Source organism: Canis lupus, chromosome 35, assembly GCF_011100685.1.
Source record: "Canis lupus familiaris isolate Mischka breed German Shepherd chromosome 35, alternate assembly UU_Cfam_GSD_1.0, whole genome shotgun sequence".
Lineage (NCBI taxonomy): Eukaryota > Metazoa > Chordata > Mammalia > Carnivora > Canidae > Canis > Canis lupus.
In genome coordinates this window covers 1924622-2037598 of record NC_049256.1, presented here as the reverse complement: position 1 = coordinate 2037598, position 112977 = coordinate 1924622, and the positions used below count along the sequence as shown (strand labels likewise).

Sequence of the window (112977 nt, the reverse complement as noted above, 5' to 3'; positions counted from 1 at the left end):
CAGACCTTTTTTCCCAAGTGAATCTTACTGTCCCGGGAAGGAGAGGGCCACACACCTGCGTGAACATTCTGGCTTCACGGGGAGCCACGTGCCGTTTATCACCCCAGTCCTACCCCAGGTCCTCCCCAGAGCCTGCCACAACCGTGACTCGGGCCCCTAATTCTTTTACCTATTTCGAGCCTTTCTATGTCCGTCTGTGAAGAACAGATAATATTTTTGCTTGTTTTTAAATATTATAGGTTTGTAACATGATCTTTAATGGAAAAAAGTAAATATGACAAAATATTAAATCACCAGTTTGTATAGTGGGAACCTGGCTATTTGCCATATTGTATTGTGTAGATTTTACATTTCTTTAAAAAAAAAAAAAAAAGAAAAGCCAGTAAAGCGTGGGGACCCCAAGTGGCTGATAGCACTGCTCCTCGGCTCCATCCCATTCAAGCTTCAGAATCCAGACTTTCTAATCAACTCCTCTGGGGCATTGACACAGGGGCTCACTTGCCAGGGTAGGGTGACTGCTGCCCACAGAACCCATGTCCCAGGGGCCGTGGGGACCCGTGCCCTCAGGACCTGTGCTCTCTGGGTTCCTGTTGACCTCTTGCCCGCTCCATGAACTCGTGCCTCGTACCCCATAGCACCGGGGCTCCTATGCCGCATGCTGCAGGGTCAGAAGACAAGCCTAAGGGGCAGACCACACTCAGTAGGAGTCTTGGCTGCACAACTTCTAATTCTGTGACCCTGATCCAATGTCCCAACAGACTGAGAATGGACATATCAGTACTGACATCACCCTGAGTGGCCGGAGGCTTATCAAATCCTTGGCAGGTTGGTGGGACTGTCTTCTTCTAGCGATCATCCTCTGGGATGGAGCAAAAATGAAACAGGCCTAGTTTCCCTTCAGGACCAAGGAAAGTACCTCTTTTTCCTAATGCTAGTGTTACGGGGCTTGAGAAAACTTTTGTCAGAATGTTGTGTGTTTTTTCAGTGGAGTAGATATTATATAAACACAAAAGAGCGTGTTCTCTCACTTTGAGGTGCAGGAAGCGAGTCTGCCAAGCATTGGATGACTCGACCATATTTCACCATCTAGAATTGACGTCACTTTTCCCTCCCGGTCACACTTTAGGTCATGGTATGGCTCCAAAGTTGGCAAAAACATTTCCTGAGGACCATTGAAAAAATGATAGTAATTGCAATCCTCTTGTTTAAAAAATAAAATGTTTCCAAAGAGGACCTAGGAATGGAAAGGAGATCACAGAAGGTGGGCTCGGAGGGGACGAGGTCCAGGGAGCAGGAAGCGCGGTCGCGACGGGGCCAAGCTTCATCCAGAGGGACGCCTTGGGAGCAAAGCTCTGGAAGTAACAGTTTCCAACTGAGAGTTTCTGGCTCCCAGAGACTTTTCAGTTTTCTGTTGGAGGCAAACATTTCCCAGGGGCACAGAGTAGCACCCTGATGGAAGAACAGGCACATTTTTAAGGGGAATAGTGGGAACAATAAACAACTGCTCTCCTCTGAGATTCTGAGAGCTTCATCCATTAGTCAGTTCTGGAGAGAGATGAACACAAATAATTCTCAGAACACTTCCCTTCTCTCATTACTGAAAATCAAAATACTTATCTCTGGAATAATTTTTTTTTAATTTTATCTATTTATTCATGAGAGACACAGAAAGAGGCAGAGACACAGGCTCCTCCCCTGCAGGGAGCCCGATGCAGGACTCGATCCCAGGACCCCGGGATCACAACCTGAACCAAAGGCAGACGCTCAACCACTGAGCCACCCAGGTGCCCCAGATTTTTTTTTAAAGGGAGTTTAGGGGAAGAGGCCTTCACTTCCATTTCTTTCTTGTAATTAAGTATCCTTGAGCTGGAGAAAGAGAGAGAGGAGATTAAGTGGAAAGCCACAATGCAGGGGTTCTGCGCTATTGTATGAGGTACAATTTGACCTGGTATTTCTCAAGAGTATTTGAATATAAAAAATTTTTTTTAATTAAAAAATTAAAAAATTAAAAAAAAGAGTATTTGAATATGTAGATCCATTGATCCCAGGTAGCATTTCTGGAAGATAATCTCAAGGAGAAAACCACTTAGACTTGTAAAACTATTGCACGAGGGGAGTTTCGTACATTCCAGCCCCCTGTAGTCTCTAACTTCCTTTTATGGAGATTGACGCTCTTTTTTTTTTTTTTAAGGTTTATTTTATTTATTTGAGAGATTGAGCGGAGGCGGGGGGAGCAGAGGGAGAGAAAGAATCTCAAGCAGACTCTGCACTCAGTGCAGAGTCACGAGGCTTGATTTCATGACCCTGAGATCAGACCTGAGCCCAAACCAAGAGCTGGACTCAATCTGCTGCACCGCCCAGGTGCCCTGGAAATTTCGTTCACCTCTCACTAGTAATCACGTTTGTCTTGTTTGCTGAGGTATCCCTGGATCTTGAAGACTGCGTGGTATACGGTAGGTGTTGTTGAGTGAACTGAGTAACTGAAAAAATTGGCTGCGATCTCAATGTCCAAAAAAGCACCAACCTCTTCCCACAATTTAGCACGGAGTAGGAACACATGGGCGTAAGCAGAGGGGTCACACGTAAGATCTTGGAATCCTTTTCAGAATGAAGGACAGCAGCTCAGAGGAGCGGCTGAGCGTCCAGAAGGCAAGAGGCTGTCTAAGCTCCTCCGTGGGACAGAAAGCATGGTCACGGGACAGCAGGGACTCCTAAGGTCATAGGTGTCCCCTGTACTAGTCTTGGTGTCAGTCTTTTGTATTAGCCCAAATCCAGTCTTTAGCGGGCTTAGTTGGGCTTAAAGAGTTGAGACTGAAGAAGGCCCTAGAATTTCAAGTACTAAGAAATCAAGAGGTCTTGACTTGCTAAAGGTTAGCTTCATACAGATGGCGTTGGCTTGATTCCTTCCTCAAAGGCATCATTTGCCCCATTGTCGGGCTGTGAGATCTACTTGTCTTGTTCTAACCTCACAATAGGGTTTTTAAAAAAATAAGCCGAATAGATGATCGTAATGAATCAGTGTGGTGTTTGTGATGATGATGCAGAACTAGACATGTTAACGAGAATTGTCAACCTGTACCGCCGGGTAATAAGGTCTGTGGAAGACAGTTTATATATGATATCATTTATCTAAGACTCTACCAACTGTTCATCTACCTGCGCATGTACATATGTGCATACCTGTCTGTCTACGTAGAGAAAGAACAAGAGAAATTCTTATCTCTAAGTGAAGAAATGGAGATAATTCTTACTTTTAAAATTTTTTCATGGGCATATATACTATTTCAGGAATTAGCATAGGTCATTTTTATCTTCAGAGAAAAACTCCAGTTTTATTTTCAGGAACATACACCCCTGTGCGCACACACAGCAACTAGGGTTTATCATATTCTTGGACCTCCAATTCGGGTGGGCCATCGGATCACCCAGTTGAATCATCTGTGAACGGTCTTGGAATGACTCCGCTTCCATGCGGAGTTATATATTTTTTTCTTTCACAGACGTTGTTTTAGGGCAATTTTAAATCCACAACAAAATTAAGAGGAAGGTGCAGACAGTTGCCATACGCCTCTGCTCTACTCACCAACACCCCCCGTCACAATGGTACGTACGTCATAGTTAGTTGACACGTGGCGGCCAAAGTCTGTGGCTCACAGCGGAGTTCACGCTTGGTGTCGCACATTCTATGCACTTGCACAAGTGTATAGTGACACATATCCCCCTTTATACTATCACAGAGTGTCCCACTGCCCTGCCCATTCATTTCTCCCCACCCCTGCAACCGCTGATCTTCTTATTGTTCGAGTTACCTCTCTTTAACCTCAAAATTTTCTTTTGTATTGTTTCTCTCTTTGGAATTTGAATTTAGAAAAAGCCTGGTTTCAAGCTGGGCTCTGCTCCCAGCTGCGCGGCTCTGAGCAAATGACTAAGCCTGTCAGAGCATAAGTGTCCTTTACTATAACGCAGACGCAGACATGTCCCTGGCGGTGAGGAATAAATGTGTCCCGAGGGCTGACAGTAGTGTATGTGAGTATGTGAGTCTGTGCACACACAGGTGAGTATGTAGCTGTATATGTGCATGTGTGTTTGCGTGTGTACGTGCACGTTGTGTGTGCAGCTGTGCGTGTGTACACCTGTGTGTGTTGTGTACACGTGTTGTGTGTGTGTACACATTTGTGTCTGCGTGGGTTTTGCCTTCGGTTTACTTCCGCCGTGTACTTCTGATGTGATTCAGCATTAGTGTGAGCCGGAGGTGCTCGTGGGACGCGGGTGTTGGGTGTGAGCCCGGGAGCCCCCACTCCGGCCCTCGCCCTGCAGCACGCCCACCGCAGCCCAGCCCGGCCTTCTCTGCCCCTCGCCGGGCAGGGCCGCACCGCCACCCGCTGGCGCAGGAGAGGGTCGAGTGGCCCCACCGGGGCAGCCCAGACGCCGCCGTTCCCTTGTCCAGTCCCCGAAGGTGCCCTCTGCTCAGTACGCTTACTGACTCGCAGCGCATCGGTCTCCTCCCGTGTCACTAGGCTCCGAACAGAGACTCTGCTTCCAATTCATCATCACACAAAACTCAAAAGGCCTCAGAAATAGAATTCCACCTCTTGGCATCTCAACTACCCCAGAGGGAAAAAATCAAGCCGCCAGTGAGTCCCTGGTTTCAGATAAAACAAAATATTTTAATTCGGGCTAATTTCTTCTTATTCCCAAGAGGGGTTTTATGCACCAAATGCTGGGTGATAAGAATCCTTTAGTTTTGTTTTTTTAGATCTGTTTTCTTTTGATCTCTGTCCCCATGAAAATTTTATGTACCAGTGTTAAATAATACAGTAGATTCAAAATTCTGGAGTCGAACTGGCAAAATATGAATACAGTGTGTGACATTGGAGGTCACGCCACAAAAGTGACGGTGCAATTTGTTAAGTAGGCGATGAACTTTATTAAATGCCTTTGTTATGAACCTTCCAACCGTTCCTGCAGCTTCCTGGGAACTTATGCCGTATAAGTCATCGCCATTTGCTTCTTTTCTGTTGCTAAATTTTTGCAACCAGATTGTATTGAGATCTCAACCAGGAAACAAGAATTGTGTACTCTTTTCTTGTCATTCAGTGCAACCTACTGAATAATATTTTAGGAGATTCTAAAGTTGGCCCAAATGGTAAAAAAAAAATCCGTTTCACAAGTGAGTCCATATATTAAACATACATAAAAATCAGATGAACAGAACCCCAATGCAGAGACACACCACACACATCAAAGGGAGGGTTTCCACTATGCAACATTTGGTTTTAACCATGTCCCCCGATGGTACGTGAAAATTCAGTGAACTTTAACTCCAGGATTCTCAGTTTTAGAGCCGGACATTGTGGTAATTCTGTGTCGTGGGGCTGCCCTGTGCACTGCAGGCTGTCCCGCAGCATCCTGACCTGTCTCTACCAGAGGCCATATCAGCTCCCGTTTCAGCCGTGACCATCAAAAATGCCTCCAGATATCCCCATCAGCCCTGTGTAGACCCTCTGGTCCCATCACCAGCAATCAGCCCATAACTCCAATAAAAAAAACAAACCAGGCTATTCAATAAAAAGGAAAGAGACACCATGACATGCTGTATATACCATGGAGGAATCTCAAAAACTGTAGGGGAGGTGAAGGAAGCCAGACAGAAAGGGCTACAGACTGTATGATCCCACTTACATGAAATACGCTGCAAAGAAAAATCTAAGGAATGAAGGTTAGTAGCTGTCAGCGTTGGGGTGAGAATGAGGTGACTGCACGGGGCCATGAGAGATCTTACTCGGATAATGAAAATGCTCCAAATCTGGATTATGCTGATGGCTGCACAACTTGGTAGGTGTACTAAAAATCATTGAATCGCATGCTTTAGATGGGTGAGTGTACATAACCTTGACCTCAATGAAGCCTGGGGGGGTTTTAAGCATGAAAAAAATAGAAGGATAAAATACATTGCAGAAGAAGAGAAAACATGAGGAAAACCCAACCCCATAGATTTCCTTTGACTATGGGAAGTAGTCTCCTAAAAACAGAGAGATCAGATTCCCCACATTCAATCAACCCAAATGACCGTTAGAGCAAGCCACAATATTTTCGCCGCCCAGACAGCTGCAACGTCTGTTAGCACCTGATGCAACTCAACAGGCTGTTTAATTAGTTCTGGTGTGTGTCTTTCTATGGAAAATAATGTGCACGCATGGTCACCCATGTTCAACATGGCAAGGAAGAGGACAGGGTGATTATTAGGGGTTTGTCTTATAAGACGTTCTATGTTTTCTGTGAGCATATAAAATAGTTCTCATTCATGATGAAACATGCCTCGTGAGACATGATATGTGAAGGGGAAAAAGGTCTGAAACCACCCAGAATCTCCCTGTTGCCCACTCAAACCTTTGCCACAGTGAAAAAAAAAAAAAACACACACACACACACACACAACAACAACAAAACCAAAAAGCAAAAACCACCTCTTCTTTGGTGGACATTAAATGACAGCTGCTGCTGTTATTCAAAGATATTCTGGGGACTCTCTTATTGTAAAAGGGACAGCACATATCTCCCTGGAGGATGCCCAGCAGGTGATTTAATTAAAGTATTTACTGTACAAAATATGCACTCTCTGCTCAGAGGCCTAGTCTTTTTCAGGGGGTTCATGATGTCTGGAGTGTTAGCAAAGGGGGCGGGGGAGATGTCCCTGGTCAAGTTCTAAATACTAACTGGGCCAAATATACAACCCGAAGTGAGGCAGCACTCGAAATTTCTAGAATCTTCAGCTCTGGTGGAGATAAGAAGAGAGAGAAGTGGGTTAGAAATGCGGCCTTTGAGGTAAGTTATCCCAGGAGTTCAATCCGGCAAGGTTTTGGATAAAGGAAGGTATTGACAGTAAATTCATTCTCTCCACCCACTCCCCCCCCATTCAGCTAGAAACTGTGGGAACATGAAAGGGAAGAGATGATTTCAGTAACTTTAATTTCCCCCAAAGGCCACACACACACACACAAAAGACACTTTCTTCTTTTAACAACTCGATATGTTACAGAACATTACAACTCTGAGAAATTCGGCCCCTGTTTTCAGGACTAGTAAACTGAGGCCCAGAGAAATCACACTCAGCTTGAGCAAGAAGGCAGCCAGGAAGGCAATACGCCCCATAATGATACCTGCCAACATTTCAAGAACAATATTTAAAACGATGCATAATTCTGATTAGGCCCAATTTGCAAACCGGAAGCTGAGAGCAGAAAGGATGCGGATCTACTCGATTAAATCCCACCAATTTCCTAGAAAATGTCATGTAGAACATTCTCTTTGATTTTTGCTGACAACAGGCACCAAAGGATCATCAAGACAACATGTTTGTCCCATGCACGGTCTGTGAAACGTACACACCACTTTGCTGAGCGGGATTCAGGCAACAAACACATTTTAAAAATAAGCACCTTAAAATATGGAAATAAGGAAAGGGTGACGTTGCTAAAGAAGGTCTAAAGGTTTTTTTCACCTTAAATGTTACACAACTTTTTTTTTTCCTTTGTCACTTAGTAAATACAAGCATCAGAAATAATTTTGAAAAGTTTTCTTTCCACGTATTGACAGTTGTCATGTTCCATGATCAGGTCAAAAAGCATATTGTTTGGACAAAATAAAATCCCGGTTACCTAAGTGGTGTAAGTTAGGCTATTTTCTGAAAATGTAAGTTGTCTTTAACTTCCAAAGACCATCATAGTATTCTGTTGTTTTAACCTTAGGGTCTTGAGCTTACAGAAACCCGAGCGTGGGTACTGCCTCACGACCTTGACGGTGTTTAAGAAAGTCGGAGACGCAGTCACCGTTATACTTAATCATGGTCTTTCCAAATATTTACTCGTCATCCCTCTAAAATGGCTGTCATAGGGCGGCCCCGGTGGCTTAGCGGCTTAGCGCCTGCCTTCAGCCCAGGGCGTGATCCTGGGGACCCGGGATCAAGTCCCACATCGGGCTCCCTGCATGGAGCCTGCTTCTCACTCTGCCTGTGTCTCTGCCTCTCTCTCTCATGAATAAATAAAATCTTTAAAAAATAATAATAAAATAAAATAAAATAAAATGGCTGTCATAACTCCTTTTCAGTTACCCCATTGCTTCTTTTCCTCACTCACTTTTCTTTGGAAGAAGTTGCTTCATTTCAACGGACCTCTGAGGCTTTTTTGGAAAAGTTTTAAGGCAAAACAATTCTCACCTCTGGGCGAGAGATGAACTCTATGGTTTTGTCTTGTTTTTAAGGTTTATTTACTTGAGAGAGAGAATGCACGAGAGGGGGCGGGTCAGAGGGAGAAGGTGAGAGTGTGACCCCCCCCCCCGAGTGTGGGTCCCAAAGTGGGGCTGGGTCCCAGGACCCAGAGATCATGACCTGAGCTGCACCCAAGAGTCGGATGCTTAACCCCCTGAGCTACCCAGCCGCCCGTCTCTGAGGTCTTGCAGGTGCAGGTGTATTGATTCATAGCTGATGATTTGGTGTTAGACCGAGCGGCTGTCACTGGTCCAGAACCTTCTTTCTTATGCAGCTACAATGTGACCTGTCCAACGGGAGGCGGCGAGCGTCTTTCACTCCCCCTCACCTACCCCCAGGAGCACACGGTACTCCCTCCATGCGAGCACCTGCTCCTGCACATGGACAAATTCCTCCCTCTCTGCAGGTCCTGGGCCACCCCTTCCCCCCGTACAACTCCCGCCTTGCCCTTGCTCTGTCCCACATTCTCGCCTCTCTGAGTTCCTGCAGCCGGGCCCCTCCTGGCTCTTCCAGCGGTGTTTCTCCCAGACCGACTCCAGGTCTGTCTGCTGCCCCGCCCCCCGCTCCAGTCTAGCGGCCGCCGCAGGTTTATCCAGAGTGGATCCCGCAAAACCAAATCAGATCCACAAGCCTCAAACACAAGATCAGACTAAAACGTCCTCAAGCAGAGGGATTTTCCTGCATAAACGTTTCCTGTGGTGACAACACTCCCTCATAGTCTAGTTAACTGTGGCCTCTTTTATGATTCATTCCTGCTTCATTATTCATAAATCAATCCATTGAGAACCAACTATGTCATATGATAAAGTTGCCTCAATCTCTGTTTCTAAATTATTTTGGCAGGTTATCTTTGTGTTTTGCTCACACGAAGAGCCTGTTGCCCGTTGGTTCCAACACGGTGTAGTGCAAAGAGCACCGGACTAAGAGTCAGAACTGAGTTCCTTCTAGACCTGGATCTGCGAGTCAGCCCATGGATGCCGGTAATCCCACAGGTTTGTTGGGGGGAAAAAAATGAATCAATATATGTGATGGAAAATATACAACCTTATAAAAATTGACCAAATCAATGTAGTTTTCAGGATTTTATTGCAGACTTCTTTTATTAGGGCGGGTGGGGGGGCAAATTTTCATGATCTCAGAAAGAAGCTGTTAGAAAAACTGGACAAAAAAACACACACACAAAAAAAAAAAAAAAAAAAGAAAGAAAGAAAACCTGGACAGTCTACACTTTTTGGCACGAAACCTGGAGAAAAGATGTAAATTAAAATAGATGTGCAAAAAAATAATAATAAATAAAAATAAATAAAATAAATGTGTGTATAAATCTATGTATATTATATCTAATTAAATATGTGTACAGTGTATGAAAAATCCACTTATCTCCAGATATACTGTGCGTACGGCCGTCTACCAAAGGCGCTTCGGGTCTGAATCACGAGTCTGGGTGGGGACCTGGGCCCTCCGGGTGTTGGCTCAGGGCCCTCGCTCACGTCCTTCAGTGTTAGCTCACGTCTTTTCTAGAGAGACGGGATTCCAGTAACAGACTCTAAAAGTTGCTTTAAGCAGCCGTTTCCACGGGTGCCGTGAACTTTGTTCAGAGCTGGTTTCACAGCAAACAATCAGCATCGAACTCTTCTGAGAAATGAGTGCAAATTGTGAGAAAGGCAGTGAATGAGGAAATCCAGGAAACAGAACAAGGCTATCAGATAGCAACTGCATGGATTTGAGTGAAAGGTGACAAGGTCAATGATGTTCTTAGAAATATATATAAAAAAAAAAAATCTAAAAATCAGAGCCACAGGAAGAAGCCAGACACGCGTGGATGGGCTCCGGCTGGGGCTGGGGCTGTGGATGCAACCAGGGAAGGAGACCCTGTGGCAGGCCTTTCCTTTGCCCCCAAGGCCAGCCTTCGGCCCTCTCGGGGGGACGCGTGGGTTCAGCCGGGCAGGAGTCTGGCCCGCGGCTGCGACACCAAAGCGCTAACTGGATGGAGCCAAGAGGGCCCGGGAACTTGCCGCACCTGGGCAGGCCAGCACGTGGAGCAGGCACGGCGGCGACGGGCAGGGGACAGGTGCAGGAACAGGGGCAGGGACAGAGGCCGGGAGGGCGGCCCTGGGCTGCAGGGCGTCCTGCATGGGATGCGGCCCTGCAAGCGCCGGGCTGCTGAGCTGCTGCCGGCCCCCGGGGAGGACGTGGCAGGTGCACCTGCCCCAGGCGCTGAGGCCCGCAGGCTGGGCATGTCCTTCCCCAGGAGACGGTGGGCACAGCCAGGATGCATTTGCAGACTGCGGGTCCTGCACCTCACAGATGCTTAGATTAGGTTCCACAGGCCCCATGCTTGTGGGGGGGCCCCGGGGGCTCGGTCGGCTGGGGGCTGCCTTCCCCTGGGGTCCCGATCCCGGGGCCCTGGGACGGAGCCCGTGCGGGCTGCTCTCCTCATTCCCCACGCTCCCGTCAGCTCGCGTGCACACTCCCTCGAATAAATAAATAAGATCTTTCTAAAGCGAGGTGCCCTATGATTTTTTGCAGCCGAAGAAGTAGCCTTAGTAAAGGGTACGTACACCTGGTTACTTCACACGTGACCCCGTGAAATAATAATATCAGGGGAGATGGTGATTGAAAGACACACTAATGACGAAGAAAAGGGACAAGCTCAGCGTCCACTGGTCTCTCGTGCAACAGAACTTCCTCCAATGAGCCTTAGTGGGAGCAGCAGGCAGCGTTCTCGTCCGGTCCCCAAACAACCCACGTGATCTTTAGTTATTTTTGAAGAAAGGACCAGAAAAAATAAAGGAGACGTGTGAAGGGACACCTGCTGGCTCCGCGGGTGAGCGTCTGCCTCTGGCCCAGGCTGTGACCTCCCAGAAAGCGCGTGACCGTGGCCGCTTCTTTAGCTTAGCCTCCGGAGGAGAGACGACCTCGAGCACACCCGAGTCGGGCTGCTTGCACCCAAGCCTCGCTCGGCCGCTTGCTGGCCCTGAGCCCGGGCAATGCCCAAGGTACCCAGAACTGGGCTCCTTCACCCGAAAAATGGTGGCAACGGTCAGATGCATCGTGCGGGGCTGCCGTCGGGAGTGATGTCGTGAAGAGGCCTCCAGGCTCGCGGCCCTTCCGACCTCACGATGCCCCTGCTCTCCAGGTGGAAGGTGTTCGGGACTCGAGAGGCCTTTCTAGACACAGAACGCCCCCCAGGAAGGCGGTGGGCCACTCTGGCCGCCTCGGGGCCACGACGCAAGGTGCCCTCCAGCACCGCCCGGCCCTTCTCGGGGGCCTCTTTCACTCCAGTGTCACAAGAAGTTCCTCACATGAGTGGGTTGCCTCCCCTGGGACTTCCCCAAGGTATTCTGGAGAACCGGGGCGACACCGGGCCGGTCAGGCCTGCCCAGCACGTGACCATGTTGGCCACCCAGTCACCAGTCCAGGACCTTGGCCTCTCATCTCCCCCAACCTGCTCCACCGGGCTGGGAAACGGGGCGGGGAGTCTCAAGGCGTGACCGTGGGGGGGACCGCGCCCACCTCCGGGATGCACCCGGGTTGGGCAGGGAGCTTCCTGAAGGCCCCGGCAAACAGCCGAGAAATGGGTCCCCTCTTCTCGCACCTTCTTGCCTTTCTCTCCGTCGCCGCATCAGCAAGACTCAGCATAAACCGAGGAGAATCCAAACATCTGACCCCTGGCACATGACCAGCCTCTCTAGGGACTCCCGTTCCGGAGAAGCTCGGTGCCACTTGCGTCTCTTGCCTTGAAGGGCACACCCTTTGCAAAGCAGAAGGTGACATTTCTCTAGTGCACCCGTGGAGGCCTTTTGATTTCTAGTTTCCAAAGCGGGTCCATACCAGTGCCTTTGGGGAAACCCATAGCCAGCCAACAAAAGGCAAACCTGCTCACCAGAAAGGATGGTTCCTGTTTGTGCTGGTTTGGCCACTTCTGGGGAAGGGCACCAGAGGCAGAGGGCGAAGCACCTGGCGACAGGGCGAGAGGGGCCAGGACCGTGTCGACGGCCACGTTCCACGCATGTAACCGCTCGCCACGCGTGTGCGTCCCGGGGGGACTGCATGGTTATGTGGAAAGGCCGCCCTGGCGTGGCCTACTTGGCTCAAGCTAGGCAGACGGGCAAGGGGTGCCATTAGCACCATTTCCAGCAACTGCATTATTCCTAGAGATTGTTAGCCGCCCCCCCCCCCCGTTGCGCCCCTAAATCACAATTTTCTTTTTCATCCCCCTGGATCCTTATCTTCTTTTTTTTAAATAAATTTATTTTTATTGGTGCTCAATTTGCCAACATATAGAACAACACCCAGTGCTTGTCCCATCCAGTGCCCCCCTCTGTGCCCGTCACCCAGGCACCCCCACCCCCCGTTTGCTTCGAGGTGACGTGGATGGAACTGGAGGGGATTATGCTGGCTCCTGACCTTCTTAAACAGCGTGTGCTCAGGCATGTTCCCATCCAAAACCGACCCCACCTCTAACTTGTCCGTCCGCACCACGCGCACAGTGTCGAATTGCCTAGTAATTTCAGTCACCTGCTAAAATAGCTCTTCGGACACCAGACTCTAATAACTGAACCAGAAACTCCAGGAAAATGAACTGCAAATTACTGGCTCCTCGTCGACAGTTTGCATACACATCCAGAGCCAAAGTAAACCTGAACTTGCAGATGTTCAGAGACGTACCGGCCATTCTCCCCCCACACCCACACCCCCCGCCACCCCCGATTGGAGAGAGACCCAGGCACAGCACTTGTGACCTTCAGTCAGATGCTTATTAGGTGGTTAAGCCTTTTGCTGCAAAATAGATGCTAATTTTGATTACTAATTTTAGGACCGGCTGCAACTAATTATGTCCTGTTGCTGCAGGGACAGGTCTCAGCATCTATATAGCAGGGGTAGGAGGACGAAAGCCACGTGCCAAGGCCTCCATGCATGATGAAATGTGGCCAGTGCGTTGCATGAATCCAAGCCCACGTCGGTGCCGACGAGCCCAAGGCCTAAGGAGACCCTATAAAATCCTAGGACGGGCACAACCGACACGCTCGAGGCTCCACTCCAGAGGCAGCTGCTGCTGCTGCTTCTTCTTCTTAGTTTCTCCCTTTCTCTGGGCAATAAAAAGGAAAGGGAAGAAGAACTTCCCTCTGAAGTGTTGGTGATTTCTTGCTAAGTGCGTATATAAATACAAGCATGTTGAAAGCACGTTCTTAATAAAATTATTAATAACTTAGGGTCAGGATGGGAGGAGTCACCCAGGGTGGCATCACAGGGTTTTGATTTTTCAGCGTGTTCCCTATTTTCGCCAGACGCTGGCACGCCGAGCAGCCGCAGCAGCTGGTTGTGCAACGTGGGCTCCGACGTCCCCCCGGGCGCCCCGAGGTGCCTGCCGTCGACGGTACGGAGCTCACCGTGCCCTTGGTGTCGCACACACGGCCCCGCTGAAAGCCAGCGGTTTCTCTAAAATAAAACCAAACAAGCGGTAAGGCACAGGTGTACATGCGCACACGCGTACACGACTCGCCGGAATTTATAAGTCGTCTCTACGCGTGGGTAACGTGAAGCAGCCCCGGAGGTTGGACGTGGGGTTCCCTGCTCAGACACAAAGTGGAAAGGATAAGCACCCAACAAATAAGGGGAAAAAACACAAGTGGGAACCCATCCTTGCAGAAAAACATGCTACTGAAGACACCTGAGGATGCCCAATGTTAATGAATGTGCCCTAAAAAAACGGGATTTAGGTGCAAGGTCCCCTTGGGGCAGAGAGAGTATATGATGAACAGGCTGGTCCATTGGACCCTGGAGAGGTGACTTCAGGGGGCAAAGCAGGTGCCCGGTTTGTACACGACGTAGGTGTGTTATGGGAACAGCCGCCTGACTATGGGGTGAGCCTGGTCGGGGTCACCCCGGCCCGGCCAAGGCTCTCAGTGCCACGTGCATGTCGCCGAGCAAGGCCCAACGAGGAACCTGGCTTCCCCCCCAAATCCTGACAAGGAGAGAGAGATGGCCTAGCCAATAAAATCAGTTCTCACGAAGCTACTTCACGTCTCACAATAAGTCACAAGGCTGGACGCCCGAATTTCCCATCATCTAGTCTGGCTCCTGGGCACCCGGGTGCACCTGAGGACGTGCTTTGCGAAGCTGGGATGATGGCCCTGGAAGAGCCCCCCCCGCGGCCCACGGGAAGGGAGGGCGCAGATGCGAAGAGGAAGCAGGACTCCGGAGCGGCGAGGCCTCGAGACCTACAGTCCCCCGCGTCCCGTGTAGTGTGAAGAGCGTTTGCTTGGCCCCCCGACTGCCTTCCAGCCCAAATATATTCGCCTCCTGGGCCGCTCTGGGTCTCCACCACCACGACCCTGTTCCGGCATCGTGGGCGGTCGCCTGAGCGCTCAGCTGCCCCCCAACCGGCCTCCAGTGCAGATCCTCCGTCCTCCGCGTACCCACCCACCAACCACGCATGGTACCCGCTTGCCCTGCGAGCTCGCCCGCCTCCGGCCCTACCCATTCCTCCGCATTATGGGACCCATGCTCCTTACGGGGCTCCCGGCCCAAGAATCAGCCCCGGGGGGAGACCGACGGAGGTGCTGGCTCCGCCGCCCCAGGCCTGGCTGCAGCTGCTGGGGCCCCCTCCTCAGAGCTGCACGAACCCCCAAGTGCAAAGCCCGGGGGCGGAGCGGCCCGTCCTATTGCTGCACCCCATGATTTGGAATCAGAAGATCCAAATTCGGGCAAAGCGGAGAGAACGTTTTCCATTTGGGTGCATTTCTTGGTGTCTCTGCGGGGTTACGCCCTCTGCCAGGCCCTCGTCACAGGACTGTCGCGGGTGCCGCACCTGCTCCTGCAGCAAGAGGACGAGGACGGGGCGGTGTCAGCTGAGAGGGCCGGCGACCTCGGGTGGCCCAGCGCCAGCACCCCTGCCGCCCCTTGCTGCTCCTCGTGTCTGCGGCATGGAGGGAGGCCGTCCCGGGGCGTCGTGCCCAGGCCTCACCACCGCTCCTGGGCTCTGCGTGCACCACGGCTCCGGCACGGCCCCACACGGAGTGGAGACACGCGGCCGCCGCGGGCCCGGCCCACCAAGGGGCAAGCTGGCTGGTGACGCGGTGGGGGGCGCCGACCTGTGCGGGGTCCAGCCCTTCCCGGAGCCCCGTCGGGGCCTCGAGGCGTCGGCAGGTCCCTCAGAGCCTGCGTGGAGCGGCTGCTGCGCCCACCCGCCCGGTCGAGCCCCGGCCACCTTGGGCTGCAAACCCAAACTGCCTTCCTCCTCCTCTGGACTTAGACACGGAAGCTTAGGGAACGGGCTGCAATCGGCCCTCGAGCCCGCCTGCATTTCTCCAAATTAAAAGCCGAAGCTGCCGACGAGGGCAGCAGGTGCCCACGGATGCCGTGCCGGTGCCCACCCGGGTGCAGGCACAGCGCAAGCCCCCCCTCCGGGTTCCCTCTGTTCATGCCGACGACCACGCTGTCCCCCTTGGTGACGCTGAGCCACTGTCCCTAGCGCCCCCGGCATGAAGGTGCAGCCCCTGTAGCCGCGGGCGGACACCGGGGCGGCCGGGGAGCCCGCAATTCCGGCAGTGGCTGCGCGGGAAGCATCACACTCCAGGCCCTTCGTGGACGTGTCCGAGCGCTCAGCCGATGGCCCAGGGACTCCTCCTGTAAACGTGTCCACATGTCTTTTTGGTTCAAGAAAATACTGTACTTTGCAGACCAGGTGTTCCGGCTGCGGGTACAGAGGGCCACGGCCGTGCCTCCTTTCCCGGCGTGCGTGGGGCCTGCGGGATGTGCAGGGACCCGCCTGCGGTGGACGCACGTCCCCACGAGCCCGGGAAGGCCACCCCTCCCAGGGGCTCCGCTGGGGCCGGGACCCTGAGGATCGGGCGCGAACTCGGCGACGCCGGGCCCTCGGCCTCTGCTTCGAAGGCATCAGGACGGGACACTTTCAGCGACGCGTGGATCACGGGAGTGAGACAGCTTTTCAGACATTTAATGAGGTAGCTGAGGTCAAACGCCCGGTCCACAGCGTACACAGAGGTGCTTACTAGATGCACAGGCATTTTAAAACGTGTTTCCAATGCAGACCTGACCCAGTGCCTAAGGAGTGCGCGTCCTCCCGCGCCCTGGGGTGCGTGCAAGTGCCGCCTGAGGCCCCCGGCGCCGCAAGGCCCGAGAGCGACCCCGGGTACAGGCCGGGCACTGGGGCACCCCGGGGGCCTGCTCGAGGCAGCGGAGCCCAGACACCCGCCCGCGGTTGGGGCGATGCTCGGAGCTCCGCGCCACATCGGGCACCCGGACCAGCTGCACCACCGACGCTCTGCGGCCTGTCCCCTCCCGGTCACAGGCTGCCCCGGCTGCACAGCCCTGGACTACGGGGTCCTGGCTGGTGGGAGAGGAGGGGAGCCCGAGCCCGGCAGCGCGGACGTGGTGACTGCTCCAGCAACGGGCACACTCGGGGCTCCCACGGGCACAGGTGCATGGGGAGTGCACGGGGGTGGGGCCCAGGCAGGGCAGGAGCAGGCTGGGGCCTGGGGGTGTGGGGCTGGGCTCTGGGTCATGGTCATGGGCTGCGTAGGCCTGGGGGTGTGGGGCTGGGCCCTGGGTGACAGTCGTGGGGCTGCCATGGGCCTGGGGGTGCAGGGCTAGGCTATGGGCATCGGTCGCAGGGCTGCCGTGGGCCTGAGGGTGCAGGGCTGGGCTCTGGGTGACGGTCGCGGGGCTGCCATGGGCCTGGGGGTGCAGGGCTGGGCTCTGGGTGACGGTCGCGGGGCTGCCATGGGCCTGGGGGTGCAGGGCTGGGCCCTAGGCATCGGTCGCGGGGCTGCCGTGGGCCTGGGGGCGCGGGCTCTGCAGGCCCCACCGCCGCGCGCCGGCCCGGGGCTCCAGCCGCCCCTGCTCCTTGTATTTCCGCAGAATGCTTCTGGCTTCCTCGACATCCCGCAAGGGGCTCTCTCCGTATTCTTCCTTCAGCCACTGCCGGAACTGGAGGAGTGGGAAGAAAACCGAACTGTCACACGCACGCGGACACACGCACCCGCACACCTGCACTTTGTAGATTTTTACTGGGTACTTAAGAGTCAGACTTTGCCACACGCATCAACAAAAATCTCGCCTGAGGACACGAGAGCAAGCCAGAGCCAGGAGTGGTGCCCGACCCAAAGGGACACGGTCAGAAGTGAACACGGGGCCCGAAGAAGGTCAAGTAACATCATGCAGCTGCAGCTGGCGCACAAGGGCCGCTGATGACCGCGATGACCGGTGATGACTTGATGCAAGTGGGGCAGGGGCCGCTGATGACTAACTGGGATGCAAGTGGGGCACCCTGGGAGCAGGTGTGCTCTGGGGACCTCTCCAACGCGGCCCCCACGACTCTGGGCGCGTACAGAAAGACTGAGGCACCTTCCCGGGAGCTGTCGCTCACACCACCAACGTCCCCTGAGCACGGTTACCTGGTGGACTTCATGCTTCTCAAATTCCTGGAGTTGTCTCTGGAAGCCCAGGTTGGGGTTGGCACAGGACCTGCCCGCACGCACGGTGTGCAGGGCGTCCTCCCAGCCAAGGTCGGTGACGGTCATGACGTACGCGATCACCAGGGTCACGCTCCTGGAGACGCCGGCCAGGCTGCAAGGGCCAAAAGAACCCACAGGGCAAAAGGGATTTCAGTCCACGGGTCTATCTCCCGACTCAGCGAGAGCGGGGCATTTTGTGACTCTCACTTTAGAAGGTCCTCCTGGCCTGGCTTCTGCGCGGCCAGCGAGCCAGGAGATCACTCAGACACGGGGGAGCCTCTCTCCGTTTTGTCACCCTAGAATCCCAGGCATGAGTGTCTGTGGCAGCCTCATCACTGACAGATTTCCTACTGCCCGCGGCTTTGCACACTTCAGTTCTAGGATCCTCTATGGGCCCCTCTTCTGATAGCCCCCATTGCCCTGGATAGAAAAAAATACCTAAAGCACCCCAAGGAATGTGAAGGGGCTGGGAACCCTGCAATGCATCTATTTATAACCTGCAGCACTTTAGAAGCCTCATGGTTTTGGTTGGGTTTTTTTTTGTTTTTTGTTTTTTGTTTTTCTGGGTTTCTTAGATAAAAGAAGACTAGATCTATAACTGAAAACCCACCCAATAGAGAAGCTCTTATGAAATAGTTTGTGTTCTTCTTGAAACAACTGAGCAGGGCACAAGAGAGGGCACATTCCACGTGCTCTGGGACGTGGGGTCCGTAACGGTTAATTATATCCCGCAGGCTGAGTAAGGGGCCAATTTTAAATGCATATGCAAATTAACGTGGTCACAGAAGGCTGTGCTGCGTCAGATTTAGAGTGTTCTAGCAACGGTTTAGGATGGGGAAGTTTAGCAGATTTCTCATTTTTAGAAAAGCCTATCTTCAGATTTATATAACCATATGAAATACAGATTCCTAGAATATCAGGGCTACACATCTTCAAACGATAATTTTAATAATAATAATAAAACAACCGCTCTCTGCATCAGGTCGTGGCTCTTCATTAGGCATTTATGTCAGAAATACTGAGGGAGTTTTAAAAAATACATCCTCTTTGACTGCAAACCTGAGGTTCTAATTCACCAGGAGCCACAGAAGCCCAGACACGGGATTCCAGAAATCCCCTTACATGGCTCCACCTGCACCCCCACAAAGTGCTTTAAAGCAAATGCTCATGAATATCATAAAATCCACAATTTGTTACGTTGTCCTACTCTTTTCAAAAGTAAATAACTAAAAAAAAAAAAAAAAAGAAATAACTAAATAAATCACACAATGTCAAGAACTGCGTGAAACTACCAAACACCATTTTTCTCTAAAGCAATCAAACTATCTATTGCCCCTGCTCTCCCTACAGGCCCTCGGAACAGTTTTCACGAGTGGCTCTTCTAGATATCATGCGCTGGATCACCTCTGTCGTGACAGGATCGTTACCAGCTTCAGCAGCAACTCAGCCCGGGAGATATCACTTTACATTTTCAAAGAGCTTTCCCTGAAATGGTATCTTCTTTGAGGAAATTCAAAAGATTAAGCTTTAAATATATGTATTTCACAACATAATATTGTCTTTAAAAAAATCTGATTATAGCTGACACATAATTTACATTAACTTCAGGTGTTCAACACCGTGGTTCCACAAGTTTTACATTACACCGTGCTCGCCCTCAGCGCAGCTGCCATCTGCCACCGTACAACGCTGTTACCGTACCACCGACTGTACTCCCTACGCGGACTTACTCATTCCATAACTGGAAGCCTACATCTCCCGCTACCCTACCCCCATTTTCCCCATCCTCTTATCCCCCCCAACCATATGGCGACCATCGGTTTGTTCTCTGCATGTACAGGTCTGGTTCTGCCTTTTGTTTTTATTGTTGTTGTTTTGCCTTTTGGTTTTTTGTTTGTTTATTCATGTGTTTTGTGTTTTAGATGTCATAGGTAAGTGAAATCAAATGGTATTTGCTTTCTGATGTATTTCACTTAGCAGAATACCTCTAGATCTATCCGTGTTGCTGTAAATGGCAAGATCTTTTTTTTTTTTTTTTTTGTAGCTGAGTAATATTCAAAATGGAGTTTTACTCCATACAGAGAGGGAACACGCTCGGCCTGCAGAGCTCTGGCTTCAGGATGTTGGCCGCTGCTTCCTTCGACATATTAGTTAAGTGATGAGCATGAGCACCAGTGGTAATGGGCATTTCTTAACGTATACAATTTGTCAAATCGCCATAAGATACACCTGAAACTAATGCCAACTGTATCTCACTTTAAAAAAGGAGAAAAAATAAGTGGGAAATATCAGAAAGGGTGACAGAACATAAAGACTCCTAACTCTGGGAAACGAACTAGGGGTGGTGGAAGGGGAGGTGGGCGGGGGTGGGGGTGACTGGGTGATGGGCACTGAGGGAGGCACTTGACGGGATGAGCACTGGGTGTTATTCTATATGTTGGCAAATTGAACACCAATAAAAAATAAATTTATTTAAAAAAATTTTTAAATGAAAAAAATAGAATATGAGTGCTAACGTTCAGTGAAAGCTTACCATGTGCCAAGGACAGTGCAAAGAACTGTATGTGCATTGCCCCTGGGTGAGGTGTGTAGGAAGAGCTGTCTCTGCACTGCGTATGTGCTCACATCCTCATGACGTATAGCTCAGTGCGGGTGGAGAGCTGCACGTAAACTCTTCGTTCTAAGAGTCTATTCAGATCTTTTCAAAGCAAAGTACTAAGCTAAACATACACAAAAGCCCCAATCTGTGAATGGAGAAGAAAGGGTCATTCAGGTGTTGTGCTGATGCCACCTAAACACCCATACAAGTGACCAAAACCCTCCGGGAAGAAACAGTGACTGAAAGGGCACTGACGTGGCAGGGATGAGCCCACAAAATCTGTGCCCTCCCCAGGAGGCTGCTCTGAGGACCTCAATCATAGACACGGGCTAGAAAAGAGGATCCTGTGATCCAGTAGCCTCGACAGTCCCCACAGAAAATCCTAAGTGAAAACGAAAAAAAAAAATCATAGTGTTCTCTTCCATCAAACAGGCAGGGGTGGGACGAGGGGCGCGCTCACGAGCCGAGGGCGCACGGGGCCGTTAGGAGGTGGCGTGAACAGTCCCGGCTCGGGGCCCGGGTGCGGGCCAGGCCGAGCGGAGCCCGGAGCCACGCGCAGGACACGCGTACGTACCAGTGTACGAGGCAGCCCTCGCCCCGGAGTCGGCACTCGTGAATGAACTTAATACTTTCTTTGAAATGTCTTGTCCTGTGGGAGGAGAAAAAAGAGAGAAGTGACCTCTCTCTACTTTACTCAACGTATGATGAAAAGAAAAATCCGCCTGAGGTTTCTTGAAAAGGTCTCCGAGTCCTGCGGCTTCCAACCCGTGGTCACGCTGCCCGAGGCTGGAGCTGCCTCAGCTTTAGAGTCTGTCACACGCTGCGCCGAGGCCTGGGCAGGGCTGCCCGCCTTCTGGAATTTTCTGAATTTCTCTGCGAGGAATCCCTAATCACAGAGTGGTCACTGACTGCTGGGCGGAGGGGGGGGATTCTGCGCAGCCCGGGGGCCGGCTGGGCCCGACGGCTCGGGTGCATCCCTGAGGCCCTGGGGTTTGCACGTCGGCCGAGCGGGGAGCAGCCACGGCCACGCCAGCAACGGAGGTGACCATGCCACATGGGCTCACCAGCGCTGGACGGGCAGGCTTCGGTGACCCGCAGGCCCCACGCACCTGCCAGCAGCCGCCCCGGAGCTGCCCCAGGGCCGCGAGCCAACAGGAAACACGCTTCAACCCTGCTCGGCCACCCGCGCGTGTGACCCGGGGCTGGGCGCCAGGCCGCTCGGACGCCGGGGATGCGCGGGCCCACTCCACGAGCAGCCCGGGGCGCACACTCACCTTCTGCTCCCGGAACCGACGAAGTGACCCCGGGCGCCGCGAGTCCCCCCACGGTGGTGACAGAGGAGCCCCAAGCACCGGTCCCGAACGGGAGCCCGGGTGGCCCGGGGAGCGGGGCCCGCGCGGCGGGAGGGACGGCTCGGCGGCCACAGCTTCCCAACCAGCAGACCGCGGTGCCCTCCTGCGACTCCGAGCCCTGAACCCGCGGCAGGTCGGAGGCAGCGGGGGCGTCAGGACGTCCGTCCCCCTCAGACTCTGGCCACGGGGGGCGGGGCGCTCGGGGAAAGGTTTCCCCTCCTGATAGAAAGAAAACTCTGTCTCGGCCTCAGGTTTCCTGCGAGGAACCTGGACGTAAGCGTCACGCCTGCGGCCGAATCAGTTGCCCGTGAGCCAGACACGACAGCCCCGAGGGCAGTAGGTGCAACGGGAGCCCCCAGTGTCCTGGCCCAGGCCCGAGGACCCTTGCCCACGACCGGGAACACCAGCAAGCAGGGCCCCGCTCCCCCCAGCCCGGTGCCGTCTGCGGGGTGACAGCAAACACCGGGACAGCCGGGGAAAATGGGCGAGTGGCGCCGAGGGCCACGCTCCATCTCAGCTCCGGTCCTCACGTCGAGCTGCGCCCCGGTGTGGAAGGACACACAGTGTGGGAGGACACGCACCGGGAAGGACAAACAACCTGCAGATGAACGACTCGGCAGGCCCAGGCGCCGGCGGCTCGGCAGGCTCTGGCAAGGCGACGGCAGACGAGGCCTGACCGAGCCCCGGGCGTGGGGACCACCTCCCCTCTCTGGCTTTTCCACCAAACCACACGCGCCGTGACACCTGCGCCCTAAGTGCCGTCGGGGCCCCTGGGGCCCACGTGCAGCGCTGTCCCCCGGGCCAGAGCGCATGGGCGCGGGGTCAGCAGGGCGGCCGTGGGCCTGCGGAGCCGGGGCTGTGGTGTGGAGGGCCCGGGAGCCCGGGAGGTGCTCCCCCCGCGGCCCCGCGGCCCGTCCCCTCCGTCAGGGCGGCAGCCGCATGGCCCGGGCTGGGCCGAGGGACGGTGGGGCCCCCACGGCCCCTGACTCCCAGACACAGGGCACGAGGCCGCAGCAGGCAGCCGAGCCTAGAGACGCCGCCTCCAGGTAGAGCCGTGTGCGGCAGGGCCGGGGCTGCTTCCAGGGAAGCCGATGACACAGGCCCGGTCCGGCTGCCTCCTCCTCGGCAGGAAATACCCGCGGGCCGCCCGGTTGCCCAACGCGGCGCAAGGCAGAAGCCACTCCCAGGCGCCAGCCCACCACAGCCTGTTTCAATGAGCGCAGGTTCCCCATTCCTGCTCCCGCTCTGCCCCTGCCCTTCCGCACGGAGGGCGAGCGGGGGGCTCTGGGGGCGACGCCCGCGGGGCTCCTCCGGCTGCACCTGTCCCGCCTCCCCGGCTGCGCGGGTGGGAAGAGGGGCCGCAGGGCACACCCGTCCCCGCCCGTCCCCGCCCGCCCCTCCTGCAGAGCCCCCGCCTCCCTGCACTCTAACCCGACGTCCCCGGCCGTCGGCGAGGGCACGGAAGGGATGCGGGTGGCATCTGGCAAAGGCCAGCCGCGGTGCCCACGGCCTGAGCTTGTTCCCAGACTGCAAATCTGGAGGCCGTGACCTGCCCTGTGGGACCAGGGGAGGCCCTGTGCGAGGAGGACTCCGCACGTCTGAGCAGGGACCCAGGGGCCCGGGGGCCTGGCCACCTGCCTTCGGGGTGGCCGCGCTTACCCCAAGGCCAGCACATCCCACCAGGCCGTGCTGACAGCGAGGGCCGGGAGACCCCGACACAGACGTGTGTGTACGCCTGTGTGCGTGTGCAGGCGCGCCCATGTGTTGCACACGAAGGCAAGGAAGGAAGGACAGGAAAGGCAAAGCACTCTTAGATTTTTAACTCCTGAGAAAGGAACGCTTAAAGGTTAAAAAAAAAACATCGGGTGGGATGTGACACCTGAGCCAGGGAGCCTGGGCTCTGGAAGGCGGGTTCGGATCACACCGCTGCCTCCCCTGGGCGGACTCGGCAGGCCCCAGGCCCCCCCAGCACCGGGAAGCCTCACCTCCCCCGGGAGGCAGGAGGGCCCACGCAGCACGAAGCGGGCGCCGGTGTACACGTCCACGTCAACGACTTCCCACCCTTTATATTTCCCACACTTGAACATTTTTCTTTTTTTAATCGGGGGAAATTAAAGCACACACGTGGTGTGTATTGTGCTTTCCACTTTGCCACATAGGGTCACTGTAGAAACAAACCCAACAAAACCTGCTTTCTCCTCCATTGTCACATCCTTTCACAAGGAACAGCTGAATGCTGGCAGAACAAGGAGGACACCGTGCAAGGCCAAAAAGTAGGTGAGCTCTGATGAGACACTCAGTGGACCTTTCCTGCCTATTTCTACGGGCTGCAAGGTCCTCGGGAGGCACGTGTGAGCGTGTGCACGTGTGTGTGTGTGCACATGCTCAAGTGAGGACCCATCTGTCTGGAAATAGGATCACAGCTGCAAGGGCCTCTACCTCCAAGGGTCTACCTCCAAGGGCCCACCTCCAAGTGTCTACCTCCAAGGGTCTACCTCCAAGGGCCCACCTCCAAGAGTCTACCTCCAAGGGTCTACCTCCAAGGGCCTACCTCCAAGGGTCTACCTCCAAGGGCCCACCTCCAAGGGTCTACCTCCAAGGGCCCACCTCCAAGAGTCTACCTCCAAGGGCCCACCTCCAAGGGTCTACCTCCAAGGGCCTACCTCCAAGGGTCTACCTCCAAGGGCCCACCTCCAAGGGTCTACCTCCAAGGGTCTACCTCCAAGGGCCCACCTCCAAGGGCCTACCTCCAAGGGTCTACCTCCAAGGGCCCACCTCCAAGGGCCCACCTCCAAGGGTCTACCTCCAAGGGCCTACCTCCAAGGGTCTACCTCCAAGGGTCTACCTCCAAGGGCCTACCTCCAAGGGTCTACCTCCAAGAGCCTACCTCCAAGGGTCTACCTCCAAGGGCCCACCTCCAAGAGTCTACCTCCAAGGGCCCACCTCCAAGGGTCTACCTCCAAGGGCCCACCTCCAAGGGTCTACCTCCAAGGGCCTACCTCCAAGGGTCTACTTCCAAGGGCCCACCTCCAAGGGTCTACCTCCAAGGGCCCACCTCCAAGGGTCTACCTCCAAGGGCCCACCTCCAAGGGTCTACCTCCAAGGGCCTACCTCCAAGGGTCTACCTCCAAGGGCCCACCTCCAAGGGTCTACCTCCAAGGATCTACCTCCAAGGGCCCACCTCCAAGGGCCTACCTCCAAGGGTCTACCTCCAAGGGCCCACCTCCAAGGGCCCACCTCCAAGGGTCTACCTCCAAGGGTCTACCTCCAAGGGCCCACCTCCAAGGGTCTACCTCCAAGGGCCCACCTCCAAGGGCTTACCTCCAAGGGTCTACCTCCAAGGGCCCACCTCCAAGGACCTACCTCCAAGGGTCTACCTCCAAGAGCCCACCTCCAAGGGTCTACCTCCAAGGGCCCACCTCCAAGGGTCTACCTCTAAGGGTCTACCTCCAAGGGCCCACCTCCAAGGGCCTACCTCCAAGGGCCTACCTCCAAGGGCCTACCTCCAAGGGTCTACCTCCAAGGGCCCACCTCCAAGGGCCCACCTCCAAGGGTCTACCTCCAAGAGTCTACCTCCAAGGGCCTACCTCCAAGGGTCTACCTCCAAGGGTTTACCTCCAAGGGCCTACCTCCAAGGGTCTACCTCATTTTGATCTTGCAAAATTGCTTTCTAATGATTAAAGCAAAGAAAATTGATCTTGCAAAATCGCTTTTTAATGATTAAAGCAAAGAAAACCGTAAATGAGAGAAAGAGCAAGCTGGATGTACAGAAGGCATCAGCTAAACGGAAGAAATCATGCCCAGAAAGACAGAGAGAGAGAGAATAAAACAAGGAGGTTTTACTGATACTTTAAATATAAGGTCACTGTATTGCTAATACCTCTTCTCCCCACAAAACCTCAAGAAATGTAGAGATCTGCTCGGCACTAAAACCACTGAACATTACAAAGGCTCGTTTCTACCCACTCCACAGCACAGATCAGCCTCTCCTGGACTCGACCGAAGAATATTTTTTTTTAAAAGCCCAGTTATTCCCTTAACAACGTCTAAAATACAAAATACCAATCTAATCAATATTAGAATAAGAATGAATACGTGAGCTACCGTACATCCGGTAATTCACCCTCAAAACACATCGATACTCCTTTCCTCGGACAGACAACAAATATAACCTTATTTTTGGAAATGCCGAGAGCTCATTAAAGGCACTTTCACTTATTGAAGCTAATACTACAACAATTGTATGTGGTACATATTTTACAGATGAGAAAAGTGAGGTTAACGTGACTTGTGCAAGAACGTAGAGAGAGAAAGCAAAAGCAAGTGTTTCTAAAAGCCTGACTTCACCGGCTCACCTCATATCAGCCAGAGAACACGTAGCGTGTGCACTTGATATAAACTCCAGGATGCCTCTAATTGTGACAAATCATGCAAAACACACCAGCCTGGGTCTGTGGTGTTCGTATGGCTCTGAGAACTTGAACTTTCACATTTCCTGACTTTGAAAGGCAAGGTGGTTGGGGGAAATGAGCTAAAATTTTCAGCGTGTTAATGTTATCTCAACGAGGTTTCTGCATTTTAAGTTCCTGGAAGATCAGAGGGGGAGTTTGTGAGGATTAAAGCCAAGACAGAAAAATTGACCTTTCTGGGCAGTTTACAGCCATTGAACACCAAGTGAAAGCAGTTGGTTTCAAAGATCACAAACCTCGTACTGAGCAGACTTGGCAAGAATTCCTGTTGGCGTAAGGATCAACGGGGAATGATTTGAGATATGAGCCCTTAAAATGTAAGCTGGAAATAACTAAAAATCTGTAAGTTTAAAAGAGTGACGCACGTTCTCTAGAATTTATTTTGTCATTAAATATAAGAATGCTCAGGCATCAGGAATTAAAAGTGGCTAAAGGACCACTGGTTCTACTAGTCCGAGTTACCCAGAGCATCGATTGCAAGTGACAGACGTGGTTTCTCTTGCTTTTGTCAGCCAGGGCATTAAGAGTATTTGTCTCTTAAAGGACAAAAAAAAAAAAAAAAAAAAAGAGTGTCTCTTGACCGTCTACACTGGTTGATGGTACAGAAAGTGGAGGTTCACGTCAGCCTATGTGTTCCTGATGTTTGGTGCATGCTATCACGCACAGGCTACCTGAAGTGCGATGGGTCATATAAACCGAGTCACGTATTAGCCACTTGCCAATGGCTGAGAATCTCCTTCTATCATGAAGGATGCTCACTGTTAAGAGGCATGTTATGCATGAGAGACCCCTAACTCTGGGAAACGAACTAGGGGTGATGGAAGGGGAGGAGGGCAGGGGTTGGGGGTGAATGGGTGACGGGCACTGAGGGGGGCACTTGACGGGATGAGCACTGGGTGTTATGCTATATGTTGGCAAATTGAACACCAATAAAAAATAAATTTATAAAAAAAAGATGCGCGTTATGTTTCCAATAAAACGTCTGCAGCAGGTAAAGAGAAACTCAAGCTACTTCGGGGTTTGATCCGTAATATACACAGTATACTCATATTCCAAACTCAATTCCACGATTTCCGTTTGCTTCAGTAGAGCAAGAAATATTTATGAAATCACGGACGTTCCTGCGCCCCAATCCTTATGTATGCATGAGATGTGCTTTACGAATGGATTCAGACTAAAACTTTCCTTAAAGGATCACGTGCGTGCCTACAAGCATAACTCCCCACAGGAGCCTGCCAGCGTTTCTGCCTTTCGATGGAGTTATGGTCTTGACTTTACTTTCTAAATGAATTTTTTTTAAGATTTTATTTACTTTTTTTAAATAAATTTATTTTTTTATTGGTGTTCAATTTGTCAACATAAAATAACACCCAGTGCTCATTCATTTGGGGAATATAAAAAAATAGTGAAAGGGAATAAAGGGGAAAGGAGAAAAAATAAGTGGGAAATATCAGAAAAGGAGACAGAACATGAGAGACTACTAACTCTGGGAAGCGAACTGGGGGTGGTGGAAGGGGAGGAGGGCGGGGGGGGGGTGGGGGCGACTGGGTGATTTTATTTATTTTAATCATAAGAGACGCACAGAGAGAGGCGGAGACAGAAGCAGGCTCCCTGAGGGGAGGCTGATGCAGGACTTGATCCCAGGACCCCAGGAGCCTTGACCTTATTTTCCAGCTGAAAGAGAGGTCGTGCTGCTGTGGGACTTCACTCAAAATAGCAGCAGTGGCTCATTCTCCTCAATTTCTTTCTGTCGTCAGCCTCACTATAACCACCTACTGGAATCCCCACACTACGCTTTCACCAAGATGTGAGGGAAGGCAAATCACACATCTTAACGAGGCCCCTGCACATATTTGGGTTGGGAGAAAACAAATTCAAATCTCATGGGCTAGTTGCCTGGACCCAAGGTGACCGTGTTTGGATTGCTTTTGCCAAAAGATCTGAACTGACCCATGAGACGCTGCAACTTGGGACAAACAGCTGCTACATCGCCTATCACTCTGGCCTTTCCATGTAAGCAAATATCCCAAATCTTCCACGGAAATGGGCCTCCTGAACACCCAAACTTATTATTTCAACTGTCTCCTGTCGTCACTCTCAACGCACATTAATGCACTTTGAAGAGAGTAAAAGTATACTCTTATTTTCTTTTTTTTTTTATACTCTTATTTTCAAAAGTGCTTCATGTTCATAGGGAACACTCTCCTATATGTGATCTGATCTCCAAAAGTCCTGAAGGCAGGCATTTTTTATTTTATTTATTTATTTATTTATTTATTTATTTATTTATTAATAATAAATTTATTTTTTATTGGTGCTCAATTTGCCAACATATAGCATAACACCCAGTGCTCATCCCGTCAAGTGCCCCCCTCAGTGCCCATCACCCATTCACCCCCACCCCCCACCCTCCTCCCCTTCCACCACCCCTAGTTCGTTTCCCAGAATTAGGACTCTTCATGTTCTGTCTCCCTTTCTGATATTTCCTACCCATTTTTTAATGAGGGAACCGAAGTTCAGGTGGGTTTAAATGACTTGCCGAAGGTAGATGCGGCAAGTTCCCAAGTTAAGGTATTTAACATCAAGGTCGACTGCTTCCTTGTTTATATAGCGCAGGACTGCTCAGCGCTCATTCTTCTTTTGCTAAGTCAGTCGTTGTACTGGACACCAAGCCTGGCACTTGGCTCTTGGCAAAGCTGAAAAAATCCCAGAGGCAATCAAGTCTGCGTGGCCACCTTCCCTGACAGCAAACGCCCAGAATGTGGTACGATCTGATTCCTCCAAAGAGGCATTGACAAGTTCAACAGTATCTTAGAATTTCAGTTTGAGATAAGAGCAAAGCAACCGTTCTAAAAATAGCCACCAAAACACGGGCAGAAGATTGCTGTGAAAGGCAGTGGCTCACTTCCTTCCGTATACACCATGCCCTTCCAACCACTTCTGTTTCTTGACACGACTAGTAACCAAGGAAGTCCTCTGGTGCTTCTTCTCCTCCTAGACCCAGGCTACTACTGTTTTCCTCGTAATCCTACTGAAATCTTTCCCCTACCATCCTCAATCTTACAGACTGATGACTTTTTCTGTGAAATATGGAGAGTCAACGTGAAAAACGGGCCTTGCATAGAACGTACCTGTCCTGCTTCCAACCTACCCCCACCCTTTCCTGGTCTAACCCTATACCACCTACCCCCTGTCCCCTACCACACCCCCCACATCCTTCCCCACTTCAATCCATCTGACTCTAGCCCCATTTTTTTTTTCCAAACAGGTTTTCTCACAAAATTGTTGCATAATCTGTGATTTCACTGCTCTCCAGCAATGGAAATTCAAAATTGCCTCATGTTCCAACAGTCGATAGTTTTCAGAGATGCTGGACAATGAGGAAACTAAACGTAAGATTCTGTGGCCTGTAATTCCCATAGGTAGGATTTGTGGGCAACCGAGGTTAAGAAGCGTGAAGGGTGAATCCTGACAAGTCTGCAGACTCCCAAATTCACAAACGCCACCATAGCTTAAAACTTCCCTGATGAGATGCAGTAACAGATCATTCTAGCAAGGTCGTTGTGTCTGACGTGCAATGGAAGCCCAAGGCCGGCCCGGAGCAGCAGCCGGCGTCCAGGGTATGCACCGAACGGCTCAGTACTTTATTCCTGCCCCAGCTTCTCAGCCTTGCAAGGCTCAAATCCACGCCTCAGTAAGACTTTACCCCATATCATGGTCTTTCTAGGTCACTTCTGGACCCAGAGTCCAGAGTGTTAAAGCTGTGACTGCCGTGGGTCTCCAAAGCCCAGTCCCGGTTCTGCTAAAGCCTGACCCCACGGGCCTCCGTACCATTGCTGTGTTCCGGAAAGGACGGCAGTTATGAATTTCTCTTTATAAGGATATCAGAGGTGCACTCAGCTGTGCGGAGACAGAGGACTGAAGCTTCCTAAGCCAGAGAGACCTATTCATTCAACTCAAACAGGTTTTAGAAGTATGCTTTCCCATTTCGTGGCCACTAGTCCCAGGCAGCTGCTGAGCACTTAAAAGGAAGCCGGTCCAAACTGAGACGTGCTCTAAGTATAAAAAAACAGATTTTGAAGACATGATATGAAAAAAAGGATGTAAAAAAAAAACCCTCAGTTTTGTTTTATATGGGGCACATGTTGAAATGACAGTATTTTGGATGCATTGGGTTAAATAAAACATATTACTAAAATTATCATCATCACCTCTACCTTTTTACTCTTTTTCAAGTTGGCTTCTACAACATTTAAAATTACTTGCATGGCTTATGTTGGTGGTTCATACTCTATTTCTACTGGACACTGCTGCCCTAGACAAAACCCATTCGCTTCTTTAAGGTTTTGCTTCTAGAGAGAGGATGAACATGCCAGAGGTTTGGCTTACATCATCCTTTTTATTTTTTTTTATTATTTATTTATTTATTTATTTATTTACTTATTTATTTATTTTTACTTACAAATTTATTTTTTATTGGTGTTCAATTTGCCAGCATATAGAATAACACCCAGTGCTTTTTAAAAATTAGGCTCATCCTGTACACATCCCCTCAGTCAGTGTTGTCTAGATGAAGGACGGGCAAACAAAAAGTGTGTCTCCAGCTGCAGTTCTGCCTAAGTTGGCAGCACAGACTCGCACATGGCATCAAGGGGCCCACTGGTTCTGATGACTCCATGGCCCTTTCCTTATTTGACCTTACTGTCCTTTATTCATTTTTAATATCTCCGAAAAATATAGGAAAAAAAAAAACAACTTACAGGTTCTGAGATGGTGAATCCGCTGCTGGAATGCACAGGTATTTAACTCCCTGTAGAATGATAAAATAATAAAATAAAATAAAATAAAATAAAATAAAATAAAATAATAAAATAAAAAATAAAAGATGATACTTAGTGGAGAAAACAATTTAAAGGAACTATTTACTCAGGTCAAAAAATAAAAAGTAAAAAGGAGAAGTTTTTCACTCATCCTTTGTTGCCAAGGAACCGGGAAAAAACTCTTTAATTAAGGTTCCTGGTTATTTTCCGTGACCACGCATACAGATATTCATGCTCTGGCTTGCAAACGGCTTGTAGGTTTAGATAGGGTTTATCAAAAAAGTTAAATAACTGAGTGCTTTCCAGTAAGTGCCAACAAGTTTCAAAACTATCCCCTCAGATGCTTGTTTACATATTCAACACTTTAAAAATCTATTTCACTTAAGATCCTGAGTGGCCAAAAAGGAAGCACTGTTAGTAAAAACCTTAACACGATGACTAAAAATTATCGTGTTATTAGAGTTTTCAATATCAAATTTAATAATTGGAGAGTTACAACTTCACTGATGCATTAATAGGAACTTTACACACTCAAAGTACTTTATTTTGCTTGCTCTTCAAAAGAGTAAAGGTCTGTGTACCGAACTAATACATTTTTTTAAAGGATGGCCTGATTTGAAAACAAAAATGAACTTTATATAGGGCTCCATAAAAATTTGTAAAAAAAAAAAAGTCTGTGTAAATGCATGCTACAAAAACCCATGATAAATTTAAGATTTTATTTATCGACAGAGAGAGAGAGAGCACAAGCAGGAGGAGCAGCGGAGGGGGAAGGGGAAGCAGCCCTCCCGCCCCCCCTCACCCAGCGGGGACCCCGGGATCACCACCCCAGCCCGAAGGCAGACGCTTAACCAGTGGAGCCACCCAGGTGCCCCTCTAGACACCTGGCTGTTGGGGGGCACCTGAATGGCTCAGTCAGTTAAGTGTCTGACATCTCCGGTTGTGACCTCAGGGTCCTGGGATGCAGCCCCGTGCTGGGCTCCCACTAACCAGGGACTCTACTTGTCCCTCTGTCCCTCCCCCCGCCCATGGCCTGTGCCCTCTCAGGTAAAGAAATAATTAAAAAAAAAAAAAAAAGCCTGGCTGTTTTTACTTCAGAGGGATTTAAACTGTAGTTCCAAAGGTCTTCGATGTCATATAAAATACAAAATCTAGAAATCTCTGCAACCTCTGTAAAAGAATGTGGTTCTGTGAGGACTCAGATGAACCATTTTTAAAGCCCCTCCTCCTTTGACAGCCTAAGCTCCTAGGGTCTTGCTGCCACGTCATGGATAATAAGTAGGAGAGGAAACACAAGAAACCCTGAAAAAATAACCAACCTAAGAGAGTAAATGACGGGGAAATATACAGACATATAGAAACTATCATGAGTCCCTCGGCAAATAAAGTCATAAAATAACTTTGCTAGAATTATTTGGGTTTTTGGCAGTTGATCATTAAAATTTTAAGGTCAATTCTTATCGTGATCATTAAAATTTAAAGGTTAATTCCTATCGTGAGGCATTTCTGTGTGGTATGTACTAATGTGGTCTTGTAAGGAACAGCTACACTTGTGGCTGCCCTGAACCCTTTGGACCTCCACATTTTGGTAATTCCTGACATTGTGAATCCTACTTTTCCAACACAGAATCCGTATAAACAACATTTCTCAACCTCCTTTGCTTTTAGGGTGTAGACTCGGGACCTAGTTTCATCACCTGACACGCCTCACTGGGGTGGATTTGGAAACAGGACATGGGAAGAGTCAGATGGGTAACGAGCACCTGCTTGGAGGCGCAGGTGGCAGCAGAGGCAGGTGGTTCTGGGGGCAGACGTGGCAGCGGCTCTCACCACTTGTGCGATGTGGTCTCAGTGCTGCTCTTTAACTTCAGCCGAAAGCCTGTTTCTCTAGCTCTTCTGGGAGACCTTGAGGTCTCAGCTATCTCTGAACAAACCCCTCCCTGCTTGAACTGGCGCAGAGTGCAATCGGCTGTCCGTAACTAAGAGTCCCCTCCCTGTCCCCCAGGATTATAAGAAGTCAGGAAAAAAAAAAAGACATTTTTCCTGCTTAATTCACATGCATGTATTTTTTCTCCAGCTTTGCGCCAATCATTACGTCTTCCAACAAAGGCTCTTGAGGAAGATGGGTTTCACCACTGCTTGTCCACGTGAGAATACTTCGCCTGAGCCAAACAGCCTCGCGCGTGCCCAGGGTAAAGTCCAGAGAGAAGCGTCCCTCATCCGGCCTTCACCTCGCCGTCCCTAACTGCCTCCTTCCGTCTCGGCCTTGAGCTGGGCTCGGGGCACTGTGCTCTGCTGGGACTATCGAGGAATATTGTCTGAGGTCCTAACGCGCCTCCAGGGAGGTATTAAGGCAGTGATTTAAAAGCAAAGGAAATGGAAAAGGAAACGATACTGTAAAAATAAGTAATTTCACTCCGTCCCTCCATCAAGGCCAAGCCAGCCTATCGGTCTAGATACACGAACTGATAATTTCATATATCAGTCGTTGGAATGACTCATTTACTTTTCTCGTTTACTCTCAAGTGAGAGTTGGCCATGGATCAGACCCAGAAGCTTATGAAATCCGTTCCTCCCACACACTTCCTCCAACCTCTTTTAGACCAGTACTTCCAGGAGGATGGGAAGGATTCTCAGATTTCCACCTTCCCTTCACCGTGCCCGTCAGCCTGAGCAGCCTCAATCAGTCAAGGATGCCGAGGTGGGTCTCCTCTCACAGGGGATAAAAACACCTGCCTGTCGTGCATGCTGACAGCCACTTAATTCTAACAGAATCTAAAATCAGCTGATCATATGATGGGAGGAAAGAGAAAAAAAACAAAAACAAAAACAAAGGAAAGGAAGACAATAGACAGAAAGGGAGGCTAAATAGCCCTAAGCTTATTAAAGGCATTGACCATAAATGTCAACAGCAGTGTGACTGGAAGGCACTTCACTTCCTTCAGGTGCTCCCTGAGTGGGAGTCACAGTCCCCTTTTTGGTGCCTTATGCAAAAAAAAAAAAAAAAAAAAAAAAAAGGGATGATGGCAGGAGCAAAATGCAAGAACATGGCAGAGGGTCTCTCCCTCCACGCCCGGAGATGGTGAGGAGGCAACTCTTGGCCATGCGGGGCCCCTCACCCTCACTAACTGGAATGGGCATGCGGCAGCTACAGCTTCCCATCTGTGAAGCTTCTAAGGAGGAACAAAGTAGCTCTCAGCCACAAGTTTGGGGATCCCCTACTGTTAAGGAAGGACAGAGAAAATATAAAACACAACATCATGTTCTCTCAAAAGTAGACCAGCAATAACAACAATAACCTGGGCACGTAGGAACACTAAATATCTGTTGAACAAGCTGAAAACCAGTGAACGTGAAGATCACACTATAGAACAAGCGCAGGGGCAGAAAAATACCATAAAGTGCCCATGCCTTAACCCGGGGACCGTTAACGACAAGGGGGCTGAGCTAACCACGCCGTAGGAGGGGCACACTGCATGCACATGCCCCACACATCGCTCTCCTGCCCGTCCACACCAAGGGGACGTGGGTAAGAATCAGCTCACCGTGATCTACAATAAGAAGGGAACAAACTATGCAAATACGGTAAAGAAAAGACTCAAAACTGCCCCAAAGTTTCAGCTGCTCGCCGCCCAAGAACGTCTATTTATCTTGGCTTAGTCATTAACAAAGCATGAAAAGTCTATCTCTTGGAGGCCACAGGCTGCAGAACACAGAGTACCTGAAAAAGTCTTGAGATGCCTGCACATGTGTACAATTCATGGCAGTTAATTACTAATTCAGAAAGCAACAAGAGTGCTGACAGCACTAGGGACCTCGGTGCTACAGGCTGGATAGACTTGAAAGTATCCTAGCATTAATGGATTTCCCCCCAAAAGACCATTCTCTAATGTTGAGCTTTGTAGAGACAGAGACACGGGGTAGGATGTGTTTAGCTAAATTACAGAAAGCATAGCAGATGAAGCAAAAAAAAAAAAAAAAAAAAAAAAAAGTAACATCTCATTCTAGAGCAAAATTCTAGAACGCTCTGAAAAATTCCCAAGTAATAATAATAACACAGAGGGCAGGTAGGTGCGGGAATGGGTGAAATAGGTGAAGGGGGTGAAAAAGAACAGTTGTCATGACGAGCACTGAGTAATGTATAGAGTTGTTGGATCACTATATTGTGCACCTGAAACTAATATAACACTGGGTGGTAACGATACTGGAATTAAAAAAAGAATAACAGCAATGTTTCTATTACTATAGCATTTGCTATGTGATATTTACTCCTACATATTACGTCTACAACTAAAAAAAAAAAACCCATAAAACTAAAACTATCTTCTTCTTTGAAATATAATTATTAAATACATAAAATTCAATGTTTTCCATGTTGTTTCAAAAAAATAAAAAATGATTGGTGAAAGGCCAATTAGCATTAAACTTCCACAGAGCTGGTAAGTGTCAAGTTGCACATTTTCAATTTAGGCGCCTGGCCCGAGAATATCAAACCCAGTTTAGTTAAGGGAAACGGGCTCAGCCTACGCTTTAAGATTGTCATGATTTCTAGGAGGGACAAAGCAAATGCAGTGATTTCCTTTGACTACGTGGCATTTTTGAACGGCCTAGGGCATCCCGAGAATGCTATTAATACTGATAAAATGAATTGAAAGTGGATAATGCTAGAAACCAAAATTATGAATATGGAAACTAAACTTCACTGAATTAAAAAAATGAAAATTAAAACACATTTTACCCATCATGTTAGCAAAGATGCAGATTGTTAAGGTATCCAAGGAAATAGCATTTTTTTTTTGCCTTGTAAATTACTATAACCTTTTTTAGAGTTTAAGTTAGCAATATCAATTAAAATTCACAATATTCTGGGTTTGGACCCAGAGCTTCCACTCCTAGAAATTAATCCTAAATAAAGAGATGGACCCAGGGCACCTGCGTGGCTCAGTGGTTGAACATCTGCCTTTGGCTCAAGGCGTGACCCTGGAGTCCTGGGATCGAGTCCCGCATCGGGCTCCCTGCATGGAGCCTGCTTCTCCCTCTGCCTGTGTCTCTGCCTCTCTCTGTGTCTCTCATGAATAAATAAATAAAATCTTTTTTAAAAATATAAAAAAATACTGATAAGACGTGGACCAGAGGGAAGAAAAGGGCAAAGAATTAAGAAAAAGCCTCATATTTACCCCGACTGCATATACACTCACTATTAATAATAACAAGCAACCCCTCCATCAGGACTACAGAGTGTGGAAAAAACATTAGGAAAATACAGGAAAGCGGTTAGACTTCAATGAAATCATCCAAAGAAAGCTTTCTGTGTGCAGTTTTGAAAGAAACAGCAGACATCAATTGACTGAGAAGAAAGTCTAGAAAGTATCTCAGAGATCCTTCTTGAACAAAGTTTAAAAGCTTTCTAAGTCCATATTCTCAAAAGTTCTAATATTTTTCTGTTTTCTGTTTCAACAAGCACAGTAACCACCAAAAGTAAGGTTTTTGCCTTTCTTTGGGGCTGAAACTAAAGATTACACTTAAAACGATACGTAGGCAAGTGCTTGAAAAGCAGGCCCAAGATTCTGATTTCGGGACTCATGAAGAGACCCAACTCTCGCTTGTTTCAAGTACAATTTCTAAAAATCACTGTTCTTTTCTTTCTGAAACGTGAGTGTGAGGCTTCTGAGAAACCTCGCTGACCTTCTACTTTCCTAAAGAAAAGAAAGATGAAGCCCTCCAGGGTCTGTCCTCTCTCTCAGGAAGGCCACCCGAGGTGGCTCTAGAACATAACCGTTTTCTGCAAGGACTCACCCACGACCTCCGAGGACACAGGAGGAGGAGACGGAGTTCGCGGGAGTCCAGAACCAGTGGATCCATGCGATGGAAAAGTTATTTTAGCGGCTAATAAAAATGACCGGATTAGAGACCTCGGAGACCAAGACCTCATCCTGTTCCGACCCAATACTAGCAGCAACATGGGGGCGCGAAGGAGGTGACATTTTTTTTGATTTTTGGATTTTTGATTTTCTTTGATTGTGGCATTTCTGAGGCATCAGGGGGCCAGGGGGCACGATGGCGTGGCCTCTGCAGGTCCTACCTGTGGAACTCTAACACTGATCATCTGATGCCCATGAATGAATCGGGCAAAGCCCGTTGGAGATCCCCTTAAGGCTTCATTCACCCAATCACAAAAAACAAAAACAAAAAACAAAACAAAACAAAAATCTGACTTCAAAAAAGAAACAAAATTTAAAAAGCCATTCGGTTCAGATCGGCCCACACCTGCTCGGAAGCGAGGCCACAGCTCACACCCGCTGCAGAAGGCCAAGGCTCTCCCACTTGAGACGGTCCCTCCGCTCTTTATTTTATCGTAGTCAAGTCTACATAAAATTTGCCATTTTTAAACCATTTTTTTAAGCATGCAGTTCAGTGGCGTCGTGTGTGTTCACATTCTAACCAGCACCACCCTCTCTAGAGCTTTTCCTGCTTCCCGACTGGTAACTCTGCACCCGGTAGACGCTGGGTCCCGTCAAGCCCGCCCGGGCCTTGGGACCCCCCGGGTCACTCTCTTTCCCACGAATCTGGCTACTTGTGAGCCTCCGTATGAACCTGAAGGCCACTGAACTGAAACAATTAGGGCGGCCACACTCCTGAAGGTCACAGCCCGGGACACGGAACCGCTGGCCTGGACTCGACCTCGGGTGCCCACGGCGGGTGTGACCACCTTGTTCCCCTTTATCAAGTCGCGTCTTCATGGGGTGTCTCAGTCCAGAGGGAGCACCCCAAGGTCCCCCGGCCTGTGCGCCCAGATGCCAAGCAGCCCCCGCGCTGCCTTGGGGTCACCCTTCTTCTCCGCTTGGGGATTCTCGCAGAGCCAATGACACTTTTTGTTCTTAGTTAGTTAGTGAGTTAGTTAGTTAGTTAGTTAGTTAGTTAGTTAGTTAGTTAGTATTCATGTGCTGCCAGTGACACTGCTTAAAGGGGAAAGTGTAGCCCAGGGGCATCGCGGCAGGAAGGTCACCTCGGGAAACGTCCGGCCTCGGGCCTGGAGGCCAGCAGGGCGCGGCAGCAGTGAGTACGGAGGCGCGGGCCTGGCCTCGGGTCGCCGGCATGGGGGGCACCTGCAGGGGACAGCGCGGGGTCCCCGGCCCCCCTCTTCCCGCACCCGCTAAATTTAGGAGCCACTGCGGCAAATCACGACTTGCAGGCACCCAGGTTGTCAGGGGGCGCGGAGGGCGGGGTCGGAGTGTGGAGACAAGATTGAGGCCTTGGCTTGATTTGTGGGGGCAAATGCAAATGAGCAGCCTCGGCCACCTGTCGGCTTCTTTCAGGTGACTCAAAAGACGACAGCCATCTGACTCGGCAGCTCAACACATGAGGCCCACAGGCTTATTTTTGCTGCGGCCCCTGCACTGCGTGGCTAACTGGACATGGTCAGCGCCCGGTGTCCCGGGCCAGCGTGGCCGCAGGGAAGGGACAGGCCAAGGGACAGGCTGGGGGACAGGTCAGGGGACAGGCCGGGGGACAGGCTGGAGGACAGGAGAGGGGACAGTCAAGGACAGGCCAGGGGACAGGCCAGGGGGACAGGCGAGGACAGGCCGGGGAACAGGCTGGGGCACAGGCCAGGGGGACAGGCGAGGACAGGCCAGGGGACAGGCCGGGGGACAGGCAAGGACAGGCCAGGGGACAGTTGAGGACAGGCTGAGGGACAGGCCAGGGCACAGCCAGGGGGACAGGCAAAGACAGGCTGGGGGATAAGTCAGGGGACAGGTAAGGGGACAGTCGAGGACAGGCTGGGGGACAGGTGAGGGGACAGGCCGGGGGACAGGTGAGGGGACAGGCCGGCCTCGCCAGCTCCCGGCCACCAGGCCCCCTGCGGTTTCCGTCTTGGCTCAGGCCCCGACCTCCTGGCCACGACCCAGGGAAACAGGGCCACTTGGAGCCACCGCTGCAGACCCAGTCGCTTGGCGATCAGGGTTACGGATGCCTCGGGTCACGACGGGAGGCCGAGCCCGGGCAGGAGGGACCCGCAGCGACAGCCTGTGCATGACGCCCGTGTGAAGACCCAGGGTCCCCGCCCTGGTGCTCGGCCCCGCGGCCACCCAGGCAACCTGGCGGGCCCTGGGGTGCTTAGGACTCCCCACCCAGGCTCCTAGGCCGCCCCCGTGTGTGTGTCAGTCCCTCCTCCAGCACACTGTCCCCTCCAGGGCCCCCTCCCTCCCCTCTAGGGCCCCCACACTCCAGGTCCCCCTCCCTCCCCTGCAGGGCCCCCACCCCACCCTCCAGGTCTCCTGCCCTCCAGGGCCCCCTCCCTCCCCTGCAGGGCCCCACCTCACCCTCCAGATCTCCCACCCTCCAGGGCCCCCCCTCCCTCCCCTCCAGGTCCCCCACCTTCCAGGGCCCCTTCCCCTCCAGGTCCCCACCCTCCCCTTCAGGGCCCCCCCTCCCCTCCAGGCCCCCCCAGGCCCCCTGACCAGCCCACCTGCTGCCACCCGCCGTCCGCAGATCAGGCCCCGCAAAGCCCGCGAGGTCGCAACCTGCCCCCTGACAGCACGAGCGAGCTGAGCCGGGTGTAGACGGGGATGCCTCACCAAGTTGCCACCGGCTTCAGGGTCAGGAGCCCGGCCAGGGCCTGGGGGGGTGGGATGCTGCCCGTCCTGGACCCTGACGGCGCCTGAACACCCCGGGCCCCAGCAGGGAGGCCGGGGCGCAGACAGTGGGGCACGAAGCTCCAATTCGGATTCGAGGGCTGCGTAGCCCCGCCTGGGGGCGTGGGGGGGCAGGTGCTTCCAGGGGGGGCCAGCATTCCACTACATTACCCCCGCACCACAGCCCCTTGTCTCCAGCCCCTTGGGCCCTGGGGAGCCCCCAAGGGGAGCCCCAAGGACTGTACCCATCAAGGGGTGAATAAAATGGAGACAAATCCACCCCACATGACCTGCGGGCCCAATGGGAGCCTATGCTCATGGGGGAGCATGTGCGAGGCCACATCACGGCCGATGCTTCCAGCTCCCAGGACGCTGCTCCTCCTCTAGCCTCCAACTTCAGCTGCAGACACCTTTTCTTGCAGGGTTTTTGTTCAACTGCAAAGACTTAGCCACAAGCATGCAGTGATGCTGCTGGAATCTGCACCTGTGGCCTGGCCCTCGCCCTGGAGCCCTGCACACATGCTCTGAAGGCCTGGGGACACCACATGGCAGCTCACCTGGACCTTGCCTGGCTGCCCTCAACTCCAGCTCAGTCTCCCCGAGTGTTCCCGTCCACCCATGGGTGCCACAGCTGCCCTTCCAGCCAGGCCGCGCTCTCAGGCATCCCCAACTTCTCCCCTGCTCCACTCCTCCCACCTGAATTCTGATTCATTCCACCTGAGAAACTACTTTCCATACTTCGGGGCTGTTCTATGGGACACCTACCAGTTCACGGCTACTGTGACTTCTCTACAGATTGTTCCTTTTTTTTTTTTTTTTTCATTTATTTAGTTCCTCCTTACTCTGGTTCCATTCTTTTGCTTTCAATTGTACTTTGTCTGATAAAAAATATTGCTATTCCGTCTTTCTTTTGGTTCATTTATACGGGAAAATCTTTCCCCATCCTTTGATTTTTAACCTCGCTGTGTCGCTCTATGGAAAGCACTCTTGTAGAAAAAAAAATCCCACTTTCAGTGTCCAGGCTCAAACCATCATCACTTCTGAAGGGGATTGTTATAAGAGCTTCCTAACCGGGTGCTTCATACCCATCACCCTCATTGGTCCTGTTCCCTGGTCAAAACCCTGGAAACACAATCCAAATCTGTCTCCCGACTTGGTCCATAAATCTTTTTTGAGTCCCTGCTTCACAGATAAAGCTGAGGCTCCTCAGCCCGACAAGGAAAAGCCTTCCAGCCTGCTCTGAACCTGCCCCCCCAGCCTGGCCACTGTCTCTGGTTGGACCTTCATGGGCCCCAGAACATGCCTTGCTTTTGCACACCTGATGCCTCTGCACGCCCGGAGCCCTTGCATGTGCCGCCTTCCTACCTGGAATCCCACTCCCCGCTCCAACTGGCTGTGCTCACCATCAGTCCCTGGCCAACCTGTCGCCCCTTTGAGACCACACTGGAGTGTCACCTCCTTGGCAAAGGAGGTCGGGTTGCCTGACCTGGTTGGGTTGGCCATTTTCTCCCGGTGCCCTAGAGACTCTCATCTCTGCTATCTCAAGCCGCGGCCTTGCCCTGTTGTAAGGATTTCTGTGCTTGTCTCTTCTGAACACTGAGCCCCATCTTGCTTCTCTTTGTATTTTATCCCCAATCCTTGCTACAAGGTAAGTAAACATCTGCTGAAGCTGAAGGAATAACTCCTAATTTAGCCAAAAGGAGAACTGAATACGGCCCCACCCTTACCCCACCATGCTGACCACCTTCTCCACTCTATAATCAGCCAACTCCACGCATCTTCTGGGCTCCAGGGCTTATTTCCCCCTTCCTGACCAGCCCGGAAGGGCTGCTCCGCGCTAAGGCATGCCTCCCCCTTGAACCAAACCATACTAGTCCTACAAGCTGCCTAAACACGCCTCTTTATAAAGTCTTCCCCAAATTCCCCAGTCCATGAGGCTGAAGATCTTGTATAGAAGGTCAGAGCTTCGACCCTATGCTCCAGCATTTACAAGCAATTTATGTGGTTGTATCAGTGCACACACTCCAGCGGAAGCACAGGGGGACACCAGGTGCTACGTGCTTTTCCTGAGATGTTGGTTTGGAGATGCTGGTGGATCTTGCCACTGGTGCATTTCCATTGAGGAAAAGGAGGGATGCAAATAAGGCAAGCCCACTTCAGAAACACAGCACTCGGCACACAACGTGCTCAGTACTTGATCGCACAGGGGAGTCAGGGCAAGATGGACGAGAGGCGGCACTCAGGAAATGCTAAAAAAAAAAAAAAAAAAAAAAAAGGAAAGGTAAAGAAAAGAAAGAAAAAGAGAAATTGGGACTTGACTTAGAGAAAAGTTTAGCAGGAATGTTTTGTAGAAGTGTTCAGTTCTGTGGAGATGCTGGTCCGTAAGCATGAGTGCTAAAGAGAAGGTCCGCGTGGGCCTGAGATGCAGGGTGCTCTAGAAGGCCAAGAGACAAGAAAGGTGAACACGAGTATCTTTTATTTAGAGACAAAAGAAGCACTGCTTCCTCTCTAGAATCAATGAAGTACTAGACTATTTCCAGTCCCTTTTGGTCCATTCATGCTGGAATTCTGGGTTTAGAACCCCATTTGCAAGTGAGCTTATCACAGAAGGGTCAGCAGCCAGACGGAGCTATATTATGCACTTGACTGCCCACACACGCAGACCTCAGATACAGCTTGATTCAAGAAAGAGCGATTACTAGACAGTTTTCGATACCTACCATGATCATTTCTATTTGAGTCATTTCTATTTAAGTCTGGGGTTGGCTTCAAACAAATTTACCTCAACATATGAAAGCTGCTGCAAGCCTTTGGTATGGGAGATACCACTGATACTCGGGTGGCATCAAAGAGACTTTCTTAGAGAGGTGAAAACAACTGGGGTTCACTGGAAAATATTGCCAATCTGAAAACCATGGTCAAACGATGATTGATTTTCAAAGGTCCCAGACTTCATTAGCAATAGGATAGTGTGATGCTTTTTGCGATGCCAATAAAACAACTAAGATCGTCCACGTTGGACACGGTGGCTAATCCGAGTAGGAAATCTTGCCCAGTGCCTCAGCTGCATCTCTAAGGAACCTGTGAATCTTAGGAAAGGAAATAAACTTATTTAACTGAAATAATCAAGTGGAAGATAACTGATGCTAAAAATAAAATCTAGACAATTGAAAGGTCCGTCTTGGGCTATCCTCTCCCTTTGGAGATTAAGATAACTCAAGTGAATGGTTTACAGCCCCTGATCGTGGACAACATAGATGTAGCACGTCTAACATCAAACACGTGTGTATGAATCCACAGGGAACACTGTTGGCACAGAACCCAGTGTGGCCAAACCTGAACGTCCAAATGCAATGTCCCCATCACTACTACAGACACCCCCCTCCCCCACCCCTGCTGGCCTGCCTTCCATACCTCTCTTCACTCAAAGAGAAATTATGAAAATACTCTATTGTGAAAAATAAATAAAAATAAAGATAAAAGTGAAACTCATCCTTCCTACCCTCTTTTCCCATCCTACTCCACTTTGCCATTGTGGGGAATCTCTATGGTCCCTCCAGCCCCTTCTCTGTGCATTTACATGTGTATGTATGTACCCACAGAAATATATAGAGATATTTAGTTTTACATAAATGGGGTCATATTGTGGATATTATTCTGCTACTTGCCTCTTTTGCTTAACAATTAACTTTTCCCTGTGCTTACATATAAACCTTCCTCTTATTTTTGAGTTGCTGCAGAGTATTTCTTAATATGGATGCATCATAATTGACCACTACCCTTCTGCTGAATGTGTGGGCTGGCTCCAATTTTTTTGCCGTTACACAGAGTTGCAGTGAACATTTTGCCTGTACCTCTGTGGGTATGAGATGAAACATGTGGTTTTCGTCAATTATGTATCTTCCTAGGAGGAGTATGCTGGGGGAGATGCAGCCTATAGCTCCTGTGACTTGAAGATCATGGGCAGGGTGGGCCCCTGGGTCTTGAGAGCTGAGGACCGACATGGGCACAGAGCTGGGGGTGACACTCTGCAAGTCTGCCTGCGTGGCTGCCAAAGGAGGATCCCGGGCAGTGAGGACCTGCCTCCTGAGTCAGAATACAAGCCCCATAACTTGAACGTTCTCTCAGCTTTTCATGACCTGGGTATAAGCTCCTTGAAACTTGATGGGATGAGCATTGGGTGTTATTCTATATGTTGGCAAATTGAACACCAATGAAAAATAAATTTATAAGAAAAAAAAAGAAATCTGAGACAACGCCTCAACGGCTCTGCCTGCACTTCAAGCACGTGGCAGATCTTTTAACTGATCATTCACTGTCTATGTCTTAGATGTACTTTCCTCCTTGTAGGACCAAGCTTCTAATGCAAACTAAAGGCAGCTGAAGGATCCTTAAGAGATCAGAAAGTCACAGGATAATGATTTAGCAAGAGGTAATTCCGAACTAGAGTCTCCGGGAGCTCCATAAACCAGTACATCTGCATTTGCTAACCCTTCTGACAAGTGAGGAACAGAACAAACAGCGTGTATAAGGGAGGCTGCATTACGGAACCAGATCTTCTGGCTTCACTTGTTACTCATGGCTAATAAATTATCCTTGGCACAGCTCTTCTTTACCACCCTTCAATGAGCCACAAATGACTAAAGATATGATTCCCACTTTGGAATGGAGCTGAAAATGCACGTGGCTCTCAGTTCGTCAGTAAGCACCTGCAGAGGGGCCCCTGGGTGCCAGACCCAGGTTGAGTGCTGGGGGACACCAAAGAAATCCCAAGGTGGCACCTGCCTGCGTGGGCCCGAGGTCAGCTGCGGAGCCTGGATCTGGCAGTCAAGAGCTAGATGTCACGATCAGTGAGTGGTTAAATAGCCACTCAATAGACTGTAGAAGCTGTCCGGATGCTTATAATTCACAACCCAGCTAAGAGTGCAAACTACACATATTATAGAGAAAAGGGAAGAAGCCCTGAGGTTGGAGGGCACTGGGAGTGTCTTTCTCAGAAGGAGAGCTAGGGCCGAGCAGTGAGGAAGGGTAGGGCTTGGGCAGGCCAGAGGGTGGAAGAAGCATAGTTTCTTAAATTTTAAATGCCATTTAACACCTTGGTTCTAGTTTGCTTCACACTTGGGAAACCAGCTGAACTTCTGAGGTAGTGACACGGAGCGGGTCGCCAGACAGACACCGAGCAGGTGACCAAGGCCCATCGAGGATCCCCTCAGCCTCCTAGCTCTGTGGTCCAAGCAGACCGAACACCTCACCCTGGGGAGAGTTTCCTCAAAAATAAGCAGGCAGGGCAGCCCGGGTGGCGAAGCAGTTTAGCGCCGCCTGCAGCCCAGGGCGTGACCCTGGGGTCCCGGGATCAAATCCTGTGTCGGGCTCCCTGCGTGGAGCCTGCTTCTCCCTCTGCCTGGGTCTCTGCCTCTCTCTCTCTCTCTCTCTCTCTCTCTCTCATAATAAATAAATAAATAAAATATAAAAAAAAGAAAATGGGTTAATCCAAATAACTTCTGGATTGGCTATATCTAAAAAAATAAAAAATAAGCGGACAATGAAGACAGCAGCACAGATAAGTAGATAACCATAAGTACCAGAAACAGAAGACGTGGCCGCCTCTACCTGAAACTAACAAAATTAACTTGTGAGCCTGGACACCTCAAAAAAAGTCTTTAGTGATAAAGGAAATATAAAACAGAACCACCAGGAATAAGTACCTTCTATGAAAACATCTTATTCTTTGGGAAAAAAAAAAAAACAACTTAAGTGGTTGAAAGTATAAAAGCCACAGCTTAAAATGGAAAGATTACATATCTAAGCTGAACTCAAGCTCGAAAAACCTATCTGGTATTCATACAATACCCTGGTTTGAATATCCGCATGTAAACTACTGCCTTTTTTTTTCTATTTAGTCCTAAAATACACATCATTTAAAAATTTAAATTATTTGGAGAATCAGTCCAGCGAAGGAATGAGAATACTTTTCGAAGCGTTTTTGTTGATCGCAAAAAAAAAAAAAAATAGTTTTGTTTCCTGCAGGTGCTCTAGTTAAAGACACAGAATGAAAAATGAAACAGACTCTGAAATTTTTACATTAGAAAGACAGAGTTCTGTTTCTTTTTTCAGGGGAAGAGAGAAATCTTTCATTGCTCAATATTACTTCCTCAGCACCTATAAACAATATGGGGTTCCTGATATGAAAAAGCACCGTCTTTGTGACAGGAGTTTTCACCACTCTACAAATCTGGAGCAATCAGGAGGCACTGGAGACTCGGCTCACAAATGAGGAAACACTGCAGCAAAAGCAAGCAACCCCCTCAACCGAGTCCTCAATATAGGAACAGACCACAGGGTTGTCCCCCCCCCCCCACCGCTTAAATATTTTAAAATATTTTAGTTATACAGGTCTGGTCTTAATTCCTATTTGAAACTAATAAATGTGCCAATCATTTTCCCCCTTGGCCCTGCCTCTTGCTAGCAGGTGATGTGAGCAGGTCCCCAGGTCTGACTATGTTATGAAGGACCCGGGACAACGCTTTCTGCCTTGCTGAGCTCTCGGCTTCTGGAGGCTCAAACGAGACGGGGTGACTGTCGTGGAGACCGGACTCTACCAGAAGGCGTGCCTTGGCACTACCAGCTTCTTCCCGGCCAGAATGCACCAGATTTTCCAAATTCCCAGTTATTTCCCAAAACCCAGGCAAATGCCTGGCCACTGCAAATGCCTCTAGATTCATATGACAGAGGAGGGACCTCGTTCTCTGAGATTCCTCGGCCTCCTAGTCTTGACTCCTAGTACTGAGGGCTTACCCTGAGTCCGAGCTCTTCTTTCGCTGGACTTAATTATTCGTAGTATTTATAAAATATCCACAATATCCATCTTGTCCATACTCTAAGGGCTTCATCAGGGCAAATAATCACTTCTGTTACCTCCAGCGTCTGTCCCAGGGCCTGGCATGTAGCAGGAGTTCAATCAGTCAACCCATCAATCACTCCCTGCCCTCAGAGGGAAGAACTATCTGGACGAGAAACTCAACAAAACGAGAGGGTGACATTCACAGCAAATAAAACGAAACGAAAATTTTGCTAATTAATGGCAATGAAGAATAAAAGTCTGCGCTGGTGACAGCGTAAAACAGGAACTTTCAGATGCTGCCAATAAGGGCACAGACGGCACAACCCTTTGCAAAGTTCACGCGGCAACATCTACAACAGTACCTGCAGACTCGGACACGTCAGTCACGCGAGGAGAGAACCGAGACCGTAAGGCCCTTTGGAGGAGCCTCTGGCCTGGGAAAGAAGATCCAGGCTCCTACCAAGCTACCCAGACCAACTGTGGAATCATGGGGGGGCCCCTTCCTGTCTCTGAAATTCAGCTTTTTGTCTACACAGTGATAGAATCAAGTGATCCCTGGGACTATGGTCAGATGGGATTTCTACATCAAACACAGAGCGGCCGGCATGGAAGGGAACTCAGAGCTCCTCCGAATCTTAGATGCTAGTTTAGGGCTGACCCAAGTGACTATAAAGGCCCCAAAGTTCCTATTGTTTCTAAGATCTTCATTCCGGAAGACCGACTCCTCCAGATACTCTTCTTGAGAAACAGGAATTAGGGCTTTGGGCCTCCTTCTCTTGGTTGACTACCTTGTCCTATGGTTCAAATGATAAACAAATCTTGTCTCATCCACCAAGGAAGGGCAAAGACCACCTGGCTTCACTAGATGACCAGTAGCGAGGTGAGGCCCCGCCACTCCTAAGGCCTCGGAACACCACCTTTTATTTCTTTCATTTTATTTCTCTCTATCGGGCTGCTCGAAAGGGTATAAAAACCCTGCCAGCAAACACTGTGCTGGGAAAACCTTCTAAAAACTACCCAAATAATAGAACATCAGAGCTAATCTAATTATAATCAACTAAGTCACAAGTTCCTTAAAAGTCCTTCCTAAAGGAAAATCAATGAGTTCATGATAACTAAAGACGTATTCAGGTGGTCATGAGGCATCTCACAGCAACTGTACCTTATGATACTGACCTTGCTCAGGTGTTACAACAGGTCACGAATCATCACAACCACAGAGGATGTAACAGGCATAAAAACTATGCAATCGGGGATCCCTGGGGGGCTCAGCAGTTTAGCACCTGCCTTAGGCCCAGGGCGTGATCCTGGAGACCCAGGATGGAGTAATGTCGGGCTCCCTGCATGGAGCCTGCTTCTCCCTCTGCCTGTGTCCCTGCCCTTCTCTCTCTCTCTGTGTCTCATGAATAATAAATAAATAAATCTTTAAAAAAAAAAAAAAAACTATGCAATCCCCGAGCTACCAAGGGTGGGTTCTCACAATAACCTATCCTAAGGTAGCCTCATCTGGTAAGAAGATCAGGTTTGGCACCCTTTCCTTGACCACCGCTTCCTTGGCTTTACGAGTTGCATAAGCATCCCTCTGACGGGGTGCTCACCCTGGAAGCTCATCCTGGACAGTAAGGGACAGCAGGCCCCCGTCCCGAGTCCTCCTTGCTCTGAGTGTCCATTACTGTATTCAGCAGAATACAGTCCCATGGGACGTTAATAGGTCCTGTGTTGCATCAGCAGGCACACACGTAAAGTGGTTCCCTATTTAGAAAGAGTCATAAATGTGTGTCTTCAATGCAGAACTTGGGAGCTTTTATTCTATCCATAAATCTGTGAATTTTCCAGAGGAGCCTATGATGTGCTAAATTCCCTAACTTATTTTTTTGCAAAGCATGACATCGCGGGCCTGCTGTTCAACAATCCATCCCTTGACCTAGGGCCTCTGCTCTGGGAACCATATGGTATAATATAATTGCCCTCTCCCATAGTCTCCATCACAATAAGAGCACACCTAATTATTATAAAAGCCTTTGATACTTGATGCTAAGCACCCAGGACTTTTAAACCCGGTCAGATATTTGCTGGAAATGAACCAAAGAAGTACATACAGTGCAGGACCCCGTGTACAGCTACAAGGCAGCGGGGCTTGGAGAAGTCTGCTTGGAATTAGCAGCACTGAAACCCTTCAGTTTTAGACAATCACAACCTCACCACTCGTGGCCTGATCCCAGACTAGTGCTGCCTGGAGTAGGTTAAGGACCTTTCCATAGATGCAATGAAACGCCGGGACACCTGCACCCCGATGTTTATAGCAGCAACGTCCACAATAGCCACACTGTGGAAGGAGCCTCGGTGTCCATCGAAAGATGATGGATAGAGAAGCTGTGGTCTATGTATACAATGGAATATTCCTCAGCCAATAGGAACGACAAATACCCACCATTTGCATTGACGTGGATGGAACTGGAGGGTATTATGCTGAGTGAAGTAAGTCAATCAGAGAAGGACAAACATTATATGGTTCTCAATCATTCAGGGAATATAAAAAATAATGAAAGGGAATAAAGGGGAAAGGAGAAAAAATGGGTGGGAAATATCAGAAAGGGAGACAGAACATGAGAGACTCCTAACTCTGGGAAACGAACTAGGGGTGGTGGAAGGGGAGGAGGGCGGGGGGATGGGGGTGACTGGGTGATGGGCACTGAGGGGGGCACTTGACGGGATGAGCACTGGGTGTTATGCTATATGTTGGCAAATTGAACACCAATAAAAAATAAATTTACATTAAAAAATCAACCTCTAAGGAAATAAAAAAAAAACAAAACAAAAAAAAGGACCATTCAATAAACAGCAAATCTTTGAAGATCTCAGAACACGAAGTAGGTCCCGGCATTCTCCTCTCCCATCCTTACCCTTCCACCGTTTATTAGGGCCTCTTCTCAGGTTGGGGTTCAGCTTGCCGCAGTGGCTTGGATCTGCACACAACCTTCCCTCTCACCCTCATCCCCGCTCCACTTCCCCCTGGTGATCAGGGCCAGCATCACGGGGGACTGCAGAAGAATAGAATCTATCCCTCAATTCCCTACCAACCCCAAATATTCTCCCGACTCATCTCAGGCTGAGTGAGACCATGACTTCTGGAACTGAATTTTAACCCGAAGACGGAAGAGGGCCTTTATGCACGGGGCCGAGGGCTAAACGCCCTTCCGGAGCCTCTGGGACCCCGGCAAACCTCCTCCATCCCAGTAACTTCATGTGAGTACATGAGATCGAATGATTTTTGGTGTCTGGGTTTTTCCCTCTTGTGCAATCGGAGAGCACTGTTTTACATTTGTTTTTTATGAATTGTTTGCAAATTTAAAAATGAATGAAATAAAAAGGGGCGACAATGACCTCTGTTATGCTATAAAATGATGGTCTGGCTCTTAAAGAGCATGAAATCACAGGAAAGCACTTATTTTCGAGCTGAGGTAATAGCAGCATCCAAAGACTACAACAGGATGTGGCCAAATGTCACCGAAGCGGTCTCTGATGAAGAGGCACAGAACGTCTCTCCTCTTTTCTTTCCAAGGCAGAGTTTGTCTTTGTAGATGGAGACATAAGGGACTAAGGAGGAAAAGTGAGGACGGAAATGCAGTTTCCCCACAGCCGTGAGGCTCTTACACAAACCTGTCCCTTTCTCCTGGGTTACGGTCCCCACTGTTTCCCTTTCTGTCCCTTTGATTTCCGAACGTGACCCGGACGAGGTTGGACCGTCGCAGACTAGGGCTCCTCTGGGTTCCTAACGGGTCAAGGTCCTGCATGGGGACAGCGGCTCCCTGCAAACGGGCTGGGGCGCTCCCGCCGCGACGTGTCCCATCACATGGAGCCTAAGTGGTGAGGCAGGCCCGGGGGGGGGGGGGGGGGGGGGGGGGGGGGGGTGGGCGGCTGTGCAATGTATTAAAATAAAGGAAACCTCAGGCCTCATCTTGTGATTTAAAGAGGAAGTCGGTCAGGACCGGCCTGCATTTGACTTCTAGCAGGGCCCGAGCCCGGCTGTGTTTTGGGTGCGAGCTGTCGCTGACGGGCCAGCCACAGGGTGGCCGTTTCCAAGGGACAGTGAACGGCCCTGAACACGCTGTGCTGCCACCCGGGGCCCGAGACCAGCATGCGGGCGCCGGGCACAGCACCTCCGCCCGCCAGGGCCGCAGCCACAGAGGGAGCTGTCCCTTGGACAGCCTCGCAGACCCGGAGACGCGACCCGGCCTTGCTCTCCGCCTGTGGCTCTCTGGTGCCGAGACATGCAGTGGGATCACTTATTATCCCGCGGCCTCATTTTTTTTTTTACACTAACCGAAATCCAGCGGCTCTAATGGCCAAGGAAATTGGATAAATTTAAAATAAAAATATATTACTTGTTCTTGCATAACATGAATTTCAGTGAAAATAGCTTGAACTAGGATTGTTTCCCCAGAATAAGTCCCCCCCAGCTCCGCCCCCTGAGCTGGAGGACTCATGTGCATCACAGCACACATGTACCATGGCCCGGTGAAGGCCTGGGGCTCTGCCGAGGCCAATGTCCCGGAGCAGAGATCGTCCCCAGCCAACCGCTCCGGCCGCATCGGCCCGAAACCGAAGAAGAAGCTGCCCTCGTGCCTGGCGCGGGGCGCACAGCCGGCCTGAGAGCCTAGGCCCCGACGGGCGCGCCCGCAGACAGGCTCCTCATCACAAGCCCCGGGAAGTCTCCAGGGACAACTTACCTTCCGTGGTCTTTTGTCTTTAAATGCAATTGGTAGATAATTGAGCTTAAATGGGGAAAAAAAAAAATCAGGGAGTGAGCCCCTCGGACTCTCCTGGATTCTGAAACCAGGGACAATACAGAAGGGGATGCGAATGAGCCTTAAAAATCCTTAAAATCTAGAAGTATATATATATTCCCCAAATGAATGAGACCATATAATGTTTGTCCTTCTCCGATTGACTTATAAAAAATTAGTGAGAGGGAATAAAGGGAAAGGAGAAAAAATGAGTGGGAAATATCAGAAAGGGAGACAGACCATGAGAGACCCCTAAATCTGGGAAACGAACTAGGGGTGGTGGAAGGGGAGGAGAGCGGGGGGTGGGGGTGACTGGGTGACAGGCACTGAGGGGGGCACTTGATGGGATGAGCACTGGGTGTTATGCTATATGTTGGCAAATTGAGCACCAATAAAAAATAAATTTATATTAAAAAAATTTTAGAAGTAAGCGCAGCGTCAGCTTATTCGCTGGCTTTTAGCCAAGCAGCGGCGCTAGGAGAGCGGTGGGCAAGGGGCTCAGCCGCCGGGGCAGTGGGGCCGCGATGGGGTGCAAGGGCCCAGGGGACACGGGACACGGGGGGGCCCACCGGGACACCAGGCCCCGCTCCGCTGCCCCTTACCTCCAGCAGCGGCCGGGCGCTGTCGTGGACAGACAGGATATGTGTCACCTTATTCTTGCTCAATTGCTCTGCATCTCTGGCATCTGTCACAGAAGAAAGGAGATGACCATTTTATTCTTCTCTGCAAGTTAATGACTTGGAAAGTTCAGCCAGGAAAAAAGTACAAAACGCCTTGTCTATTTCTTTCTAGAAACTCCATAATTGACCATACCCAGAAAAATCCAGGCCTAGGAAATTTAGGACTATTGCTTTAACGAATTTTGCAGATAATTTATTTCGGATTGTCAGATTTTTTTTTTTTTTTTGATAGAAAGTGGTCACCGGAAACTTGAAATGTTATTTAGATCGATAAACATCATGATCATTGTTGTTGCTGTTTATTCTTTTTTTAAAGATTTTATTTATTTGAGAGAGAGAGAGAGAGTGAGAGAAAGAGAGAGCACGACTGGGGTGGAGAGGGACAGGGAGAGGGACACAGACATTTAGTCTTTTATTGGAAACATTAACTATAAGGTTGTTTGACATATATTAATATTTAAAAATTACCTCTTAGTGATCAATAATCTAAGTTAAAATCAAATACAAAAGACCCACTTACTATATAAGACATAGGAACCTGCCAGGGATGACTTTACCCTAATGTCAAAGGCAGGGATGGATTTAAATGCAGATTAGAGGGGCGTCTCGGGGGCTCAGCAGTTGAGCATCTGCCCCTGGCTCAGGGCGTGACCCCGGGGTCCTGGGATCGAGTCCCGCATCGGGCTTCCTGCATGGAGCCTGCTTCTCCCTCTGCCTGTGTCTTTGCTTCTCTCTGTGTCAATCAGGAATAAATAAAATCTTTAAAAAAAAATACAGATTAGACGGTGGCTTATAACACCTACAATTCACTTCAGGGCTAAACTAAAAAATGGAACATTTTCTGGAAATTCCAAACAGAATGAATTATTAGATTATCTGCATATGAAACTAAGGAGACACCAAGGCTTACATCCCCTTCTAATGCTCCTATTGATGCTGCAGAAGAAAGACTCAATGAATTTCCTCAAGTTGAAACCTTTCTGCTAATTTACCAAACAAGGTCCAGCCAGAAACAGCTCCCCCACGCCCATGTCCTGACCCAGGAGGAACTTTTTTAAATGATAGAGGGTAAAATGGACTGAGTCAAATATTTATTTGTAGAAACATAATAAAGACAAACACACATACAGGGGGAAAACCGCTATAAGGAATTAGCTCCAACAGTGACAATCTTGACAAGATGGAATTGCAAGTGTTTTAAAATTTTTTTAATAGCTTTTCTGGTATATTCAACACAAAAGGTTCTTTCAGTTTAACACACCTATGAACTAAGTGGGAGCTCCACCTTAGGTCAGGGTCTATGGCAAGGCTGAAGAATCTGCAGGCTTTTTTTTAAAGATAGATAGATGATAGATAGATAGATAGATAGATAGATAGATAGATAGATAGATAATTGATAGATGGATGGATAGATTGATTCATTGGGGTGGGGGAGGGGCAGAGGAAGAAAAGCAGGCTCTCCTCTGAGCACAGAGCCTGAGGATGCTGGGCTGGATCTCGTGACCCTAAGAGGAATCTGCAGCTTTGAGAAGCCTTGATGATCATGTAGAGACTGAAAAACTTTCCCAAACATTCTGCAATAAACATGTACCATTTAAAGTCAGAAAAAAATATTTTTAATTTATTTATTCATGAGAGACACACAGAGAGGGGCAGAGACCCTGGCAGAGGGAGAAGCAGGCTCCATGCAGGGAGCCCGACGTGGGACTCGATCCCGGGACCCTGGGGTCACGCCCTGAGCCGAAGGCAGATGCTCAACCGCTGAGCCCCCCAGGTGCCCCAGAAAAAAATCTTTAAGAGTGATATTAAAGTGTTGTTTTAAGGCTTTCTTCATGGCTCCAACCATCTCAAGCTTCCAACTCGGAGGCGCACAGCAGCCATTTCGTCCTATATACGGAGACTCAGCCTGAACACCGCCCCCCACCCTGTCCCACAACTATCCTAAGTTTTGGCATCACTAAGTTTGACTTGAACAGGAACTGGAATCACTTAGGATCCCACTGGCAGCAGCTTCCACTTCTCACCAAAAGACAACGTGCCCCGGTGCCACCAGCATCTGTGTTCTAGCCAAGTGGAGAAGCAGGACCGAGCTAGAGCCTTCGCCGCCGCAGGAGAACCCGGAGGCAGGTGGGGCAGCGGAGCACCGAAGCGGCCTCCTGACTGTCTGTCTTCTGGATTCTGAGCCTGCCACAGACTTGAATTTCAAAGATTTGTTCAAATATACTTTTTCGGGCAGCCCGGGGGGCTCAGAGTTTTAGCGCCTGCCTTCGGCCCAGGGCGGGATCCTGGAGTCCAGCATCGGCCTCCCTGCATGGAGCCTGCTTCTCCCTCTGCCTGTGTCTCTGCCTCTGTCCTCTCATAAATAAATACATAAAATCTTTTAAATAAATAAATATACTTTTTCCTTTTTTATCAACAGTTTTCTTGAGATGAATTATGTACCATAAATTCACTCTTTTAAAGGGTATGATCCAATGGTCTTTAGTATCTTCAAAGCTGTTTAGCCATCACTGAGATCTAACACATTTCGTCACCTCATAAATCCACTTTCATAACACAGATTAAAATAAACAGAAAAAGTAGCTTGGTAAGAAAAGTATACATTTTTGAATACAGAAGAGCACCCGACGTCACAAATGAGACCACAGACTGTAGGGCTCCAAAGGAAGCAGAACTCTTGGACTCTGTCCCCCTCTCTAGCTTATCTTATCATAGTGCTGTTTCTACTGATGCCCTACTCGGGGATTACCCTACCCCGTAAGCCCCATAAGCGCAGGCTCTATTTATTAGGGAGGACGTAACGCGCTTAATCAACATTTCTGGATGATGGTATTGGACCTCTTCTTCTTTCGGACGACAAGTTATTGGTGGTTCTGGATGACCACCTACAACCACGGGCACCGCGTAACCAGCCATGAACGCGGCTGTAGGACCCGACCACGGGGTGAGCAGCGTCCTCACATGCACCGGGCGAGCCTGCAGGGCTCACACCAGCTCTCCTTGGGCACAAAATCAAAGGACGGAACTTAGTCCTTTACTGCTCCAACCCCGGGCTGCCGCCGGCAGCCCGGCCTCCCCTGGGAACCCACTGGAAACGCAGACGTCCCGGCCCACGACGTGATCAGAGCCCACATCTGCAGAAGAACCGCAGGAGGCAGTGTGCGCGGTTCACGGGAGCCCTGCAGGGCCTCCAGGGAAGGAGCTACTAGCGGGTGCCAGTGGTGTCCCTTCCCCACCACGCCACTTTAATGCCATTTCTAAGCCAGAAAACAACCCATCACCACTTGGGACATCATTAGTGCAACAGGATTAATAAAACCAACGGGAAGATTACAAGTTAGAATTCACGCGGAAAAAAACCTAGAAGAATATAGGCTGGCCGTGGTTATCTCAGGGTGTGGAGTTTTGGGCAAGTTTTCGCTCTATTTAATATATTTCTATCACATTCGAAGTTTTAAAATTTTAATTTTCACCGATGAGCCTGAATTACTTTTATCACCAGGAAAAGAAAAATTTTAAGAACAACTCTTCATAAAATTCAACATAAATTACATTAGTAAGTGAAACAGTCAGCCCTTCGTGGGTAAAGCAGCTAACCACAGTCTTTTCCTCTTTCTGCCACTATCTCCCCCGGCCCCTGGACTCCTGCCCACTCCTGCTGCCTCACGTGGCCTCCAGGAGAAGCAAATGTCATTTTTACACAGCGGGAGCACTGAAATAGAAACACCTACTTGACCCCTCTCCCTTGCTGTTGCACGTTCCCTCGGCGGAGACCCCATCCACCACTGCTAAGACTTCGCTAAGGGAGCAAGTGGATTCCTGGAAGATACTGTCTTCCCACGGCAAAGTGGCAGCCACGTGCTTCCTCAGGAAGGGGAATTGGTGCTGTTGATCTTGTGTTGATACAGAAGACGTGCAGGGGTAACCAGTCCTTGGATGGGGAAAAAGTTAGAGTGGCCACGGGAAATACGCAGCCCAGCAAAGTCAAGTAGGATTCTAAATAAAATCATCAAAAATGGAATATTCCTCAGCCATTAGAAATGACAAATACCCACCATTTGCTTCGACGTGGATGGAACTGGAGGGTATGATGCTGAGTGAAATAAGTCAATCAGAGAAGGACAAACATTATATGGTCTCATTCATTTGGGGAATATAAATAATAGTGAAAAGGAATAAAGGGGAAAGGAGAAAAAATAAGTGGGAAATATCAGAAAGGGAGATGGAACATGAGAGACTCCTAACTCTGGGAAAGGAACTAGGGGTGGTGGAAGGGGAGGAGGGCGGGGGGTGGGGATGACTGGGTGACGGGCACTGAAGGGGGCACTTGATGGGGTGAGCACTGGGTGTTCTATATGTTGGCAAATTGAACACCAATAAAAAATAAATTTATTATTTAAAAAAATCATCAAAAAAAAATATCAGATGAAGTACCGGAGAATAATACCATCAATGCAAGCACTCTAGAAAAACAGATATTTGGCAGGAAAGAACTTCTTTGGGGATACCTTCCCAATCCTCAGAGCATCTGCTACACTGACCTGTGGACTCAACGGCGTGGCCATACAGGGTGAGAGAAGGAGGAAAGGGGGCGAAGAAGAAGGTCTCTGTTAAGGTGATAAATCCCAGAGTCATACGTTATCATACGCTGCAATAGCTGCCAGGGTCGTAAATCAGCTGTTAGCGTGTTCGACCTTTAAGTGGGCACATTTTCAGCCTGGGCAGTTCCTACTTACTTCCTTCTTCACCAAACGTGGGCTCTGACATTTACTGGTGTCGACCTTGGGCAAGCTCTTTGGTGCCTTACTTTTCTCATCCTTGATGTGGGGAAATGGTAAGAGAGCCACCTCAGAGGTCTGCTGGGAATGCTACATGATATAAAACGCTTACGGCAGTGCTAGGCCCACATGGAGCAAATATTATTGTCGCCAACATTATTAGTATTATCACCGGGACCAGATGAAGTCTCAAGGCCGCGGTGTGGGCGTCAGTCTCCATCACCTCTGAATGTTTCCAAATACTCACTTACTTCAAAGATGCCTGACTTCAGCTCTTGTTTCCACCACCTGGTGCTCATCACTATTCATCACGAAGCTCCCTCAGGCTAAGCCAACAGCAGAGCACCAAAGATTAGTGTTGAGGCTAACACCAGGTCAGCCTTATCTGAACAACTGGGGGACCACCACTGGGAAGCACGGCCATTGTCACTGGCAGACAGAGCAAGAGCTCTGAGATCTCAGACATGTCTCTGTGGACATCACCAGTACACACGCGGGCTGTGAGCTCGTTTCCCACATTTCTAGAATTTGTGGGCACCATCAAACAATGAGGGCTTCTCCTGTTTTGGGACCTGCCAACTTGTGAGGCAGCAGATAACCACTCCCCTGGTTGCAGGGCAGGTCCTGCTCTTTAAGACTCCACTCCCATCACCTTAGCTTGCAGCCAGGATGGGGCGGGGGTGGGGGCGATGGGGTCTCATCAAAGACCAGGCTGCAGAACCCAAGTTCCTTCATGGGTTTTTCTCTAGGTGGAAAGGACCAGATGTTGGAAAATGGTTTGTGATTCACTGCAAGTTTAAATTAAAAGAAGAAGAAGAAAAGAAGAAGAAGGAGAAGGAGAAGGAGAAGGAGAAGGAGAAGGAAGGAGGAAAGAAGAAGAAGAAGAAGAAGAAGAAGAAGAAGAAGAAGAAGAAGAAGAAGAAGAAGAAGAAGAAGAAGAAGAAAAAAGAAGAAGAAGAGAAGAAAAGAAGAAGAAGAAGAAGAAGAAGAAGAAGAAGAAGAAGAAGAAGAAGAAGAAGAAGAAGTCGAAGCTGCAGAGTGACATGTGGGATCCCCACTGGAAGGAAAGAAGGAAGGAAAGGAGGGAAGGAGGGAGGGAGGGAGGCAGGCAAAGAACAGGGGAGCGGGGAGGGGAGGAAGGAGACACTCGATGACTGGACTGAGCCCCGAGCCCCTGGAACCAAGGCCGGGGTGGCAGGGCCAATCCACAGTGCACAAAAATGAGGATCTCTCAGAAAGTTAAAACATTTTTTTCCCCATTAATTTTTCTTTTTACATTTTTCCACTGGTGGTCGTGTCGCGGTAGGCATGGATTATCTTTCATTTAAAAAGAACAGAAAGCGGCTAAATGCGACATCAAGCTGAAGCACACGTGACAGCTGGGTTCAGTGTCCGGAGCAGCCGTGGTCCCTTCACCCCGGCCCCGGCACCTGCTAGCCGAGGCGACCAGCGCCCACTGCCTGTCTGGCCAGCGTGGGGCCGTATGAGCACCTGCTTCCTCCCGCCACCACCTGAAGTAGGCTGTGCCCCCCTCCCCCGCGCAGACAGAGAGGGGCAGGAGGGCCTGACACCCGCCACCGGCCACGTCCAGACACCGAATGGCGCTCTGGCCGCACTGCCTGGCCCACCCTCTCCAGGGCCCCCCGCGTGTCCAGGCCGTGAAGCGTGTCCGGGGCCACACCGGCTCCGCAGCAGCGGGGAGCAACCGGATTCCAGGGCAGACCTCCTTCCAGATTCCCTTCGGGGCAGGACCGGCTCCCCCATCCCATTCCTGCTCCTCCTCACTCGGAGCCCCTGAGCACCCCAGCGTGGACCCACGACACTCCCGGCACATGGAACAAGCTTCTGGAATGAGCGAGTGAATTCGCAGGCAGTGCGCAGAGAGCACGGCCTCCTTCCAGCTTCTCGTCCGTCTGCTGCACCTCCACGCCTTTGCTTTGGGTAAGCCTTCCACCTCGTGCTTAATAAATGTCTCGTGAATTAATGAGTGAGTAAAATATGCCACATACGAGGTCAGAATAACTGGAGTCGGCGAAGAAGCATCAACCGCCTGAGCAAGGAGCGGTACAGGGTGGAGAACTCGAGTGGGCCAAACCCACAGCAAGAATCCAGAAGCCGCGAGGGGTTCCCAAGCCATGGAATACTTAGGAAACAGGCACAGATTGTAGTACAAAGAGTCTTAAAATGTGCCTTAAAATTGCACACCCATGGGATCCCTGGGTGGCTCAGCGGTTTGGCGCCTGCCTTCGGCCCAGGGCGAGATCCTGCAGTCCCGGGATCGAGTCCCACATCGGGCTCCCGGCATGGAGCCTGCTTCTCCCTCTGCCTGTCTCTCCCTCTCCCTCTCTCTCTGTGTCTACCGCGAATAAATAAATAAAATCTTTAAAAAAAAAATTGTGCACCCATGACCTTCTAGAAGAAAGTAACCCGCTATGAATAAGGATAAAACTTTCATAAACTGTTGGCCGAAGTACTGAGGTGGGTGGACATTCATTACAAGCTTTAATTTGTAAACACTTCCACATAGCAATTCCACTTCTAGAAATGTACCCCGAAGTCTGTTCTCAAGCCCAAAGACACCCCCCGTCTTCATGAAAGCAGTTAACTCCCTAAGTAACCCCAAAAGGTGGTTGCTCCCCACTGCATCCCAGTACTACAACTAACCCACCGCAAAGCACTCGCTGCTTTTTCAGAACTACAAGGCTTACTAATTTAGGAACTCCTGTACTATTTTTAAAATGTTCTAGTAGCAATTAGCAGCTGTCAGCTCCCTGGGCTCAGCTCTCTCTGAGGCCAGTAAACAGCACTAGGAGCCCAACGGGGCGGTGGGAAGACCAGAGGAGGAAACAAACATTATGTAGAGAAATAGAAAAGATCAGCAGGGTGCGTCTTCTCATTCAATGCGGTTTCTCCCGAAGCATTTTTTGTTGATCAGCGTGTACAGAACCTAAAATCTTCTGGGCTGTTCCTACGTATGTTTTATTAGTTCCTCATGTGCTATTTTAGTACAGTTTAGTCTACAAAGGTGTCCCTTTTCTGAGGGTTTTAATGAGTAAACATAGCATGCTACATAGTATTTATTTATTTATTTTTTTACCAGTTCAGAATTATTTTGGGTGGAGAAAACCTGATACAGATTCACAGGGAAACAGACACGCAGTGGTGGGACCTCACAGTTAAGTGATCGGTAGATGCGGTCACCGTCTGACTACAAGACATAGGTGGTCTTTCATGCGTATTTTAGTAGCTATCTCAATGGTTAGTTTCGTATGACATTAAAGTAATCGAAAATACATTAGAAAAAAAAAAGAGATTGTTTGTATAGACGATTGGAACCTGAACTCAAATTTAGGGGCAACCTGAAAACAGACGGGAATGTGTTCTCACTTGTTCTAGCCAGAGGACTCCAGATGCCTACGAGGAGTCTGGCTCTCTGCAGCAGACAGCCTTGTTTCGGCAAGTTCCCCAGGTCTTCTCCGCCCTCTCAAGGATACACATCTCCAAGGGTTGAGGGGTTGGGCATGGGCACAAGTCCGAGGGCCCCACAGGGCGCCTGGACCAAAGCGGTGGCCTTGTCCAGATCAGACTCTACGCTCTGAGCCCATCCCTTGGCCCAATCATGCTTGACTCCGCCTCTGGTGGGAGCAGCCCACAGCGTACATCGACAGACGGAAGGAGAAACCTCACACGCCCGGACAGCCAGCCCTGAGGAGGCAGATCCTGGCCCGCCCTGCCATCCCAACCCACAGGCCGGTCGGTGAAACAGCCGCGCCCTAAGGACCCCGCCGCATGCAGGACTCCCCTCGTCGAGGCCGATGAGAGCCAAACTGAGACCAGAAAGTGGAGGGGGTTCCAGGGCCCCGGGGGGCGGGGGTGGTAGTTAGTGCTCAACGGGGACAGAGCTTCAGTTTGGGAGGATGAGGAGCTCTGGAGGCGGGGGCTGCGCCGCGGCGTGCACACACCTGGGTACGGCTACGGGCGGTATGAATGGGACATTGCACATCACGCGTGTTTTACCCCCAAACGAGGAAAGGGAACTCACCTTTGAAGTTGCCGATGTAAAGGCCCGGCAGGATCTGCGGGGAGACAGAGCACACGTGAGTGTCGCAGCCCCGACTGCGGGGGCCCCCACCGCCCCCCACCCCAGCCAGCCCAGGACCCAGCATCCGCTCCCCCGTGGGAGCCCCGACCCTGAGGACCAGGACCGGCCAGCGTCCCTCACGGACCCCTCGTGCTCCCTGTCATTCAGAGTCCAGTGCCACCCCAGGGTCAGGCCTCCGTCCCTCCCGGCCACCCGTCCCCTCCACCCCTGCTCTGCTCCGCCTATCCTCCAGCTCCAGCAAAGCTCGCCGTGCTGGGGTCCCCGCATCCCGCAGCTGAGGTCCCGCTGCCCTGGCCCCCGGGCCCTAGCTCTGGCCCACACTCTGGAGACGCCCCGTCCCGAGCCCAGAGCCTGGGGCAGGCCCTGGTCTCAGCACTCAACGTCCTGGGTAGCCCAGCAGTGCTATGTCATGGGGGCAGCTAGGTACAGGGGGTGTCTCCCCTGCCAGACCAGGGAGCTCTGGACAGCACAGCAGTCGCAACCTGTCCCTGGATGCTGTGCACGCGGCTCCGGCCCAGGGCTCCCCGACTACTGCGCAGAGGGGTTGCTGAGTGCAGGGTGAGCTGGCCAAAGGCGCAAGTCAGTAAGAACAGACACTCGCCCCAGAGCGTCCGGTTCTCCTAAGGCACAGGTTCTCAGACGAGACAACCCAGTAGAGAGTGGGGCTCCGACCCCGACACAGCTGAGAATCCAGGGACAACCTTCGACTCCCGAAAACCTCAACTACTAGTAGCCTCCTGTTGATTGGGAGCCTGCCCCATAGCCTATTCGCACACGCCCTGCATGTTACTCGTGTTACACACCGTACTCTTACAATAAAGGGAGCTGAAGGAAGGGACGTGTCATTAAGAAAATATTAAGGAAGAGGAAATACATGTAGAAAAGTCCTCGGGTGAGTGGACCCGGTAGCTCACACCCGTGTCGTTCAAGGATCGGCTGTAGTCCAGGACACCAGGCAAGACCCGGGAGTGAGCAGGGCTGGGGGTGCGTGATCATCCTGACTCCCTGAGTACTCAGAGGGGAGAAGTGAGTTTGGAGGGTGCCCTGTGGGGCGGAGTCACATCCATGACCGAAGTCAGAGCACCGAGGCAGGCCAGGTCAGCTCTGGACCTCGGAACATGTGAGACCGTATCTCAGAGGAAAACACTAGTGTCCACTGCCAAGGACTAGAACATTTGACGGGTCTTTCTCAAAACACAATCAGTCTTTGGGATTCTCCCGGGAGGAAGGGTGGAGTGAACACTACATTGTTCCTGTTTTAAAACATGAGAACAATGCAAGTGCATCTTGGATGCGGATCAAACTGATGTTCTCTGGCAGCTCTTGGCTGCGGAGAGCTCCTTCGTGTGCAAGCTCCCATTCTCCAGGGTCTCTCTACCCTTATTAGGAGGCGCCGTTAGATACTAAGGGGCATCGTCACCACAAGGCCCTCTCGGCTGACAGTAAGAGACTTCCTCTTTGACCAAGAGCCTTCCTCTTGACCAGGCTTCATCCTTGGCCTGCACGTTAGCAAAGAATCCTGCTAAGTCAGTTTATCAAGAATCCTCCCACTCTTGATACCCAATCAAGCTCATCTTCCTCCACCCTTGATACCTAATCAAGTTTTCAGTCATTTCCCATCCTCCCCTTCCCTTGCTTGTTGGCTATGAATCCCCGCTTGCTCCTGTTTACTGAGAGCTGAGTTCTCTCACTTGCAGTAGTATCTCCCCTGCTGCAATAGCTTCAAATAAAATATTCCTTGCCATGTTTAGCGAACGTCAGAATAATTTTTCTTTTATGACATTGACCACAGATGGCTACAGATTCATACAACCGACAGCTATGATGCACCACAACATGAGCATGTGTATTTGCCCAAATCACAGAAAGTATAACAGCAGGTGAATGGTTTACTGATTTCTATCACACATGGGCATCATGCTGGGCACTCAGGATACAGATGAGATGTGACGGACAGAGACCAGGGAGGAGGGATAGAGGGGGATGCCAAAGGCCTACTTCCCTTGTGGAGCTTCTTGCCTAGGGAAGGAGGAGGTTACTTGACCACTCTGGGGTCCCCAAGGATTTGCAGGAGGCAGTGACACTTAAGGGACCTGAAGTTCAGGAGCAGTGGGCCAGGAGAGAGGAAAGGACAGGCAGGGGAGCTGTGGAAACCACCAGTGCAGAGAAAGAAGATCAATCTCTACCAGAAGAGAGCGTGAGGGAGGCAGAGACACAGCACGGAAGAACAGGGAGCGGTGGTCCGGGCTGTGGACCAGGCTGCATGCAGCAAACACAGGCAGCCAGGAAAGGCTGTCAGCGTCTAAACTGAGTGCCGGGATCCCTGGGTGGTGCAGCGGTTTAGTGCCTGCCTTTGGCTCAGGGCACGATCCTGGAGACCTGGGATCGAATTCCACGTCGGGCTCCCGGTGCATGGAGCCTGCTTCTCCCTCTGCCTGTGTCTCTGCCTCTCTCTCTCTCTCTGTGTGACTATCATAAATAAAAAAAAAATAAAAAAATAAAAAAAAAAAAGTTGAACAGAAAGTGAAAACAAATAAAGCTACTTTATTTAAAAAAATAAATAAATAAATAAATAAATAAATAAATAAATAAATAAACTGAGTGCCACTGAGATGATTAAGATGTGTGGGGCCATGAGAAAGATATTTTCATATATTTTTATTTAGTATATCTCAGAAATAGAGGAAGGGTAAAGTTGAGTATGCAGCCAAGGCCTTCTCATCTCTCCCACGGCACCTCCTCTCCCTTCCCTCGTGCCTCTCTCTGCCCAGTGGGTTGCAAAGTCCTAGCACAGTCCTGACGCCTTGGCCCACAGTCACCACCCCAGGTCAGAAAGCCTCGGTTGATGTATGGGCCAGAGCAAAATCCATTGAACTTCTCTGTCCCATCAAATTAGTTTCATAATGTCATATTCTCACTGGGTTATTTTCCAGATAATGTTGAGGAGCAAACCCTTTCCCAAGAAGATGAAAGCCAAAACTGAAGTTCAACTGGAAATTTCAAGCTGGCTTCCACAGGATGGCTCCAACTTACCTGAAAGATTTCTCCATTTCTCTCCAATCTGCAGGCCAAGCCAAGTGACCCCATTGCCCAATACCCCCTACTGGTCCTCCATGGCAATATCACATTTCTTTGCTCTCAATATTCTCTTTAAATAGACAAGTGATCCCCACTGTTTGAAGTCCCCCATCCTCCCTGGCTATACTAAAAAATTATAAACCCCGTAATAGACAATTATTTCATTGGTTTCCTAGCCTCTGAAGCCCTTTCCTATATTTGAGGAATTTCCCCTTACTTTAGAGTCTTAGTGGGAAGCAGACCCAGCTCTCACTACAGAAGACTGCTTGCATTGGCCTTCGCTGCGGTGAAATGGAAATGTGGCCTAAGTGCAGCAGGTCTCCACAGCTGCCCTAGACCAGAATCCAGAGATAACCCACGGTATTTTCTCCCTCAACAGGGGCAGGGCTGGGCACACATCCAGAACTCAACAATAACAGCAGCAGTATCTTGGGGAAGCCCCAGAAACACTCTTACCAGATCATTTCTAGGATCTGTTTCTGGCAGGGGAGCCTTAACCTGGTTCTCCGGCCTTCCTGCCATCCTACCTACTGTACCCAAAGCAGCTGCCTTTGGGTTTTGTTGCTTACAACCACTGACCCTGATGTAGGCCTTTTAACCCAGAAAAAAATGCATGAATGCAAATAAGCTGGACAGACAGACCTTCGGGCAAGTCAGAGACCAGCAGAGTCCTTCCCACCTTGTAAGCAGCAGCCCCGCTGGCACTCCCAGAACCAGTTAGAGATCCCTCCAGCAGGAGACTCCTCCTTCCCCTGGACCCTACCCCCACTTCATTAAGCACTTACTTCTACTCCTCAATAGCTCCCCAATTTGTTTGCTCCCCTTGAAACTTTTGTGCAGTATCTTTGTTCAGCTTCTTAGCGCCTCCCCTCTGACTTGCTGTAACAGCCTCCTAAAGATCTCCCTATCTTCAGACCCGTCCCTCCAAAGGAATCCTCAACATGCCTCCAAGTGCAGAGTTGACTATATAAGTCTTCAGATTAAAATCTTTTAGGGTGTGGCTGGGTGGTTGGTTAAGCAACTGCCTTTGGCTCAGCTCATGATCCTGGGGGCCTGGGATCAAGCCCTGCATCAGGCTTTCTGCTCGGGAAGGAGTCTGCTCCCTCTGCCCCTCCTCCCACTCATGCTCCCTCTCAAATAAATACATAAAATCTTAAAAACAAAAACCCTTTTTAGGGTTCCAAGTAGCCATCACCATGTAACCTAAATCTGGCACTTGAGCAAGTGAGACCTTCAAGTACTGATGTTGCTATGTCTGCAGCCTCAGCCCCATGCCTACCTCTTTCTCCAAACTTCCCCATTGCTGACATGACCACACAAAGATGCAGGGTGAGACCCCCAATTCCAGCACCCAGATTTTAAGGGGAAAAGCCCAATTTTCAACTGCTATGAACTACATTTAAAAAACCCAAAACCTTAAGTATTGTGGTAGACAAATAAATACATCTGCAAACCAACTATAACCCACAGACATCTGGTTTATGACCTTTATCTGCCGCCTGCATCACATCTGTATGTTTTCTCTGAACTTGGATGGTTCTCTCTTGATTGGTAGGTACTGAAGTAAATGTTTCTTCAATGAATAAATGCTCAAGGAGAGAATGTGATAGGGTGGGAGGAGGTGGAGCAAGGAAGAGAGAAATATGAAAAACAATATGAGTAAAGCCTAAGAAATCAAACTTTGCCCCTTTCGGTCCTGGGCAGGTTCCCACTGGGGTCAGTGGTGGCCACACCAGTAGCACAGGGGCCAGTGGTGGAGGAGAGCAGAATCCTGAAGGTATGCCAGGGCAGAGTCCTGGCAAAGACAGAGGCTTAAACTTACTAAAATCAAAGAGCCAACTTAACTAAAAATCATTTAGGATGCACATTTTTGTATGCATTTAAATTTTTTTTTAATTTTTCAATCCTTTATTTAAATTTCAGTTAGCTAACATACAGTGTAATAGTCGTTTCAGATGTAGAATTTGGTGATTTATCCCTCACATCCAACACCTGATGCCCATCACAAGTGCCTCCGTAGGGCCCACCGCGTACCTCACCCATCCCCCACCCACCTCCCCTCCAGCATCCTTCGCTTTGTTCTCTAGAGTTAAGAGTCTGTTTTCTGGTTTGCCTCTCTTCCCCCGCCCCCCATGTTCATCTGTCTTGTTTCTTAAATTCCACATATGCAAAAAGAAGGCAGAGCTATGTCAGTAAACTTTAAACTCCATTTTCAAGCCCAGTAGAGTAAGCTAGTGTTTCAAGGGCCGGAAATAGAAAACGAATGGCTCAATCCTAGTTTCTATAGTTTTTTTCCATACAGAATTACAAAATAAGATAAAGAAAGCTGGCCATTGGCAGAGAGACAAATTACATTTTTTTGTTTTTAAGAAGAAAAGCCCCATGAATATTTAAACCTCTAGTCTAGTCAGCTTCCTAATTCAAGTTTGAAACTCAAAAAATTAAAAATTAAAAAAAACTCAAAAACTTTGACCCATCCACTTCCCTGATGTGATTGTTGCTGGTAATCCTTAAGTACAGAGAAAGAGAAAATGAAATGAAATGAAATGAAGTCCTTTTCCAGCAGAAAGACAGCGTAGAGAGGGACCACGGACGAGCAGAGCGTTGGCCTAGGACAAAGCTGCTAATGGGTCAGCCAGTCGTGAGGCCCGAACTCAAGCCAGAAGAACACGAGGGGGTGAAACCACTACCCCTGGGAGGAAAGGAGAACATAGATCAAGGGGGGAAGCCTGTGCACGCAGTTTGGACATGTTCGGGAATATTGTTTGACTCAAAGATCGGGACAAGCAAATCGCCCTAATCACCTCCGGGCCTCGGGAATATGCGCGTCCTTCCCGTGTGCGGAGGCTGGGCCTCCTCCCTTGCCCACCGCGTGGCTCCCAAGAGACGGCAGCTCCTGCGAAGTCTTTCCTGACCACCTTCCCTGAAGCCCTCCAACAATACCCCCTTGTTATTCTCTTCACCGTATTCATGAGTACTTAAAATCATTTTATTATTTGCTTGCTTTTTTGATTGACCTTGAGGCGGGGGTGTGTCTACTGTGTTTCCTGCTCTGTCTCAAAAGCCTGTCACTGCGTCTGGCACATGAGGACATAATAAAGGTGAAGGAACACAGCATGAACTGCCATGGAAGAGGCTCTCTAGCACGCTGCTCGTCAAAAAGTCTCTTGTTTTCTGATAAAAGACTGTCTGGAAGTAGGAAACGGAGGCAGACTCCTGCAGAGAAATACTGAGACGACGCCAAAGATTCTCCTTGGTTAACGGCTCCTCTTGATCGACACCCTCCACGTCCACACTATACTAACTATCCGGGCAGAAATGCTTGAAATCAAATCTCCCGCCACAAAAAAACAAAAAAAAACAAAACAAAAAACAAACAAAAAAAAAAAACAAAAAACACTTATGAACAAAAGAATACTGCTTCTAAGGGAAGCAAATATTTTGAGTTTTTTCAACATTTCTCTTCGTGCTTCAGGATGTCATGGAACCTAATACTACCCAACAGATTTAAGAGATAAATTCCTGATCATGCAGCTTTACAAGGTTGGGGGGAGGGTAATCTCAATTCTTCCTAGGTCAGAAAGAACTTTCTGGGTCTCAAAGCTAGGAATGAGGGGGAGAACTTCGGTGGGTTCTATGAAGAGTTAAATGTTACAGACTGTCTTAATGTCATTTGACCATGGACTTAGCCAATTTGCATTTTCAAAAGGAAGAATCTGATAATACTCTTGAGGCACCTGGTGGCTCAGTGAGTTGAGCATCTGACTCTTTATTTCACTCGAGGTCATCATCTCAGGGTTGTTGGGATCGTGCCCCATTTCAGGCTCTGTGCTCAGCACGAGTCTGCCTTAGGCTCTCTCTCTCTCTCTCTCTGGACCTGCCCCCACTTGCCTCTCAAAAAAAACAAAAAAAAAAAAAAGAGGCATCTGAGAACACCCTTGTACGTACTTAAAACACTGAGAATACTCTTGTATGCACTTAGAATACTGCTTTAAGCATCTGTTCCTTCAGTATGAAATAAAACTATAATAGTGAAAAGAGAAAACATCCAGAACACAGTATAGAGGACAGAGGACAGAGATTACGAGCACGGAGCAGTCTGTGTGTACAGCTGCATACCCGGTGTGCTCACCTCCCACAGAGGAACTCCTCTGTAGGCCGCCTTGGGCCAGCATGACAGGTTGTTCCTGTCTTTCACATTCATTTCCCAGCACAGGCTCTAGCACGGTGCCTTGACAATAGCAGGTGTTCGATAATATAATTTGATGAACGGGTGGATGGACAGATGAATAAATTATGAAGGTGGCCAAGTCAGGTGCTGTCACATGGGAACAGCTGCATTAATAGCACAAGGATGTCTAACCTTTCAACCCCTCGCCATATAAAAACAGCACTTCTCAACCTTTAAGGGCCTATTCACCTTTTGATATTCCAGTTCTAGATCACCCAGACCTTCTCCTCTGAGGGGAGAAGCCTAAGCCAGGGCTGTCAATGGGGGACACGCCTACCCTCCAGGGTACATCCGGGAATTCCCGGAGATATTTTTGGTTGTCTCAATAACAAGGGGACGGTGCTACTGGTGACTAATGAGTAGAGGCTTGGAATGTTGCCCAACCTCCTACAATGCACAAAAGTTGGTCACCCTTAGCAAAGGGAAACTTAGGAACTAAACAATGTAGATTTTTCTTCGGACTGCTGCAAGTGTAGCAGTTTTTGTCCCCATGGAGGACGTCCTCATCAATACAGTCCAGCCTCTTGTGTGCAGAACCTCATGTCCATCTCAGTTAGGTGGACACAGCATATTGCACAAGCGATGTAAGGGAATGAGGTTCCTGTGTTCGGGCCGATTAAAGATGAGGGGGAAGTAGAGAGAGCCCAGCAGTTGTGATCTCTTATTTTTTGGTCTCATATCACGTGCATACAGCTTATAAAATCTAAGCTTCACCGTAACCGTGGGAAGTCACTGTCCCCCCTCTCTGTGCACACTGGGAAATGGACCCTCAGAGAGATTAAGTAACATGACGAAGGTCCTAATGGTACGTTTGAAACCTCGTTCCTGTTGATTGCGAAGGTAGCAGAAAACTTTCTTTTGTGCTAGGATGGCAGTTCATCCCAAGTGAATTCTTAAGAGTCTGAAAAGCTACCTGAAACAGCTCCCCACAGCTTCAAATTAATCGAAAAATAGTAAGAGCCACCTTCTCTCTTCCTTCATGCTTGACACTCATGCAGAGGACCAAAAGGCAGGCGACTAAAAGAATCCTTGATTGCTTTCTGTGCGATTCCCAAACAGATCCTCCGAACTGGCCAAAATTGTAATCACTAATGAGTTTATGGTACATCAGGCCCTATTTTGAGACTTCGCCACACAGAGTAACTCATTTGATCTTCATCATAACTCCATGAAGTCGGGGCTGTTATTTTCATCCGTGTTTTACAGATGAGGCACACAGAGTTTGCGTGACCGGCCCAAAGTCACTCAGCTGGTAAGTGGCAGAGCCTGGACTCGAAGCCAGGTGGTCTGGCTCCTAGCCGCAATGCAGGGCGCCTCACTATGCTGCTAAAGATCAACCCAGCAAGTGTCTCTAGTGGGATTAGGGTTAAACTAAACAGCCTGTTGCATGCAAATACCATGTTTCTGTGGAGTCTTTGAAAACTCCCAGCTGAGTCAACATTCTCTCAAGGGTTTGAACCCCCTACTCTTTTGGGTGAGGACCTACAGTGGAAATTTCTATCCTCACTGTCATCTAATTCACCTTAAATACTATAAAACCTCATTAAAAACAACTTTTTTTTTTCTAGTCTAAAAACCTAGTCTGTCTAGCCAAGCATTGTATCAGAGAAACATGCCCCAAATCCTTCTCCATGTGCATGTTTTTATCTTGATCATCCTGAATTCATGATCTAATTGTGGTCTGAAGGAAGTGTTGCCACTCTAGGCCGGATGTGAGGGCCCTGTGGATCCAACACCTTAACCCCTCACTGACTGCTGGGGTTGGTTCACCTCATCCAGAACCCAGCTCCCCAGGCTGAAGGCCTCTTCTTTCCTCACTGCCCTGTGTCCTCCAAAAGGCATCCTGCCTGCTGGAAATCGAGCTGTCCCTGGATTTCATAAGAAACCTGCTTGTGCCAGTGGAAGGCAAACACTGCAACTGGCTCAGCCTCTGGTCTCCATCAAAGGTTCTATGAAGGGCCGTGCCGTTTACCGCTGTACCCCCCCTCTGCCCTCCCGACTAGCACAGCCGCTGGCTAATAGGAGGTACACGATCAATATTTCTTAATGACATCTCTAAATCTGTTGTTTCTGCTTCTCTACATTAGACTTAGTGACTCTATTTACAATACAAGATGATTACGACAATAACAGCAAGGAATTTATTACTTTCTTTGAAAAGTAAACATCATGACATGAATATGACTGGTTTTGCTGAAAAGCCTTGATGTTGAACCCTTAGGCAATCACTCATATTCCTATGTTCTTTGAATCATAATATAAAAATACTACAAATTAAATGCTGAAAGAGGTGGAGAGTGAACAGCTCAAGTGAAGAAAACTGTAGAAAGAGCAAGACAAAAACTGAGATGTGACTGCAAGTCCACAAATTTGTGGAAGCACCTTTATTTTTTCTGTTTTCATTTAATAAGCAGAGGGTTCATGGTGTTGATGGTTTTCAGTGTTAATGGAGACATAATGCAGCTATTTATCTGAGAGAAATAGCCCGTTTCCAATCTTAGTCTCGGCTCCCCATCCCACCCCACCCGCAAAAAAACCCACACAAGGACTATAATTCTGGTTACCAGCAAGCCTCAGATGTGGAGGCCCAAATCACACAGCAGTTCACCCATAAACTGAGTCTCCAGAACACAATGAACATGATGTGGGCAGGTGAGAAAAGCCAACTGGGTTCGCAGGGTTACCGGCGAAGGCACTGTCCCCCCAACCCTAACTTCTCACACTTGCACTCCAGCTGAAAGAACCAAAGCAGCGTGGATCCCAGCGCAGAGGTGAAGGAAAGGAGGGAAAGGAAGGAGGAAGGCGAGCCAGGCAGGGGTGTATCCGCCAAGCAAGGGCCGGCTCCCCGTGGGGATGTGTGTGAGGGGAATAGAACCGGAGCAGACAAGAAGGTAGAAACTGATTTTTGGTCTAGGAGCATGTAAAGGCCTGTGAAGAGGCACCTGCATTGGATGAGTGCTTTTCGGCAGTGTTGTCTCGCCCCTGGTACCAGCAGGGCCAGGCCCGAAAATCTGTAACCCTGGGGTCCGCGTGGACACGCAGCTCGGGCCGCCCTCCCTGCAAGGGCTGAAACCCGGCGTCCTCGCTGTCGGGAAGGACAGCCTAGCTCACAGCCTGGGAGAGGGGCTCTGGGGAACCGAGGCCGGGGCGCGGCCCGACAGCGCCGCCAGGCTCGGAGCAGTGCGGGTTCTGGGTCAGGCCGCGGCCCAAGCAGGTCGCCAGCAGGTCGCCAGCAGCCCGCCAGCAGGTCGCCAGCAGCCCGCCAGCAGCCCGCCAGCAGGTCGCCAGCAACTCACCAGCAGGTCGCCAGCAGGTCCCAGGAGGAGGAGCGAGCCCTGGGTCGGTTTTCTCCGCACCGCCGCCCCTGCGACCTGACATCTCAGGACTTAGCTGTTACCTGGCAACTGCTTTGTCCACGCTATGTTTTTTGTTTTTTGTTTTTAAATGTGGGAGAAAGAGGAAATTACAGAGAAGACACCTATGTGCTCCAGTTTACTGATAACGTGGGCGGTGATGCTTCGAGAGCCGAGCTTGGGAGTGGGGGTGGGGGGTGGGGGGAGAAACCGCAGCCCCTCGGGGCTCAGCTGGGGTGTAGACGGAGCGCGCCTGGACGCCCGCAAAGGGCTCGTCGAGGGTGCACAGCTCGGCGCCAGGGCAGGGCGGGGCGCGGGAGGGGGGCCTGGAAAGGGCCACGGGCTCCGCGCCGCCCCTCCCGCCGCCGCAGGGGGCGCACCTGCCGGGGCCGCCGTCCGAGGGCCGCGGGCAGCGCGTTGGGCCGCAGCGGGGCTCCCGGGGCCGCCGAGCAGGGCCCCCCCAGCGCGAACGAAAGAAAGGCACGTTACCTTGTTCATCCCATTGCCCATGGCGGCCGGCCGCGAGCTCTAGCACCCCGGGCACGAGGTCGCGGGCTCACCGGGGCCACTACACCGGGAGGGGCGGGGCGAGCTCGTGCTCCCCTGGGACGGCCACCGCCGCCGTCCCCGTCCGGGCGCCCCGGGCAGCCGGCCCGGCCCGTAGGGCTTCCCGCTCGCCCGCCCCTGACTTCCCGGCCGCGCGGCGCGGAGGAACTGGCGGGTCCCCTGCCGGGAAGCCGGCTCGCTCCGCCAGGGCACGCCCCGCGCGCCCCAGCTCCCCTCCCCGGCCCGCGGCGGGGACGTGCCGGTCCCCGCGGCCCACGGAGGCTCGGCGGCCGGGCCGGAGCCCAAGGCGCACGCGCAGCGCGAGCCGCGGGAGCAGGGGAGGGGGCGTGCCCGGGGCGGGGCCGGGGCGGGGCCTGCGGGCGGGAGCCGGGCAGGGAGCGGGCAGGGGGCGGGGCCGGGGCGGGGCCGGGGCGGGGCCTCCGCGCCGCAGCCCGTCCCCGGCCGCTCCCCCGGGATCGAGGTCACCGAAACTCCCTTAGACCTTTCCCCCGGGGCGCCTCGGGGCCCGTTCCCAGTAGTCGCCCCCCCGCCCCGCCGGCCCGGGTGAATCAGGTGCTGGTGAGAGCCTGGTCCTCGGCTCCCCCCCCCGCAGCCCCGGCTTGGGTTTCCTGAGCGCGACGGATTTAGGCCGGGCTTGGGGGATTCCTGGGGCCCTGCCCCACCCACGGAGACCGAAAGGGCTCCCGCGGTGGGGAGAGGTGGGCTCAGTGACTCATCTCCGGGGTGACCTGACCGCCCTGCCCTGGGGGCGCAGACGGCCCGCTCCCAGACCCCACAGCGGGTGCCTGGACGTGCGGCAGGTGCCCACCTGCCCACCTGGACAGGGAGCGGCCCCGGGATGCGGCTCCTTCCCGGGGATGGGGTTCGGGAGGCAGGGCCTTCTCGGCTGTCCCTGCTTGCTTTGCTCCACGCATAGTAGGAACTTAGGAAACGCTAAGTGGGACGCCCGGGGGGCTCAGCGGGTGAGGACCTGCCTTTGGCCCAGGGCGTGACCCCGGGGTTTTGGGATCGAGTCCCGCGTCGGGCTCCCTGCATGGAGCCTGCTTCTCCCTCTGCCTCTCTCTCTCTCTCTCTCTGTGTGTGTGTGTGTGTGTGTGTGTGTCTCTCATGAATAAATAAATAAAAGCTTTTTAAAAAAAAAAAGAAAGGAAAATGCTAAGTGAACACGTGCACCCACGGCGACGGCTGCGCTCACCCCTAATGGCCTCGTGCCCGCGGCTCCTTCTGGCGCCCTGGGTGCAGCCACACCTGCTTCCCGACCTGCCGGGCTGCCCCAGGCCTCTGCGTGGGCCGCGCCCTCCACCCGGACCAGCCCTTTGCAAAGCTGGTTCTTGTCTTTGAGGTCTCAGCCCAGATGCCGCCTCTTCAAAGATTGTCCTGACACCCAACCTACTAAAGTCGATTCTTGGGTCCCTGTCATATCACCCTGTGTTATTTTCTTCATAGTGTTTAATCTAATTGGACATTATCATATTGGTTTGCTTACATTTTATAAGTCTTCCTAGAAAACGGCCTTCTAGTGAAAAGGCCCTCCTCTGCCTCATTCCTTACTACAGTCACGTAGTCTGGGACAGTACCTGGCATGACATGGGGGTTCCGGGTAAATTTGTTGAATAAATGAATGAATTTTAGAGGACTGAGAAAAGAGCATTCTGAAGGATGCTGACATTTTAGTTTTTTTTTTTTTTTTAAGATTTTATTTATTTATTCATGGGAGACAGAGAGAGAGGCAGAGACACAGACAGAGGAGAAGCAGGCTCCATGCAGGGAGCCCGATGTGGGACTCAATCCCAGGCCTCCAGGATCACGCCCTGGGCCGAAGGCAGGCACCAAACTGCTGAGCCACCCAGGGATCCCGAATGCTGACATTTTGTGAAGAGCTTCCAGATTCCATCTGAGTCATTTCTTTCCTTGGACTCCATATATCTTCTTCTGGTCAGTAGCAGGGGCCAGAACCCCACATGCAGGAAGCCTCCACTCAGTGTGCACCCAGACTGTCTCCCGTCATTTGGATAGAATCCAACCCCGTCTCCTTGCCGCTGGAGTATCTGTTCTCTATCCACCTTCACTTCCTCTTCTCTGTGTCACCTTCCAGGCACCTAGACAGCACATCTCCTCTCCTTCTGCTCCTCACCATCGCTATTCCTCCTGCCTTCCTGCTTACAGCTAACACAGCCTAGTTAGTAGACTGCCTGGGGAATCCCAGGACCAACCTTTGTTCCTAAACCTCATAGTGATCTTGGCCAAGATGATCAACTGTTCTGAACCAGTTTTTACCTCCTTAAAATGAGAGCATTGAACTGTGGATTTTTGAAGATCCTATCCAGCAATCAATGAACTACTTTATCCCTCCACTTTACTCGTGTGTGCTGTGGTTGTTTCCAGTAGTCAGATGAACTTTCTAGAACATAACCAGTTCATAAGTTGGTACTTTCCCATAAATGACAGATCCCTACCCATTTTTTCTTCTGTAATCCATTTGGAACATTTCCATTCTCTTATTCATTCTTATGACCTCTCCTAAGCCCATAACCTGTGATGGTTCTCTCCTAACAGCCAAAATGGGTACTCTGACTTTCATTCAGTCTGGCCCTCAAGATCCACATGCCCAGAACTCATTTCAAATCCTCAAGTTTTTATCTTTGATTAAATGAGAAAAGAGAAGAGCATTAAAATCCAAAGTCAGATGAGTTAGGTTTTAGAAATTTATTTTGTGGATGGTTTCTCCAGAAGAAACTATCTCCCTACGCGTCCCCCGTCCTGTTCTAGAGCCTAATCCTATCTCTCTTTATCATCACAGTTAACGATTTGTCATATCTTGCAAGTCTATGACTAAAGAAAAGGAAAAGGGAAAGTCTGATCCAATTTGGGCAACATGTCCTGTTTTTTTCTTTCTTTTCATTTTCATAGCAACACCTCAGAGATTTTCAGGTTCAGTTCTCAAGCTGAGCAGGTGAACTGCCCATTTCCAAATGCCTTCCTGTCTTCCTTCTTTTATTCTCAATACCTCCTGATTATAGAGAGAGGGGAAGGAAGGAGACTCCTGGAAGAAGCTGGCAAGCTCCACACCTAAAGTAGAAACTATTCATTTGCATTCTCTCTCACTCATAAAATTTTTAAGTCCTCATAAGCCAAGTGGAATTTCATTCCATGTAAGATTTTTACTTCCCCTTTCTCTCCTTCCATTTTCATGTCTCTCAGCACGACCAACACTGTAAATTTTGGTAAGGATTCCAAATAAGTAGAGCCTTCACGTGTGCCTAGTGAGGAGTAGTCTGTTAACAAGCTGAGTCCACGCACACGTGGTGAAGGGTAACCAGCTAATGATGTATTCAGTGAGCAATAACTGAACTTTAAGGCAGTAGGATGTGAATGCACACAAGCAGAAGCCCAACCACTAACGTCAGCCAGATTATTAGGGGTGTTACTTATAATTTCAGAGAATTGAGATCAACCTCTGCCCAAGTGAAAAGGAGTTATCTAATCTTCCTTGGCCTTTAGAACATACCATAATTAGAGTTTCTCAGCCTCAGCACTGCTGATATTTGGGGTTGGATATTTATTTCTGCTTGTGGGGGTGTCCTGTGCATTACAGGATATTTAGGAGTATCTCTGGTCAATAGCACCCCCTCAGTGTCATGACAACCAGAAGTATCCCAGTGCTTGGAAAGCAAAACACATTCCCTGCCATTATCATCTGAATGATGGGGCCACAGGGATGAGATCTTTTAGGGATGAATGAAATCTCTTTCTCTTCCTTTGTAACACGGTAAATTTATAGTAATAGATAATGTTAGTCCTCTGCAGGATTCTTAGGCCATGCTGTCAGATAAGAAACAAAGAGCAAGAAGTTAAAATGAAGAGCTAATATGAGTAAAGTGTGACTGAAAGTAAAAGAAAGCTAATGAATTGTGGAAAGAAGAAGAAAAACGGAGTCTAGAACCACCAAAGCAAAAGCACAAAACATTTTTTTTTTTTTGGTTCTCCAGAACGGTCCAGAAAGAGGGTCCCCAGTTAGCTGGGGCTGTGCAGAGAAGCCTGACTATGAGAATAGGCTCCTCGGTGACTTCAACCTTTGACAGACCACCGGTTCCCTCCAAGCAGTCTTCTCTTACTGAACTCGGTGTCCTCCTTCCCCTTAAGAGGTTTGGAAAGCTCAAATCTCAGAACACAGGCATCTGGTGAGGCCAAGGAAGAAGGGTAAGAGGAACAGGTATGCGGGTGGGTAAGCAGAGCAGGAAGGTGAGCTCCGGGAATCCGGGAGGAGGTGAGCAGAGAGATGCCCGCTGGCGAGTTGGGAGTCGCTGCGTGTGGAGCTCCTGGGACGGTCGGCGGAAGCAAGGCCAGTGGTGGAGGAACGGGGTGATGGAACAGTTTACGGGGCGGGCCATCAGGCAAAGGGGGAAGAAAGAGCCCTCGGTCCTAAAAATCAGGTAGAAGGTGACACTCTTGCCAGCATATGGGTCGTAACTCGGACACATGTGTACTGTGAGCCTCCTTGGCTTCCACGACCGTAAGCTTTCCGAGGGCAGGGCCAGTGGTCATCACTCTTTATACCCAGTATCTGTAATAGTCTCTGATATGTGAGAAAACTTTCTGATGTTTATTGATTAAAGAGAGAAAACAGCCGGGAGGTTGTTGCATTTGTCCAGATGTGAGGTTCACCAATACTTCATTCTTTTATATGCTAGATGCCCTGTCATCACCTCATCGACCTGCTTTTCCTTCTGTAGAGCAGTTTCCTCGTGGCGTGGCTCTTCGCTCTAGGGATGGCCCCAGCCCTATTGTCCTATGTTTTTGAAAGTGATGCAGTGCACACTGGTATCACACACACACAGAGAGAGAGAGAGAGAGACAGAGAGACAGAGAGAGAGGAGTCCTCGCACGCAGTGCTTTCTTGCATTGCTGGACTCTCAACTCCGCCATTTGAGTTGTGGCCACAGCTGTAGTTGGCAGAGCCCAGTACTGTCTGTAGTTCTGCCCTTGATATCCTGTCCTTCTTTGACCTTTGGTTAAGAAGCCATTCCCGGGGACCCTTGGGTGGCTCAGTGGTGGAGCATCTGCCTTCGGCTCAGGTCGTGACTCCGGGGTCCTGGGATCGAGTCCTGTATCGGGGCCCTGCTTCTCCCTCTGCCTGGGTCTCTACCTCTGTGTGTGTATGTGTGTCTCCCATGACTAAATAAAATCTTTAAAACAAAAAACAAACAAAACAAAACAAGAAACCATTCCCAGTTTATGAACATCCATTTTGCAGGTTGGCTATGGTTGTTTTCCTCGCCTAGAATGGTTTGCTTTGACCTATGTACTTCCCTATCTCTGCCAAGAAGGGGCTACTTGAGACAGCAATCAGATTCTTTAAAACTTTACATGACTTAAAACAAAAAAACAACTTTACAAGGTTGATGATCCCAGCCCAAAGCTACTAAAATGTCAACCAATCTCTTTTTATTTTTTTATAAATTTATTTTTTATTGGTGTTCAATTTGTCAACATATAGAATAACACCCAGTGCTCATCCCGTCAAATGCCCCCCTCAGTGCCTGTCACCCAGTCACCCCCACCCCCCCGCCCACCTCCCCCTCTACCAACCCTAGTTCGTTTCCCAGAGTTAGGAGTCTTTTATATCTTTTTAGATTCAAAGAATAATCACCTTTTTAATTTGCCTGGCAGTACTGGTATAAGGTATAGCTTGGGTCTTGCTTTCTTACCCCATCTCGCCTGGGCACGAAGACATACACCCAGGAGCCCTCACCAGTTACTTCCTATGTAGTACTACGTTGATGGCCTCTAAATTTTCATAATATCCTATTCAAAGTAACCACATGGCCTTAAGTCTAGTGGGGAGTAGGGTGCTCCCTAAGTGTCTCTGGTCAGGGAATTGCATCTGTTTGCATCTATGACACCTGCATGGCCAGCCACCCTCTTAAATGCACACTTCCGCTTCTTCATATGCCCGCAGGGGCCTGGGGCTGCCTAGGAGTGAAGACATAAAGGAAGATGGCAAGGGAAGCCCCGGCTCCGAGGACTGACGGGGCAAGAGCAGCAGAACACCCATCAGATAAATGTTACTTCCAGGGTTTTCTCTAGTGAAGAGCTTTGTTCACTTCTTGGTTAGTTTTACTTATTTTCACCCTCGTGTGTGAAACAGAAATTGAACTAGGTCTGGAGATACTTAAAAAAGTCTGGGTAGGGGGCTGCAGAGAGGAGGGGGTTTCCTCAGAGAATGGAATGTCCCAAGAGAAATTTCATTTATTGTGAGAGGGGAAGTCCATTTCATATGACATAACGGTGTCATTATTTAACACTCTGTTGGGTTTTACGTTTAATACTTATCATTATTTTGATTCGTCATTCAGCATGAAAACCCTGTGGATTCTACGAAAATCATCGTACATAAAGAGCTGCCGGGCTAGACTACAGACCAGGATCATCTTCTTTCTTATCCACACCAAGGTGCTTGTCTTTTCTCACTCAGAACTTATTCTGCAGGAGACTACCTTGCCCTTTGCCCCCTAAACTCGAAGCCCTCCATCCCCCACCAAGAAGATCTCATCTACAGCTGCATCTTATTATTCAAATTCCAGCACCCTTCGAGCACCGGTTGACTTGCGCTTTGTACCATCTCTTTCACGCCTGTGGCCTTGTCTATGCAGGGCTTCGACTTCAGGTCTGTGCAAATGACTACTGCAAGAACAACGGCTGCAGAGAAATTCAAGTTGTTGCAGTCTGGGGCACACTCAGTTCAAAGGAAGTTCGTGTACATTGCTCTCTGACCTCTCATATATCCAGTAACCCCTAAAAAAGGGCAAGAGAGTCTAAGGCGAAGCTTTCCCTGCTTCACTGATACACGACTCGCATACTGTACAGACTAGAACAGTGTCCCAATCTAAAAACATTTATATTTGGCTTTATAATGACACCAGTTTCCCCTCTATTCTGCCCCAGAATGCAAAGGAGTGCTTATTTGACCCCTCTTGTAATTAAAGGGTCCGTGATGGTGCTTTTTCCCCATCAAAAGCATAGTTTGTCTTGAAAGTGATATGGAATCTCTCTCCTCTACAGATAGAAAACTCTTTAACTTTTAAACGGCAAATTGAACACCAATAAAAAAACGAATTTACAAAAAAAAAAAAAAACTTTTAAATGGCAATTCCTCCTCCTGCTTGTCAAAGTTTGTGGACAGCAGCAAGCGGGCAAGTACAGTAGATGGGTAGAAAGATAGATAACTGGTATATAAGGTAGTGTGATATCTGAATATTTTCAATGCATCCTCACTGCAACGCTTTCTAAGATATGTACAATTTAAAATGAACTTTTGCTTTTAAAAATGTCACTATTTTGGGACCCCTGGGTGGCTCAGCGGTTGAGCATCTGCCTTCGGCCCAGGGCGTGATCCTGGGGTCTCAGGATCGAGTCCCACGTCGGGCTCCCTGCATGGAGCCTGCTTCTCCCGCTGCCTGGGTCTCTGCCTCTCTCTGTGTGTCTCTCATGAATAAATAAATATTTAAAAATAAAATAAAATGTTCAAAAAATATTTAAATAAATAAATATTTAAAAATAAAATAAATTAAAATGTCACTATTTTTATTGCAGTTGTAACTACCACGCAAATGGGGCAAGAAGCCCTCTGCATTGTGAAAATTTTATTCAAACCATTGGTATGAAGCTTCTTCTTGGTATAAAAGTATGTTTGTGGGTTTTTCTTTTCTTGAGTAATAGCAAATCTAGGACTTTAGAATCAGTATAAGCGTTGATTCTGTGTTAGGACTGCAGGAGTGAAATGTCTAGTCAAGTGTTTGCGGAACTACTTTGAAACAGACCATGCTCACTTCTGGTTATTAAGTCTAATGGTTTCATGGAGTTAAGATAATAATCCCTTAGCGCTCTTCACCTGTTTCCTAAAGAGATATATGGTTTTTATTTGCATCAGTCACTTTCTGTTCTTTTTAACTTTGCAGAATTTATTTCTGAGATATTTAGAAATATATAAAAAGAGGGAACAGTCTGGTTCTCTAAGTAGGTATAAAGCATCTATATCATTTAGGGTGACCAACTTGTCCCGGTTTTCCCAGGATTCTCCTGGTTTTAAGACTGAAACCAGGATCAACCCAGGACAGCCAGTTACCACACAGCTATGATGTATTTTGGGGAAATATTTTAAAATGTCCTCATTTTAAATGAGAACAAATAATTATCATTCAAGCATCTTCTTCTTTATTTTAAAATGGTTCTATGTGGGATCCCTGGGTGGCACAGCGGTTTGGCGCCTGCCTTTGGCCCAGGGCGCGATCCTGGAGACCCGGGATCGAATCCCACATCGGGCTCCCGGTGCATGGAGCCTGCTTCTCCCTCTGCCTGTGTCTCTGCCTCTCTCTCTCTCTCTCTGTGACTATCATAAATAAATAAAAATTTTAAAAAAAATAAATAAATAAAAATAAAATGGTTCTATGTGTTTTACATTGAAAAGGAGCGGCTGCCTTCCTCGCTGGGCAGGGCCAGGCAGTGGTCAGCTGTGCCCCGACCGCCGCATACGAAGCCAGCACTGGCCGCCCCTGAAGGGTCATAATGGGCAACGAATACGTTCTGGAGGGAAATATTGGCTAAAGAGAAGCCAATGTCAGTATTTCTCCCTGGAGAAAAATACATTTTGATCTTTCCCAAAACAAACCAAAAGCTGTATTAGGGCCCATTTGAATATTTTCCTAGAAGCTTTATCGGAAAGGAATCGTCTGCTTCCACTTCTTAAACCCCCTCGCTGCCTAGTGTCCCTTAGTCCACTACTGTTTTCCAGGCTACGTGGTCTTCAATGTCCTTGTGCACATCTCTCACCTCCAAGCATCAAGGCAGCTTATTTGTTTATTCAACCAACATTCACTGAAAGCCTGTGTTCTAGGCATATTGTGCCAGGAGCTGGGGACACAAAAACAGAAACAAAACTGCCCTGTACTTCACTTACATTTATTTATTAAGTCTTTGGGAAAGATCTCATATGTAAATAATTTCCATGTAACATGTTATACTTTGTAAAATTTTCTTTGAGAGCTTAGAGAAAGGCACTCATGGAACTGCCTGAATTGGCTCTTCTTTCCTCATTTCTGGCATGCAAGGTCTTGATAAACGTATACACTCATGCGTGTTTTTTTTTCATCCAACAAGAAGCTATCTCTTTATCAATGATAGAAACAGTATAAATTTTAAACCAAGCTGCAGTTATTCTTTTGAAACACCGAAAAAAGTCCTCGTTTTCATACAGCTACATTGCTAACTCCATAATAGCATTCACACTATCATCACTGTCGTCCGTCAGGGCTCCGACTGCCTTTGCTCTTGACACATTTGCTTGTGACGTGACCAGTTCTATGCCCTTAACCTCTACACCCGTTTCATCAACCTCTTCCTCTTCACTCTCCTCCTGTCCAGTTGGAGTCTGTGTGTTTTCTTGGATGTTTGAGACAGCTCCACCTTGAACTTTGAATTTCTCAGCAGCTGCCAGTTGAGCTTGCTGAGAGAAGTCCTTAATCTTGGCTTCCCCAAAAGCTACGTAGGTATCTGAAGCTGGGCTCTTGTACACATCTGGTTTTGTGATGACAAACAGGATATTCTTAGATTTCCGGACAGTGACTCTCGTAACCCCCGTAACCTGACAAATACCCAGTTTGGACATAGCCTTTCGTGCCTTCTTTTCACTCCGGCTTTAGCGACTGGTTCTTCACTGATTCCAGCTGCTGCTGCCAGCTGGGCTTGTTGTGTGGTTGCGGGTGTGGAATCCTGTTCCTCAAGCTCTCATACTGATTCATCACCGTCAGATTCTGTTCCAGACCCTGTCTCAGCCTGGAGCTGGGGCAACTCCTGCTCTGTAGCAGGGATGGTTTCTGTGGCTTCACCAGGCATTTTGTGCGGGGAACCATTCATGTGTTTTAAGCACAATTATTTTGGTTATTTAGAGCCAGGAATATAGCATTGGCCTGTCTTAACACCACATTCTGAAACTCTTGGTTCATAAAATATCATTTCCAAATGTGTGACAACATAGGGAGTGATGCATGTGCCTTATGTCTAGATATAATAAAGGCAGTGCAAGAAGGTGCTCTTGCTTAGCAGTCAAAACTGAATTTGGTACTTCTCACCTCTCACCTTTCCCACATTCTCCCCCTGCCCTTTATCAGATTCTCACAGGTACAACTTCAAGGGAAGAATTTGAACTTCAGAGAATTTGCGAATAAAGAAAAGCAGCCTAATTCTATATGAGCTTGGGAAATATTTAGCCTTCTGATCGGATATCTTTTACAGTTTTTGAGGAAAACCTGGCATCAAAAGATAGATGGTTGGTAGTGAGCTAAATCAGAAAATCATATTTGGCATATATTAAAGAAAATCAAATAGTAGAACTCAAAGGGCCTTTGAATGCCATCAGATTCTAGTCTAAGGCATTTGGCAACTAAGGCATCAAAACATTAACTGATTTTCCTTGGGCCATACTGATACGTAACAGCAGAAATTATTTGCTATTCCAGGTTCCCCTCGCTTTTTTTTTCTTTTTTTTTTTTTTTTCGGGTTCCCCTCTCATTACCCAGGCCTGTCCTCTGATTCTCTCACCTTCCCACTACCTAAAAACTAGGTTAACCCATGGCACAACTAAAAGCCTTCAGGACTTTAAGCCCTGCTTCAACTCCAAGCTGCTTTTGTAATTTTTATAATACTCATGATATAGTGATATTGTGAACATCCACCCCTCAAAGGCTTGATGAGATTCCAGCTGAAAATAAAGAGGTACCAGCTGCTTCCCATGGAGGGAAGCATGTGAGCAGTAGCACAAAGACTGGCAGCTAGAAAGTGGGTGATGGTTACGGGCATAGTAGGAGAATGAGAAATTAAAAGTAGATAAAGTTTGAGTGAGAATGCCTTGAATGCTACATCTCTCTGAGAATCATTTATTAGGAAGATGAACCTATCATTAGTACTGAAGGTAGAACAGTGACATCCACTAGAAAGTTGTTTCTATAGCCTAGAGATGATGTATTAGGGTTCTATAAATATAATACTGGAAAGAGAGTGGTGGGGGGTGAAAGGAAGTGAGTCATTAGCCAATAACTAATTGTACAACAAGTATTTAGCACCTTCTATACACCAGATACCAGGCTAGCCCTAAATATACAAAAGTGAAAAGGCTTGGAGTTTACCCCCAAGGAATTTGCAGTTCCATAGGGCACGTGGACAAGGAGTCAGACAGTTGCCATACAATGTACAGGCACATTGGAAGCAGGAGAAGGAAATTGATAAGGGGATCCGCAGAAAAGGTGCTAGAACACCATCTCAGCAGGAAATAGAATCCAATCAGGTTGAACAATCAGATTGTTCAGGTAACTGCAATGAAGAATTTCTTAATGAAATGTGTGTCAAGGTTAACAGAACCCGATAATGGCTGAGGTAGCAGGAGACTAGTTCAGTGGGAAGCTGTTGTCATCCCTAGGTCTGAATCAGGGAGAGGAAGATTATTATTGATTAGAGCCTACTAGAAGTTGGAGCCATGGCAGTGGGCCACCTGACTGGAGCTGTGGTTGAGGAGTGCTATGAGCTGAATTGTAATTTCCGAAATTTATATTTTGATACCCTAATCTTCAGTCCCTCGGAATGTGACTATATTTGGAAATTGAGTCTTTACAGAGGTAATTAAGGTAAAATAAGGTCATTGGGAGGCCCTAATCTAAGTGCTGTCCTTAAAAGAAGAGAGGAGGACAGCCCAGGTGGCTCAGCGGTTTAGCGCCACTTTCGACCCAGGGTGTGATCCTGGAGTCCTGGGATCAAGTCCCACACCGGGCTCCCTGCATGTAGCCTGCTTCTCCCTCTGCCTGTGTCTCTGCCTCTCTCTCTCTCTCTCTCTCTCTCTCTGTGTCTCTCATGAATAAATAAATAAAATCCTTAAAAAATAAAATAAATAAAAGAAGAGAAGATCAGGGCACAGACACACAGAAGACCTTGAAAGGACACAGGGAGAAGGTGGCCATTGACAAGCCAAGGGTAGAGACTTCACAAAGAACCAAACCTGCTGACACCTTGGTCTTGGACTTTCAGCCTCCGGTAGTATAAAAGAGAGAAAACCTCATTGAAAAATGGCTCTCAAGCCTTCTAAAATTCCCTTGTGAAAACTGTGTGACTACACTAGTGGTCAAATAATGTCCCTAATATATATCGTATAATAATAAAAACAAGGTACTCTGCATTTTCTTTATTACAATAGAAAAACCTATCCATTTTGTAAGGCCAGTTAGAAAAGGTTTCAATGCACACATTTAAAGTTCTATTTAATTATTTATTAACTGAGACTTCAATTAAGATTTAAGATAGCACAAAGGTGAGGAGTTTTAACTATGTAGAAAACAAGGAGTATTGTTCCCACTCACACAGGTAAAAGCTAGATAAACTATATAACTTTTCTTGAACCCATTAGAGACCTGAGGTCTTAGGTTAACTAAACCACCCCAAACTCAAAGAAAGGCAGGCCTTCTAGTGGATGAACAGGATACAAGCACTTGCCCAGTCAATGGTAGAACACGACAGGAAAAGATGCACGTACCACAGAAGTAAGTAAGAGGTAAATATTTTTTGACAAATGGTAGGAAACTGGTATGAGCTAGTGTGAGAGGCATCCAGATCATATGAGAACTTGTACCCACTCAGAGGCTCTTCCCCACAGACTTTCACCAGATTCTCACTGGTGAGATTAGAAGCTAGGAAAGGCAGGAGATCAGAGAAAGCCTCCTATGGTGGCACAGACATGGAGGAGAGGGTAATGTCGCTCAGGAAAATCATGAGTCCCACTCAGACCCTTCTCCCCAATGGAACTAGAGCTTTGACTTGAAAATCCAGAAAACACAACGGTTATCCTAGAATAATTTAAATTCTAGTCAAGGGAGGTAACACACAGTAACCAAAAATAGTCTCAAAATATTTATATGATTTTTATGCACATCCACATTCTGTGAAGCCAGTATTGCCCTGGCATCATAACCAGACAAAGACGATACAAGAAAAGAAAACCACAGGCCAATTTTATCAGGAATATAGGTGTGAAAATCCTGGATAAAATGTTAGCAAATCAAATCTACTGATATATAAAAATAGAATATGACCAAGTGAGATTTACTCCATGAATGCAATGTTGGTTCAATATTGTAAAATCAAACAATGTAACTGAACATACCAATATACTAACAAGAAAAATGACAATTAGGATGAATCCAGAAAAAAGAAAGAAACAAACGTTTGACACCATCCAGCATCCATTCCTGATAAAACTCTCAGCAAACTGGGAATACAAGGGAACTTCCTCAACCTGAGAAAGGGCATTTCTATTAAAACAAACAAACCCCAATCTGCTGTTAACATCATACCTAATGGTGAAAAACTAAATGCTGTCCCTTTATGGTCAGGAGCAAGAACAGTATGTTCACGCCACTGTTTCTGCTCAGCATGATACTAGAGACCCTAGACAAGGCACCCGGGAAGGGTAGGGGAGAAAGAATGGACATGGAAAAGGAAGAAATACAACTGTTTCCATTTGTAGATGACATGATCACCTACATAAAGAATACACAAAAAAACTGCTAGAACTAGTAACTGAACTTAACAAGTCTGCAGTTTACTAGATAAATAAGAAAATATCATTGTTTTATAAAATAGCAATGAAATAATGGAGATTTACATTTTAAAAAATATTGCCATTTTTTCTTTTTTTCTTAACATATTTTAATTTTCTTAACTGCTGCTGCAGTTCCAGGCTCTATGTCTATTTGAAGCAGAAGGAGGAGGGAGAGCCATTCCAGGATCCCTCCTCCAAACTTCTCTATGCATCCTTGGTTAGAGCTGGATTGTATGGCCACATTTTTTTCTTTTTGCAAGGAAGGACAAAAAATAGAGTATCTGACAAAGATAAACTGTATTGTCTGAAAAGTCTGGAAAGTCATCTTATGAAACCATCGTGGGAAATATCTGGGGCTTTTAAGCAAAGAAGAACAAAGGAAGGTTCTTGGGTAGACAGTGGAAAATGCATTAGCTACAGAATTAAAGGAAAAAGAAAGCAACTAAGAATCAGGAGAGAAATACCCAGTATGTCTCCAAGGATTTTATCAGCAGGAACTTGAGAAGCCTCTTTCCTGGATACTGCAGTAATGTGATTTTCTTCCAACAACTCCTCACCTCTGGATTCTTACTTCCAGATTTTAAATCCCTGGAGGGAACAGTTTGGCCCAGGTTAGGTCACATGCCCACCCTGGGTTGATTAACTATGGCTCCGAGGTCAGGGACATTTATGCAGACAAGTCCTAACCCTGGGAGCCTATCTGTGTTGGGGGGCTGTTCTTAGAGAAATGGTAGTTATGAGATGGCTCTTTAACCAAGAGATACCTGTTACATTTACAAAATAAATATGGATGAAGGACATGTAAAAATTAAAATCTGACTAGATGGCTGTGTAATGATTTTATTGTGTGATAATAATGGCCAACACAGTGTAGTAGCAAAAGTTTTTCAAAATGACATTGAAGTATAGTCACTAAATTAAATTGATATTACCACTTTATACATCTCATTTAATGAGGAATAAAGGTAATATGCTAACTCAAAGAATACTCTTGATGATGAGTTCCTCTAAAATTCAGTGTACGGAGACATTAGGAAAGATGATATAGTAGGAAGCTCCAGGAATTCACCTCTCCACCTAGACAGCAATTTTGTTGGCAGATCTGTATGATAAAAATATTTGGAACTCTGGAGTCTATTTGAAGTTTTTCAGCTTTCAGAGAAAGGCTTGTCTGACATTTAAGGCTTAGGACATTCAAAAGAAACTGCTTAAATGGGAGAATTTAGAAAGTTACCCCACATGCCCAGAGAAAGATGCAGCTTCAGAAAAGACCTGAGAAGACCTTAAGTTTACACTGTAGGCTGATCCCCAGCACAGAGTACCCTTCAACGATTACAAAGCATAGCACCTCTACGTAATAAAGGCTATATATGAGAAAACTGTGGTTAACATCACATTTATTTTTTTAATTTTATTTATTTATTCATGACACAGAGAGAGAGAGAGAGAGAGAAGCAGAGACACAGGCAGAGGGAGAAGCAGGCTCCATGCAGGGAGCCCGATGTGGGACTTGATCTGGAGACTCCAGGACCACGCCCGGGGAAGAAGGTAGGCGCTAAACTGCTGGGCCACCCATGGAAAAAACCCAAAAGCTTTTCCTCGAAGAGAAAGAACAAGACAAGGATACCTGTTTCCACACTTTTATTCAACATAGTACTAGATGTTCTAGCCAGAGCAATCAGGGAAAGAGAAAGGAAGGAAAGAAGGAAGGAAGAAAGGGAGGAAGGACAAAAAAAAAATACATCCATATTAAAAAGGAAGAAGTAAAATGGTATCTATTTGCAGATGACATGATATTATACACAGAAAATCCTAAAGATTTAACCAAAAAACTCTTAGAATAAATTAAGTAAAGTTGCATTTCTGTACTAACTGTGAGCTATCAGAAATAGAAATTACAAAATAAGTCCACCTATAGTTGCATCAAAAAGAATAAAATACCTATAAATAAATTTCACTAAGAAGGAGAGAGTTCTATATACTGAAAACTATAAAACATTAATAAAAGAAATTGAAGAAGACACAAATAACTGGAAAGATTTACTATGCTTATGGATTGGAAGAATTAATATTGTTAAAATGTCTATATTACTCAAATAAATCTATAGATATAATGCAATTTCTACAAAATTTCAATGGAATTTTTTGCATAAGTAGAACAAACAACCTTAAATTTGTATGGAACTCTAAGAGATCTTGAATAGCTAAGGTAATCTTGAAAAAGAACAAAGCTGGAGGTTCATCCTTCTTGATTTCAAACTATAATTCAAAGCTATAGTAATCAGTACAGTATGGCATTGGCATAAAAACAGACATATAAATCAAGGGAACAGAATAGAGACCCCAGAAATAATCTTATACATATAAGGCCAGTTAATTTATGATAAAGGAGCCAAGAATATTTTAGTGACAAAAACCAGTCTGTTCAATAGTGATGTTGGGAAAATTGGATAGCTGTATGCAAAGGAATGAAACTGGATCCCTATTTTACACCATCCATGAAAATAAACTCAAAATATGTTAAAGAATGAAAAAAAAATTTAAGAAGAATGAAGGCAAGACTAAAATCATAAAATCTCTAGAAGAAAACATTTGGGATAAGATCTTTAACATCGGTTTTGGCAATAATACTTTTTAATTTGACACAAAAAGCAAAGGCAACAAAAGGAAAAACGAACAAGTAGAAGTACATCAAACTGAAAAAGCGTCCACAGGAAAGGAAACTACCAACAAAATGAAAAGGCAATGAGAGAAAACTTTTGTGACTCGTATATCTGATTATAAAATATATAATATACAAAATGTAACTAGCATAAAAATATGAATAAAAAATGGAAATGAGAACTAGACATTTTCCCAAAGAAGACATACAGATGGCCAACAGATATATAAGAAGATGCTTAATATCACTGATCATCAGGGAAATGAAAATCAAAATGACAATAGGGCATCACCTCACATGATAGCATGAGTATCCTCAAGAAGACAAGACAGGGCAGCCCGGGTGGCTCAGCGGTTTAGCGCCGCCTTCAGCTCAGGGTGTGACCCCGGGGTCCTGGGATCGAGTCCCACGTTGGGTTCCCTGCATGGAGCCTGCTTGTCCCTCTGCCTGGGTCTCTGCCTCTCTCTCTCTCTCTCTCTCTCTCTCTCTCTCTCTCATCTCTCATGAATAAATAAAAATCTTAAAAAAAAAAGGCAAGGCATAACAAATGCTGGCAAAGGTTTGTTCACTATTGGTGGGAATATAAATTGCTACAGACATAGTGGAAAACAGTATGGAGGTTCACAAAAAAAATTAAAAATAGAACTGCTATATGATTCAGCGATTCCACTTCTGGGCATATATCTGAAGGAAATGAAATCACTATCTCAGAAAGATAGCTGCACCTGCATGTTCATCATAGTATTAAAATAGCCAAGACATGGAAACAACCTAAGTGTTCACTGATGGATGTATGATTATATTTATATTATATATATGATGAAATACTATTTAGCCATAAAAATTCCTGCCATTTGTGATCACATGGGTAGACCTGGAGGTCATAGTGCTAAGTGAAATAAGTCAGACAGAAAAATATAAATATTGCATAACTTCATTTATATGTGGAATCTAAAAAAAACATTAAAAGAAACCTTATAGAATCAGAAGACAGATTGATGGAAATGAATAAAGTTGATCAAGGGTACAAACTTCCAGTTATAAATAAATTCTGAGATAGAATATCTGAAATAGAATAGCATTTTTTATTATATTTGACAATACCGTATTGTGTATTTGAAAGTTGCTAAGAGACTAATCTTAAAAATTCTCATCACAAGAAAAATATATGTGACTATATTTTAAAAATATTTTTAAAAAACTAATACAATCTTATATGTTAATTATATCTCAAAATAGAAAAAAAGTATCAGAAAAATGGAAGTGGATCTGGTAAATATAGGAAACAAAAAATATGTGTCTGCAAAAGTGAAATTCTTTTTTTTAATTTAATTTTAGGGGATCCCTGGGTGGCTCAGGGGTTGAGCATCTGCCTTTGGCCCAGGGCATGATGCTGGAGTCCTGGGATTGGGTCCCACATCGGGCTCCCTGCATGGAGCTTGCTTCTCCCTCTGCCTCTCTCTCTGTCTCTCATGAATAAATAAATAAAATCTTTTAAAAATTTAATTTTAATTCTAGTATAGTTAGCATATAGAGTTATATGAGTTTTAGATGTACAATATAGTCATCCAACAATTTCCAGCATCACCCATGTTCGTCACAAGTGCACTCCTTAATCCCCAACACATATTTCATCAATCCCTCCATCCACCTCCCTTCTGGTAACCATCAGTTTGTTCTCTATAATTAATAGTCTACTTCATGGTTTGCTGTCTCTTTCTTTTTTTTTCTTTGCCTATTTATTTTGCTTCTTCCATATATGAGTGAGATCATACGGTATTTGTCTTTTTCTGATTGACTTATTTCACTTAGCATCATACTCTCTAGCTCCATCCATGTCATTGCAAATGACAGGATTTCACTCTATTTATGGCGGAATGAGACTACAATAAGATATCACCTCACTCCTCTCAGAGTGGCTAAAATAAAAAAATACAAGAAGCATCAAGTGTTGGCGAGGATGTGGAGGAAGAGGAACTCTCCTACACTGTGGGCGGGAACGCAAACTGGTGCAGCCGCTCTGGAAAACAGTGTGGGAGTTCCTCAAGAAGTTAAAAATAGAGCTTCCCCATTATCCAGCAATTGCTTTACTAGGTATTTACCTAAAAATATAAAAACACTAATTGAACACAATACATGCACCCCTGTGTTTATAGCAGCACAATTTACAGTGGCCAAATGATGGAACCAGCCCAAATGTTCACCAACAGACGAACGGGTAAAGAGGCGCTATAGCACACCTCCCTTATACCATCTTCTGTATACACATATGTACACAACAGAGTATTATTCAGCCACAAAAATGAAACTCTTGATATATTTTTCCATGTAAACAAAACATCACAGTACAGCCGAAGCTATGAGGAAGAAATCTTGGAAAAGAGAGAAAAAACTCTACAAAGATTAAATTTTTGTGGCATTTGGAATAGAAATACTGTTAGCTTACTGCAGAGTGGGAATAAAATGGGCTATGGCATCAAATTGACTTGAGTTTCAATAATGGTAACTCCACTCGGCAGGCCTGTGTCCCTTGAAAGGCGGTTATGATAAGTCCATCTCCTCAAGTGTAGCGCAGAGCAACCCACAGCTTAGGGCTGTGATGAGGCCAAGGTGGCAGCAGAAAAGTGGCTTATGAGGTAGCAATGGGCACGGGCCCCCCTGTGACCAGCCCTGATTCAGCAGGTCTGAGCCCACGTCTGCAGCTCCCTGGGTGAGTAAGCTGCATGGTCGGGGTGAAGAGACGTGCAGATATCTCCGCATCTAGGACACGGTTGGTCCTGATGGTTTCTGTGTACAGCATATAGGGCTTCTATCACTTTTCCCCTAAGGCTGTCATGTCTTTTTTCATTAAACACGATGACAAAATCTGTCCTAAGTGAGGTGATAGTTCTTCGTAGTTTTGGTTTGTGTCCCCCCGGTGAGGAGTGATGTTGAGCATCTCTACATGCGTCTGTTGGCCATCTGGGTATCTGCTTTGGAAAGATGTCTATTTGCATCTTCTGCCCATTTTTAAACTGGATTATTTGTTGTCTGGATATTGAGTCTTATAAGTTCTTTATGTATTTGGGGTCAGACGTGTCATCTGTAAATACCCTCTCCCGCTCTGAAGCCTGCCTTTTTGTTTCGTTGATTGTTTCCTTTGCGGTGCCGAAGCTTTCCTCTTCATGAAGTCCCAATAGTTCATTTTGTATTTTGTTTCCTTTGCCTCAGTAGACGTAACTAGGAGAAGCTGCTACAGCCAGTGTCGAAGGGGTCACTGCCCGGGTTTTCCTCTAGGATTTAATGGTTTCCTGTCTTACCTGTAGGCCTTTCATTCATTTTGAATTTATATCCATGTATGATGTAAGAAACTGGTCCAGTTTCATTCTCCTGCATGTTGCTGTCCAGTTTTCCCAACACCGTTTGTTGATCAGACTTTCTTTTTTCCATTGGATATTTTTTCCTGCTTTTTTGAAGATTGACTGACCATATAGCTGTGGGTTGGTTACTATTCTGTTCCATTGATCTGTGTGTCTATTTTTGTGCAGTACCACACCATCTTGATCACTACAACTTTGAAATATAACTTGAAATCTAGAATTGTGATACTTCAACTTTTGGTTTTCTTTTTTTTCTTTTTCTTTTTCTTTTTTTTTTTTTTTTTTTTTTGTAAGCATAACTCATACAAATGGGTGGTTTGTGTTTATTTATTTATTTATTTATTTATATAAATTTATTTTTTATTGGTGTTCAATTTGCCAACATATAGCATAACACCCAGTGCTCATCCCGTCAAGTGCCCCCCTCAGTGCCCATCACCCAGTCACCCCCACCCCCCGCCCACCTCCCCTTCCACCACCCCTAGTTCGTTTCCCAGAGTTAGGAGTCGGTTTTCTTTTTCAAGATTGCTTTGGCTATTCAGGGTCTTTGTGGCTCCATAACAAATTTTAGGATGCTTGTTCTAGCTCTGAGAAAACTGTTGGTGGTAATTTGATAGGGATTGCATTCAACGTGTAATTTTTTTTGGATAATATATACATTTTAACAATATTTGTTCTTCCAATCCATGAGCATGAAATGTTTTCTCCACTTCTTTGTATCATCTTCAATTTCTTTCATCACTGCCTTATAGTTTTCAGAAAATAGATTTTTCACCTCTCTGGTTAGGTTTATTCCTAGGTAACTTATGGTTTTTGGTGCAATTGTAATTGGGATCGATTGCTTGATTTCTTCTGCTGCTGCTTCATTATTGGTGTATAGTAACGCAACAGATTTCCATATGCTGATTTTATATCCTGTGACTTTGCTGAATTCTTGTATGAGTTACAGCAAATTTTTTGGTGTAGTTTTTTGGGTTTTCTCTAGAGTATCTATCTTCTGCAAATAGCAAGTTTGGCTTCTTCCTTACTGATTTGGATGCCTCCTATTTCTTTGTGTTGTCTGACTGCCGAGGCCAGGACGTCCGGTACTATGTGAAATAAGGGTAGTGAGAGTGGACATCTCTGCGTGTTCCTGGCCATGCAGGAAAGGCTCTCAGTTTTTTCACGTTGAAAGTGATACTAGCTGTGGGTTTTTCATATATGGGCTTTATTATGTTGAGGTGTATTTCCTCTAAACCTGGTTGAGGGGTTTTTTAAAAATCATGAATGGATGTTGTACTCTGAAAAATGCTTTTCCTGCATCTATTGAAAGGATCATGTGGTTCTTATTCTTTCTTTTATTAATGTCATGTTTTGCGTTGATTGATTTGTGACTATGGAACCACACTTGCAACCCAGGAATAAATCCCACTTGATCTCGTTGAATGATTCTTTTAATGCACTGTTGGATTTGGTTTGTTAGTATTTTGTTGGGAAATTTTATACCCATATTCACCAAAGATATTGGCCTGTATTTCCTTTTTTAGTGGAGTCTTTTTCTGGTTTTGGTGTCAGGGTAACATTGGCCTCCTAGAATGATATTGCAAGTTTTCCTTCTGTTTCTATTTTTTGGGATAGTTTGAGAAGAGCAGGTATTAACTCTTCTTTAAGTGTTTGTTAGAATTCACCCGTGAAGCCATCTGGCCACGGGCTGTTTGTGGGGAGATTTTTGGTTACTGATTCAATGCCCTTCCTGGTTGTTCATCAGTTCAAGTTTTCTAGTTCTTCCTGCTTTAGTTTTGGTAGTTTATATGTTTCTAGGGATTTATCCATTTCTTCCAGGTTATTCAGTCTGTTGGCACATAGTTTTTCATAATATTCTCTTATAATTGTTTGTATTTCTGGAATATTGGTTGTTATTTCACCTCCCTCACCTGTCATTTTACTTGTATGTGTCCTTTCTCTTCTCTTTTTGATAAGTCTGGCTAGAGGCTTGTCAATTTTATTCATTTCTTTCAAAGACCCACCTCCTGGTTTTACTGATCTGTTTTACTGTTTGTTTCTATCTCACTTATTTCTGCCCTAATCTGTATTAATTCCCATCCTCTGCTGGCTTTGGGCTCTATTTGTTGTTCTTTTTCTAGCTCCTTTAGATGTAAATGAGGCTGTTTGAGATATTTCTTGCTTCTTGAGGTAGGTCTGTATTGCTATATACTTCTCTCTTAGGACCACTTTTGCTGCATCCTAAAGGTATTAAGCTGTCCTGTGTTCATTTTCATTCATTTCCATGTATTTTTTTATTTCTTCTTGAATTTCTTGTTGACTCATTTATTCTTTAGTAGGATGTTGTTTAACCTCCATGTATATGTGGTCTTTCCAAATTTTTTCTTGTGGTTGACTTCAAGTTTCACAGCTTTGTGGTCTGAAAAATGTGCATGATACTATCTCAATCTTTTTGTACTTGTTCAGGCCTGATTTATGGCCTAGTATGTCATCTATTCTGGAGAATGTCCCATAAGCACTTGAAAAGAATGTCTATTCTGCTGCTTTAGCTTGAAATGTTGTGAATATATCTGTTAAGACCATCCGGTCCAGTGTGTCATCCAAAGCCATTGCTTCCTTGTTGATTTCCTGCTTAGTTGATGTGTCCATTGAGGTAAATGGGTGTTAAAGTCCCCTGCTGTTATTGTATTATTAGCAACGAGTTCTTTTATGTTTGTTCTTAATTGTTTTATATATTTGGCTGCTCCCATGACAGAGGTATAAATATTTACAATTATTAGATCTTCTTGTTGGATAGACCCTTTTTTTATGATATAGTGTCCTTCTTCATCTCTTGTTACGGTCTTTGGTTTAAAAATCTAGTTTGTCTGATATAAGTATTGTTACTCAGGCTTTCTTTTGATGTCAGTTTGCATGATGACTATCTCTCCATCCCCTCACTTTCAATCTGCAGGTGTCTTTGTGTCTAAAACGAGTCTCTTCTGGGCAGCATATATATGGGTCTTGGGTGTTGTGGGGTTTTTATTCCCCCGACACCCTATATCTTTTGATTGGAGCATTTAGTCCACTTACATTCAGAGTAATTATTGGTATATATGTATTTAGTGCCATTTTATGACTGGTTTTGTCATTGTTTATGGAGATTTTCTCTGTCCTTTTCTAGTCTTTGTCAGTTTTGGTCTTTCCTTTTGACTCAAGGTGCCCCCTTTCATATTTCTTGCAGGGCTGGTTTAGGGGTCACAAACTCCTTTAGTTTTTGTTTGTTTGGGAAATTCTTTATCTCTCCTTCCATTCTAAATGGCAGCCTTGCTGGATAGAGTACTCTTGGATGCTGATTTTCCCCATTCAGGATGTTGAATGTGTCATGTATATCTGGCTTGCCAAGTTTCTGTGGAGAGACCTGCAGCCAGCCTTATGGGTCTTCCCTTGTAATTTAGGAACCTCTTTTGTCTTGCTGCTTTTCTGATTTTTTCTATTTATCCCTGTTAGTTTGCAAATTTAACTACAATCTTGGGGTTTGCCTGTTTTTGTTGATTTTGATGGGATGTCTTCATGCATTGTGGATTTGGGTATCTGTTTCCTTCCACAGACTAGGAAAGTTTTCAGCTGTAATTTCCTGAAATAAACTTTTTGTCCTTCTTCTCTCTCTTTTTCTTGGACTCCTATAATACAAATGTTATTATATTTGATGGAGTCACTGAGTTTCCTAAGTCTATTTTCATCATCCAAGATTTTTCTTTCTTTTGTTTAGCTTCATTATTTTCCATAATTCTATCTTCTATATAATGTATTCATTCCTCTGCCTTTTCCATTTTTGTGGTTATTACATCTAGTTGGTTTTTAATCTCAGTTATTGCATTTTTCATTTTGGCCAGGTTGGGTGTTTTTTTTTTTTCTTTTGTTTTTTATATCTGTGGTATCAGTCTCTCTGATATCTTTTATGCTTTTCTCAAGCCCAGTGAGTATCCTTATGATTATTGCTTTAACTTTTGTAGCAGGCATATTATTTATATCTGTTTCAAGCAGGTCCCTGGCCATGACTTTTCTTGTTCTTTCTTTTGGGAATGAATTCCATTCATTTTGTCTAAGTCTCTGTCTTCTTATGTGTGTTAGGAAATCCTGTTATGTTTCCCACTCTTGAGAGTAATGGCTTTATGAAGAAGAGGTCGTAGAACATCCAGAGCCTCGTGTTTCAAGGGCGTCACTCGTGTGTGCTGCCTGCACTCTGTTGCTGTGTTTTAGCTGCTTTATTCCTCAGATCAGTTGTCTGCAGATTTTCTTCTTGCCGGCCGTGGGTAGTGTTTGGACATTGGCGAGAGTGTGGCAGGGTTTAACTGGTGTGCTCTGGTCTGCTTTTTAAAGGGGCCTGATGCTGTTTCCAGTATAACTGATGCTCTTCGCAGTCCTCTGTGGTCAGTAGACTTGGAGAAAGGGGTCGTGCTGATTTTCTGGGGGAGGGGCCCACCGTGGTCCTAAGGCCCACTGACCTGAGAAAAGCACAGCGCAGGGTGATGAGGTTTGGTGTAGGCAGATTAGACAGTGTCACTTCAATGCTGAAGTTGGTTTACGCTGGAGAGGGGTGGGAAATGGCCCTAACCCACTCCTTTGTCCATGGAGAGGGTAGACCATGCTTGCAGCAGCCAGAGAAGAACAGGCAGAGGAGTGAATAATTTCCCTTCATGCATCACAGGCATTTTTCAGATCACTGATGTCACACTGTCACTGCCAAGCCCACGGCTGTTACAGTTCCAGACTTCACAGACCTGCTGTAGTGGGGACCTTGCTCGTCTCTGAGAAGGGTCTCTTCAGGCTGGGACTGATGCAGGTGTGACCTAGAAGGGCAGTTGCGCCAGAGAGGCATGTGGGATTTGGTGTCAGGCTAAAAAGTCATTGTCCTGGTCCGGTCCCCTCAGGTGTCTCTGCACTTATGCTGAGGGGCAGGGGAGGGAAATGGTACTTGCTAGTTCTTTCGTTCCAAGAGAGGTAGAGGTAATGTCACCTTTCAGAGGCACTCCAAAAAGAATGAGCAGTCTCTCTCGGTGCCATACAAGTGACCCTCCGATCATACCTATGCCTCCAGGCTGTTTGCCTGCCTCTAGTCCAGGAATGGAGCAGCAGCCTCAGATCTCTATGTCAGCCAAGCCTGGCCACCTCTCAGACTTCACTGTTCGAGACTCGTTGGTTACAAAGCCTCACAAAATTCAGCCCCTCTCGTCTTCCCAGGCAGTGGCTTTGGGGGAGTGTTCTTGTGCGTGTCCCTGTGCACTCCAGCCTCTCTCCTCCTGCCCTGTGCCTAGCGCTCCCTCCCCTCCACAGCACCCACCATCCACGTCTCCCACTTACCACCTTCTCTGAGGTGGGTTCTTCTCTCTCTGTACTTCTGTCAGTTCTCGTGTCAATGTTTTGAGTATTCAGAACAATTTGAGAATTATCTATCTGCACTTGAGGGACAAGGCAAGCCCAGAGTCCTCCTACTATGCTACCCTCTTAGCTCCCTCCCCTCTTTTAGTTTCTTTTTAAATGTGTGATCCACTCGACGAGCCTTTTCCTAAAATTTCACTCTCAGTTAATCATACTCATTGGCTCATTCATTCCAAAAGCATGTATGTACTAAGCACTCGTTTGGGGTAGAGCCCGGTACTGAGAGATGAGTAAGCAGCATTGATCATGGGCATGTGTCAGAGGTAGAGACCAGGACGCCATTTCCAGGCACGTGACTCCCCTGCCCCATCCTCATGGTGGAAGAACCAGAGGCCATATTTGTATAACATAATCCAAACTCTACTCCAACTTGGACACAGTGGATTGGATTTGAGGAGGAAAATTGCTGACACAAAATTGGCCAGTCATAATCCTTTCCAAGGAATTTGGAATTGAGACTAAGAGAGGAAGAGTTTGTCTCCTTCCACATAAAACAGTGTGGTTGTCAAAGCTATTTTCTGCCAAGTAGCAATGACTGCAAAAATAAGGAATGGAGTGGGCTGACAAGGAGAAGTGGAAATAAAAATAGATAGAGATAACCTAGGGTTATTGTTATTGTGTTCATCTTTCACTGAGTCTCAAAATTATCCTTGTTTATGACTTTCACAAAATACTCCATATCTCCGTGTTCTTACGATGAATCTCCCCTTTAGCTTAAGCTCACTCCCGTATGCTTCCATTGCTTACAATTGTTAACATAGTGTCCTTGCCCATAAGATCTCAACTTAGTAAGATAAACTGGAAAATATGTGTTTTTTTGTTTTTTGTTTTGAAAAATATGTTTTACAATACTTGATGATGTTGCAGGACTCTGAATTCTTGGACCAGGAACTGTATTTGTTTATTGTTTGTTTTGTTATTGTTATTTATTTATTTATTTATTTATTTATTTATTTATTTGATAGAGAGAGAGAGAGAGTGAGAGCACAAGCAGGGGGAGAGGCAGAGGGAAGGGGAGAAACAGACTTCCCACAGAGCAGGGAGCCTGATGCGGGACTTGATCTCTGGAACCAAAACTGAGCCAAAGGCAGATGCTTAACCAACTGAGCCAGCCAAGTGCCCCCAGAACCGTATTTGTTTTATTCATTCCTGTATCTGCAGCATATTGTAGCAGCTCAGTAGAATGTATGTGACTCTAACATTATATGAGTGAAGGAAGAATAGTGGGACTTGAACAGGTTATGTAGCCACTCTTTCTCCAGGTTACTCATCTGAAGGGGCCCTTAGAAATTATTTGGTTTAAGTGTTTATTGTACAGAAGAGGAAGCTAAGGCCCGGAAAGGTACAAGCCATTTGCCCAAATTCACACACCTAGTTAGCAGCAAAACTGAAAATACAACTCATGTCTCCAAGCTCTGAAGCCAATATTTTTTCCATTGTCCTATGATACTCCCTTCCTGATGAGCCAGCTTCCATTGACCCCAATGAATAATATACCCAAAAGCCCCCAAAATCAGCCTCCCCTCTATAAAACTTCCTCAGTGTGGGTTCATAGTTCACCGTATGAAAAACTCTCAAAAAGGAAATTCCTGGTGTTGGTCATCGCTAGGTCTGGCTAGCCACAGACACCATTCAACAAATGCGGGAGGAGCCTCCCAAAGCTGGCGTGTCATGAAAAGACCCAAAATGAGGTAACCAAGGCAACCCACAGAAGTACTTCTTGGTTTTACTGTCCACTGAAATGGGATTTTTTTCTCTGCCCTTGCCAGTCATAAGAATAAATGAAGACTTGGTTACCTCAACACTAATGGGCAAAAATATTCTCTTGAATACAATGATTGTCAAAGGCATATCTGAGTGGGAACTGGGAAAGAGATAAAACAGATAACCAAGATACACACACACAAAAAAGTCTATGTTAAAAAAGGAAGGCAAAGGAATGGTGAACACAGGATTTAAGACAGATTTAAGAATTTAAGATTTAGTTGCCATCCTAAATGTTGGGTCAAGAGAAACAGATATAAAATGGGAGAGAACAAGAACACTAGAATTAAATTACTGTTGAAGTGCTGACTTTTTTATTGGTAGTGATAGGTGGTGGACTTTTTTTACATTACTGAAAATAAGTAAATTACTAAATTAATAAAAGACGGACCAAGATGAGAGTGTGTCATGAGCTAAAAATTATGAGTAAGCTAATTCTGTATAATTAAGGTCCATAGACAGGGAAAAAAGGATAAAAGAAAGAATAATAATGGTGTCAAAGAAATGTCTTTATTATTTCTCTCAAACCAGAAAATAAATATATCAGGATATTATAAACATTTTTGAGTTTCTTATTATTTTACCTATTGTGACACATTATTACTGTCAGAAAATTTTTAAAAAATCTCTTTAGTTTGTTTAATATCTGAGCTAAGCTATGCATGCTGATAAGTTAGTGTCAGCCTCACTTTAGAGAATACTTTATTAAAAGCAATAATGAAAAAAAAAAGCAATAATGCCTGGCATACTACTAGAAAACACTCTGTGATAAACTTGGGCTTCCTGTGGATGGCTTAAAATATCAGACTGATGTGCTAAAACTTGCTTCAGTTTCAGTTATGAAATAATTGAGGACACACTTTTTCAGGTCCTTCAATGTTTTTTAAATGAACAAAAACATGTATTTCTAAGACTTTGTGAAACAGGGCTCAAGAAGCAAACAAAACTAAGAAGGAAAACAAGAACCAACTAAGAAAGTTGGAGATGAGTTTTGAATAGCAACAAGTTTTGAATAGCAACAAGCTGCCTACTTTACATTTTAGTGTTGATTGATTGCCTGCCAGTTGATGAACTCATGTTCTATAATCCACCCTAGAGATCACTGCTTTGTTAAAAACAGTATAAAAGATAAATCTAATAAAATATTAACATTTGTGGACGTTTGGTTAAGGAAATAGGGGGATCCTTTGGCTATTTCTATTAAGTCTGAAGTTATTCCAAACTAACAAATTTATAAGTAAATAAACAAAGCAAAAATTTAATATAGGATTTGGAATGCCCAAGGAGCAAGACTGGCAATTAATTTGAAAGGCTTACGCAAAGACTTAGACATCAGTAATCAAGCATTATTTTCAAAAAGATTTTTAAAAAACCCACCGTCTCTTAAGAGAATGTAAGAAACTTACAGAATTGAGATTAAATGATTAATCCAAGGTTGCATACAGTTAACTGTAAAACCACAAGCCAGAGTCCAGGTCATGGAGAGACTTCCTTCAGGGGCCTAATAATCATGCAGTAGTGAGGAGCATTTACAATGAATTCACATGTAATGAAAATCTTCAGTGAGCAACAATTAGGTAATTTCCATGCAATCAAATCCCCTAGACTGAATAAAGATAAAAAATGTTTTATCTTTAAGTGGTCCAGTTTCTGGTAAACAGAATTTCACAGGACAGGAGAGGATAAGGTATAGTTGAAAGGAATGGCCTGCAGCAAAGACTGTAAATCCCTCCAAAGAAATGTATTGCCAATGGCCATCGGAAAACTGAAATCCTGAGATATGGCCATACTAGGAAATGCTGACTTTGTTAAAACAATTTTTCTCATTGCAATTTGAACACAAGTTTAATGGCTATTTTTTCTTTTAAGATTTTATTTAAATTCACATTAGTTAACATATAGTATTAATTTTATGGGTAGAATTTAGTGATTCATCACCTACATGTAACACACAATGCTCATTACAATTGCCCTCCTTAGTGCCCATCACCCACTTAGCTCATCCCCCAACCCCTCTGCCCTCCAGCAACCCACAGTTTTTTCCCTACAGTTAAGATCTCTTATGATTTGCCTCCCTCTCTTTTTTTGTCTTATTTTATTTTCCCTCCACTTCCCTATGTTCATCTGTTTCTTAAAGTCCACATATGAGTGAAATCATATGGTATTTGTCTTTTTCTGGCTGATTTATTTCGCTTAGCATAATATACTCCAGTTCCATCCATGTCAAACAAATGACAAGATTTCATTCTTTTTGAGGTCTGAATAATATTCCATCGTATGTATAATAACTAATTTTGTATCCCTGGATAAATACTTAGTAGTGCAACTGCTGGATCATAAAGTAGCTCTATTTTTAATATTTTGAGGGAACTCCACACAGTTTTCCAGAGTGTCTGCACCAGTTCACATTCCCACCAACAGTGCAGGAGGGTTCCCCTTTCTCCGCATCCTCTCCAACATTTGTTGTTTCCTATCTTGTTAATTTTCCCCATTTTCACTGGTGGGAGGTGGGATCTCATGGTGGTTTTGATTTGTATTTCTCTGATGGCAGGTGATGCGGAGCATTTCCTCATGTGCTTGTTGGCCATGTCTATGTCTTCTTTGGAGAAATGTCTGTTCACATCTTCTGCCCATTTCATGACTGGATTGTTTGTTTCTTGGGTGTGGAGTTTGGTAAGTTCTTTATAGATCTTGGATACTGATAGGTCATCTGCAAATATCTTCTCCCATCAGCAGGTTGTCTTTTAGTTTTGTTAATTGTTTCCTTTTCTGTGCGAAATTTTTTTTTATCTTGATGAAGTCCCAATAGTTCATTTCTTCTTATGTTTCCGTTGCCATTGGAGACTTGTCTGTTACATTGCTGTGGCCAAGGTCAGAGAGGTTGCTGCCTGTGTTCTCCTCCAGGATTTTGATGGCTTCCTGTCTCACATTTAGGTCTGTCATTCATTTTCAAATTTAGTTTTGTGTATGGTATAAGAAACAGATACATTCCTATTCTTCTGTATGTGGCTGTCCAGTTTTCCCAACACAATTTGTTGAAGAGACTGTTTTTCCATTGGACTTTTAAAAAATTAAGTATGGCATATGATGTGATGAACCCTGGGTGTTATATGTAACTGATGAACTATTGAACACTATGTCTGAAACTAATGATATACAATGTATGTTGGCTAACTGAATTTTTCAATTAAAAAAATAAATAGATTTTTATTCAACCAACCTGTAATTCATCATTAGTTCCAGATGTAGAGTTCAGTAATTCTTCAGTTGCATACAATACCCAGTGCTCATCACATCATGTGCCCTCCCTAATGCCAGTCACACAGTTACCCCATCACCCCTCCCACCAATTAGGAGCTAGTTCTTTGAAAGAATTAATAAGATCTTTGCCATACTTATCAAGAGGAAAAGAGAAAGGACCCAAATTAATAAAATCATAAATGAAAGAGGAGAGAGAGTGACTAATACCAAGGAAATACAAACAATTTTAAGAATATATTATGAGCAAAAATATGCCAAAAATTAGACAAACTGGAAGAAATGGATAAATTTCTAGAAATTTAAACAGGAAGAATGGAATATCTGAATAGACCCAAAACCAACAAGGAAATTGAAGCAGTCATCAAATATCTGCCAACAAACAAGAGTCCAGAGTTGGATGGCTTCCCAGGGGAAGTCTACCAAACATTTATAGAATAAATAATACCTATTCTTCTGAAGCTGTTTCAAAAACATAGAAATTGGGAAAGAAAATTTCCAAACTTGTTCTATGAGGCCAGCATTACTTTGATTCCAAAATCAAAGTCCCCACCAAAAAAGGAGAATTACACCACCATTATCGCTAATGAACATGGATGTCAAAATTCTCACCAAGATACTAGACAATAGGATCCAACAGTACATGAAAAGAATTAAGCACCACAACCAAGTAGGATTTATTCCTCAGATGCAAGCGTGGTTCAACATCCTCAAATCTATAAACGTCATACATCACATCAACAAAAGAGAGGACAAGAACCATATGGTCCTCTCAATAGATGCAGAAAAGGCATTTGACAAAATACAGCATCCTTTCTTGAATAAAACTCTCTACAGTGTAGGGATAGAAGGAACAAACCTCAACATGATAAAAGAAATCTGCAAAAAGCCCACAGCAAAGTTCATTCTCAATGGAGAAAATAATGAGAGCTTTTCCCCTAAAGTCAGGAACACGACTCACCACTCTCCCCACTGCTATTCACCATAGTACTAGAAGTCCCAGCCTCAGCAATAAGACAACAAAAGAAATAAAATCCATTCAAATTGGCAAAGAAGAACTCAAATGCTCCCTCTTCACAAATGACATGATACTGCACATGAAAACCAAAAAGACTCCACCCCAAGATTTCTAGAACTCATACAGCAATTCGGCAGTGTGGCAGGATACAAAATCAATGCCCAGAAATCAGTGGCATTTTTGTACACTGAGACTGAAGAAAGAGAAATTAAGGAGTCAATCCCATTTACAATTGCACCCAAAAGCATAAGATTCCCAGGAATAAACCTAACCAAAGAAGTAAAGGGTCTATACCCTAAAAACTACAGAACACTACTGAAAGAAATGGAGGAAGACATAAAGAGATGGAAAAGCATTCCATGCTCATGGATTGGAAGAATAAATATTGTGAAAATGTCATGCAATCCCTATCAAAATGGTTCTCCACCTTCGCACTTTCAATCTGGAGGTGTCTTTGTGTCTAAAATGAGTCTCTTATAATCAGCATTTTGGTGCGTCTTCTTTTTTTATCCATTTTTTTTAAGATTTTATTTATTTATTCATGACAGAGAGAGAGAGAGAGAGAGAGAGAGGCAGAGACACAGGCAGAGGGAGAAGCAGGCTTCATGCAGGGAGCCTGACTGGGACTCAATCCCGGGACTCCAGGATCACACCCCGGGCTGAAGGCAGCCCCAAACCGCTGGGCCACCGGGGCTGCCCTTTTTATCCATTCTAATACCTTGTGTGTTTTGATTGTAGCATTTAATCCATTACATTCAGAACAATTGGTAGATACGAATTTTGTGACATTATAGCACCTGCTCCTGGGGACTGTCTCTGTTCTTTTCTATTCTTTGTTGCATTTTGTCTCTCTTTCCGTTTCAATGGGTTCCTTTTAATATTTCTTACAGAACTATTTTAATGTTCATGAACTCTTTTAGTTTTTGCTGTCTTGGAAACTCCTTATCTCTCCTTGTATTCTTAATGACAGCCTTGCTGGATAAAGTATTCTTGACTACATATTTTTCCCACTTAACACATTAAATATTTCCTTCCTCTCATTTCTGGCCCGCCAAATGTCAGTGGGCACTGCCGACCTTATGTGTCTACCCTTGTAGGTTAAGGACATATTAGCTGCTTTCAGAATTCTCTCTGTATTTTACAAATTTCAGTAAATATGTAATGGTGTTGACCAGTTTTTTCTTAATTTTGTGGAGAGTTTTCTGTGCCTCTTGGACTTGAATACTTGTTTCCGTACCCAGATAAGGAAGTTCTCAGCTATAATTTGTTTGAATAATCCTTCTGCCCCCTTTTCCTGTTCTTCTTCCTCTGGGACTCCTATGAGACAGCTATTATTGTACTTTATGAAATCACAGAGTTCCCTAAGTCTACCTTCATGGTCTAATAGTTTTCTCTCCATTGTCTTATCAGCTTAATAATTTTCCATAAATGTATTTCCTATATCACCTATTCCCTTCTCTACTTCTTCAGTCCTTGTTGTGATTATATCCAGTTGGTTTTGCATCTTAGTTATAGTATTTATATCAGTATGACTAGTTTATGGGTCTGTTTATCTGTGCAGTAAGGTTTTCTCTGCTGCCCCTATGCTGTTTTCAAGCCCAGCTAGTAGTCTTGTGACTTTTGATCTAAATTCTTGTTCAGTTATATTGCTTATATCTCTTGAGCAAGTCCCCTGTGTACAATATCTTCCTGGCCTTCTTTTGGAGAGAATTTCTCCATCTTGTCATTTTGACTTAGTTTCTGTCTTTTTCATGTTTTGAAAGCTTGCTATGTTTCCTGCACCTGAGAGTAATGTTATATTAAAAGGGTTTATACAGTCTCCAGGGCCTTGTGCTTCAGGAAGTGTTTCTGGTGTATGCTGTGTGCACTCTGATGTTGCATTTTGGTTGCTTTTTCCCACTGGTTAACCCTCTGCAAGTTCCTCCTTCCTTGCTATGGGGATTGTTTAGAACTTTAACTAGATGTGCTTTGATTTGTTTGTTAAAATAAGCCTGGAAAGGGACACCTGGGTGGCCTAGCTGATCAAGCATCTGACTCTTGATCTCAGCCCAGGTTGCAATCCCATGGTTGTGAGCTCAAGCTCTGTGCCCAGCATGGAGCCCACCTTGCACCTCCATGCTGTCCCCCTTCAACCATGGAGATCTTTCTCCCAGTCCTCAGGTTGACTTATTAGGTGTTCTAATGGATCTTACCTCTATACAGCTATGTTCCAGGGATGAAAGCAACTTTAAGGGCTATTTTTATTGTTGTTATTATTGGATGTTAGCATTTGTTTTTTAAGATTTTATTTTATTTATTTATTTATTTATTTATTTATTTATTTATTTATTTGAAAGAGAGAGAGCAAGTGAGAGGAAGGAGAGAGAGAGAACTTCAAGCAGACTCTCGCTGAATGCAGAGCCTGACTTGGGGCTTGATCTCATGATCCTGAGATCATGATCTGAGCCAAAATCAAGAGTCAGCATTTAACAGATTGGACCACCCAGGTACCTAAGCTTTTTTTTTTTTTTTTTTTTTTTTTAAGTACCTTAGGAGGAAAAGGATCTGTCTCCTTCTAATAACAAAAGAACAAAACCCAATAGAATTAAAGCCTTTGTCACAAGGATGAGATGGTGGATTATCTCCTTCTTTGCTCAATCACTTTGGAATTAGTATGAGAATCATAACTTTTATTTTTTTACCAAGTTCTTTGTGAATGGATGTTGTATTTTGCCAAATGCTTTCTCTGCATCTATTGAAATGACCATAGAGTTTTTATACCTTATCTTACTGATGTGATGTATCATGTTGATTGGTTCATGAATATTGAAACACTGTTGCATTCCAGGAATAAATGAATCCAATTGATTGTGGTGATGATGTTTTTACTGCACTGTTGAATTCAGTTTCCTAGTGTTTTGTTGAGGATTTTTGCATCTATATTAGATTACTGGCTTGTGGTTCTCTCTCTCTCTCTATCTCTCTTTTGTGTGGTGTTTTTAAAATCTGGTTTTGATATCATAGTAATGTTGGCTTCATACAATAAATTTGGAAGTTTTTCTTTCTCATATTTTTTGGAAATTTTCAGGAAATAGGTATCAATTTTTCTTTAAATGTTTGGTAGTAAAAAAATAATAATAAATAAATGTTTGGTAGTATCCACCTGTGGAGCTGTCTGATCCTGGACTTTTGTTTGTTGGGAATTTTTTGATTACTGATTCCATTTCACTGCAGATAATTGGTCTGTTGAAATTTTCTATTTACTTCAGCTTCAGTTTTAGTAGGTTACATATGTTAGCATATAGTTTGTAATATATGTGCTTAACAATCCCTTGTAATTGTATTTCTGTGGTATTGCAATTTCTCTTCTTTGTTTATGATTTTGTTTATCTGAGTTCCCCCCCCCCCTTTTTTGGTGAGTTTGGTTAGAGGTTTAATGAACTTATTGCCATTTTCAAAGAACCACTCCTGATTTCACTGATCTGCTCTATTGGGGTTTTGTTGTTGTTTATTTGTTTGTTTGCTTCTATATCATTTATTTATGCCCTTATCTTTATTATTTCCTTCTATTGGGTTTAGGTTTTGTTTGTTCTTTTTTCTAGCTCTTTTAGGTGTAAGATTTAGTTGTTTATTTTAGCTTTTCCTTGCTTCTTGAGGTAGGCATGAATTGCTGTGAAGTCCTTCTTAGAACTGCTTTTGCCACATCTCTAAGATGTTGGACTGTTGTGTTACCATTTTCATTTGTTTCCATGTAATTTTTAATTTCTTCCTTGATGTTTTAATTGACCCTTTCATTCTTTAGTAGTGTATTATTTAACCTCCCTGTATTTGTACCCTTTCCAGACTTTCTCTTGTGACTGATTTTTAGATAATGTTGTGGTCAGAAAAGATGCATGGTATGACTTCAATCTTCTTGAATTTGTTGAGACTTGATTTGTGGCCTGATAAGTGATCTATCTATTCGGGAGCATGTTCCACATGCACTTGAAAAGAATGTGTATTCTGCTGTTTTAGGATGGACTGTTCAGAATATATTCTATTACTATCTATTACTATTCTATTCCTTTATGTTTGTTATTAACAGTTTTATGCATTTGAGTGTTCCCATGATGAGTGCATAATGTTATAACAATTGTTATAACAATTGTTATATCTTCTTGTTAGATTGTCCCCTTTATTTTGACATAGTATCCTACTTTGTCTCTTGTTACAGTCTTTGCTTTAAAGTTTATTTTGGGGATGCCTGGGTGGCTCAGCGCTTTGGGCACCTGCCTCGGCCCAGGGTGTGATCCTGGAGTCCTGAGATAAAGTCCTGTGTCAGGCTTCCTGCGTGGAGCCTGCTTCTCTCTCTGCCTGTGTCTCTGCCTCTCTCTCTCTCTCTCTCTCTCCCTGTGTCCTTCATGAATAAATAAATAATATATTTTTTAAAAATAAAGTTTATTTTTATTTTTTTATTTTTTTTATAAATTTATTTTAAGTATTTTCTTGCTGTCTTCTCTCATAGTTTGTTGGCTTTTTTAGTGATGTGCTTGGATTCCTTTCTCTTTATTTTGTGCATTTTATTATTGTTTTTGATTTGTGTTTACCATTACATTTTCATATAACATCCACTGCAAATATCAGTCTCTATTAATTTGTTGCTTAAGTTTGAACTCACTCTTTACTCCTCTTCCAACCATATTTTAGGTTTATTGTGTCATAATTTACATTTTTTAATTTTGTGAGTCCCTTGACCAATTTTTATAGATATACTTCATTTTACTACTTTTGTGCTTCCTACTTTCCTACTCCTACTTATGATCTTTCTTTTACATTCAAAGAGTCCCACTTGACATTGTAAAGCTAGAACAAACAATCCTGAAATTTGTAGGGGATCATAAAAGACTTGAATACCCAATATAATCTTGAAAAAGAAAAACAAAACTTGAGTTATCACAATTCCAGACTTAAAGTTACATTACAAAACTATAGTAATCGAAACAGTATTGTGTTGGCATTAAAATAGACACATAGGTTGATGAAAAAGAATAGAAAACCCAGAAATAAACCCACAAGTATATGGTCAAATCAATTCTTGATGAAAGAGGAAAGATTATATAATGGAGAAAAATCTCTTCAAAAAATGGTACTGGGATGCTTGGGTGGCTCAGCAGTTGAACGTCTGCCTTTGGCCCAGGGCCTGATCCTGGAGTTCCAGGATCGAGGCCCACATCGGGCTCCCTATGTGGAGCCTGCTTCTCTCACTGCATCTCTCTCTGCTTCTCTCTCTGCCTACATCTCTGCCTCTCTCTCTGTGCGTCTCTCATGAATAAATAAATAAAATATTTTTTAAAATGATACTGGGAAAGCTGGACAGTTACATGCAAAAGAAAGATACCGGACCACTTTATTACACCATACACAAAAATAAATTCAAAATGTATTAACAACTTAAATGTGGGACCTGAAGCCATAAAAATTCTAGAAAAAGAGCATAGGTAGTAATTTCTCTGACATTGTCTATAGTAATATTTTTTTCTAGATATGTCTCCATCAAAATAAAAAGCTTTACAGTGAAGGAAATAATTGACAAAACTCAAAGACAACCTATAGAATGGAAGAAATTTGCAAATGACATATCTGATAAAGGATCAGTATCCAAATAATATAAAGAACTTCTAAAACTCAGTACTCGAAAAAATGAATAATCCAATTAAAAAATGGACAGAAGACAAGAGTAGACATTTTTCCAAAGAAGACAGTTAGGTGGCCAAGGTACACATGAAAAGATCAGGAAAATGCAAATCAAAACTTCAATGAGATATGACTTCACACCTCTCAAGAGTGGTTAAAATAAAAAACACAAGAAACAACAAGTGTTGGCGAGGATGTGGAGAAAGGAAAATGCTCTTGCACTGTTGGTGGGAATGCAAACTAATGCAGCCACTCTGGAAAACAGTGTGGAGGCTCCTTAAGAAGTTAAAAATAGAGCTACCCTACAACCCAGCAACTATACTACTGGGCATTTACCCAAAGGATACAAAAATACTAACTTGAGGGGATACTTGCACTCTAATGTTTATAGCAGCATATCAACAGTAGCCAAGTTATGGAAAAAGCCCAGGCCCATTTACTGATGAATGGATAAGGAAGATGTGGTGTATATATATATGCAATGGAATAGTACTTAGCCATAAAAAAATGAAATCTTGCCATTTGAAAGAACATGGATGGAGCCAGCATGTATTATGCTAAATGAAATAAGTCAGTCAGAGAAAGAAAAATATCATATGATTTCACTCATATGTGGAATTGAAGACATAAAACAAATGACCAAATGGGAAAAAAGGAGAGAAACAAACCAAGAAACCAGTTCTTAGCTATAGAGAACCAATTGATGGTTATCAGAGGGCAGATGTGTGAGGGATGGGTTAAATAGGTGATGGGGATTAAGGAGTGCGGCTGTGACACCACCAGCTGTCATATGGAAGCATTGGATCGCTATATTGTGTACCTGAAACTAATATTATACTGTATGTTAATTAACTGGAGTTTAAATAAAAGCTTAAAAATGTTTAAAATAAATTTAAAATAATCCAATAGTCTGGCAGCAATTTCTTTTTAAAGATTTTATTTATTTATTTATTCATGAGAGACACAGAGAGAGTCAGAGACACAAGCAGAGGGAGAAGCAGGCTCCCTACAGGGAGCTCAACCACTGGACCACGCAGGTACCCTGGCTGGCAGCAGCTTAAGAGCTTTTTTCTTCTCCTTATAGGTTCAAAGAGCAACACAAGCATCGAGTTCTCATTGCCTTTTATGTTCTGAGTAACTTTCCTCTGAAGCCCTAGATGACTCCTCGTAAGGCCGCAGTGTGGAGTGAGAGATGGCCCCAGGGTGAAAATGGAATTACCAAGAAAGCGAAAGTAAAAATGGCATGTCCGGGAAGATGGCCCGATGCAGTTCATGGTGTTCCAACCACGGTACCAGCAGCCAGGATACCTGGCTAGTAGAGGGATTTCCTGTACACCTGACAGTGGCACCGAGATTGTACAGGGCCACAAAAAGAGCTTGGCTTTCATGCTTGAGCACAAGCCTGTGGGTGGGGAGAGGCTTGGGTTGCCTGGAAGTAAGTTTTTGCCAACTAGTGTGAAAGGGCACAAAGAAAAATTGATTCCAGTTGTAGAAAGAAAGTGTCATTTATTGTCCACACTGGTCTGAGGTCCAAAATGCAAATCTGCTACTTGATTGCAAGAGTTTTTTCCACATTCCTTTGCCCCCATCATCCCTTAAAAAGTTTCCCCAAAATCTGGGTTTCCAGAAACATGGAGAAGGGCAATGGGGTCATGAAAGACACAGATTGGTGGGATATTCCAAGAACACCATGTAGCTGTTCTTCCAATATTTCGCTTTCTCCCTTGGCCTTGTGGATACAAATTCTCCAATTTCATTTTGTAAATATCCAGCGAGCAAAGACTTGAACATCTTCTCCCTCTGGTTTCCTCAGAGAAAAGTTTCTCTCTGTGAAATGATTAACTACACCCCCTCTCACAGTCCTCAGTGTGTGGGTGGGTGTCTTGTCCTAGAGGAGATAAGTTTCTTTTCTGTTCTGTGATGTCTGAAAAAGCAGAAAAATGAAAATGTCCGGAGAGAGAGAGAGAGAGAGCATAACAGATGGAGGGAAATCCACTCACCAGAGGAAGTTTCCCAAATCTTTTTCTTTCTTTATTTTCTTTCTTTTTGGAGTAGGAAAGTACTTATGCTCACCGATCAGTATTTGTGTTCAAATATTATGGTTTCGGAAGAGACCCTGAGTCAAAATTCTCTGTAGGCTGATCTGAGTTCATTATGGAAAAGGGTAGAGAACATAAGAATGAGGTAGTCTTTTTAGGATTAGCATGAATTTCTGAGGAAGGATTTGGAAATTACTGACAAATTGAAAAGGCACCTCAATTGCTAACCCAACACTCACACGTTTTCCTCTACGGGTGCTGGTCCATCTGCGCACGGCATCTCTTTCTTATGCCCACAGCTACTTCCATCCAGGTATCAGCTATTGACATGACTTCAAGATTTAGAGGATCAGGAAGGGGGGAGGGTAGAAGAGATCAGGATACTTGGTACGAAGCAACAAATGTCAGATACTTTGAAAGCAAAGGACATTTATGGACTAGTTATTTTTCACTTATTTATTTAAATTCAATGCTCGGTGCTCATCACACCACATGCCCTCCTCAATGCCCATCACCCAGTTACTCCGTCCTTCCACCCACCTCCCCTGCAGCAGTCTCTCATGCTTTGTCTCCCCTGATGACTTCCCAGTGGGTTTTCCCTCCCTTCCCTCTGATACTCTGTGCTCTTCTGTCTCGTTATTTTTCACTATGCAAGGCCCAGCAGCCAGAGGACGGCACCACCTTCACTTCCTTCCTACTTGGCTTCCTCCTGCCTCTACCTCTCTCTCTCTTCCCCACATTCTAGGATCCCCCGAGGCAATCCTCCCATTTGTCATGTCTTTCCGTTTTCTTTCTTCTGGTCATTCTGCCTAAGGAAGGTTCCTGGGGCTATGCAACAATGCATGCGTCTTTACCAGAAGCTGATAGTGAGGTCTTAGTCTGGGAGTCCTCACAGAAGTGACCTTCCTTCACACCTCAAAGCTGCCTCCTGAACTCAGCCCTTCTGATGACTCAGGGCAGCTCCTGGTATAGAGTCTGCTCACCGGGTTAAAGCTCGGGTCCCTACTTATCTGTGTGTGTCTAGGAAAGTATCTTACCCTCTCTGAGCCTCAGGTTCTCACGTGAGAAACGGTGGCAAGAAGCAGCGTTCGCCTGGGACACTCCGACATCGCCCTGCCTGCCTCACACAGCGAGGGCTCATAAACAAGAGGGTGTTTGCAAAGCTCTTCACCTGAGCGAGTCTTCTGCCACTATCTATTGTTATTATTAAGCCTTTTCTAACTCAGTTTGTATTTCTAGGATAAATATTTCCTAGCTGAACAATGGAGCTGTGGTTACTGTGTGATAGTTACTGCTTCGAGCAAGCCCACCTACGACACTAGTGCCAACTTCAGAAGAGAAGGAACACCCTCCCAGAGAGCCCTCCTCCTTCTTCCCTCGCGACTTTGCCAGCACAGTCCTGGTTGGGGATATTGCACCGCCTTCATCCTTCATGTGGGCTTAGATGGGCAATATGGAAGAAAGAAGAAACATGACTTGTATTGGATGAGGAGGACCTCAAGTTACATTCTGGCTGAGCAGATTCGGGCATCCTTTCCCCTTAATGAGCCTCAGCGTCTGTATTAGTTTCTAAGGATTGCCCTAACCAGACTACTACAACTGGGGTAGGTTAAAGCAACAGGAATGTGTTGCCTCACAGTTCTGGAAGACGGAATCTAAAATTAGGATGTTGGCAAGGCCATATGTTCTCTGTCTTTTCTACATTCTGGCGGTTGCTGGCAATCCTTAGCATTCCTTCTGTCTCCACATGGCCACCTTTTCCCTATGTGTCTGTCTCCCCTTTTTAAGCACAACAGAAATAGTGGATCAGGGGCCCATCCAACTCTAGTAGGACCTCATCTTAACTAATTACCTCAGCGAGGGCCATATTTTCCTTTTTTTTTTTTTAATTTTTATTTATTTATGATAGTCACAGAGAGAGAGAGAGAGAGAGAGAGAGAGAGGCAGAGACACAGGCAGAGGGAGAAGCAGTCTCCATGCAAGGAGCCCGACGTGGGATTCGATCCCGGGTCTCCAGGATCGCGCCCTGGGCCAAAGGCAGGCGCCAAACCGCTGCACCACCCAGGGATCCCGAGGGCCATATTTTCAAAAAGGATTACAGTCTGAGGTAGCAGGAGATATTAGGATTTCAATATGTCTTTTGGG

General features: G+C 46.8%; 1 protein-coding gene and 1 pseudogene across 3 annotated transcripts; both read right to left on the bottom strand.

Annotated features, from left to right (window-relative positions):
* Positions 1 to 16199: 16199 nt before the first annotated feature.
* On the bottom strand, positions 16200 to 72069 carry DUSP22 (dual specificity phosphatase 22). Of its 3 annotated transcripts, XM_038583997.1 has the most exons (7): positions 71961 to 72069; positions 60750 to 60783; positions 51852 to 51934; positions 30929 to 30978; positions 20922 to 20996; positions 17689 to 17860; positions 16200 to 17221 (listed from the first exon to the last, which is right to left on the bottom strand). In XM_038583997.1, the coding sequence occupies exons 1-7, from the start codon at positions 71979 to 71981 to the stop codon at positions 17042 to 17044; spliced, it is 615 nt and encodes a 204-aa protein (XP_038439925.1). In that variant the 5' UTR covers positions 71982 to 72069; the 3' UTR covers positions 16200 to 17041. The 3 variants fall into 3 exon arrangements, with proteins under 3 accessions (XP_038439925.1, XP_038439927.1, XP_038439926.1); XM_038583999.1 differs by lacking the exon at positions 20922 to 20996; XM_038583998.1 differs by lacking the exons at positions 51852 to 51934; positions 60750 to 60783; positions 71961 to 72069 and adding an exon at positions 36785 to 36865.
* Positions 72070 to 81291: 9222 nt separating this feature from the next.
* On the bottom strand, positions 81292 to 81929 carry LOC100684184 (annotated as a pseudogene).
* Between the last annotated feature and the right edge of the window lie 31048 nt (positions 81930 to 112977).

What these genes read in the sequence shown, in the direction of transcription:
- DUSP22 (XM_038583997.1), bottom strand. Translation starts at nt 71,981, where the DNA reads ATGGGCAATGGGATGAACAAG. An exon ending in GATTCACCATCTCAGAACCT is followed by an intron (nt 20,997 to 30,928) that starts GTAAGTTGTTTT and finishes CTCCTCCCACAG; the next exon opens with GACAAGACATTTCAAAGAAA. An exon ending in GAGGGCTGCCTCGTACACTG is followed by an intron (nt 17,861 to 20,921) that starts GTACGTACGCGT and finishes TGGCCCTTGCAG; the next exon opens with CCTGGCCGGCGTCTCCAGGA.